The following is a 128,546-nucleotide window of genomic DNA, read 5'->3' on the forward strand; positions in this document are numbered from 1 at the left end:
ACTGGCATCTTGTCTGTCGTCAGTAAGTTACACGGTCTGTCTGTCATCTTACATGTTGTCTGTCATCTGACACGGTCTGTCTGTCATCTTAAACGCTCTGTCTGTCATCTTACACGGTCTGTCTGTCATCTTAAACGCTCTGTCTGTCATCTTACATATTGTCTGTCATCTTACACTGTCTGTCTGTCATCTTACACGTTCTGTCTGTTATCTTACACGTTCTGTCTGTCATCTTACACGGTCTGTCTGTCATCTTACACGGTCTGTCTGTCATCTTACACGTTCTGTCTGTCATCTTACATGTTGTCTGTCATCATATACGTTCTGTCTGTCATCTTACACTGTCTGTCTGTCATCTTACATGTTCTGTCTGTCATCTTACATGTTGTCTGTCATCTTACTCGTTCTGTCTGTCATCTTACACGGTCTGTCTGTCATCTTACATGTTGTCTGTCATCTTATACGTTCTGTCTATCATCTTACACGGTCCGTCTGTCATCTTACATGTCCTGTCTGTCATCTGACACGGTCTGTCTGTCATCTTACATGTCCTGTCTGTCATCTTACACGGTCTGTCTCTCATGTTACAAGTTCTGTCTGTCATCTTACATGTTGTCTGCCATCTTACACGTTCTGTCTGTCATCTTACACGGTCCGTCTGTCATCATACATGTTCTGTCTGTCATCCCCTTGACACCGCACCGCATAGCGATACTCCATACTATCCCCAGTCCCTCCCAGGCACCGTAAACATGACGCCTCTCTACCCCCCCCCCAGGCACCGTAAACATGACGCCTCTCTACCCCCCACAGACGCCGTAAACATGACGCCTCTCTACCCCCCCACAGACGCCGTAAACATGACGCCTCTCTACCCCCCCCCCCCCCACAGACACCGTAAACATGACGCCTCTCTACCCCCCCACAGACGCCGTAAACATGACGCCTCTCTACCCCCCCACAGACGCCGTAAACATGACGCCTCTCTACCCCCCCCCCCCCCCCACAGACACCGTAAACATGACGCCTCTCTACCCCCCCCCCCCCACAGACGCCGTAAACATGACGCCTCTCTACCCCCCCCCCACAGACACCGTAAACATGACGCCTCTCTAACCCCCCCCCCCCCCACAGACGCAGTAAACATGACGCCTCTCTACCCCCCCCCCCCACAGACGCAGTAAACATGACGCCTCTCTACCCCCCCCCCAGACGCCGTAAACATGACGCCTCTCTACCCCCTCCCCCCCCAACACCGTACGACATAAAGCGGATCTACACCTCCCATCCCCCTAGGCTTAATACCACAAAACGCTACTCTACACCTCCCCCACCCCCCCACGACACCATCCCACATAACGCTACCCTACACCTCCCCCTTCCCCCACGACACCATCCCTCATAACGCTACACCTCCCCCACCCCCACGACACCATCCCACATAATGCTACACCTCCCCCACCTCCCACGCCACCATCCCGCATAACGCCACTCTACACCTCCCCACCCACCCCCACGACACCATCCCACATAACGCTACACCTCCCCCACCCCCATGACACCATCCCACATAACGCTACACCTCCCCAACCCTCCCACCCCTCTAGACACAACCCAACATAACGCTACACCTCCCCCACCCCCAAGACACCATCCCACATAACGCTACACCTCCCCCACCCCCACGACACCGTCCCACATAATGCTACACCTCCCCCACCTCCCACGCCACCATCCCACAAAACGCCACTCTACACCTCCCCACCCACCCCCACGACACCATCCCACATAACGCTACACCTCCCCCACCCCCACGACACCATCCCACATACGCTACACCTCCCCCACCCCCACGACACCATCCCACATAATGCTACACCTCCCCCACCTCCCACGCCACCATCCCACAAAACGCCACTCTACACCTCCCCACCCACCCCCACGACACCATCCCACATAACGTCACACCTCCCCCACCCCCACGACACCATCCCACATAATGCTACACCTCCCCCACCTCCCACGCCACCATCCCACAAAACGCCACTCTACACCTCCCCACCCACCCCCACGACACCATCCCACATAACGCTACACCTCCCCAACCCCCTACGACACCATCCCACATAACGCTACCTCTCCCCCACCCCCCACGACACCATCCCACATAACGCTACACCTCCCCCACCCCCCCCCCCCCCACGACACCATCCCACATAACGCTATACCTCCCCCACCCCCCCCACGACACCATACCACTTAACGCTACACCTCCCCCACCCCCCCCCACGACACCATCCCACATAACGCTACACCTCCCCCCCACGACACCATCCCACATAACGCTACACCTCCCCCCCCCGACACCATCCCACATAACGCTACACCTCCCCCACCCCCACGACACCATCCCACATAACGCTACACCTCCCCACCCCCCACGACACCATCCCACATAACTTTACACCCCCCCACCCCCACGACACCATCCCACATAACGCTACACCTCCCCCACCCCCACGACACCATCCCACATAACGCTACACCTCCCCACCCCCCACGACACCATCCCACATAACTTTACACCCCCCCCCCCACCCCCACGACACCATCCCACATAACTTTACACCCCCCCACCCCCACGACACCATCCCACATAACGCTACACCTCCCCCACCCTCCACCCCTCACGACACCATCCCACATAACTTTACACCCCCCCACCCCCACGACACCATACCACATAAAGCTACACCTCCCCCCCCCACGACACCATCCCACATAACGCTACACCTCCCCCACGACACCATCCCACATAAAGCAACACCTCCCCCACCCTCCACCCCTCACGACACCATCCCACATAACTTTACACCCCCCCTACCCCCACGACACCATCCCACATATTGCTACACCTCCCCCCACGACAACATCCCACATAAAGCAACACCTCCCCCACCCTCCACCCCCCACGACACAATCCCACATAACGCTACACCTCCCCCCCCCCCACGACACCATCCCACATAACGCTACACCTCCCCCCCCCCCACGACAACATCCCACATAACGCTACACCTCCCCCACCCCCCACGACACCATTCCACATAACGCTACACCTCCCCCCCCCCCCCCACGACACCATCCCACATAACGCTACACCTCCCCCACCCCACCCCCCACGACACCATCCCACATAACGCTACACCTCCCCCCCACGACACCATCCCACATAAATCAACACCTCCCCCACCCCCCACCCTCCACGACACCGTCCCACATTACGCCACTCTTCACCTCCCCCAGTTCCACCAGATTCGGTACTAGCCCAGGTCAAGTTCACCCGCTCAGCCTTTGACCCGGAAGAAGAGATCGGCGAAACCACGGGCATGAACCTACAAGCTGCCTACGATGACGTGGGGGCAGATGCCTCTGTTGCTGCCCTCTCTGGGCTCCTGGGAGCACTTTCGCTAATCGGAGCATACATTCTTTCTTAGTTAATAAATGTTTTCTCTTTAGCCGTGTTTTCTTCTTCTTCGGTGCCTATTTACCACGTAATGTTGTATTAGTTAAGTAGTGAAGTCGTATTTATATGCATGCGAACTCTTTAGGCTTGGTAGTCTACAGTGTTAAATTTGGCAACAATATTTAAAAAAAAAATAGCCGTCAGATTAAAATAATTAAAAAAGCATTCTGTAAAGCAAACTCCAGATAATTCGTTTCATCAAATTTGTTTAGTTTCAGAATTTTTTGTCCAGAATTGATTGATGCCCAATTTAAAAAAATACAGGGTGTCTGTGTGAAGCTAAAAAATGGATGGCGTAGGAATCTATATAAATAAAGCAAAGTGGTCGGGTGCCTGATAGGGCACTTCCGGGCGCCGCAGGCGCTTCAAATTTAGCAGGATCCTGCCTTCGGGTGACAGAACACGGGGGCCGGTTGGCCGAAAAGTCCACGATGAGGGGGTCAAAACTGACCCTCGACTGACCAGCGCCTTATATGAGCTATATATCGAAACAAAATTCCCACGTAGGAAAATCTTCATAACTCCTGAGGTCGTAGACCGACCCTCACGGGTGGCAAAAAAACAAATTATGATATGTTCCGGAAAATTCCGGAAGACCGTTAGAAGTGACCGGTCCGAATTTTCCTTATAGAAACATTGTTATTTTTAAAAAAAAAAGATTACTATTTTCAAAACAATTTTATGGAACTTTGGCTTTGTACAGCTGGCTCATTTTTTGCATAGAGCTGAGTAAATGAATCGGCCTTATAGATAAACGATCGGTCAGCATCTGCTCGGGCGGCGAGGGCTATAAAGTGACCGCGAGTGAAATTCTCCATTTATATCGAAAAAAATGTCCCACGTAGGAACCCTTTGAAAACTCTTGGAGATGTACATCGGACCCTGGGGGTCAGGAAAAAAACGTGCTACCCTCGGGAAAATTCTGGAACAATTTTTAACTGACCAGAGGCCATATTTCCTTATATAAACATAGTACCGTTTTTTGTTAAAAAAAATAAATACAAAAATCTGGACGTACAAACCCAATCCTAACTCCTGAGATGGTAGAAATACCCGCGGGGGTCACTATACGGTAGGCGTTATCTTCGGAAAAATTCCGGAAGGGCTTTAGAACGGACCGGTCCGAATTCCCTAGATAAACATTGTAAATTTGGTGAAAAACGATGACTATTTTCAAAACAATGTTTTGGAACTTTGGCTCTGTACACAGTGGATGGGCCCAAGCGTCAGGGCGTTACCTGGACAACTTCGAATTAGCGGTGTCGCAGGAGATGCCAAAGGGGCTCAACCCTTGTTTCACTTCAGAATTTTCTCTGCTACATGGGTTGCTGGCCCCAGCTGAGAAGCCTTATCTGCCAGAGGGTTCGAACTCGGAACTTTTGGGCCATCAACCATGCGATCACCCATCCGACCACTCCGACTCAACACGTTTGTATTTAACACAGCAGGGTGTGGCTGTGGTCTAGTCGCTGGCACGTACACTTGGGCCAAGAAGGCTGTTGCTTCACACTGAGAACCACGGATTATATAACAGATTATTGGAGCAAGTACCTCATAGTTCGAACAAAGATTACATGGCCTAGTAATGTAGAGATAGTTGGAGTCAAGGAGCAAGTACCTCATAGTTCGAACAAAGATTACACGGGCTAGTAATGTAGAGATAGTTGGAGTCAAGGAGCAAGTACCTCATTGTTCGAACAAAGATTACACGGGCTAGTAATGTAGAGATAGTTGGAGTCAAGGAGCAAGTACCTCATAGTTCGAACAAAGATTACATGGCCTAGTAATGTAGAGGGATCAAGAAATAGTCATGGGGTAAATCCGTGTTTTTTTTTTCTGGGGCAGGTGTTGGTTTCACGGTCAGCAAGTGTTTGAATGTGGGTCAGAATTTGTCCTTTTCTAAGTGAAATGTTACAATCTATAACGACTTTGCAATGCCTCCCGATGTAACATCTTCAGAAGTGTAAGCTCAGTAACTTGTATTTAACTTTCTCCAGCTTTGACTGCTGGTAGCGGCAACACTTCTTAAAACATCATTAGATTTCTACACCCTTCATTTTGAAATTCAAAGACGCACCCTGCTACGCACCGTGCTGTTCGGTTCGTAAAAGACAGGAAACCAAGTGATAACATTGCACAATATTATGAAAACAAAATGGTCCAAAATAACGTTTGCTTATCTAGACAAATTGACATACGATTTTGTTTTTAGTTAAAAGCTGAATGTTTTTTGTTAGTTAGGTATGTGTTAGTGTTAAGTTTGAAGACAACTGCACTTGTGTTTGTTAGGTCTATGTGGTAGTGTTGAGCTTGAAGACAACTGCACTTGTGTTTGTTAGGTCTATGTGTTAGTGTCAAGTTAGAAGATAACGCGACTTGTGTTTGTTAGGTAGATCAATGTGGTAGTGTCAAGTTAGAAGATAACGCGACTTGTGTTTGTTAGGTAGATCAATGTGGTAGTGTCAAGTTAGAAGATAACGCGACTTGTGTTTGTTAGGTAGATCAATGTGGTAGTGTCAAGTTTGAAGACAACTGGAATGTGTTTATACTGACGGTGGTCAGGACTACAACAGATTGACGACAATGACGACGATGCTGTAGACGAGTAAACAACGATGACAGTCTGGAACTTCGTCCGGATTTTAGTGTCACTCTCAGCATTATACCCCACCTGGGGCGGGGACTCAACAGGTAAGGAACATTAATTTTATTTTTCCGTGGTGAAATATGTCGTCTTCATACCTGCATACCTATACTAAAGGATAACGTGTTACTAATCATGGTGTATGAGCATCTATTGAATTGGTACGGGTAATTGATTGCATATGTTAGGAGTCGTGTATGTTATTTCATGTAATATCGCGTGACTCTACGTGCGGTTATTTACTGGCCTTAAGTGAACGTAACTTAGTGTATGATCATTCAGCGAAGTAGCAGAAAAAAATAGAGGTTACTTTAATTTTAATCAAGTTAAGTTGGTTCTTATATGTATACGCTAGACCCAACTTTAGTGGGTAATTTTACTCTAGCTACAATAAGCAACACAATCCCAGGCAGCTAATGATAATCGCCGGGGTGCCAGTAGAATATTCCGTGCCCCTAAAGATGATCCGCCTCTAGAGCCCCGAGCCAGGCCTACTAGCACTGATCTTTTACCCTCAGCAAGTACCAAAGCCAAGACAGCCTTCATCTCCCCGCCCTCCCCCATTGAGGGGGACATGTTCCTCGTCACCTGTGACTCGACGATAGTCGCCCTTGACCCTAAGGTCAAGAACGTCACCAAACTGGAGATCTCAAGGTCAAACAACGTCACAGATTACATAGCTGTTTACTACCCAGGCAAGAAGTTAACAGTGGTAAGTTGCATGTTGTAGTTGGTAAGTTGTGAGATGCTATAGGTGGTAAGTTGGATGTTGTAGGTGGTAAGTTGCATGTTGTAGGTGGTAAGTTGCATGTTGTAGGTGGTAAGTTGGATGTTGTAGGTGGTAAGTTGCATGTTGTAGGTGGTAAGTTGCATGTTGTAGGTGGTAAGTTGGATGTTGTAGGTAGTAAGTTGGATGTTGTAGGTAGTAAGTTGGATGTTGTAGGTAGTAAGTTGGATGTTGTAGTTGGTAAGTTGGATGTTGTAGTTGGTAAGTTGGATGTTGTAGGAGGTAAGTTGGATGTTGTAGTTGGTAAGTTGGATGTTGTAGTTGGTAAGTTGGATGTTGTAGGTAGTAAGTTGGATGTTGTAGGAGGTAAGTTGGATGTTGTAGGAGGTAAGTTGGATGTTGTAGGTAGTAAGTTGGATGTTGTAGGAGGTAAGTTGGATGTTGTAGTTGGTAAGTTGGATGTTGTAGGTAGTAAGTTGGATGTTGTAGTTGGTAAGTTGCTTGTTGTAGTTGGTAAGTTGGATGTTGTAGGTAGTAAGTTGGATGTTGTAGGAGGTAAGTTGGATGTTGTAGATGGTAAGTTGGATGTTGTACGGGTAAGTTGGATGTAGTTGGTAAGTTGGATGTTGTAGGTAGTAAGTTGGATGTTGTAGGAGGTAAGTTGGATGTTGTAGGTGGTAAGTTGGATGTTGTAGTTGGTAAGTTGGATGTTGTAGGTAGTAAGTTGGATGTTGTAGTTGGTAAGTTGCATGTTGTAGTTGGTAAGTTGGATGTTGTAGGTAGTAAGTTGGATGTTGTAGTTGGTAAGTTGGATGTTGTAGGTAGTAAGTTGGATGTTGTAGTTGGTAAGTTGTGAGATGCTATAGGTGGTAAGTTGGATGTTGTAGGTAGTAAGTTGGATGTTGTAGTTGGTAAGTTGGATGTTGTAGGCAGTAAGTTGGATGTTGTAGGTGGTAAGTTGGATGTTGTAGGTGGTAAGTTGGATGTTGTAGGTAGTAAGTTGGATGTTGTAGGTAGTAAGTTGGATGTTGTAGTTGGTAAGTTGTGAGATGCTTTAGGTGGTAAGTTGGACAAAACACCTGAGATCAAAGACCCTATGTGGGCAAAACACCTATGATCAAAGCCGGACACAGCGCCTGTGATCAAACACCAGTTGATAGACCACCTGTGATCAAAGACCCTCTGCTGAGAAAACACCTGTGGTCAAACCCCCTATGGTCAAACCCCCTATGATCAAACCCCCTATGGTCAAAGCACCGCTATGGTCAAAGGCCCGCTGTGGTCAAACCCCCTATGGTCAAAGCCCCTATGGTCAAAGCTCCGCTGTGGTCAAACCCCCTATGGTCAAACCCCCTATGGTCAAAGCACCTGTGGTCAAAGGTCCGCGCACCATATATATATATATATATATATATATATATATATATATATATATATATATATAGTCCAAGAAACTCCTGACGTCAGTGTTATCACCAGAAGTTGGTCATTCCATGTCCACATATGTTAGGGCTTGATGTGTTTCAGCCCCCTCCCCATATCTACATATGTTAGGGCTTGATGTGTTTCAGCCCCCGTCCACATATGTCTACATATGTTAGGGCTTAATGTGTTTCAGCCCCCGTCCACATATGTCTACATATGTTAGGGCTTGATGTGTTTCAGCCCCCGTCCACATATGTCTACATATGTTAGGGCTTGATGTGTTTCAGCCTTCGTCCACATATGTTAGGGCTTGATGTGTTTCAGCCTTCGTCCACATATGTCTACATATGTTAGGGCTTGATGTGTTTCAGCCCCCTCCCCATATGTCTACATATGTTAGGGCTTGATGTGTTTCAGCCCCCGTCCACATATGTCTACATATGTTAGGGCTTAATGTGTTTCAGCCCCCTCCACATATGTCTACATATGTTAGGGCTTGATGTGTTTCAGCCCCCGTCCACATATGTTAGGGCTTGATGTGTTTCAGCCCCCGTCCACATATGTTAGGGCTTGATGTGTTTCAGCCCCCGTCCATATATGTCTACATATGTAAGGGCTTGATGTGTTTCAGCCCCCGTCCATATATGTCTACATATGTTAGGGCTTGATGTGTTTCAGCCCCCTTCCACATATGTCTACATATGTTAGGGCTTGATGTGTTTCAGCCCCCGTCCACATATATCTACATATGTTAGGGCTTGATGTGTTTCAGCCCCCGTCCACATATGTCTACATATGTTAGGGCTCGATGTGTTTCAGCCCCCGTCCACATATATCTACATATGTTAGGGCTTGATGTGTTTCAGCCCCCGTCCACATATGTCTACATATGTTAGGGCTTGATGTGTTTCAGCCCCCGTCCACATATGTCTACATATGTTAGGGCTTGATGTGTTTCAGCCCCCGTCCACATATGTCTACATATGTTAGGGCTTGATGTGTTTCAGCCCCCGTCCACATATGTCTACATATGTTAGGGCTTGATGTGTTTCAGCCCCCGTCCACATATGTCTACATATGTTAGGGCTTGATGTGTTTCAGCCCCCGTCCACATATGTCTATATATGTTAGGGCTTGATGTGTTTCAGCCCCCGTCCACATATGTCTACATATGTTAGGGCTTGATGTGTTTCAGCCCCCGTCCACATATGTCTATATATGTTAGGGCTTGATGTGTTTCAGCCCCCGTCCACATATGTTAGGGCTTGATGTGTTTCAGCCCCCGTCCACATATGTCTACATATGTTAGGGCTTGATGTGTTTCAGCCCCCGTCCACATATGTCTATATATGTTAGGGCTTGATGTGTTTCAGCCCCCGTCCACATATATCTACATATGTTAGGGCTTGATGTGTTTCAGCCCCCGTCCACATATGTCTACATATGTTAGGGCTTGATGTGTTTCAGCCCCCGTCCACATATGTCTATATATGTTAGGGCTTGATGTGTTTCAGCCCCCGTCCACATATATCTACATATGTTAGGGCTTGATGTGTTTCAGCCCCCGTCCACATATATCTACATATGTTAGGGCTTGATGTGTTTCAGCCCCCGTCCACATATATCTACATATGTTAGGGCTTGATGTGTTTCAGCCCCCCTCCACATATGTCTACATATGTTAGGGCTTGATGTGTTTCAGCCCCCGTCCACATATGTCTACATATGTTAGGGCTTGATGTGTTTCAGCCCCCGTCCACATATGTCTACATATGTTAGGGCTTGATGTGTTTCAGCCCCCGTCCACATATGTCTACATATGTTAGGGCTTGATGTGTTTCAGCCCCCGTCCACATATATCTACATATGTTAGGGCTTGATGTGTTTCAGCCCCCGTCCACATATGTCTACATATGTTAGGGCTTGATGTGTTTCAGCCCCCGTCCACATATGTCTACATATGTTAGGGCTTGATGTGTTTCAGCCCCCGTCCACATATGTCTACATATGTTAGGGCTTGATGTGTTTCAGCCCCCGTCCACATATGTCTACATATGTTAGGGCTTGATGTGTTTCAGCCCCCGTCCACATATATCTACATATGTTAGGGCTTGATGTGTTTCAGCCCCCGTCCACATATGTCTACATATGTTAGGGCTTGATGTGTTTCAGCCCCCGTCCACATATGTCTACATATGTTAGGGCTCGATGTGTTTCAGCCCCCGTCCATATATGTTAGGGCTTGATATGTTTCAGCCCCCGTCCACATTATGTCTACATATGTTAGGGCTTGATGTGTTTCAGCCCCCGTCCACATATATCTACATATGTTAGGGCTTGATGTGTTTCAGCCCCCGTCCACATTATGTCTACATATGTTAGGGCTTGATGTGTTTCAGCCCCCGTCCACATATATCTACATATGTTAGGGCTTGATGTGTTTCAGCCCCCGTCCACATATGTCTACATATGTTAGGGCTTGATGTGTTTCAGCCCCCGTCCACATATGTCTACATATGTTAGGGCTCGATGTGTTTCAGCCCCCGTCCATATATGTTAGGGCTTGATATGTTTCAGCCCCCGTCCACATTATGTCTACATATGTTAGGGCTTGATGTGTTTCAGCCCCCGTCCACATATATCTACATATGTTAGGGCTTGATGTGTTTCAGCCCCCGTCCACATTATGTCTACATATGTTAGGGCTTGATGTGTTTCAGCCCCCGTCCACATATGTCTACATATGTTAGGGCTTGATGTGTTTCAGCCCCCGTCCACATATGTCTACATATGTTAGGGCTTGGTGTGTTTCAGCCCCCGTCCACATATATCTGCATATGTTAGGGCTTGATTTGTTTTAGCTCCCGTCCACATATGTCTACATATGTTAGGGCTTGATTTGTTTTAGCTCCCGTCCACATATGCTAGGGCTTGATGTGTTTCTGCCCCCTTCCACATATGTCTACATATGTTAGGGCTTGATGTGTTTCAGCCCCCGTCCACATATGTCTACATATGTTAGGGCTTGGTGTGTTTCAGCCCCCGTCCACATATATCTACATATGTTAGGGCTTGATTTGTTTTAGCTCCCGTCCTCATATGCTAGGGCTTGATGTGTTTCAGCCCCCTTCCACATATGTCTACATATGTTAGGGCTTGGTGTGTTTCAGCCCCCGTTCACATATATCTACATATGTTAGGGCTTGATTTGTTTTAGCTCCCGTCCACATATGCTAGGGCTTGATGTGATTCAGCCCCCTTCCACATATGTCTACATATGTTAGGGCTTGATGTGTTTCAGCCCCCGTCCACATATGTCTACATATGTTAGGGCTTGGTGTGTTTCAGCCCCCGTCCACATATATCTACATATGTTAGGGCTTGATTTGTTTTAGCTCCCGTCCACAAATGCTAGGGCTTTATGTGTTTCAGCCCCCTTCCACATATGTCTACGTATGTTAGGGCTTGATGTGTTTCAGCCCCCGTCCACATATGTCTACATATGTTAGGGCTTGGTGTGTTTCAGCCCCCGTCCACATATATCTACATATGTTAGGGCTTGGTGTGTTTCAGCCCCCGTCCACACATATCTACATATGTTAGGGCTTGATTTGTTTTAGCCCCCTTCCACATATGTTAGGGCTTGATGTGTTTCAGCCAGAGGCGTAGCGACCCTTCCCTGTGCCCGTGGACAAACTTTCAATTTGGCGCCACCTCGGGAGCAAATTTTCAATTTGCACCCCCCTCAAACTTTCGATTTGCACCCCCCCCCCCTCAAACTTTTGATTTGCACCCCCCTCAAACTATTTATAATGCAAAAATGCAGCTAAAATGACATTTTTTGTTGTTATTACAACCCATTTTGGCGCCCCCTAAGGTCGGCGCCCGGGGACATATGTACCCCCTGCCCCCCCCATCGCTACGCCTCTGGTTTCAGCCCCCGTCCACATATGTCTACATATGCTAGGGCTTGATGTGTTTCAGCCACCGTCCATATATGTTAGGACTTGATGTGTTTCAGCCCCCGTCCACATATGTCTACATATATTAGGGCTCGATGTGTTTCATCCCTCGTCCACATATATCTACATATGTTAGGGCTTGATGTGTTTCAGCCCCCGTCCACATATGTCTACATATATTAGGGCTCGATGTGTTTCATCCCTCGTCCACATATATCTACATATGTTAGGGCTTGATGTGTTTCAGCCCCCGTTCACATATATCTACATATGTTAGGGCTTGATTTGTTTTAGCTCCCGTCCACATATGTCTACATATGTTAGGGCTTGGTGTGTTTCAGCCCCCGTCCACATATATCTACATATGTTAGGGCTTGATGTGTTTCAGCTCCCGTCCACATATGTCTACATATGTTAGGGCTTGATGTGTTTCAGCCCCCGTCCACATATATCTACATATGTTAGGGCTTGATGTGTTTCAGCCCCCGTCCACATATGTCTACATATGTTAGGGCTTGATGTGTTTCAGCCCCCGTCCACATATGTCTACATATGTTAGGGCTTGATGTGTTTCAGCCCCCGTCCACATATGTCTACATATGTTAGGGCTATATGTGTTTCAGCCCCCGTCCACATATGTCTACATATGTTAGGGCTTGATGTGTTTCAGCCCCCGTCCACATATGTCTACATATGTTAGGGCTTGATGTGTTTCAGCCCCCGTCCACATATGTCTACATATGTTAGGGCTTGATGTGTTTCAGCCCCCTTCCACATATGTCTACATATGTTAGGGCTTGATGTGTTTCAGCCCCCTTCCACATATGTCTACATATGTTAATGTTAGGGCTTGATGTGTTTCAGCCCCCTTCCACATATGTCTACATATGTTAATGTTAGGGCTTGATGTGTTTCAGCCCCCGTCCATATATGCCTACATATGTTAGGGCTTGATGTGTTTCAGCCCCCGTCCACATATGTCTACATATGTTAGGGCTTGATGTGTTTCAGCCCCCGTCCACATATGTCTACATATGTTAGGGCTTGATGTGTTTCAGCCCCCGTCCACATATGTCTACATATGTTAGGGCTTGATGTGTTTCAGCCCCCGTCCACATATGTCTACATATGTTAGGGCTTGATGTGTTTCAGCCCCCTTCCACATATGTCTACATATGTTATGGCTTGATGTGTTTCAGCCCCCGTTCCTCATCAGAGACTGGGTGGTGTACGAGAGCACCAGCACAGCTCTGGACCCGGAGCTCGAGATGCCGTCCTTGACCGCCATTAAGGTCACGACCCGGAAGAATGACTCCGGAGTCTATGCTTGCTCCGTGCAGTATAAGCTTGGATTGACTTACTTCTACAAAACTTTCAAAAGTATTGTAATGGTCCAAGGTAAATCTATGTGTTGTTACAGATAGAAATACAGTTACAATAGCCCCATTACAGATAGAAATACAGTTACAATAGCCCCATTACAGATAGAAATACAGTTACAATAGCCCCATTACAGATAGAAATACAGTTACAATAGCCCCATTACAGATAGAAATACAGTTACAATAGCCCCATTACAGATAGAAATACAGTTACAATAGCCCCATTACAGATAGAAATACAGTTACAATAGCCCCATTACAGATAGAAATACAGTTACAATAGCCCCATTACAGATAGAAATACAGTTACAATGAGCCCCATTTAATTTAGAAATACACTTGTTACAATGGGCTCATTTACAGATAGAAATACATTTTTTACATTAAGCCACCTTTGCAGATAGAAATACATTTGTTACCGTAAGCCCCATTACAGATAGAAATACATTTGTTACAATGGACCCCTTTACAGATAGAAATACATTTGTTACACTAATCCCATAACTGATCGAAATACAGTTGTTACAAAAAGCCCATAACAGATAGAAATACAGAATGTTACATTATTTTCCAGAAGCCACAGAGACGAATAGAATAGTCGAGAAAAACGTCCTGTGGGGCCAGTGGTTCACCATGCAGTGTGACTCCACCCACGGGCGGCTGATGACGTCGGTACCTGCTATGCTGACGCTGCAGCTTCTGTTTAGCCCGGACTGCGCGCAGTACCGCATCATTGGGCAGATCATCAGTAGCGGGAAACCCAAGCCGGCCAGGGCATGGATGGTGAGTGGGGACGTTTGGGGTCAGTTTTAGTACGAGTGTCCGATGATGCTATGTCCGATGATGGACTTGTCCAAAATTAGGGGTGTTAGGTTGTTAGTGGTAATATGGTATCAGTTTAAGGTGTTACAAATAGGGTTAGGGTTAGAGAGTAGAACTAATTTACGCTAGCAACCTAATACCCTTTTATAGTGGAATAAATAGGTTTAAGGTTAGAGTAGAGCTAGGTTTATATTTGAACCTAATACTCTATTATAGTGGACTAAACAGGCACCGGATTTTTAAAAAAAATATATCCTAAACTTCCTATTGTGTTTATTTGATGTTTGTTTTGTCTGAAGAAGACACAATCCGAAACGTCATTAGTTGAGCTTAGATTGGATGCTATGAAAATATGTCAACATTAATCGCTGTATTTGTGCAAAAAGTTTTTCGGGTTAGGCCTCAGCGGGTCTAGCTGATTTTGTAATTGGGTAATCATGCATCTGGGTCAGCACAATGCCCAGCCACGTTTACTTGCCCTAAAGTGAGGAGTCAGTTACCAACCAGAGCTGGGATGATTTACGTCAGAGCTGGGATGATTTACATCAGAGCTGGGATGATTTACATTAGAGCTGGGATGATTTACATCAGAGCTGGGATGATTTACATTAGAGCTGGGATGATTTACATCAGAGCTGGGATGATTTACAGCTTTCTGTGAAACAAATTCTATTCAAACTTTGTCTACATTTTACCTATGACATACTATGACCAAAAATGACAAAGTATGACACAATGACAAAATTTAACAAAATATGACAAAATATGACACACTATGACAAAAGCACTTCTGTTCTCTGGAATGAGTGTAAAAAAAAATCTCGAATGACTGGCATTCATCGTCTCAGTCAATTGTTTGTCTATGATTTAAGAAAGGTTACCTGACCCGTAAGAACTGGCGTATTGACATGAGTGAAGACCGCCGCCCCTCCCACAAGAACGTAAACGCCACCATGAAACTGACCGCCTACAACGTAAGCGAGGGGGACGGAGGGTGCTTTCAGTGTCTGGCACGCTACACATTCCCCAAGAGGATCAGCAGTTCAACGGCCAAGTCGAAGCAGATCTTGCACTTACTGGGTGAGTTCACATCTAACACTTACTGGGTGAGTTCACACCTAACACTTACTGGGTGAGTTCGCACGTAACACTTACTGGGTGAGTTCACATCTAACACTTACTTGGTGAGTTCACACCTAACACTTACTGGGTGAGTTCACACCTAACACTTACTGGGTGAGTTCACACCTAACACTTACTGGGTGAGTTCACACCTAACACTTACTGAGTGAGTTCACACGTAACACTTACATATATATATGTGTGTGTGTGTGTGTGGGGGTGTGGGTGTGTGGGTGTGTGTGTGTGTGCGTGCGTGGGTGTGGGGGTGGGTGTGTGTGTGGGTGGGGGGTGGGTGTGTGTGTGTGTGTGCGTGCGTGTATGTGTGTGTGTGTATATGTGTAATTGTATTCTTTTGAGCCTACGGACTCGGGTTATGTGACTGCGCCCCAGATGTTAGTCTAACTCAATAAACACTTACATACGTTTTCTCTCATCCGACCAGTGAAAAGAGATTCGGAAAACGACGTCCTCAACAGCGGCCCGAACGGCAGCTACAACTACTACCCCTACGACTACTCCTACGAGAGCGAGTTCGATGAGAACGACGTATACCTGGACATTACTACCATCGACGCCGTAGCCGCCCCCGCCTCACCCTGCGCCTCGTGTCTCACCCTTGTGCAGACGCTGCTCATCTACGTCATACACGTGCTTGCTTGTCAGGGGGACTGATGGGTGGGGTTTTACTTTGGGATGGACGGCCGTTTTGTGATGGATGGTTGTTTTGTGATGGACGGCAGTTTTGTGATGGACGGCTGTTTTGTGATGGACGGCCGTTTTGTGATGGACGGCTGTTTTGGTGATGGACGGCTGTTTTGTGATGGACGGCCGTTTTGTGATGGACGGCCGTTTTGTGATGGACGGCTGTTTTGTGATTGACGGCTGTTTTGTGATGGACGGCCGTTTTGTGATGGACCGCCGTTTGGTGATGGACGGCCGTTTGGTGATGGACCGCCGTTTTGTGATGGACGGCTGTTTTGTGATGGACGGCCGTTTTGTGATGGACCGCCGTTTGGTGATGGACGGCCGTTTTGTGATGGACGGCAGTTTTGTGATGGACGGCCGTTTTGTGATGGACGGCTGTTTTGTGATGGACGGCCGTTTTGTGATGGACCGCCGTTTGGTGATGGACGGCTGTTTTGTGATGGATGGCTGTTTTGTGATGGACGGCCGTTTTGTGATGGACGGCTGTTTCGTAATAGACGGCTGTTTTGTGATGGACGGCTGTTTTGTGTTGGTCTTTAAACTTAGATTGTAGCGTGGGTATGGATAAGGGTGGTGGTTTTAGAGGGCGGGTGAGGCAGGCATTTGTTGTTAAGGCTCCAGTTCATGTGATACTGCTGTTGCATTACCGTCTAGGCTAGTGTTGTCTAGGCTCCAGTTCATGTGATGCTACTGAAGTATTTCTGTCTAGGCTAGTGGTATTTTATAATCAACTAAGATGCGACACTATAACATACAAGTGGAGCAAATTTACAGTTGTCACATAACGAATGGAGCCGTTCTAGAGTGAAAATTGTATTGGTTAGTTTTCTAAATGATCTCCGTGTAGGAAAATACAATTGTTTTGTAAATAATCTTCTTACAGGAAATGTTATTTTTTCTAAATAATCTGCTTATATGAATATGCTTGTTTTGTAATTCATTTCCGTAAAGTAACATATGATTGTCTGTTTTCTAAATAATCTCCGTATTTGGACTCAATTGTTTTATTATTATTATTTATTTATTATTATCTTGTACTAATTAATTTCACCGCTGGTTCAGTTCGCCTGCATGCAAGTATTCGATAATAAACATTTGAATTTTATAGTGAAGACCACTTCTTTGTATTGTCATTTAAATATGTTTAAAAAAATTATTTGTGCTCTTAATTTAAAAAAAAAACTACCGGGTAGGCCTATATTGTTGAATTCAATATTAAAAACATATTAAAACATATTAGAATATTTTCCTATTTAACAGACAATCGTTGTTGATATAAGTTTATATTCGTTTCTTTACAGACTTTAGCTATTGTTTATAAAAAGTTGACTAGATAACTAACTAGTTGTTTAACTTGTTTAAAATGTAAACTACAATTCTGCCACTAACTAAGAGACTCTGAAGAACATTGAGATCTTTAACTAAACCTTAAATTTTTTTTTTTAAATTTCAATAGTATGTGGTGGTGGTGGACCACGAGAATATGTGGCACACCACGAGATTAAGTATGTGACACAACACGAGATTAAGTATGTGACACGACACGAGATTAAGTATGTGACACGACACGAGATTAAGTATGTGACACGACACGAGATTAAGTATGTGACACGACACGAGATTAAGTATGTGACACGACACGAGATTAAGTATGTGGCACGACACGAGATTAAGTATGTGACACGACACGAGATTAAGTATGTGACACGACACGAGATTAAGTATGTGACACGACACGAGATTAAGTATGTGACACGACACGAGATTAAGTATGTGACACGACACGAGATTAAGTATGTGACACGACACGAGATTAAGTATGTGACACGACACGAGATTAAGTATGTGGCAAACCACGAGATTAAGTATGTGGCACAACACGAGATTAAGAAATTAACACCAAAAGAGACGATTATTTTATTTAACTGTGCAATATTCACGTGAATGATTTTTTCCTGAGATTTATAGCTTTGTTCAATCATAGACATTTATTTTATAAATTAGAAAACAATATTATATAATGTTTCTGCGAAAAAGAAATTAGATTTCGGTAGGGCGGTTCCCGTGCGGTGAAGCGCTTTTTATCTAATTACGGTCTATAAATAAAAAGTCTGATGCGGGTTGACACCGTTCATCCGAGGGGCATGAAACTTTAGGGATTCGATGAGAATACTCTCAACTTTTTAACGATTTCCGTTAGTCGGAAAATGCACTTTACTCTATTTCCGTGAGAACACGATAACTTTAGAGCCGCAGACGAAATTTGGGTCACCTTTAAATTTTGTGTGACATCCGATACCTGGAAGTGGTTCTTTACACTATTTCTAGTTTCTAAAAAAAAAGCCACTTTTGTTTACTGTTATATTTAGCTAGCCGAAATTTCATACTTAGGCTTATAAACTTTCAAATTTTGAGTGATTTCCAGTGGTCAGCGTGATCGAGTCGGTAAAGCTCATGGTTGCTAAACCGCAAAATCTCGAGTTCGTCCCTCAGGCAGATGAGGCTCGTTATCTGGGGACAGCCACTCTTCTAGGAGAGACAACTCCTAAATTAAACAACTGCTGCCTTGTAGTTTGTTCTTGGTTGGACAAAGGTTATGGGAGCAAATCCAAAAAAGAAAACTAGGCTCAAATAGGAGTCAATGGCCTCAATGGCGCCTAACCAGTTGACACGTATCTTTAATTGTGATGGAGGCGTGGTCGAATAGGCAAAAAGTCATGGTTGATAAATTCGAAAAAGTCTTGAGTTCAAACCATCTGACAGATAAGGCTTGATCCCTTTCAACACTAAAAAGTAAGAACGAAGAAGAAGAAGAGAGTGATTCCCGGTGACCGTAAGTAGTATCCAACTTACGCAATTTTAATTTTTTTTTCTAAAAAAGGTAATCAAGTTTATCCTTCAGAAAGTACCGATTTTCCGCTCTATTACACTCACTCTGTTTGCGTTCATTGTGTGCGCAATCATTTTTTTTCTGTTTTAAAACATTTAAGTATTGAAAAAAAAATAATAAAAAAAACATTTCAATTAGTCCTGTAAGTTCCATTTCCTTATTACCTTACTGTTACTAAGTGTTACACAAGAATAAGGAATACAATCGTTTACGTGAAAGTTTAGGGGAGATCACTTCTACTTTTTAAAATATTTCTTTATCCAAAGTTTTTTTATGTAAACAGGAAATGGCTAGCGTAGGGGATTCCCATTAGCTATATAAATAACTTGCTAGATCTAGATCTATAAGACTATATTCTTATGGAAATTTCCAATATTTTTTTCTCCGGATCCTGCAAACGCAACCTATTTTCTAGTTCTAGTTATCATAGATCTAGAGATCTAGTTTCGTTAAGTTTAGATATAGACTAAACATCTAGAGTCTAGCCTAGACTAATATATATTTATATAATGATAGTAATGTATACAATAGTTAGTAGTATACATTTAGTACATAGATCGGTCGGTAATCTATCGTTTTGGGTACGTAAAATCGCCCGCAATTTGTAATGTGAAAAACAGGTGACTCCTTAAATTTTAATAATTATTTCACACTTTGAGGAGGATTTATGTTTTAAAAAATTCAAAAATGTTTCCTTGATTCATTTATGTACCTGTTTTTAAACAATTGAATTAAAACTTTTCAGTAATAAATGAAGACTAGCCATGTTTCCAACAGATGCAACCATGCTCATTTACTATAGCAGCCATCTTGTCTAAGTTTTATTTTTAACACGTTTTTTTTTTAACACGTTTTTATTAACTCAGCTTCGCGTGTGTTTGTTGTTAAAATTGACATCGAAAATTAACCCACTTCTGATTGCTCAATAGATCTGAAATTTGGCATGTAGGCTACTTTCGCCTAACAATTTCAGATGCAATCATAAAAACTAGCAATTAGAGACGGTAATTAGCTTAATTTAATTACGCCCCAAGGACCATAAAATTGAGGACATGATTTCTAAAGATACCGACAAGACTGGAGGCTTATAGACACAGTTACTTCGGCCCCAATCGATGTGAGCGCGCTGGCCGTGATCGTATAGTGGTTAGTACTTCGCGTTGTGGCCGCGACAACCCAGGTTCGAATCCTGGTCGCTCAAGATTTTTTTAGTCCGTGTATTTATAAACACTTAGTCAATTCATACTTAATCAAGTCATTAGATAAAGTAGAAAATAAACTATATAAAAAACTTTTTTAAAAACCACGTTTTTCATGTGTAGCAACGGACTAAAAAGGAGAAAATAAAATACTTAAAAAAAACTTTTTAAAAAACCACGTTTTTCTTGTGGACTAAAAAGTAGAAAATAACTATTTACATACATTTGATGACAAAAAACGTGGGTCGGGCAGATGGGTCGGGAAATTTGATGGTGAACGTACCCACGTTTTTTGTCATCAAATGTATGTAAATAGTTATTTTCTACTTTTTAGTCCACAAGAAAAACGTGGTTTTTTAAAAAGTTTTTTTTAAGTATTTTATTATAAGCTTTTAGCGCCAGATTCAGGGGGAAGCCACTCTATTTTACAAATGGCTGCTGTTTATATAGCAAATCTTGCTCTCAGACACTGCTGTTTAAAGTTAATTTCTGGCCTAAATCGATATATTTAGCCATTGATTTAGGTTTATTATTCATTTATCTATAATATTTGACACAAAAGTATGACAATATATTTCTATTAAAGCCTTGACAATGAGGTAACGTGTTCGTACATAAATAGCCACGGGCGATTTTACGTACCCAAAACGATAGATTACCCATAGATCTAGATATCTAGTATTAGTATAGGGCCTATACTATAGGCATAATTATTATTAGATTAGTAAGTTAACTTGGTAATCTATTTTATTTTAGGTAGTAACTAGGCCTAATTACTAATATAATATAGAACATAGAGGTAGGCCTACGTAAAATCGGCTGAGGCTAGTAAAGTTGCCACATTGTTAAGGCTTTAATAGTAATAATAGAAGTATAGGCTAAGTATATATAATATTGATATTGTGATATATTTGTGTCAAATATATTAATATTATTATAGGCCTAGATAATTGAATAATAATCCAAAATCAATGGCTTAATATAGCAATAGGCCCTACTATAGGCCAGAAATTAACTTTAAACAGCAGTGTTTGCAGTAATATTATATTAAATATTTACTATTTAAACAGCAGCCATTTGTAAAATAGAGTGGCTTCCCCTGAATCTCCCGCTATTAGTTTACCAAAAAAAACAACCTCCTAAACAAGATGGCTGCTGAAGTAAACAAACTTTGTTGCATCTTTATTTATTACGGAAAAGTTCTAATACAATTGTTTAAAAACAGGTACATAAATGGAACTGAAACATTTTTGTAACTTTCAAAACATAAATCTTCCTTAAAATGTGAAATAGATCTAATTACTAAAATTTAATGAGGCACCTTCTTTTCACATTACTAGCCTAGGCTGATTCTACGTACTTAAATCAATAGATTACCTTCCATCTACTGCCATGCTAGCGTAAGACCTAACCTAATTACATTCTCAATTGTTTAGCTGATTTTATTCAACACCCCCAACGGAAACAGTGTTTCTTCCAGACTTTTTTCTCCGGGGGGGCACTTGAAATTTTCAGGGGGCGGACACTGTTAAAAGTATATATTGTCTATATAAATTATATAAATTTCATTTCGTTCGGGGGGGGGGGGGGGGCGGTAAAAAAATTTCGGGGGGGGGGGGGGGGGAAGCTCCCCCCCCCCGAGGGATGCCTGGAAGAAACTGTGAATGGAAAACTCCAGAACATCTCTCTCTAATTTGTCAAACAGATGTGTAGTTTAAATGTTTCTCTAATTCGTCGAACGGATGTGTAGTTTAAATCTTTTTCTAATTTGTCTAACAGATGTTTCGTTTAAATCAGAATGTCAACATGTGAAACAGAGGTACATCGGAGATCAAGAAACAAAGGATGATGACCAACCAAGGTAAACAAGTGATCATTGTTTTAAATTTTACTATAAATTGTTTTAAAATATCTTAAGGGTGCCTAACCTTATAAATTTCAATTGGAAAATTAGTTGATGTACAACTAGTAAACTAGAATAATAGTTTTTAATGTATAAATAATTAAGCCTTAGCCTACTTCAATCCTTAATATCACCTTTAGCTAACAAGGCTGTAAAAAAATGCGAAGAAATTATTTTAAACTTCGTTGTGCAAATAGCGTACATAATAGAATTTATCACCAGTGTACAACAAATGTAGACCTATATTGAGGAGAGGGGGTGGGTGCATGGAAATGTAATGGTCATAACAATTCTGAAGTATCTGCTTTTATAATTTAAACATGTAGCCCTACAGGACTAATACATAGTGCCTAGGCATATATAATAGATGTATATTCTTTTATGACATGACAATAAGTAAATTTGAAGAAGAACTACACCTTTGGTTACATTATTATTTGGTAAAAAGAAGCAATCATTCACATTTCAAACAGATATTTTAAAGTGTTGTAAATATTGTAAATTCTAAGTTGGAATTAAATTACAACTGTAGTCATTCTATTTACTGATTGCTTTGATTTTCACTGAATATTTACTGATTAAAAGTTTACCCTTAATGCAATTATTAGAGAATAAATAAATAAAAATATGTGTTTATTGTCAGACGCAACACATCCAACAACAACGTGTGATGAATGCCAAACAAAAGGCTTTAGAGGCGTGAGATGGAAATGTACCCAGTGTTTCAACTATGACCTTTGTGATGAGTGCTACAACGACAACAAACATTTCCTGGACCATGTTTTCTGGAAGATTGTGTCGCCTGGCTCAGAAAGGTCAGAAACTGTGTAAAATAATTTTTAACTGATATATTTTTATCAACAATTTCACAATAAAGCAGGTTTACTCATTATTGATCCAAGAAACATTGTAATATATTATCAGAAAACATGTAGGAAAATTATATTTTATTAGACAAAAATGTCATTACATTAGTAACTTTATTAAAAAACAGGTTATTATATTGGATTGTGTGTTTATGAAGCCTTATTTTGCAGCAAAGCCTATTTATATAGTGGTATATTTAACCTTATATGTAAACCATGTTTTAATTAATCCTTATATTGAGTATCAAGATCTAAACATTGGGGACTAGCTTTCAGTAACTTGACAAGCCCTGGATTAATTTATTCTAAAAGAAAATCCAATTGAAAAATACTGTTGTATAAAATCTTTACAAATATAGATTTATATGAAATTTAAAAAATGAAATTTCATGATAAATAGGACAATTATCTTAGAGAAACTTCTTAACAGGTTACATAGCTTAAGTAGCTTTAATTTTTTTTTCTTAAAGATTTGAAAGAAACTTACAATTCAGTTATAATTTTTGTTGCTCAGGAATACATAAGTAGTAAATAATCAGCACATTAAAAAAATATTACAGAGTTGTATCATCGCCTAGGTCTACACACAAAGTAACCACGGACCAAAGTGGACCAGAGCAAGAAATTTGTGAGGGCTAAAAAAATATTTTTAATCCTTGCTTGTTGTTTGTGCGTAATATATGTATTTATCAAATACAAAATATGGAGATTGGTTTCTTAAAACTGCTGATAAAAATTACTGTTTTGATAGAGATTACCTCACTTTCCTTCATATGTGAAGATTTTAGATGTATGCTATAAAATTTGAACATAACGTGAAAAACTAAATAAAAATATGTGTTTATTGTCAGACGCAACACATCCAACAACAACGTGTGATGAATGCCAAACAAAAGGCTTTAGAGGCGTGAGATGGAAATGTACCCAGTGTTTCAACTATGACCTCTGTGATGAGTGCTACAAGGACAACAAACATTTCCTGGACCATGTTTTCTGGAAGATAGTCAAGCCACGAGTAGAAGGGTTGGTTGTGCTTCTTGTTTAAACTTTTAAAGATGTATACAGTTTGAAAAAATAATTACAATTTGTCTACACAATTGTGTAGTTATGCTTTAAATATTGTATTAAACTTATGTTACTTTTTGTAGGTTTTACAGCAATACATAGCTTTGTCAATAAATAATGCAAGTTAAAAAAAAAAATTTCAGTGTAATTACGGCACCACGATCTAGACAACCAGTGAACAGTGAACGAAGTCAAGCAACTAGACAAGCACTTCAGAGTGAGTATAACGGTCTGATGCCTATTTGTTATTTTTTGCCAGGCAGAATTAACAAACACATCTTACCACATAGAAAGTGAGGTGATACGTTTAAGAGATCAGTCAGTGACTTAAGCATCTACTTACCTAGGCACCTGAAGTTCAAATTGAAATCTTTACCTTATGGTGTCCCTGGGTAAGTTCAGCACTAGTGTATACCAGAATAATAACAAAGATCACTGGACATTGTAAACCTACTGGTCATAGCAAAGATCGCTGGACATTGTAAACCTACTGGTCATAGCAAAGATCGCTGGACATTGTAAACCTACTGGTTACAGCAAAGATGACTGGACATTGTAAACCTACTGGGCATAGCAAAGATCACTGGACATTGTAAACCTACTGGTCACAGCAAAGATCACTGGACATTGTAAACCTACTGGTCATAGCAAAGATCACTGGACATTGTAAACCTACTGGTCATAGCAAAGATCACTGGACATTGTAAACCTACTGGTCACAGCAAAGATCACTAGACATTGTAAACCTACTAGTCATAGCTAAATTCACTGGACATTGTAAACCTACTGGTCACAGCAAAGATTGCTGGACATTGTAAACCTACTGGTCATAGCAAAGATCACTGGACATTGTAAACCTACTGGTCACAGCAAAGATCACTAGACATTTTAAACCTACTGGTCATAGCTAAATTCACTGGACATTGTAAACCTACTGGTCACAGCAAAGATCGCTGGACATTGTAAACCTACTGGTCATAGCAAAAATCGCTGGACATTGTAAACCTACTGGTCATAACAAAGATCACTGGACATTGTAAACCTACTGGTCACAGCAAAGATCACTAGACATTTTAAACCTACTGGTCATAACAAAAATCGCTGGACATTGTAAACCTACTGGTCACAGCAAAGATCACTAGACATTTTAAACCTACTGGTCATAGCTAAATTCACTGGACATTGTAAACCTACTGGTCACAGCAAAGATCGCTGGACATTGTAAACCTACTGGTCATAGCAAAAATCGCTGGACATTGTAAACCTACTGGTCATAACAAAGATCACTGGACATTGTAAACCTACTGGTCACAGCAAAGATCACTAGACATTTTAAACCTACTGGTCATAACAAAAATCGCTGGACATTGTAAACCTACTGGTCACAGCAAAGATCACTAGACATTTTAAACCTACTGGTCATAGCTAAATTCACTGGACATTGTAAACCTACTGGTCACAGCAAAGATCGCTGGACATTGTAAACCTACTGGTCATAGCAAAAATTGCTGGACATTGTAAACCTACTGGTCATAACAAAGATCACTGGACATTGTAAACCTACTGGTCACAGCAAAGATCACTGGACATTGTAAACCTACTGGTCCTAACAAAGATCACTGGACATTGTAAACCTACTGGTCACAGCAAAGATCACTGGACATTGGAAACCTACTGGTCCCAGCAAAGATCACTGGGCATTGGAAACCTACTGGTCATAGCAAAGATCACTGGACATTGTAAAACATACTGGTCATAGCAAAGATCACTGGACATTGTAAACCTACTGGTCACAGCAAAGATCACTGGACATTGTAAACCTACTGGTCACAGCAAAGATCGCTGGACATTGTAAACCTACTGGTCATAGCAAAAATTGCTGGACATTGTAAACCTACTGGTCATAACAAAGATCACTGGACATTGTAAACCTACTGGTCACAGCAAAGATCACTGGACATTGTAAACCTACTGGTCCTAACAAAGATCACTGGACATTGTAAACCTACTGGTCACAGCAAAGATCACTGGACATTGTAAACCTACTGGTCACAGCAAAGATCACTGGACATTGGAAACTTCTGGTCCCAGCAAAGATCACTGGGCATTGTAAACCTACTGGTCATAGCAAAGATCACTGGACATTGTAAACCTACTGGTCATAGCAAAGATCACTGGACATTGTAAACCTACTGGTCACAGCAAAGATCACTGGACATTGTAAACCTACTGGTCACAGCAAAGATCACTGGACATTGTAAACCTACTGGTCACAGCAAAGATCACTGGACATTGTAAACCTACTGGTCATAGCAAAGATTACTGGACATTGTAAGCTACTTGCCAGATAAACCTGTCATATAAGATTAAGATAAGATGGCCAGACACAATCTCAAAAGGAGACCTGCTGAATACCACATAACACCAGCTGATTACCAGTCATTAAAGCCCATGAGAAGGGACAAGGATAAAATGGCAAGCATTAAACTGGAACTCCCAGGGGAAAAGTTAGCTGACCAGAACAGTAAGGACTGAAGGAGGTGAAGCAAGGGCTGCAGGGTTTCCTTGTGCTCAGCTAAAGAGAGCTGCCCAAAGTCTGGTGGAGATGTGTAGCTGCAGCACTTTGATCCTCAGGGGCTTCAAACAAAGAAGTCATGGTGATGAACTCTATTAGAGAGTGGTAGGATGTTGCTTTAAAATGGCTACTATACTTATAGTGTGAACTAAGAAAAATACTAATTAATCTATAAATCTCTTGTTATCTCAAAGATAGTAATATATTTTTCTTACAGAACTTGGAAAATTTAATTTTTTTGTGTTCAAAGTTGAATCCTTAAATCCAATAATTATTGACAGTTGTGACACACCCAAATATAACCTGTGATGGCTGCAACACAGAAGGCATTGTGGGTGTGAGATGGAACTGTGCTCAGTGTGTTAACTATGATCTGTGTGAAGTTTGCTACAATAGCAACAAGCACTCTCTTGATCACAAGTTTAGAAAAATTGTTCAGCCAGGGGTACAGGGGTAAATATCCATTTTATAATTGTTTTATTTTTTTTAGAAATTACTTAGGACTGTGATATTAAGCAGTTTTTTTTTTCAAGGTTTTTAGCTATTCACTTTTTACTTTATTAAGTGATCTCATTGTTTTAATTGTAAATTAATTGTGCATATCATAATGTAAAGAAAATATTGCAGGGTAATTGTGTCACCTCGATCAGCACAGCCAATCAGCTCTGATCATATTGGGGCAGATCAATCAAATTATTCAAGTGAGTAAAATTAAAGTGTATTAAATAACTAAACAAAAAACAACAACTATCTATACATATAGCCAGTTGTTAAAGAAAAAAATGTCAAGCCCACAGTTATAGTCTTAATAAATTTTTTCTCTTTTACAGATATCATACACCCAAATATTACCTGCGATGAATGCAAGGTACTAAATATTCGAGGTGTGCGATGGAAATGTCTTCAGTGTGCAGACTTTGATCTGTGTGGTACCTGTTTTAGAAATAAGAAACATTTTCCAGAGCACCAATTTAGGCGGATCACTCAACCCTTGGCAGCAAGGTTAGAACTCATTTTTACTTTCCCGTACACAGAATATAGAGGAAGTATTGTAATCGTACACAAAAATTACATGCAATTTTGACAGTTTTCATTGTTTTACACCTCAGTGCTTCATCATATATAGGGGACTTATTTTAATCGGGCAAAAATTATAAATGCAGATTTATCAAAATTTCAGTTTTTTACGTGTAATCGAGTCAGAAAAACTGGGCTTTGCAATTCTTTCCTTATGTCTGCGTATGTGAATATATGTCTGTAAACACGATAACTTGAGTACCGTTACAGCTAGGTTGATGAAATTTCATATATAATATTATAAGTATTATATCAATTTTGTAGTTTTTTAGTAACTGGAAGTTGAACCTATTCTACTTATAGTTTTCAAAAGCCTTTAACTTGAGTAGGCCTACTGTTTCACATAGTAAAATGAAATTTCACATATATGTAAAATTTTGAGTAATTTCCGTTGACCCGAAGTAGTTAGTTACACTATTTCTGATTCTCAAAAAACGAATATGGATTTCTAAAGTACTAATAGTATTCCCACTATTATACACACATTGTTTGCCATTCACTTGGTATGCAATTCTTTTTTTTCTACGAGACATCTATTTGATTTTAAAAAGTTTAAGTAATTAAAAATGGATTTAAAATCATGTCTATATCCCGAATAGCCATTGTTATATAAGAATATTTAAAACATAGATTTGGGATGTAATTATTAGCCTACAAAATAAATTTGTGAAACTTTAGTGTAGGTAAATGTTTTAGGCGTTTGAGTTTATATATATATTTATAGGAACCAAAAAAAAGAATGAAGTCTTAAAAATATGTTTTTTGTTTCTAGTAAAAGGTGGTTATGAATAATTTTAATTAGTTTGAATAATAGACCTGTAATAAAACATTAAATGAAATAATAATATAACTATGGCTTATGAAAATTCTATATTAAAAGTTTCCTTTTAGAACACATTTAACCTTCTTTTTCTTCTTCGTTCTTAATTATTAGTGTTGAAGGGGATCGAGATTTATCTGCCAGTGGGTTTGAACTCGAGACTTTGTTCGAATTTATCAACCATGAGCTTTTTGCCGACTCGACCACGCCTCCAACACAATTAAGCGTTACGTGTCAACTGGTTATGCGCCATTGAGGCCATTGACTCCGGTTTCAGCCTGCTTTTCTTTTTTGGATTTGCTTCCATAGCCTTTGTCCAACCAAGAACAAACTACAAGGCAGCAGTTGTTTAATTTTGGAGTTGTCTCTCCTAGAAGAGTTGCTGTCCCCAGCTAACGAGCCTCATCTGCCCGAGGGTTCGAACTCGAGACTTTTCGGTTTAGCAACCATGAGCTTTTACCGACTCGACCACGCCGACCCCCATTTAACCTATTTTTATATATTATTAACCGTTGTTAAAAAACAAAATCATAAACGTATTTTTTATAACAATACATTAAAAACCTTTCAGAAGAGTCACAGTAAATAGCTCAACATACCTTGTTAATACTAACCAAAATAGAGAGGGACAACAGGTTGATAGTAAGTAAACTGAAAAGTACTTAAAATTTAGTTAAACATTAAAAGGAAAGAAACAACTTTTAAAAAATGTTAAAAAGTATGAATCAAAAATAGTTTAAAATCGTTGTTTAAAAATTGTTTTTGTCATCAGTAGATACACATCCAACAACAACGTGTGATGAATGCCAAACAAAAGGCTTTAGTGGTGTGAGATGGAAATGTTCTCAGTGTATTGATTATGACCTGTGTGATGAGTGTTTCAAATATGGCAAACATTCTCCGGATCATGCATTCTTTAAGATCGTCAAGTCGGGTGCAGAAAGGTCATTATATTACCTATTATTAAATAAACTCAAATCACCCATTTTAGTAAATAGTTCTTTTAACATTTATGATTTGAAGCTTTATTAAATTATTGGCTGAACTAGCAAGTACTAGACTATGTTTATTAGAATGCATTTGATTAAAAGAACAGGTATATTAAAAAACAGTCAAAAAAGAAAACAGTTTCTTAAAAAACAGTTTATTGGAAAACCGTTTATTAGAAAAGAAAAAAGTTTATTTAAAAAAGAAAACAGTTGATTAAAAAGCTGTTTATTGGGAAAAATTTTATTTGAAAAGAAAACAGATTATCAGAAAAGAAAACAGCTAATTTGAAAACAGTTTGGGGTCTGCGTGGTCTAGTAAAGCGGTAAAGCTCATGGTTACTAAACTGAAAAGTCCCGAGTTCAAATCCTCGGGCAGATTAGGTTCGATAGCTGTAGACAGCCACTCTTCTAGGAGAGACAACTCCAAAATCAAACAACTGCTGCCTTGTAGTTTGTTTTTGTTTGGACAAAGGCTATGGAAGCAAATCTAAAAAGAAAAGCAGGCTGAAATTGGCGTCAATGACAAGTTGATTAGAAAGGAAAACAGTTTATTCAATAACACATTGTTAAAAAACAGTATATTAAAAAAGGAAGCAGTTTATTAGAAAAGAAGACTGTTTATTTAAAAAAAACGCAGTTGATTAAAAAAGGAAAGCGTTTCTTAGAAAACAATTTATTCATATCATCACAGAATCGTTGAACCTCCTCGCTCAGAAAACCAACTGATGTCTGATCAAAGTTTGCCAAATTGTAAGTAGAATTTATTTTTATTAAATCTATTCTTTGTAAAATACAAGCTGGTACATGGGAAATTGTATTAACGTAAAATAAATTTTGAAATGTATTATAGCCAAATTGTAAGTAGAATTTATTTTTATTAAATCTATTCTTTGTAAAATACAAGCTGGTACATGGGAAATTGTATTAACGTAAAATAAATTTTGAAATGTATTATAGTTAAATATCGATAGGCGAGTTCAGATATTATATTTAACTTGTAAAATTGTGTTTAAAGAAAAGGGCATATTAGTTAAAAAAAACAACAAAAAACAGTCATTTTGTAGAGTTAAATTAATGGAAAAGAAAAAAAGAATTAATTCAAGTAGCTTTCAAAAAAATTCAATCAAAACCGAGTCCAAATTTTTTAGCGCAATTTCCATTCTGGAGAATTGCGTTTATTAACTCGTCATTTCTGGGAATGGATGGATGGATGTGTGTCCGCAGCTTTAAGTCGTCTTTAAGTCGTCTTTAAGTCGTATCTCCTCCTCAACGAAGCAATATCGAGGACTAGTTCCAAAAGCAAATATGTTAAGCAAGTTCCGAGGATGAACATAGGCCTAAAAAATTCCCGGGTTTTTATTCCTGGATTTCCCGGAAAAGCCAAAAAAACCTCAAAAAAATGCAGTTTTTGGCCCATATCTCGGCAACCAGACCACTTAGCGACTTGAAACATTTACCAATCGATTCCTGCCATAATTTAGAACAATATTGCCAAGAAAGTTTTCAAAAATATCCTTTCGTTCGGTCACAAAATTTTTTTTAAAAGCGTGACAACTAAACACCCCCTACACGTCCCCATTATTTAAAATTACATTATACATAATACATTACAGTACTATATAGCAAAATAGGCAGTGGAAGGCAAAGGAAAGGAGGGTAAATCATGTGACCTGGCTGGCTTAGCAGCGAACTGCGCGAGACGCAGGCGAAGGAGGAGGAGCTATGATTTTATCTCGATTTAAAATTGTTATGGATAACATAAGGAAATTGCGCTTAAATTGTCACTAGACTTTTTATTAACTTGTTTTAAAGAAGGGCTTCTCTTGATCACAGGTGTGAAACACCCTTTTATTACCTGTGATGAATGCAACACAGAGGGTATAACAGGTGTCAGGTGGAAATGTACTCAGTGCCCTGACTATGACCTGTGTGATGGTTGTTACCATGGCAACAAGCATAACCTGGACCACAAGTTCTGGAAAATTCCTAAGCCTGGCTCTGAAAGGTTAAACTGGTTTTTTTGCTTCTTGGTTTATTATAAGCTTCTGTGTTATGTACTGTGATTGATTTCATTCTTAAGAGTGAGTTACTTAGTTGCTTTTGGAAACTGGAAATACATTGAGTGCTGCAAAATTGAAGTCTTTGATATATTTAACCTGAGAATCTGGAGTTGGATCCTGGGGTTAAGTCCATAGGATGTGCTTGAACCCACCCTTCTTTGTTGGGTACCTGTCAAGGAAAGTAAATGTGGCTGGACATAGTCTGACCACACTATCCTTTCATATGCACAGGTGAACTCTACTTCATTAGCCCCGTGGACACACGAACACACGCATGCACACACACATGTTTTTAAATGAGTATTACATTACCCACAGAATATTGATTGTTGCTCGCTCCTTGGATGTGAAACAAGATCACAAATCTGACCTTGAGGTAAGTAACAAATTTTGCTAATTTTTGCCAAAAAATATTCTAATTATATGTAACCTTCACTCAGTGGGAATGCTTTTACCCACTAAGGTGTTGTGGTTAAGACGGGCTGACCCTGAGATTTAGAACACACTGACACCGACAGTTGTTGTCAAGTACTGGCTTTATTCACGGCATCGAGCCATGACGGCGATGCAGCACAACAGTAGTTTGACGGTTACAGATGAATACCAAACGAACAGGAAAACCAAAAAGAAAACAGGGAAGACTGTAAAAAAGAACTGTAGCCCTTCATTAGGTTACATCTTGGTACCGTCACCGTGTCCACAGACAGCAGCCTTGCATGTCACTGACACAGCTAGGCACGTAACTACCCACAGTCCCATGTAAAATCGCTCACAAGAGCATGCAACACAACTACATCAACAGGGCTACGGCCCCACAGGGGCCGCAACTCAATGAATTAAAACTTTATTTGTTATCCCCCCTTGGCTGGTAACCATATGTGTTACATATACAGAACAGCTTACATATCAAGTAATGTATTTGAAATTCTATTTTTAGCTTGAAGACATCATCAGGCGTGTTGTGGAACTGGACATTCCAGAAGAGTTGGTCAGGCAGGTAGTGGCAGCCAAACAAACCATCCCAGCATTCACCTCTGTCGAGGAGCTGACCAGTACTGTGTTGGCGTCACTTGAAACTACTCACACAGGACCACCAGAGGTGGCCAGTGAAGCAGGAAGTGGGGCGGCACCAGCGTTGACCGACGCTGGGAGTGATGACAGACTTCAGTGTAAAGTGTGTCTGGACGCGGAGTGCGAGATGACCTTTGTGCCGTGTGGTCACCTGGTCTGCTGTAGTGAGTGCGCGGAGGGTATGAAAGCGTGTCCCATTTGCCGTGCTGACATTCAGTGTCAAATACGAACTTATTTATCATAATCAATTTATTTTAATTTACCATACACATACAAAAATACCTACAAAATAACTTATAATATTAACAACAAATCATGTATTTCTGTTAAAGGTAAGTTTATATATGATGTGTGATATTCTATTTTTAAACCTTATTTTATTCTCCAACATGTAAACACTTTTTTTTTTTTTTTTTTTTTTTTGTTATACTTTAAAACCGAATGGATTTATTTTAGGGTTTTAATTAGTAGATGAAAGTTTATTTATAATTTTACATTTCCTTCTCTTTACAAAGGAAATTTATTTGTAATATCTAAGTGTTTGTCTGATACTTTATATTTATTTTTTACTTTATTTAATGCATGTTGTTAAGAGAAGGCTAGAGCTTATGAATAGAAAGTTTAAAATGTTACAATATTGTTTACAACAATGTTACAATATTGTTTATATTAATTTATTATATGGTTTACAAGAATGTTTCAGTATTGTTTTGTAACAAGAATGTTACTATATGGTTTACAAGAATGTTACAGTATTGTTTGGAAGAATCTTACAATATTGTTTACAAGAATGTTACTATATGGTTTACACAAATGTTACTAAATGGTTCACAAGAATGTTACAGTATTGTTTGGACGAATGTTACGTTATTGTTTGGAAGAATGTTTAATATTGTTTACAAGAATGTTACTATATGGTTTACACGAATGTTATAGTATTGTTTACAAGAATGTTACAGTATTGTTTACAAGAATGTTACTATATGGTTTACAAGAATGCTACAAGAATGTTACTATATGGTTTCCAAGAATGTTACTGTATGGTTTACTAGAATGTTACTGTATGGTTTACTAGAATGTTACTATATGGTTTACAAGAATGCTACAAGAATGTTACTATATGGTTTACAAGAATGTTACAGTATTGTTTACAAGAATGTTACTATATGGTTTACAAATATGATGTATTAATATTTTCTAACCTGCATGTGACCCATAGATTAGCCTCTGACATAACACTTAGCTAATCCACTGTAAGAAGTAAGAATGAAGTGCTGTTACCCATTTGTATGAGATATCTAGACATGTGAAGTGAAAAGATGGAAATGAAACATCTGGCAAAACTAATTATTCAAAAGTTTTGTCAAAGTGAATTTATTCAATATAAGCTTAAGGTTTTCATTTCAATGTCATATTTATAGATAAATCTTTGTAAAAAAAATTGTATTATACCTATCATTTATTGAAAATATTTTCCTTTTTAATCATGTTATTTTATTTAGGTTTACATAAAACTGCTATAAACTTATATTTACATACATTATTATTTAAAACTAATCTGTGTTACACTTTGTAAAATTATTCTAGAGGTTGTATTAAACTAATATTGGTAATGTTCCTTTCTATGTGTAAAGTTTCGTGTAACTGGATTATTAGATCTTGTAAGATGTTAAAAATGCTTCAAAGTGCCTTATTAAACTTTGTGATATTTTTGTCAGCAATTTTTTTTTTGGACCTCTGACATCTTAAAATTTAACTTAAAAAGTTGAACAATAGTTTTTTGGAATAATAGTGTTTAGGAGTAATAGTTTTTAAGAATAATAGTTTTTAGTAATAATAGTTTTTAGGAATAATAGTTTTTAGGAATAATAGTTTTTACTTTTTAGGAATAATAGTTTTTAAGAATAATAGTTTTTAGGAATAATAATTTTTTAGGATTCATAGCTTTTAGGAATCATAGTTTTTCTTCCACTAGCATCATTACTTGACTTTCTCATTTTAACATATATAAATATAAATAAATAAATAAATAAATAAATAAATAAATAAATATATATATATATATATATATATATATATATATATATATATATATATATATATATATATATATATATATATATATATATATATATATATATATTTATATATACATACATACATACATACATACATATATATATATATATATATATATATATATATATACATATGTGTGTGTGTGTGTGCATTAAAATTACCATTAAAATTACTTATAGACTAGTGATTTTTTACACACAATCTACCTAAATTATGTAGGCCTATAGTCTATTAGAAAATAAAATGTCCACACATCAACATTGAAATTAGGCCTGAATATTCAGATTTTGAGTCCACGCCTCACTGATTCTGTTTTTTACTGACCCATGTCTTGCTGTAACCATGGTATTATTTTACCCAACCCCAGCAGATGAGCTGCTTGTGCTGATACAATATTTACATTTTGTGTGCTGTACCATTAAAACATGAGACCATGAAAACTTGATATTGTGTTTTTTTTTGTTCTACTTTTGTGGGTCTTTTAACCCTGATCAATTTCCGTCCCCACCCCATCATTTAACACTGGTAGACACCGTACCCAAGTCATTACCCTATATTAAGCATAGGATACATAAAATCCACTCCATCCCCCTCCCCATTATTTAACCCTGTTCGGTATACACCTAGCTGTAGACTGCTAACCCGTGAGTCTAGAGTTCGAATCCGGGCTCAAGTCAGTGGACCGTCCCTCCCCCCCCCCCCACCCCCTCCCTAAGATTGCGACGTCATCTATACACGACCCTATTTCTATTTATACAACTAACGCTTCTCTTTTTATGTAAAGGCTGTAGATCTATATTATATAGGCTTAAACAGTGGTTCTTTATTTTATCTTCTTCTTTTATGCATTTATGAAACTTCCATATCAAACTTAAAAAGATGCTTTAAAATTGCATACATTTGTAGGTAAGGCTAAAATTTAAAATTCTGCGTTTGCGCACCAAAACCAACAAAAAAAAAACTCAGTACAAACGGAAGTTTTAGAAGTTCTTTCCTCTTAACTCAAGCACGTAAGGTTCTGCTAGAGAAGTCGTGTTTGTATGGATGTAGATTTCCGTGGATTTTATGGATAAACTTTAATATTAGTAGGATGAGTTCATATTCTAAATTCAAGGCGACAGAAAAACAGTAATAGACGGAATGGTCAGCCAGTTTTATTTAGATAGGCCTAAAAATAGATACGTTGGCGTATGCCCTAGGCCTATCCATCGATGCATAGAAAAGTAAACAGGGTCTAGATCTAGATTTAGACCAACAGATTACATTACAGTATATAAACAAAATAAATAGACTATGTCGGCTTTATTCCATAAAGCGCTAATCTTGATTTAACAGCTAATACGATTTTGCAATTTGTTTCAGATTCCTAAAATGACTTGTTCAAAAATGACCGTGTTTCTACCTGTTATATTATTTGGTAAGATAAAACACTTTCGGAAAATATGTAAGGTAATAAAATGATGGATGCCTAAGATAGGCACATGCAGTGGCGTAGCGAGGTCGGGTGTCACCTGGTGCGGCACTTAATGGTGTCACCCCCCCCCCAGAGGCGTTGCGACCCTTCCCGGGGACAAACTTTCAAGTTTAAGATTTGCACCCCCCCCCCCTCAAGTTTTCGATTTGCACCCCCCTCAAACTTTCGATTTGCACCCCCCCCCCCTCAAGTTTTTCTCTATATATTTTGCTATTTTTTGCCTTGGTTTCACCCCCTTAAATGGTGTCACCCGGTGCGGTCCACACCCCCCCCCCGCCCCCCCCCCCCCCTCTCGCTACGCCCCTTGGCACATGTACTCTCCCTTAACTTTTTAATTATAAGAAGTGGTCTTACCGCTAGCCCAGTTATTCTAAGATCTTAGAACCAATCGGCAAGGGGCTCAGTCGACAGGGAAACGTTAAAGAAACCAGCGTAAGACACGAACTCGACATATGCTGGTTTTTAACTATGCGCTCTACCACTACACCAAGCCACACCTTTCCAAACCTTAGAATTGCAAAGATTTCAACCATTTACATTGTGAAAAAGTTCTAAACCTAACTACTTACTTAAACTAGTACCCAAATAACTAACTTTAACCTAAATAATAAACGTCTTATTCGCAAATCAAGACATTGTATTTCTAGTTATATGTTAAACCACCGTGTTAATGCTGTTGTTCTAGTGTTGCGTGTTGTATTTTTATGTTGTACGTTGCGTGTTGTATGTTACGACGACAGCAGTGTGTAATGTAGATGTGTTCTGATCTAGGAATGTTCCATGTCGGCTTGCAACAAACTGTTTATCTTTTGCCCCTGCCTGTCCTTAGAGGCGTCAACCACGTTCTGATGCTGATTGGTAGAGTGGCCAGTGATGCGATAGAGGTAGATCTTGCTGTTGGTTGTGCTCAGTTTTGTTGTTGTTGTCTGTCACTGTTGGTGTGGTGTGTGGTCTTCATCTCGCTGTGGTGGTGTGGTCTTTCCTTCACTGTGGTGTGTGGTCTTCCGTTCACTGTGGTGGTGTGGTCTTCCGTTCACTGTGGTGGTGTGGTCTTCATCTCACTGTGGTGGTGTGGTCTTTCTTTCACTGTGGTGGTGTGGTATTCAGTTCACTGTGGTGGTGTGGTCTTCATCTCACTGTGGTGATGTGGTCTTCATCTCACTGTGGTGGTGTGGTCTTTCTTTCACTGTGGTGGTGTGGTCTTCATCTCACTGTGGTGGTGTGGTCTTCATCTCACTGTGGTGATGTGGTCTTCATCTCACTGTGGTGGTGTGGTCTTCATCTCACTGTGGTGGTGTGGTCTTCATCTCACTAGGGTGGTGTGGTCTTCATCTCGCTGTGGTGGTGTGGTCTTCATCTCACTGTGGTGGTGTGGTCTTCATCTCACTGCGGAGTGTGGTCTTCATCTCACTGTGGTGGTGTGGTCTTCATCTCACTGCGGAGTGTGGTCTTCATCTCACTGCGGAGTGTGGTCTTCATCTCACTGCGGAGTGTGGTCTTCATCTCACTGCGGAGTGTGGTCTTCATCTCACTGTGGTGGTGTGTCTTCATCTCACTGTGGTGGTGTGGTCTTCATCTCACTGTGGTGGTGTGGTCTTCATCTCACTGTGGTGGTGTGGTCTTCATCTCACTGTGGTGGTGTGGTCTTTCTTTTACTGTGGTGGTGTGGTCTTTCACTGTGGTGGTGTGGTCTTTCACTGTGGTGGTGTGGTCTTCATCTCACTGTGGTGGTGTGGTCTTCATCTCACTGTGGTGGTGTGGCTGTGTGGCCTTTCTTTTACTGTGGTTGTGGGGTTTTCTTGTCACTGTGGTGTGGTCTTCATCTCACTGTGGTGGTGTGGCCTTTCTTTCACTGTGGTGGTGTGGTCTTTCACTGTGGTGGTGTGGTCTTCATCTCACTGTGGTGGTGTGGTCCTCATCTCACTGTGGTGGTGTGGCTGTGTGGCCATTCTTTCACTGTGGTTGTGGGGTTTTCTTGTCACTGTGGTAGTGAGGTCTGACTTTCATTGCATAAATATTCAACGCGACAAGGACACACACACAAGCTTGCTTAAGCTCCGTGACACCTCACTAAGCTCAGTGACACCTCACTAAGCTCAGTGACACTCCACTAAGCTCCCTGACACCTCACTAAGCTCATAGACACCCCACTAAGCTCCGTGACATCCCACCAATCTCCGTGACACCCCACTAAGCTCCGTGACACACCACTAAACTCCGTGACACCCAACTAAGCTCAGTGACACTCCACTAAGCTCCCTGACACCTCACTAAGCTCATAGACCTCCACTAAGCTCCGTCACTCCTACTACAGTGCCACGTTATTCCACAGGTAACGATCGAGTACTACCTGTCGATCAGCTCAAGACCAGATAGCCACCACGTGAAGGTATCCAATGCATTCAGCTATCTGGTCGAGGTCAACATTGAGGGGTGAGTACAGCAACAGCAAGGTGAAATCCGCAGTCAAATCTGGGGACATTTGTGTAATTGTCGCTGATCTTTAGGACCTTTATAACATCAATGTGAAGTCTGATAACACCAATTGTTTACGTTTTATACAGTTCGTGAAGTCTGAAGACGCCTATTGTTTACTTTTATGGAGTTTGTGTTGTGAATTCTGACGTCAACAATTGTTTACTTTTGATAGAGTTTGTGAAGTCTGACGTCATCAATTGTTTACTTTTATAGAGTTTGTGTTGTGAAGTCTGACGTCATCAATTGTTTAACATTTGCAGGTGCGACAAAGACGAGGAGATCGGGTTCTCGACTGTGGTTGAGATGCACGGGGCGGGCACTTTCAGCGTCGTCGTCATGCTCGTCATCGCGGAGACGTCGTTTGACTTATTCATGCCAATCCAAACATCGGACTGGAGGTCTAACTATACCATCTTCCCGCTCAGGTAAAGTCTAACTATACCATCTTCCCGCTCAGGTAAAGTCTACACCATCTTCCGCTCAGGTAAAGTCTAGCTATACCATCTTCCCACTCAGGTAAAGTCTATACCATCTTCCCGCTCAGGTAAAGTCTATACCATCTTCCCGCTCAGGTAAAGTCTATACCATCTTCCCGCTCAGGTAAAGTCTATACCATCTTCCCACTCAGGTAAAGTCTATACCATCTTCCCACTCAGGTAAAGTCTATACCATCTTCCCACTCAGGTAAAGTCTAGCTATACCATCTTCCCACTCAGGTAAAGTCTATACCATCTTCCCACTCAGGTAAAGTCTATACCATCTTCCCACTCAGATAAAGTCTAACTACACCATCTTCCCACTCAGGTAAAGTCTACACCATCTTCCCGCTCAGGTAAAGTCTACACCATCTTCCCACTCAGGTAAAGTCTATACCATCTTCCTACTCAGGTAAAGTCTATACCATCTTCCCACTCAGATAAAGTCTAACTACACCATCTTCCCACTCAGGTAAAGTCTATACCATCTTCCCGCTCAGGTAAAGTCTACACCATCTTCCCACTCAGGTAAAGTCTATACCATCTTCCTACTCAGGTAAAGTCTATACCATCTTCCCACTCAGATAAAGTCTAGCTATAGCATCTTCCCACTCAGGTAAAGTCTATACCATCTTCCCACTCAGGTAAAGTCTAGCTATACCATCTTCCCACTCAGGTAAAGTCTATACCATCTTCCCACTCAGGTAAAGTCTATACCATCTTCCCACTCAGGTAAAGTCTATACCATCTTCCCACTCAGGTAAAGTCTAGCTATACCATCTTCCCACTCAGGTAAAGTCTATACCATCTTCCCGCTCAGGTAAAGTCTATACCATCTTCCCGCTCAGGTAAAGTCTGCACCATCTTCCCACTCAGGTAAAGTCTATACCATCTTCCCACTCAGGTAAAGTCTAGCTATACCATCTTCCCGCTCAGGTAAAGTCTACACCATCTTCCCGCTCAGGTAAAGTCTACACCATCTTCCCACTCAGGTAAAGTCTATACCATCTTCCCACTCAGGTAAAGTCTATACCATCTTCCCACTCAGGTAAAGTCTAACTACACCATCTTCCTACTCAGGTTAAGTCTAACTATACTATCTTCATATTAAGTTAAATTTTAACTATACCATCTTCATATTAAGGTAAAGTCTAACTACACCATCTTCCCACTATGGTAAAGTCTATACCATCTTCCCACTCAGGTTAAGTCTAACTATACTATCTTCATATTAAGTTAAAGTCTAACTATACCATCTTCATATTAAGGTAAAGTCTATACCATCTTCCCACCCAGGTAAAGTCTATATCATCTTCCCACTCAGGTAAAGTCTAACTATACCATCTTCCCACCCAGGTAAAGTCTATACCATCTTCCTACTCAGATAAAGTCTATACCATCTTCCCACTCAGATAAAGTCTAGCTATAGCATCTTCCCACTATGGTAAAGTCTATACCATCTTCCCACTCAGATAAAGTCTAGCTATACCATCTTCCCACTCAGGTTAAGTCTAACTATACTATCTTCATATTAAGTTAAAGTCTAACTATACCATCTTCATATTAAGGTAAAGTCTATACCATCTTCCCACCCAGGTAAAGTCTATACCATCTTCCCACCCAGGTAAAGTCTACACCATCTTCCCACTATGGTAGGTGAAGAACCAGCTTCATTATGTTCCCACTAATATGGCGGGTGGGGGGAGGCAGGCCACAACATGACCATCTCGCCTTACACCACATTTTGTTTCTTGTATTGAAGAAAACCATTCTATTCAACCCAAACTAGACCGCCCACACTTTGTTACTTGTATTGAAGAAAACCATTCTATTCAACCCAAACTAGACCGCCCACACTTTGTTACTTGTATTGAAGAAAACCTTTCTATTCAACCCTAACTAGACCGCCCACACTTTGTTACTTGTTCACTGACAATACTTTCCATTACTTTCAGCTCCAGAACGACTTTCAACGTTGTATGTAATACGACAACTCTACTGAGACTCCATTTTCATTTCTTCACAAAAACATCTTTCCTAGTGTACGACAACCGAACGTACAGAGAGTCAGATATTATGGAGATAGAGATTGAGAGGTAGGTTATTTTTGTACTGAGAGTTTAGGGCAAATTGTTTTAGGGTTGTGGGGTGTCAGCCGAAATAAGAAAAATCGTAACTGAAAGAGAAACTAGTGAAGATCTACTACTTATTTGAGTTCGGTATAGAATTACTGTTGTACTTTTACTACTTCTAAATACAAAAAATGCAACTTATTAAATAACAAGGTAATTTTTTTTTTTTAATATTCAAGCGATGAATGCCTTTAAGAGTTTAATCTAAAACAAACCCATTGTTTCAAAATTGTCAACGCATTTAAATGCTTGATGAATTAGCAGGTTCTCTACTTTTTTTTTATTATCATGGGACTGATAGAATCAGTGCCGGCGCCGTGTTATTTAGCGCCATGATGCAAAATTTTTAAAACGCCCCTTTTACAAAATTAACTACAAAAACATATGTATAAGAAAACGATTGATTAAAAGCAGTGTTTCTTCCAGACTTTTTTCTCCGGGGGGGGCACTTGAAATTTCGGGGGGGGGGGGCGGTAGACTTTCCTCGGTGGGGGGGGGGGGGGGCTGGAAGAGATGCCTGGAAGAAACTCTGATTAAAAGAGGCGTATTAATTTACTATCAATTGCATGCACGTTATAAGTTCTTGTAGTGTTGGGCTCTCTGCAGACCTCCCAAGATGAATTCCAGAACGGAACTTTTTTACATTTTCCGGTGGAACGGGACGGACACTAGTAAAAGCATGTGTAACAAATATGGTTACCAGCCAGGGGAGGGAAAAATATGAAGTTTTAATTCATTGAGTTGCAGCCCCTGTGGGGTCGTGGCCCTGTTGACGTAGTTGTTTTTTTCATGCTTTTGTGAGCAATGTTACCTGTGTCCCATGTCATGTGACATGGGACTGTGGGTAGTTTCATGCCTAGCCGTGTCGCACACGCAAGGCTGCTGTCTGTGGACACGGTGACCAAGATGTAGACCTAATGAAGGTAGTTATATAAATTATGTTTGTTAAAATACTTATTTGTGTATTCCTGCTAGTGCTGCATGTGCACACTAGTTAGGGTGAGTATTAGTATAAGTATTTATTGTAGTACTACTTATTGGTACTTGTTGGCAGTACTGTGTACTGGCCGAAACATATTTTATTGTTACCCGTGTATATTGTAGCCTACACGTGGTGTTGTCATGAATGTAACTTTTTATTTACATTTGTTTTAGGGCTACAGTTTTTTTTCTTGGCTAGTTTGTTTTCTTGGTTTCCTGTTGCTTCAGTATTTTCTCTTTGAAATCGTCGTACTACTGTGTTGCATCGCCGTCATGGCTCGATGCTGTGAATAAAGGAGTACTTGACAACAACTGTCGGTGTCAGTGTGTTCTTAATCTCAGGGTCAGCCCGTCTTAACCACAACACCTCAGTGGGTAAAAGCATCCCCACTGAGTGAGGGTTACAGATGTGTTTACTATGTAAATTTCATCTCGTTCGGAGGGGGGGGGGGGGCGGTAGACTTCCTTCGGGGGGGGGGGGAGGTTGATATTTTTTTGGGGTGGGGGTCTACATTTTCCGGGAGGGGGGGAGGAGGGCGAAGAGATGCCTTGAAGAAACTCTGAACTTACCTGTTTTAAGCTTGACTGTCTTTAGTTATAATTGTTAAATGTCTGTATCGTATGATTATGTAACGATTTTTTTTTTCAAAAAAAAAAATAAAAAAATAAAAGAGGTTATAAATGATATAGACTCCAGCCCACAATTGTTATATATGAATCCTTTAGGAGAGGGCGAAAAATATGAAAAAGACACATAATTAATTAGATGATTAATTTGCGACTAAGACGATTTTAGACGCATTTTTGAGCTATCTCATACTGTATGCCTACTAACATTAAATATTACAATCTGCAAAGACTACGGATGTATTATCAACTTGATAATGCTAAAAAAAAACCTACCAAACTATTTTGTTTTGAACTTTTGCTCTATATGATTTTTACAATAGGAAATAATAACTTAAAGTTATATTTATAAGTAAACGGTCAACCTAAGGTGCAGGAATTTGAAATGAATGTAAAGTTAAGCAACGAATTATATCCCATTTGGAAATTCAAATACCAAAATTTGATTCAAGGGAAATAGCTTTCACAAGAGTAGCTAAACTAACCAATTAGTGTAACTAAGACATGCTTGAAAAAACACAATAAAACGCTCTAAATTTCATTACCTAATAATTCTAGCAAATCTTTTATATTAATTATGTAACCTTGTCAAATCAGATTCCACTAGACCTTCAACTACACAACAGCCAAATACAAAATACGACACGTTAACACTTCGATACTTTATACCTCCGAAACCATATTAGCAATAGCCTTCTGCCGTTACTCACAAATGTAAACGATCCATCAAAAATTACAAGTACAATATTTTGAGCGACCCGTCATTACAAAACTCTATACATCAGAACAGATATCTAATTCAAAGTCCGAGAAAACACGACTTACAAGCCCTGTTAAAACCCAAATTACATGTGTTTTGTAACGCCCCGTCATGCCCTCGATCGATCACTATATCGACATTAAAATTAGGTAACAGTTTGAAATGTTCGAAATTTAAATCACGAACTTATTTAATCATTTTCTATATCAATTATGTGACACCAAAATAAAAAGGCAAAGTGACTAGTAAAAAGCGCACCGACCTTTCCAAATTATGGAGGTGGGGTTGCCTTTTCACCAACGCGAATAAATATAGCCCTATATATACCTAATTTGTGGATGGGGGCGCAAAATTGATAGTTCGTCCTGGGCGCCGAAATAGATCGCCACTCCTTTGTATATTACCACCCATCTATCTATCTATCTATCTATATATATAATTCTCTTCTTGGAGACGCTAGAAAACACCAAGCTGTAAGCGCGCTCCCTACCACCCCCACCCCTACATGGTCTGGTGAACTGTGGTTCACGCTAAATGTTTACAATCGTAGAGCCGGGTTTAGTGACGGCTATTACGGGCAGATAATGTAGTTTGAAACGATTTTAAACTTAGGGGAGGTAACTACGAGGAGTTTGCTTTCAAGGGGGGTCGGGGTGGGGTAGGGGTTGGGGGAAAGGAGTGGGTATCGTCCATAACGACCATCTGATAGTGTTTTAAAGCAAATATATTCAGTGGCAGCATTGGTACTGTCGAATTCACAAATTATGAATTACTGAAAAGTAGAAAATAAAACAACTAAATAGCGGCGTATGATACGCCGCGGGTCGGCTCGTAGTTTATAAAAGATAATCAAAGTTATTAATTATTAGGTACTTTTTGATAATAGCGATTAAACCTTTTGCGCCCCCTATGATGGCGCCCAATGGGGATCTCCTAGTTCGCCTTATAGGTAGCGCGGGCCCTGGATCAAATCGTAGAGCGTTTGGATGTAAGCCTAATGTTCCCAGTTGACTGTAGGTTGTCCCTGATTGACAAGTGCCTATCACCCCCCCCCCCTTCCACCTTCATACGCAGAGAGCAAAAAACTCTACTTCGGTAGCAATGTCTAAAGAATAGTTTTACTACTTTTATTACTTAGTATTGGAAAAGTTATGTGCGGGTGCCAAATAGTAAAAATCCCAAAAAATAAAACAAAAGACAAATTCAAGTTAACTTCACTGTCAAACTTAGTTGAAATATTTTTGATAACGAAACAAATAACTTCGTCGTCTGCAGTTCTGTAAATTGGGGGGCTCGGAAGTATAAAATTTTTCGAATATTTTAAAATCTTTTGATTGTCCCGAGTTCGGAATCAGGTTAGACGAGGCTGGTTATCTGGAGACATCAGCCCGCTAAAGGGAGAAAACACTACAATCACACATCTGCTGCCATGTTGATTATTCTTGGGTGGAAGCACATTCCAAACAAAGAGCAGACTGAGGACTGAGTCATTGGGCAGTGTTGTATACAACATTTTCACTCGTAATGTTTAAAAGTGTTGGAGCTAATTAAGAACGAAGAAGAAGAAGATTGATCGTATAAAATCACACGATTATTCTATTTTTTAACAGAAGACAATCATTTTTTATCAGCAAATGTTCAAGAACTCAACTAACTGACGGGTCAAATGGTAAAGAATTTTATTTTTAGATTGTCAGCTAAAAAATCTCTTCTTGTATTTTGTCTTTTATTTCTTTAGAGAAAAGCACATGTGCTTAATGTGTTATATTTTATCTTATCTTTTATTTGATCTTTAGAGAAAAGCACAAGTGCTTAATGTGCTGTATTTCATCTTATCTTATATTTTATCTTTAGAGAAAAGCACACGAGCTTAATGTGTTATATTTTTACATCTTTTATTTTATCTTTAGAGAAAAGCACATGTGCTGATGTGCTATATTTTATCTTATCTTTTATTTTATCTTTAGAGAAAAGCACAAGTGCTCAATGTGCTATATTTTATCTTACCTTATATTTTATCTTTAGAGAAAAGCACACGTGCTTAATGTGCTATATTTTTACATCTTTTATTTTATCTTTAGAGAAAAGCACATGTGCTGAGTGTGCTATATTTTATCTTATCTTTTATTTTATCTTTAGAGATAAGCACATGTGCTGAGTGTGCTATATCTTATCTTATCTTTTATTTTATCTTTAGAGATAAGCACGTGTGCTGAGTGTGCTATATTTTATCTTATCTTTTATTTTATCTTTAGTGATAAGCACATGTGCTGATTGTGCTATAGCCTTCCTAAGCTCGGACAACCCCGTGGGTGTCGTCAAGGGAAGCTGCAGGTTCAAAACCCTTCTGGTCGGTTGCGATTATAAAGTTCAAAGTGGGAGCAAAAGTGGTAGCGTCGTGGCAGGTAGGTGGTTGATTGGGGGGTGGTGGAGGGAGGGTTGTTGATTGGTGTTGGGGGTGGCTGGTTGTTGATTGGTGTTGGGAGGGTGTTCAGGGAGGGTTGTTAATTGGTGTTGGGAGGGTGTGGAGGGAGGATTGTTGATTAGTGGGGGGGTGAAGGGAGGGTTGTTGATTGGTGTTGGGGTGGCTGGTTGTTGATTGGTGTTGGGAGGGTGTGGAGGGAGGGTGTTTGATTGGTGTTGGGGGGTGGTGGAGGGAGGGTTGTTGATTGGTGTTCGTTGGGGATTGTGGGGCGTTGATTGGTGTTGGGAGGGTGTGGAGGGAGGGTTGTTGATTGGTGTTGGGAGGGTGTGAAGGGAGGGTGGTTGATTGGTGGGGGGGGGGTGGAGGAAGGGTTGTTGATTGGTGTTGGGAGGGTGTGGAGGGAGGGTTGTTGATTGGTGTTCGTTGATAATGGGTGGGGCGTTGATTGGTGTTGGGGGGTGGTGGAAAGAGGGTTGTTGATTGGTAGGGGGTGGGGGTAGAGAGAGGGTTATTGATTGGTGTTGGGGAGGGGGTGGGTGGTGGAGGGTGGGTTGTTGATTGGTGTTGGGGGGTTGGGTTGGATGTTGATTGGCGTTTGGGGGGTGGGTTGGGCGTTGATTGATGTTAGGTGGGAGGTGTTGTTTGGTGTGTCGTTGGGGGGTGATGTCAAAAGTTATCGTCGTGTTACCATTAAATGGCAGTGTGACTTAAGGCTCCAACTTTTTCACAGTGGTATAATAGACATGACACTGTCACGGTAGACATGACACTGTCACGGTTGTCACAATGTGACATTTTGCCAGATAATGACATGGGTTCGGTGTTGGCGCAATGTGACAAAATGTCAGAATGTGGCAAAATGTCAGATGTTAAAGGCACTATTGTGACAAAAGACATGAAATCTTGGGCAAATAATATGCCATTAAGTAACTTTATGAAAAGTATATGAATCGCACTTGATTTTTAATATTAATTTTCTAAAAAATAGAAAATATTATCGAAAATAAATCAATAACTGGTTATATCTATAATCCAACATTTCACACTATACACACGTTCACTTAAACCTAAGCCTAACCGCTTAACAAAAATTAATAATAAAAGGTTATCAGTCTTTACGTGTTGACAAATGAATGCAGAGGCGTAGCGACCACTCCCGGTGCCCGGGGACAAACTTTCAATTTGTCGCCCCCCCCCCCCCCGATATATTTTTTATATTTATAATACAAAACTGCAGCTAAAATGTGCTTTTAAACTTCTTTTTAAACCCATTTTGTCGCCCCTATGGTCGGCAACCGGGGACATATGTACCCACCCGCTCCCCGTCGCTACGCCATTGATTGAATGGGTCGGTCAAATTGATTTCAGCGCCTAACTCTCGTTTGACCCCCAGCTATGGTGGCGCCACTCTGGGTCCAGGCCTCGTTCATCACACTGGACACCATGCACGATATCCTCAGGGGGGAGTACGTCGCCGTTGGCCTTGTGGGGTCGAAGGTCACTGTACATTCCCGGGCAGGCAAACTCTTGCAGGACCTGGTCTTTGATGCCACTTCGAGTTTCCTGGTAAGTCGTTGGCACATCCCATCACACCAGCACGGTCGGGCATATCCCATTACACCCGCGGGGTCGGGCACATCCCATTACACCCGCGGGGTCGGGCACATCCCATTACACCCGCGGGGTCGGGCATATCCCATTACACCCGCGGGGTCGGGCATATCCCATTACACCCGCGGGGTCGGGCATATCCCATTGCACCCGCGGGGTCGGGCACATCCCATTGCACCCGCTGGGTCGGGCACATCCCATTGCACCCGCGGGGTCGGGCACATCCCATTACACAAGCGGGGTCGGGCACATCCCATTACACCCGCGGGGTCGGGCACATCCCATTGCACAAGTGGGGTCGGGAATATCCCATTACACAAGCGGGGTCGGGAATATCCCATTACACCAGCACGGTCGGGCATATCCCATTACACAAGCGCGGTCGGGCATTCCCATTACTCCAGTGCGGTCGGGCATTCCCATTACTCCAGTGCGGTCGGGCATTCCCATTACACCCGCGGGGTCGGGCATATCCCATTACACCCGCGGGGTCGGGCACATCCCATTACACAAGCGGGGTCGGGAATTACCCCATTACACCAGCACGGTCGGGCATATCCCATTACTCCAGTGCGGTCGGGCATATCCCAGTATGGAAACTCTGCCCTACTCATAAGTTAGGATCCACACAGTGTTTTAGACATTTCTCCAGGAGAAAGGGGCGGTAATAATACCTGGGATAAATATAAATAAATTCAATTTTAAAAATGTAGACAACCAATCTTAAAATTGCCCGCCACTACTTTTATATTACCCCAATCTTCCGCAATCCAGCGTAAATAAAAAAAAAGCATTATTCTAAAACACAAAGCTATTATTTTTTCACCGCAGTATCTAGAACATCATCTTTTCCTGTTCATGCCCAGAAAAGACGTGGAAGAAGAAGTAGAGTTTATCTGTTTTAATGACCTATGCGTACAGGGAGATAGTGTGGTCTGCATTCTTCCCAGCCACCTCTGTTTCCCTAACGTGAGTTAGGTACCCATCAGAGTTGGGTGGTCGGCGTGGTCGATTCGGTAAAGCTCATGGTTGCTACACCAAAAAGTCTCGAGTTCGAACCCTCGGGCAGATGAGGCTCGTTAGCTGGGACAGCAACTCTTCTAGGAGAGTCAACTCCAAAATCAAACAACTGCTGCCTTGTAGTTTGTTCTTGGTTGGACAAAGGCTATGGAAGCAAATCCAATACGAAAAGCAGGCTGAAATCGGAGTAAATGGCCTTAATGGCGCATAACCTGTTGACACGTATCCTTAACTGTGTTGGAGGGGATCCCTTCCAACACTAATATTAAGAACGAAGAAGAAGAAGAAGAGTTGGGTGGACTCAAGGAAGTCTTACTGACTCTAGCTCAGGATCCGAACTCGAGACTTTCAGAGACTTTTCAGTCTCGAAGTCCCTACATACCAGCAAGTTACTGACAGTTAAAACTTCCACTAGGAATCCATACAATTGCCTTCTATGTCCATGTAACACTGACCGCTAACAAACGACCAAACTAACCACACCAACCCGCCTGATGTCCAGGGATTCAGGATCAACCCAACAGAATGCAACGGTCCCTGCCTGATACGTTCGACCAGCATGAGCACCCAGGTGTTCTTCTACCTGCACAGACTGTGTGACCGTACCACGCCGATGGACGGTCCCCCTGGTCCCTCCGTCTGCCAACTGGTGCCAATCGCAATGTTCTTAAGTCACTACCTCATCCTGTGAGTCACAGCTTACTTGTAGAAACAAACACGTTGATCGTTTAGCAAGCAATAATACGGCGCATACATATATCTATATGTTATACATATATCTATATGTTATACATACACACACACACACACACATATATATATATATATATATATATATATATATATATATATATATATATATATATATTATGATATGCCTGTATACTAGTTTCTTGTTAACTTGATACAATGACAAATTTGTATCGGTGAAAATACTAATCACAGTGGATAGTTTTTTTTCCGTTTTCCAGTTTTTTACATAATTGACTTGCATTTTTTAAAATATACAAATAAATGAAATCATATTTGATTTAAATAATACTAATAAACAGAGAAATTCAAATTGAAATTGAATTAATTGAATGAGGAATTGTGTGATTCTTTTGGCGATGATTCAGTTTGTCAGTCAATAATTTGTTTTTCTTTTATCTTGCATTTCGAATACATTTGCAGTTATAAATAGTATTTTAAAGTTAGAAAGATACATTTGCACACACGGAGGCAGTCTTGAGGTTGTGGCAATGCTGATTTGATGTGAGGTAATGTCTACGCGAATATTGGCAATGGATCAGCCCCCCCCCCCCCCAAACTTACAGCGGTGACCATTGCACGTGTTTATTTTACACTGCCGCTTCCAGATATGTTTATCACGTGCTGATTTTGTCCAATGGCAGAGTTCCTGATGACGAGGAGAAAGTAAGAACCAGTTTTATGATCATCATAGTTCGATCAGAGGAGGTCCAAACCTTGCTTGTAAACTCAGGGCTACTAGATGGGTAGGTGATTGGTTGGTGATTGGTGGGTGATTGGTAGGTGATTGGTAGGTGATTGGTTGGTGATTGGTGGGTGATTGGTAGGTGATTGGTGGGTGGTTGGTAGGTGATTGGTAGGTGATTGGTTGGTGATTGGTAGGTGATTGGTTGGTGATTGGTAGCTGATTGGTAGTTGATTGGTTGGTGATTGGTAGGTGATTGGTAGGTGATTGGTAGCTGATTGGTAGGTGATTGGTGGGTGATTGGTGGGTGATTGGTACGTGATTGGTAGGTGATTGGTGGGTGACTGGTAGGTGATTGATTGGGTAGGTGATTGGTTGGTGATTGGTTGGTGATTGATAGGTGATTGGTTGGTGATTGGTGGGTGATTGGTAGGTGATTGGTTGGTGATTGATTGGGTAGGTGATTGGTTGGTGATTGGTGGGTGATTGGTAGGTGATTGGTGGGTGGTAGGTGATTGGTAGGTGATTGGTAGGTGATTGGTAGGTGATCGATAGGTGGGTGGTTGGTAGGTGATTGGTTGGTGATTGGTTGGTGATTGGTTGGTGATTGGTAGGTGATTGTTAGGTGATCGATAGGTGGGTGGTTGGTAGGTGATTGGTTGGTGATTGGTTGGTGATTCGTAGGTGATTGGTTGGCGATTGGTAGGTGATTGGTGGGTGATTGGTAGGTGATTGGTAGGTGATTGGTAAATGATCGATAGGTGATTGGTAGGTGATTGGTAGGTGATTGGTAGGTGATCGATAGGTGGGTGGTTGGTAGGTGATTGGTTGGTGATTGGTTGGTGATTCGTAGGTGATTGGTTGGTGATTGGTAGGTGATTGGTTGGGTGTGATTGGTAGGTGATTGGTAGGTGATTGGTTGGTGATTGGTTGATGATTGGATGAGTATGATTGGTTGGTGATTCGTAGGTGATTGGTAGGTGATTGGTTGGGTGTGATTGGTAGGTGATTGGTAGGTGATTGGTAGGTGATTGGTAGGTGATTGGTTGGGTGTGATTGGTAGGTGATTGGTAGTCTAGAACTTTACCTGGGACTCTAGATTACTTTAATATATCCTGAGACCTGGTGTGCCCGAACAGGAAGATGAAGCGGCCCTGGTACTACGCATCATGTGACCGAACCTGGGCCATAGGTCACGTGGCCGTGACCATGCACATTCAAGAGGTCAAGGGCTTCCTGTCGTTCGGCTGTTACGTGTACGGCGTCTCACGGTACGGGATGTACGTGAACCCAGCTCAAGGTAGCGGGGACAGGGTGAGTCAACCCTGTTCAAGGTCGCGGGGAGAGGGTGAGTCGTAGCAGTTAGCTAGGGCTCGAGAATCTAGTAGATTGTTCCGCGATAAAGTACACATGTTGGTCGAGGAGACGTAAACGTCTTGTGGAATCCCATAGCACAGGTTAGGAAATTGCTCGATTCTACATTCTGGTTTTTTTTTTAGCGTTTCCTAATTTCTTAATTCGACACGACTAAACTAATTGCTTCAAAACACCATCCGTAGATCGCGGTATCTAAATACGACTATCTGCCCCATGAAAGCAGCCGTTCTTGACAATATTTTACGGACTACGGCAAATTCTTAGTTATTTTTCTTTACCTCCCACTTATTTTCAAATCGGTTAAAAACTTTAGTACCTGCCCCAAATAGACTTCACTAGATCGACTGTCTCCGCGATTGTAAACTTTCGACGTGAACATCGGCTCACCAGACTGGTCGGTTGAGAGCGTCTAGCAGTCTAGCTAGTTATTTCCCTTTCTGTTATTGAATAATATAGTAATCTATCGAGTGATTAGTTACGAAACTGTTTATTTGATTTTTAATGACTAATTAAACATCTAATTAAATTTAAAAAAAAATTAGATAGACTTGTATTGTCATCGAAGTGGAACGAATCTGAAAAGTGTGAACGAAATCGCTGCATTGGAAGTGGGTCAACATTGAGTTACAAGATTTGACACAAACCCACAAACAAACTACAAACAAACAGACGTTGCGAACTAAATAAGAGCTTGTAAAAACGAAGAAGAACGAGAAACGAATGCAATTGAAATGACGATTTATTTGTGTTAATTTTAACTGTATGTGAAGGCGGGGGGGGGGGGGGGTTATTTTGTATGTGTCGAATCTTACATTTATGACTGTTGTAGTGACAATGTGTATGCCAGTGTATGCTCATACTATGCTAATGAGATCTCATATGTGTGCCATAATAAATGCATGTGTCGGCTGTTGTGTGTGTTTGTGTGATTTTCTGGGTGTACTTGTATATTTCTTGTTCTCACGTCGAAGACCACGTGTGTGTGTGTTTTTCGATGTGACCATGTGTGTGTGTGGGACGGAGTGGTCTAGCGGTAGAGAGCTGGACTGCTAACCCGAAAGCCTCGAGTTCGAATCCGGGTTCAAGTCAGTAGACCGTCCCTGAGTCCACCCAACTCTGATGGATACCTAAGTCAAGTTAGGGAAAGTAAAGGCGGCTGGGCATAGTGCTGACCACACTATCTCTTCATATGCCGAGGTCACAGAAACAAGTGAACTCTACTTCACTTGCCCCATAGACCGTCAGGTTTGAAAGGGAAACTTTACTTTTTTTTTGTATGTTGGTGTGTGTGTCAAGTGACTTTATGTGAACTGCCCAGAAGCTAGATATGTATAGAAGGTGCAACAAACATCTATAGTTACTCACACTAAAGATATAGAAGGTGCAACAAACATCTATAGTTACTCACACTAACAATAACTCATGTTCATACTCCACTCATCACAATCTACAGCGAACTGAATGTGATGACCGTTCTGTCGACATCATGTGTAACCAGAAGCCTGCAAACAATACTGGTCAGTTCGATATATATATATATATATATATATATATATATATATATATATATATATATATATATATATATATATATATATATATATATATATATACATACATACATGCAAACAATATAGTTATGTGTTTGAAATATAAACATATATGTATATATAATATATATAAAACATGTAAGAAAATGTACTTGTATTTTACCGTTTCAGTGATCAAGAAGTCTTGTAGTAAAAGCAAGGATTGCCCTGCTGGTAGATTCTCTTTCTCCTGTTTATACAGTAAGTCATAGACTTGACTTTATACAGTAAGTCATAGACTTGACTTTATACAGTAAGTCATAGACTTGACTTTATACAGTAAGTCATAGACTTGACTTTAAACAGGAAGTCATAGACTTGACTTTATACAGTAAGTCATAGACTTGACTTTATACAGTAAGTCATAGATTTGACTTTATACAGTAAGTCATAGACTTGACTTTATACAGTAAGTCATAGACTTGACTTTATACAGTAAGTCATAGACTTGACTTTATACAGTAAGTCATAGACTTGACTTTATACAGTAAGTCATAGACTTGACTTTATACAGTAAGTCATAGACTTGACTTTATACAGTAAGTCATAAACTTGATTTTATACAGTAAGTCACAAACTTGACTTTATACAGGCACAAACTTAACTTTATACAGTAAATCATAAACTTGACTTAATACAGTCACAAACTTGACTTTATACAGTAGGTCATAAACTTGACTTTATACAGTAGGTCATAAACTTGACTTTATACAGTAAGTCATAGACTTGACTTTATACAGTAAGTCATACACGTCATAAGCTTGACTTTACAGTAGGTCATTAAATTGACTTGATTCAGTAAGTAATAAACCTGACTTTATACAGTAGGTCACAAACTTGACTTTATACAGTAAGTCATAAACTTGACTTTATACAATAGGTCACAAACTTGACTTTATACAGTAAGTCATAAACTTGACTTTATACAGTAGGTCATAAACTTGACTTTATACAGTCACAAACTTAACTTTATACAGTAAATCATAAACTTGACTTTATACACTCACAAACTTGACTTTATACAGTAAGTCATAAACTTGACTTTATACAGTAGGTCACAAACTTGACTTTATACAGTAAGTCATAAAATTGACTTTATACAGTAGGTCACAAACTTGACTTTATACAGTAAGTCATACACTTGACTTTATATAGTAGGTCACAAACTTGACTTTATACAGTAAGTCATAAACTTGACTTTATACAGTAGGTCATAAACTTGACTTTATACAGTCTCAAACTTAACTTTAAACAGTTAATCATAAACTTGACTTTATACACTCACAAACGTGACTTTATACAGTAAGTCATAAACTTGACTTTATACAGTAGGTCACAAACTTGACTTTATACAGTAAGTCATAAACTTGACTTTATACAGTAGGTCATAAACTTGACTTTATACAGTCACAAACTTAACTTTATACAGTAAATCATAAACTTGACTTTATACACTCACAAACTTGACTTTATACAGTAAGTCATAAACTTGACTTTATACTGCGAGCCACAAACTGGACGTTCGTTCTAGTTGTATGTCCAGATGTCCACTGGATGTACGTATATCAATTACTTTCGTTTAACATTGATTTCTTATAATGACACGATGATCACTTAATATGTTTCCACTGTATCTTCTAGCAGTAAATTTAAAAAAAAACATCAAACGCCTCCCTATTTTGTTTTGTTCCAATGGTTTACGTTTTACCAAAGATCTTACCAGTAAATAAGCACACAAATTCCTCGCTTCTATATTGTTTACCACCGAAGAAATTCACCCATCATCTCCTCTTTATATGGCCCCACCAACTGACCTACTGACCAAAGACCTCTGAGTTCCTCTATACTACCTCCCACCAAATGACCTACTGACCAAAGACCTCTGAGTTCCTCTATACTACCTCCCACCAAATGACCTACTGACCAAAGACCTCTGAATTCCTCTATACTACCTCCCACCAAATGACCTACTGACCAAAGACCTCTGAGTTCCTCTATACTACCTCCCACCAAATGACCTACTGACCAAAGACCTCTGAGTTCCTCTATACTACCTCCCACCAAATGACCTACTGACCAAAGACCTCTGAATTCCTCTATACTACCTCCCACCAACTGACCTACTGACCAAAGACCTCTGAGTTCCTCTATACTACCTCCCACCAAATGACCTACTGAACAAAGACCTCTGAGTTCCTCTATACTACCTCCCACCAAATGACCTACTGAACAAAGACCTCTGAGTTCCTCTATACTACCTCCCACCAAATGACCTACTGACCAAAGACCTCTGAATTCCTCTATACTACCTCCCACCAAATGACCTACTGACCAAAGACCTCTGAGTTCCTCTATACTACCTCCCACCAACTGACCTACTGACCAAAGACCTCTGAGTTCCTCTATACTACCTCCCACCAAATGACCTACTGACCAAAGACCTCTGAGTTCCTCTATACTACCTCCCACCAACTGACCTACTGACCAAAGACCTCTGAGTTCCTCTATACTACCTCCCACCAAATGACCTACTGAACAAAGACCTCTGAGTTCCTCTATACTACCTCCCACCAAATGACCTACTGACCAAAGACCTCTGAATTCCTCTATACTACCTCCCACCAACTGACCTACTGACCAAAGACCTCTGAGTTCCTCTATACTACCTCCCACCAAATGACCTACTGAACAAAGACCTCTGAGTTCCTCTATACTACCTCCCACCAAATGACCTACTGAACAAAGACCTCTGAGTTCCTCTATACTACCTCCCACCAAATGACCTACTGACCAAAGACCTCTGAATTCCTCTATACTACCTCCCACCAAATGACCTACTGACCAAAGACCTCTGAGTTCCTCTATACTACCTCCCACCAACTGACCTACTGACCAAAGACCTCTGAGTTCCTCTATACTACCTCCCACCAAATGACCTACTGACCAAAGACCTCTGAGTTCCTCTATACTACCTCCCACCAACTGACCTACTGACCAAAGACCTCTGAGTTCCTCTATACTACCTCCCACCAAATGACCTACTGAACAAAGACCTCTGAGTTCCTCTATACTACCTCCCGCCAAATGACCTACTGACCAAAGACCTCTGAGTTTCCCTATGTTTTCTCCCACCAACTGACCTACTGGCCAATGACCTCTCTATTTTCTCCCTCCAGTTGACCTACTGGCCAATGACCTCTCTATTTTCTCCCTCCAGTTGACCTACTGGCCAATGACCTCTCTATTTTCTCCCACCAAATGACCTACTTACCAAAGACCTCTCTATTTTCTCCCACCAGTTGACCTACTGGCCAATGACCTCTCTATTTTCTCCCACCAAATGACCTACTGACCAAAGACCTCTCTATTTTCTCCCACCAGTTGACCTGCTGCCAGAGGCGAAGACCGTTAACCCTGAGTTCCTCTGCTCTGGCACCGACATGTGTAATGAGACTACCAGCCTTCAGGTGGTCTTCAAACGACCTCTCTCCTTTCTCTCCGTCCACGTGGTTTTTCAAAACAAGGGTAAGGGCTCCGAGTAATAGGTAAAGTAAGATAAAGGTTATTGCCTTAAGGAGTAGATTATTGAACTAAGGCAGGGGTTCCCGACCCTGTGCCCGCGGGCGCCATGGCGCCCGCTGAACAATTCGTATGTGCCCGCCTCTCACTATTCGACAGAGACAGAATTTTTTTCAAAAACATTATTTTAAAATATGATTTGTTTTTATTCATTTGTTTCAGTTTTAATTTTTTTTGACTGCCTAGGTTTATTAAATATGTTCGATACTTGTCCCAACTTGTCTAGCGGCGAGCCAGACTGCACTATTTACGTTTTGTAAATACATTTCTCTGTGTGTATGCAATTTGAAAAAATGCTAAATAATTTTATTATTTTGAAACATTTTGTTTATTATTTATTAATACATTATGACTATAATAAAATAAGAAAATAAATTATGGGGAAAATGACAAGTTATGGAAAGAGTTTGTCGATTTAAAATAGGTGGTGCCCGCCACCCTACCGATATTTTAGAATGTGCTCTAGAGTTAAAAAAGGTTGGGAACCCCTGCCCTAAGGAGTAAGATAAAGATTATTGCCTTAAGGAGCAGGTATAGTAAAAAAAGTATATAGTTCAAGGAATGAGTAGTGCAGAGGCGTAGCCAGGGAGCGGGGGGCGGGGGTGCGGACCGCACCTGGTGACACCATTTAGGGGGGTGACACCAAGGCAAAAAAATAGTAAAATATGTAGAGAAAAATTTGAGGAAGGGGGGGGGGGGTGCAAATCAAAAGTTTGAGATGGGGGGTGCAAATCGAAAACTGAAAGTTTGTCCCTGGAAAAAGTCGCTACGCCTCTGAGGGGGTGACACCATTAAGTGACACCCGACCTCGCTACGCCACTGCAGTAGGGCCTATCGCTAGAGAAAGTTTTTTTGCTTTAAATTATTTTAAGAAACACAGTTTAGATCCCAAAATGGGAAAATATAACAACATGAAGTAGCAAATATTATTTAAAAAAAAAAAGAAAAAATATTTTTCTTTTCATACTAGCAAACAAAAATCGCCAAAAAAATTAGGTGCCAAAGTAAATCTAATTGAGAAAATGGGATGAAGCCCTGAATAAAATTCGCACTGTATTTTAAATTATTTTAGTTTAAAAAAAAGCAAACACGGTTATTGCGATTTTTAAACAAGATATGATTGTAATTCTAGTTACATTTGTTGACAAGATAATATACCCTGTGGTAAGCAATTTAGTGACCTTTAGTCCTTTGTGTTAGAAAATGTGTATGTTATCGAGAAAATAGTACTTTTCACGTAGGTAGACAAACTTTCATACATAGATGTATAGATTCTATTCTCTTAATTCTACAACAAAAAAATAATTTTCGGTGATTCCCATTTCTCAATAAACCGGGAGTGATCTCCCCTAAACTTTCTCGAATATTCTTATATAAAACAACAGGGAATGGGAACTCGGTATATAGCTATGATTTTAAATCCATTTTAAATACTTAAACTTCTTAAAATAGAATAGAATCTCCTAGAAAAAAAGAATTGCGCACCAAGCGAACGCCAAAACAAAATGTGCATAATAGTGCGGAATATTATTAGTACTTTATAAATTTACATGCGTTTTTTGAGAAATCGGAAATAGCGTAAATTACTACTTCCGGTCAACGGAAATTTGATAGAAGGTAGAGGATTAGATCTTTTACTTACGTGTGAAATTTCATTTATCTATCTGAAATAGTTCTCAAGTTATAGGCTTTTGAAAAATTATAAATGAAAAAAGTACCACTTCCGGTTATCGGAAATCGCTCAAAAGTTGATACGGATCTACGATTTTGATAAAATACTTATATATGAAATTTCATCAACCTAGCTTTAAGGGTACTCAAGTTATCGTGTTTACGCACACACACACAGACAGACACACAGACATACGGACAAGATTGCTAAATTATGTTTTTCCGTATCAGTGAGGCGCCCCTGACCCCCCCCCCCCCCTTTATTCCTTCTGCGGCTTCCAATCTCAAACAGCCCGGCCTTCAACATTTTTACCTGACCTTGACCTCTCCAGAAGCCGACTACGAGGTCGCCCTGTACTACGTCCGCGCCGCTGGGCTGAAGGACAGGAAGTGCCCCAACCAGCGCGCGTACGTCATAGACGTCAGGGAGATCGCCATAGAGTGTGAGCTGCCCAGTCTTGTCGAGGGGTTCGCCGTCACCTTCAACCGTAGTCTCGTCGTCTGCTCGTTGTACGTGAACGGAGGTAAGGTCGCGGTACTAATGGTAAGGTCACGGTACTGAGGTAAGGTTATGGTACTGGAGGTAAGGTCACGGTACTGAGGTAAGGTCACGGTACTGGACGTAAGGTCACGGTACTGGACGTAAGGTCACGGTACTGGAGGTAAGGTCACGGTACTGAGGTAAGGTCACGGTACTGGAGGTAAGGTCACGGTACTGAAGGTAAGGTCACGGTACTGAAGGTAAGGTCTCGGTACTGGAGGTAAGGTCACGGTACTGAGGTAAGGTCACGGTACTGGAGGTAACGTCTCGGTATTGGAGGTAAGGTCACGGTACTGAGGTAAGGTCTCGGTACTGGAGGTAAGGTCACGGTACTGAAGTAAGGTTACGGTACTGGAGGTAACGTCTCGGTATTGGAGGTAAGGTCACGGTACTGAAGGTAAGGTCTCGGTACTGGAGGTAAGGTCACGGTACTGAGGTAAGGTCACGGTACTGGAGGTAACGTCTCGGTATTGGAGGTAAGGTCACGGTACTGAGGTAAGGTCTCGGTACTGGAGGTAAGGTCACGGTACTGAAGTAAGGTTACGGTACTGGAGGTAACGTCTCGGTATTGGAGGTAAGGTCACGGTACTGAGGTAAGGTCTCGGTACTGGAGGTAAGGTCACGGTACTGAAGTAAGGTTACGGTACTGGAGGTAACGTCTCGGTATTGGAGGTAAGGTCTCGGTACTGGAGGTAAGGTCACGGTACTGGAGGTAATGTCACGGTACTGGACGTAACACTAATACGCAATAGTGAAATCTGCAATATCTTGGTGGAGTGTCAGAAACTCTCTAATCTTGGTGGAGTGTCAGGCTACCCTAAAATCAGAAACTCAATTCTTGGTGGAGTGTCAGGCTACCCTAAAATCAGAAACTCAATTCTTGGTGGAGTGTCAGGCTACCCTAAAATCAGAAACTCAATTCTTGGTGGAGTGTCAGGCTACCCTAAAATCAGAAACTCAATTCTTGGTGGAGTTTCAGGCTAAAGTCAGAAACTCTCAAATATTGGTGGAGTGTCAGAAACTCGAAACTAGGTGGAATGTCAGGCTACCTTAATGGAAGTAACTCAAAATTTGTAGAATAATCTATTCTCCCTAGCTGTGAGTGGTGTGCTCTACCACTAGACCCAGCTGTCCCATCTTCTCTTCTAGGCCGGGACGTCTCGTCCCATCTGGGGGCGATTGTCGTCCCTGTCCCATCTTCTCTTCTAGGCCGGGACGTCTCGTCCCATCTGGGGGCGATTGTCGTTATCGAGGACACGGTGGACGTCAAGTATAGCCAGGTGGTGTCCACCATGCAGGTCAACTTCAACGGAACCTGCACGCAGATCAGCGAACCTGGCAAGCTCATCACCGTGGAGATGAACTTTTACAACGTGAGAAAACTCAACCACATCACGATTATCATTAACAGTAAGGATGTTTTTACAGTGGACTAATTATTGTAAGGGAGGCTGTTTGTTTGTTTGTTTGTTTATTTGTTTGTTTGGATCTTTGTTCGTTCGTTTTTGTTTTGTTTTGTTTGTTTGTTTGTTCGTTTGTTTTTTTGTTTTTTTGTTTGTTTGTTTTTTTGTTCGTTTGTTTGTTTGTTTGTTTTTGTTTGTTTATTAGTTTGTTTGTTTGTTTGTTCGTTTGTTTGTTTGTTTGTTTGTTTGTTTGTTTGTTTGTTTGTTTGTTTATTTGTTCGTTTGTTTGTTTATTTATTTGTTTGTTTGTTTGTTTGTTTGTTTGTTTGTTTGTTTATTTGTTTATTTGTTTGTTTGTTTGTTTGTTTGTTTGTTTGTTTGTTTGTTTGTTTGTTTGTTTGTTTGTTTGTTTGTTTGTTTGTTGTTTTGTTTGATTGTTTGTTTGTTTGTTTGTTTGTTTGTTTTGTTTGTTTGCTTGCTTGTTTTTTTTAATTTGTAAGCCTGCTTGCTTGTTTACTTGCTTGTTTGTTTATTTGTTTGTTTGTTTGTTCGTTCGTTTTTTTGTTTGTTTGTATGTTTACTTGTATGTTTGTTTTTTTGTTTGTTTGTTTGTTTGTTTGTTTTTTGTTTGTTTGTTTGTTTGTTTGTTTGTTTGTTTGTTTGTTTGTTTGTTTGTTTGTTTGTTTGTTTGTTTGTTTGTTTGTTTGTTTGTTCGTTTGTTTGTTTGTTTGTTTGTTTGCTTGTTTTGTTTGTTTGCTTGCTTGTTTGCTTGTTTGTTTGCTTGTTTTGTTTGTTTGTTTGCTTGCTTGCTTTTTTTTAAATTTGTACGCTTGCTTGCTTGTTTACTTGCTTGTTTGTTTGTTAGTTAGTTAATTAGTTATAGTTAGATTGTTTGTTTGTTTGTTTATTTGTTTATTTGTTTGTTTGTTTGTTTGTTTGTTTGTTTGTTTGTTTGATTTTTTGTTTGTTTGTTTGTTTGTTTGTTTGTTTGTTTGTTTGTTTGTTTGTTTGTTTGTTTGTTTGTTTGTTTGTTTGTTTGTTTGTTTGTTTGTTTGTTTGTTTGTTTGTTTGTTTGTTTGTTTGTTTGTTTGTTTGTTTGTTTGTTTGTTTGTTTGTTTGCTTGTTTGTTTGCTTGTTTGTTTGCTTGTTTGTTTGCTTGTATGTTTGCTTGTTTGTTTGCTTGTTTGTTTCATTGTTTGTAAGATAAACAAAGTAGAAAAAGTCACTTACGTTTTGATACAAAGTTGACGTTAATGTTTTAAGGTTTAATAAGATGTGAGAGCTACAGCTAAAGTAAGATGTTGGTTAAGGGCAAGAGCTTAAAATTGAGGCTGAGATCCTGGAGTAGAGCTTGACACATGTAAGGAATTAGTTTAAAACCGTAGCTGGGTCACAGAGGATTATAAGAGACGTGTTAGCAGAGTTGTTAAGTATTACAGACTTGCTCAGTTGTTAAGTATTACAGACTTACTCAGTTGTTATTTATTACAGACTTGCGTGTACAATTTTTGTCATTTGTTTTTAAGATCAGCCGGTAATGTTGTAAAAGCTGTTTGTAAACATTGTTTAGGATCATCCGTCATTCTAAAAGCTGTTTGTGAACATTAGAACCACCTATCCTTCTAAAAGCTGTGAAAACTAGAACCACCTATCCTTCTAAAAGCTATGAAAACTAGAGCCACCTATCCTTCTAAAAGCTGTGTAAACTAGAACCACCTATCCTTCTAAAAGCTGTGAAAACTAGAACCACCTATCCTTCTAAAAGCTGTGAAAACTAGAACCACCTATCCTTCTAAAAGTTGTGTAAACTAGAGCCACCTATTCTTCTAAAAGCTGTGAAAACTAGAACCACCTATCTATCTAAAAGCTGTTTGTGAACATTAGAACCACCAATCCTTCTAAAAGTTTTGAAAACTAGAATCACCTTTCCTTCTAACAGCTGTTTGTAAACATTTAAACCACCTATCCTTCTAAAAGCTATGTAAACTAGAGCCACCTATCCTTCTAAAAGCCATGAAAACTAGAGCCACCTATCCTTCCAAAAGCCATGAAAACTAGTGCCACCTATCCTTCTAAAAGTTGTGTAAACTAGAGCCACCTATGCTTCTAAAAGTTGTGTAAACTAGAGCCACCTATCCTTCTAAAAGTTGTGTAAACTAGAGCCACCTATGCTTCTAAAAGTTGTGTAAACTAGAGCCACCTATCCTTCTAAAAGTTGTGTAAACTAGAACCACCTATCCTTCTAAAAGTTGTGTAAACTAGAGCCACCTATCCTTCTAAAAGCTATGAAAACTAGAGCCCCCTGTCCTTCTAACAGTTGTTTGTGAACATTAGAACCACCTATCCTTCTAAAAGTTGTGTAAATTAGAGCCACCTATCCTTCTAAAAGTTGTGTAAACTAGAACCACCTATCCTTCTAAAAGTTGTGTAAACTAGAACCACCTATCCTTCTAAAAGTTGTGTAAACTAGAACCACCTATTCTTCTAAAAGTTGTGTAAACTAGAGCCACCTATCCTTCTAACAGCTGTTTGTGAAAATTAGAACCACCTATCCTTCTAAAAGTTGTGTAAACTAGAGCCACCTATCCTTCTAAAAGTTGTGTAAACTAGAACCACCTATCCTTCTAAAAGTTGTGTAAACTAGAACCACTTATCCTTCTAAAAGCTGTGTAAACTAGAGCCACCTATCCTTCTAAAAGCTGTTTGTGAACATTAGAACCACCTATCCTTCTAAAAGTTGTGTAAACTAGAGCCACCTATCCTTCTAAAAGTTGTGTAAACTAGAGCCGCCTATCCTAAAAGCTGTTAATGTTAACATCTCCCAGCCGAAGAGACAGTTAATACCCCCGAGTTCACTGTGAAAGTATTCAGCACGGAAAACAGTTTGATCAGAGAGTACAAGTCGAGCAGCGCCACCGACCAGAGATCGTCCTTGCATCAACTGTTTCTCGCCAAGTCGTACTCCGTCTCTTCTATCTACATCCTAGCGGAAGGTTTCCTGGCCCTCTGTGGCGTGCAAGCTTACGGCGGTGAGTCTATTTGTTGAATGAAAATAAGAAAATTTAGTTGGACCAGTTTGGGCATACCCCTCCCCTTTTTCAAACCTATCTGAGTTGATCAAACTTCATATCTCATTTTTTTATTTTACTCTGCTGTTGGTGACACCAACTAATAAAGACAAAACTTAAACTTGTTCTAACTTGTTCTTGGTCAGGTTCTTGCTCTTTATGTACAAAACGTCATCAACTAAGACGTTTTTGAATAAACAAATGAGGTTTTCTTTAGACAAACGTGTGTTTGATAACGTCCGTGAATAAGGACAAGAAAAGTTTGTTGATTTATGGGTTCTGTCGTCAATCGTGATGACAAGATAGCCTCCCTTACCATTTAAATAGAGTTCCGCCTCCCATTTAGAACTTTTAGAATTTAAACCAGTACACCGTTTCTTCTTTGGTTTTATTTTTAAGAAAACGTACACGTCTCTTGTAGAATACAATTGTAGTAAATGTCAGGACCCACGGCTTGTGCTAGTCTTTTATAACCAATAAAAACAACAACAGAGAAGCAACAACAATAAAACAACAACAACAGAGAATCAACAACAATAAAACAACAACAACAGAGAATCAACAACAATAAAACAACAACAACAGAGTATCAACAACAATAAAACAACAACAACAGAGTATCAACAACAATAAAACAACAACAGCAGAGAATCAACAACAATAAAACAACAACAACAGAGAAGCAACAACAATACAACAACAACAACAAACCCCCTACTCCTGTTTTTTTCCAGACTGCCCGTCCAAATTTCACGGCCCCACCTGCACCAACCGATGTGACCGCAGCTGTGAGACCCGCACCTGTTTTTTTAACGGCTCGTGTAGGACGTGTCTGTTTGATTCTTGTCCAGATGGTAAGGCAGACCTACAGGCTAAATGTCGTGCTAGACAAATGTCGTAGTAGACCAAATGTGGTAGTAGACAAACTGTCTGTAGACCAACTGTCGTGGAAGAACAACTGTCGTGGTAGACCAAATGTCTGTAGACCAAATGTCGTGGTAGACCAAATGTGGTGGTGGACCAAATGTCGTGTTAGATCAAATGTCGTGGTAGACCAAATGTCTGTAGACCAAATGTGGTGGTAGAACAAATGTCGTGGTGGATCAAATGTCGTGGTGGATCAAATGTCGTGGTAGATCAAATGTCGTGGTGGACCAAATGTGGTGGTGGACCAAATGTCGTGGTGGACCAAATGTCGTGGTAGTCCAAATGTCGTGGTAGACCAAATGTCGTGGTAGACCAAATGTCTGTAGACCAAATGTCTCTAGACCAAATGTGGTGGTAGAACAAATGTCGTGGTGGATCAAATGTCGTGGTGGATCAAATGTCGTGGTAGATCAAATATCGTGGTAGACCAAATGTCGTGGTAGACCAAATGTAGTGGTAGACTAAATGTGGTGGTAGACCAAATGTCTGTAGACCAAATGTCTCTAGCCCAAATGTCGTGGTAGACTAAATGTGGTGGTAGACCAAATGTGGTGGTAGACTAAATGTGGTGGTAGACCAAATGTCGTGGTGGACCAAATGTCGTGTTAGATCAAATGTCGTGGTAGACCAAATGTCGTGGTAGACCAAATGTGGTAGAGTAGACCAAATGTCGTGGTATGCAAAATGTCGTGGTGGACCAAATGTCGTGGTGGACCAAATGTCGTGCTAGACCAAATGTCGTGTTAGATCAAATGTCGTGGTAGTCCAAATGTCGTGGTAGTCCAAATGTCGTGGTAGACCAAATGTCTGTAGACTAAATGTCGTGGTATGCCAAATGTGGTGGTAGACCAAATGTCGTGGTAGACTAAATGTCGTGGTAGACCAAATGTCGTGGTGGACCAAATGTCGTGGTGGACCAAATGTGGTGGTAGACCAAATGTCGTGGTAGACCAAATGTCGTGGTAGTCCAAATGTCGTGGTAGACCAAATGTCGTGGTAGACCAAATGTCTGTAGACCAAATGTCGTGGTAGACCAAATGTCGTGGTAGACCAAATGTCGTGGTAGACCAAATGTCGTGGTAGTCCAAATGTCGTGGTAGACCAAATGTTGTGGTAGACTAAATGTCGTGGTAGACCAAATGTCGTGGTAGACCAAATGTCGTGGTAGACCAAATGTCGTGCTAGACCAAATGTCGTGTTAGATCAAATGTCGTGGTAGTCCAAATGTCGTGGTAGTCCAAATGTCGTGGTAGACCAAATGTCTGTAGACTAAATGTCGTGGTATGCCAAATGTGGTGGTAGACCAAATGTCGTGGTGGACCAAATGTGGTGGTAGACCAAATGTCGTGGTAGACCAAATGTCGTGGTAGTCCAAATGTCGTGGTAGACCAAATGTCGTGGTAGACCAAATGTCTGTAGACCAAATGTCGTGGTAGACCAAATGTCGTGGTAGACCAAATGTCGTGGTAGTCCAAATGTCGTGGTAGACCAAATGTCGTGGTAGACCAAATGTCTGTAGACCAAATGTCGTGGTAGTCCAAATGTCGTGGTGGACCAAATGTGGTGGTAGACCAAATGTCTGTAGACCAAATGTCGTGGTAGACCAAATGTCGTGGTAGACCAAATGTCGTGGTAGTCCAAATGTCGTGGTAGTCCAAATGTCGTGGTAGACCTAATGTCTGTAGACCAAATGTCGTGGTAGACCAAATGTGGTGGTAGACAAACTGTCTGTAGACCAACTGTCGTGGTAGACCAACTGTCGTGGTAGACCAAATGTCTGTAGACCAAATGTCGTGGGAGACCAAATGTCGTGGTAGACCAAATGTGGTGGACCAAATGTCGTGCTAGACCAAATGTCGTGGTGGACCAAATGTCGTGTTAGATCAAATGTCGTGGTAGACCAAATGTCGTGGTAGACCAAATGTGGTAGAGTAGACCAAATGTCGTGGTATGCAAAATGTCGTGGTGTACCAAATGTCGTGGTGGACCAAATGTCGTGCTAGACCAAATGTCGTGTTAGATCAAATGTCGTGGTAGTCCAAATGTCGTGGTAGTCCAAATGTCGTGGTAGACCAAATGTCTGTAGACTAAATGTCGTGGTATGCCAAATGTGGTGGTAGACCAAATGTCGTGGTAGACCAAATATCGTGGTAGACCAAATGTCTGTAGACCAAATGTCGTGGTAGACCAAATGTCGTGGTAGACCAAATGTCGTGGTAGACCAAATGTCGTGGTAGTCCAAATGTCGTGGTAGACCAAATGTTGTGGTAGACTAAATGTGGTGGTAGACTAAATGTCGTGGTAGACCAAATGTGTTGGTGGACCAAATGTGGTGGTAGACCAAATGTGGTGGTAGACTAAATGTGGTGGTAGACTAAATGTCGTGGTAGACCAAATGTGTTGGTGGACCAAATGTCTGTAGCCCAAATGTGGTGGTAGACCAAATGTCTGTAGCCCAAATGTCGTGGTGGACCAAATGTCGTGGTAGACCAAATGTGGTGGTAGACCAAATGTCGTGGTAGACCAAATGTCGTGGTAGACCAAATGTGGTGGTAGGCTAAATGTGGTGATGGACCAAATGTCGTGGTAGACCAAATGTCGTTGTGGATCAAATGTTGTGGTAGATCAAATGTCGTGGTGGATCAAATGTCGTGGTAGACCAAATGTCGTGGTAGATCAAATGTCGTGGTTTATCAAATGTCGTGGTAGACCAAATGTCGTGGTAGATCCCCATCCCCCACACACATAAACACACACACACAAATAACTAGGAACCAATACACATTCACACACTTATTCTAGACACTTCATGAACTAAGGACACACAATCATAAGTCTAAAAGACAAGCTCATATCGTCACCAAAACAATTAAATTGTACACAGAGTCGCAATTAAAGCAGGCTACAGCAGTGGCGTAGCGATGTCGGGTGTCACCCGGTGCAGCACTTAATAGTGTCACCCCCCCCCCCCCCAGAGGCGTAACGACCCTTCTCGGGGACAAGCTTTCAAATTTTCGATTGCACCCCCACCCTCTCAAACTTTCGATTTGCACCCCCCCCCCTCAAACTTTCAATTTGCGCCCCCTCCCCCTCAAGTTTTACTATATATATTTTGCCATTTTTTGCCTTTGTGTCACCCCCCCTAAATGGTGTCACCCGGTGCGGTCCGCCCCCCCGCCCCCCCCCCCCCCTTTCTACGCCTCTGGGCGTTGAAATATTACTTTCTGTTTACATTACTATTTCAGTAAAACACGCTTAACGTTTAAATCAATCGTACGGCTTATAACGTAGTCAACCATACTTAAATGAGACTTCGCACATTTTGACACAAAAAATTGAAAGATATTTTATATGCATTGTGTACCTAGAAAAAAGAGTCAATAAAATCAATTATTGTTTAAATTTGAACCAATGACGTTTCAGAGTATGGTACCGCCATGAAATTGACCGATTTCCCAACACCCAATGCCAAAACTGACACTGGTATCTCTCCTACATGGCGGATGATCGGGCAGTTTCTGGGATTTTTGCTGTTTGTCACCATTTTCACTGCAGCGGCTATCTCGCTAAAGATGTATGTTAACGAACTGCCAGAGGGTTAAATTTGTGTTTTTGTCTTACATGGTGTGCCATAGAATTAAAGTGTAATACGGTGTGCCATAGAATTAATAAAGTGGTCCACTGTATGCAATAAAATTAATATTACGATACATAGAAGTAAGATTGTGTTACCATAGAATTAGTCTAGTGTACGCGGCCTATTATTGAATTATTGTGTAGTTTCATAAAATGTGTACAAATATTTTCTCTTACTTGTTACTGAGATATAATTGCTTCATTTCAATAAAAGGTCTACTGACATACAATCGATTTTCGTTTATTTAGTGCATTCTATGTGTGTCATGTGACATTTTATAAACATAAATCCAAACTGCGTTTGAAAAAACTCACCCTCATCAACACAAAAAATAAAATGACCGCAGTGTTGCAGAAGCGTAGCGACCCTTTTTGGCGCCCGGGGCGAACTGTAAATTTTACGCCCCCACCACAATTATATATAGTTATTTACGATGAAGAAAAGCGCCTACCAACCCCTCCCCATTTGGAAAGGTTGGGGCGCTTTTTACCAGTAACTATCCCGTAAGCATTTTTTACCATAATGTCAAAAATTGAATTTAAAAGAAAGAACTAAACTAGTCAGAAAGCAAAGCAAGCAGTAGTTTATTTTCTGAACTTTGTTTATTATTGGGTTAAGCAGTAGTTTATTTACAGAACTTTGTGTATTATTGGGCTAAACAGTTTAAGTAAGCTTCGTTATTTCTTCGTTACCCTGTTTGACGCTCCTCTAGGGAAGGCGCTGGGGTCGGCCGCCCCACCCGCCCTCCCATAGCTACGCCTCTGCAGCGATGACCAATTAGATGATGTTGTAGCTGACAATGATGTAGATAACGAACAAGACGCTTAGGACCTATCCCTAAATTAAGGAAACAATAGGTTAGACACTTAAAATATCTATATATATAATTCTCTTCTGAGAGACGTTAGAAAACAAGCTGCAAGCGCGCCTTGCAGTCCCCTCTCTTCCTCTCTATCACTATCACTACCACCCCCACCCCACCCCACATGGTCTGATGAGCTGTGGTTCACGCAAAATGTTTACAAATCGTAGAGCCGGGTTTAGTGACGGCTATTAGGGGCAGATAATTTAGTTTGAAACGATTTTAAACTTACTGGAGGTAACTAAGAGGAAGGGGGGGGGTGTAGGGAAGGGGTTGGGGAAAGGGGGGGGGGGGTTAGTGTTTTAAAGCAAATATTTTCAATGGCAGCATTGGTACTGTCGAATTCACAAATTATGAATTACTGAAAAGTAGAAAATAAAACAACTAAATAGCGGCGTATGATACGCCGCGGGTCGGCTCGTTACACTATATATTACAACGTATTACAATCGACTCTGTAGCCAATACACATCAGACAAATATCACAAAGTGTTCAGCCAACACCACAGTGGATTCACATAACTAGATCTGGGTCTACGACAAATTCCCAAAAGCGTGTTGCCCGAATGCCGTTAGTCCGAAGACGTTTCCCAGAATATACACTTGCCCGTATGCGAAAAGTTCCCAAAATTTGTCTATTCTTACAATAATCTATTGCATCTATTCAATTGTAATTTTTAAAAAAATGAGAGGGAAATTTACACTTTCGAAACTAATTATCCATTGGGGGCAGATAAAACACAGTTCATCTGTTTCTCTGACCTATTGGGGGCAGATAAAACACAGTCCATCTGTTTCTCTGACCTATTGGGGGCAGATAAAACACAGTCCATCTGTTTCTCTGACCTATTGGGGGCAGATAAAACACAGTTCATCTGTTTCTCTGACCTATTGGGGGCAGATAAAACACAGTTCATCTGTTTCTCTGACCTATTGGGGGCAGATAAAACACAGTTCATCTGTTTCTGTGACCTCCGCGTATGGAGGGATAATACGACCAGTAGTATGTATGCCTAGCCTCCTCTGTTTAACGTCAGTACCTGAACTCAAGACTTTCTTGTTAGGAGCCGAATGCTCTACCATCCGACCAAGACGTCTCTTTAAGATTACGCACGATAAATACAGCAACCAGAGGCGCCGATTGAGAGTTAGTTCCCCTTCTTGTTTTGTTACACTGTCTACACTGAGTTATCTGACATTTTCTTATTAATCGAATAGTGAAAGTTACCTACATATGAGTCGACAAAAAAAGCTAGTATTTTTTTTACACGGAAGTATGTACAATACAACCAAGCTATTGGGATTTTAATAGCCATTAAAATAATTACACGTGTCGTTATTTATTGGTTAAAATCAAAGTAAAGGACATTAGTTTAATTATTACTAAACAAAAAAAAACTAATTAGAAATTAAAAATGATGACTCAGATGTGTGTTGTGCCAATGTTTCCGTCCCCGACTGACACAATGACGTCACAAACGGGTCACTGAAGAGCTGAAGAGCTGACGGACGTAGGCTTGGGTCGTACTGAAACAATTTCTCCAGGAAATTGCGCATCTCGCGACTCGATTGAGTAGGGAGACTGTACTCGGGCGGGTTCTTCAGAAACAGTTGGTACATGTGCTGTTCTCTCATGTGGTTGGGCCAAGGGGGATCACTCGTGGCCATTTCTACAACAGTGCATGCAAGGCTCCTGTAGATGAATACATACAAAATACAGCATATCTTACTACCATAAACATACAATGCAGGGGACTGTAAAATTTATTTAATGAAAGTAAAAAGTCAAATAAAAGTAACCATTTCAGATCTTATTGTCACCAAAGCAGATGAAATAGGGTTCGAATGAGAAGGAGTGGTCTAGCGGTAGAGAGCTGGACTGCTAACCCGTAAGTCTCGAGTTCGAATCCGGGTTCAAGTCAGTAGACCGTCCACCCAACTCTGATGGGTATCTAACTTACGTTAGGGGAAGTAAAGGCGGCAGGGCATAGTGCTGATCACACTATCTCTTCATATGCCGAGGTCACAGAAACATGAACTTGCCCTATAGACCGTCAGGTTTGAAAGGGAACTTTACTTTTCTGTTTCTGTTACCGCAGCCTATGAAGAAGTAGTGAGGTCAGTTCTATGTCCGACCGTCTTTATTTTCCCTGATTTGATGATGTATTCATTATTTGGGCTGACTGAAAGATTTTCAAGTCGGAACTGAACACGAGACAATGTGGCAAGTACTTGAGTGTCCTACAGCTCGACCAGGCCTTCCCATATGTATTTTAAAAGACACTGAACATAAGCCAGGTTAACGCTAAATAATTATCATTAAAAAAGTTTTTAAAAACCCACGTTTTCTGATTGAACTAAAAAATAGAAAATAAATTCTATACATCACAATAATGCAAGCGATCACTCTACTATAAGCGATGAAAAACGTGGGGCGCCGAAGTAAAAGTTATATTACTATTGATTAGATAATACTATTGACTTTTATTAGGGAGCTTGTAGAGAGTCAACAGTATTAGAAACTGTAAGAAAATCACGGCGCCCCACGTGATAATTAAAAAAAAAATTATATTTCCAAGATAGGTTAAAGGTACCGCGTAGCCTAGCGGTAGAGCGCTAGACTGCGAGTTCGAATACGGGTTTCAAGTACCTAACACAAGTTAAAGAAAACGAGGCGACTTGGCATAGTGCTGAACACACTATCTCTATCCTCTACTTCATCTGCCCTATGTGGCTTGGACAAGAACGGGAAAAGATGATGATGGCGTTAGGTTCCTTTTATTTAATACAACCGTTTAAACTCGACATATTGCATAATATTTCTTCTTAAAATCTAAGATACTTCTAAAATTAAAGTAATTTATAATTCAATCAGATAACTGCAACCAAATATCAACTTTACAATCAACTGAAACTTACCAAATATCAACTTTATGATCAAATGGCGTCTCTAAATCCCCCTTTAAAAGTTCCGGAGCCATCCACTTGACGGTGACTAAATCAGTTTTAGTTTTGCTTGCACCGGTTAAACCTCGAGTTAAACCAAACTCAGTAAGTTTAACGCGGTGTTCAGTGGCGAGCAGCACGGTATCCCCTGTAAGACAAGATAGTATTGTAATTCACGAATGCTAAGATCATTGATGCAGCAATTATTTTTTTAAAGGTTAGCACAAATTATAAATATTTTATGTAGACTGTAAAACAAAGTTTACGCTAACATGGAACTCAATGTATAGCTATGTATAACATTCAAATTTCTTTACATGATTGTCACTTTTAATTAGTAAACCTTATTTATGAAAAACAAAAACATCTCTGTTTTATTTGTTGTAGGCCTATTTCATAGCCTATTTCTGTGTAATTATTAACTCCTTTACTAGAACAACGAAAAAATAAGAATATTCTTAGATTCTACAAAATGTACCTCTCAGATCGCCATGAATGATTGGAGGTTTAAGCTGATGCAAGTAATTGATACCTTCAATTATTTGTTTTGTAAAAATTCTGATTTTACTTTCAGCCAAACCAGAACATTCCTTGACATATTTTCGCAAGGAACCCTGAAGAAGGAAAAATTAAGTGAAAAATTGAAACCTAGAATATCAGTGTAAGACGTACAGATCCGGCTTTCGTCTAAGCTACTCAGCTTAATTATAACTGCCAATTAAATTAAGTCCGTATTCTATTTAACGAGTGCAAGTAGTACCAGACGCAAGTATTCAAAGAACAGCAACATCTTTTTATCTTCTTTGATGAATCCAAAAAACTTAACCAGCCTGTGATGTTCTGCTTTCAACATAACAGACCAGTCTGTACAATTCTGAAATATTTCTACAACCTTTTAACAAGCTTATAAAATTATATTACTAATATTTGTTGTACTATTGGTAAAATTGAAATTATTATCATCATTATTTTATAATGTTATTATTTACTTTATATTAGTTTATATTTATTAAAAGAATCTTTAGAGTTTTAAATAAGAAAAAACTCACTCCAAAAAAAAGTCTAATATTATATTCTTACAAAGTTCAATTTTAAAGCTACGGGATAAGGATTATTATTAATTTATATATTTTAAATCTTTCTTACTGTTGAACAATCTTCGTCAAATTCTATTTCTTTAATAATGAACTTATTAGGTTGTAGGTTAGGTATTTCATTCAAAAGATAAGCACATCCAAAGTTGCCGCGTCCCAAAAAGTCAGACCTTTCCCACTGTGCAGGAAAGTCAGGAGCCAGAATCTCTTTAAAAAATATAACAATTGCATCTTATAGAACACGTTATTTTAAATGTTTAGCTTTTAAGCAGTTTCGTTAAATAGATTTGACATTTTACATAATTATTAGTAGATCCACCAATCAGTAGTTTCATCGTAAAATTCGGTACACTCACAATATTCGAAATAATTTAAATTGATTATAATTTTTCTACAAGATTTAAACTTTATAATGTTAAAATAAATGGATTTCAAATATTTAGTACTTTTTATATTTATTATACATTGTTTTATTTGAATGCAAAAAGTACGCTATGGTAACTTAAAATAATGATTGTAAACTTAAAACAGTAAGACAAGGGCGGAACTGCAGTGTCGCCAGATCCCGCAATGCGGGGGGGGGGGGGGGGGGGGGCAGGATTTATGAAGCATTTTTTGTCAGAAATTGAAACAGAGAATTTCAAAACAGGCTAATCGCACTCACACAGATGATGTGCTAGTGTTTTAATTAAAAATAACAACTAAGAATTTTTTATTTTTCAAATTTTGAACAAGCCCGTATTGAGTATTCTATGTTCGTATTTTCGTATTTTGTTAATATATATATATATATATATATATATATATATATATATATATATATATATATATATATATATATATATATATATATATATATATATATATATATATATATATAACATTATATATATATACATATATATATATAGGGCCCAAAATTTTTTTTTGCGGGGTGGCCCTTTTTTTCTAGTTCCGCCACTGAAACAAGAGCTCTATTCTCTCAAATAAACATTAAGTACGTACATGCTAACACATCCACTTACTTTGTTTGTTTTTTATGTCAATGGCCTCTCTTTTCACCAGCCATAGAGTGGAGATGACAATGCTCTGTACAGTTTTGTCTTCAGAGCTCTGCATCAGTTCCAATCGTTGTACAATTTCTGTGTGCTCACTGATTTTGAACTTTCCAGGAACTTTCCCAGCGATGGCTAGCAGACAGTGTACTGCAGCTTCCTGTTCCATTGGGTCACTAGAACACAGCGCTTTGTACAAACAGTCTAACGGGTCTGCTTCAAGAATCTGTTGAGCAGTTTTAAATAAATCAATAATGTCAATCGGCTCAACTCAGTGTTGTTCCAGACTTTTTTCTCCGGGGAGGGGGCACTCGAAATTTTCTGGGGGGCGGTAGACTTTCTTCGGGGGGGGGGGGGGGGGGGGGGGGGAGCGGACACTGTTAAAAGTATGTATTTTCTATATAAATTATTTAAATTTCATTTCGTTCGGGGGGGGGGGGGGGCGGTAAAAAAATTTCGGGGGGCTTAGCCCCCCCCTCCCCCCCGAAGAGATGCCTGGAAGAAACTCTGGCTCAACTGCTAACCCAAAAGTCTTAAGTTAGGATCGTGGATGGGTACATGATTTACGCTAGGTAAGGTACATGTAACCCCATAGCACTAACCACACTATCGGTGATTATAAAATAGATGAACTATTAAATCTGAACTATACACCGCAAGCTTCGAAGTGATATTTTCACATTTTTAAATACCTTAAATGCTAAACGCAGATCGGGCGTAACAAGCATTCTATTTGATGACTGAAGGATTTATTACAAAAAAAAACATCTATATATTTTTACCGTTGTTTTAAAAAAATCGTTTTTAACAAGGCAGGATATAAATGTGTAAAAGCTGTAGTATTGTAAACTTAAGCTAATTTATTTTAGACGTTATGTTATACATTAACATTAAGTACTTAAAGCTATACTTTTTCAAGTAATTGAAAAAAAAAGTATGGTAATGTATTTTTATGACTTGATCTCCATTTAAATATTGTTGTCGAGAGTGTTTGACAATTGTAGCTGTTACCTCATATATTTGATGTGATTGTAGACAAATCTTTTTTAGACAGTGGATTAAAGTCGCCAAATAAAAGCCATTGAAAGATCTGTTGGTGTTCTGTAGTCCCTGTTTCATCCACTGTATTAATAGCTTTATATCCTCTGTGAATAAATACAATACTAGAAACTAATACAATGTAATAAATGGGAAACCTAATGTAACTTAAACTATAATTAGAATTTATGAAACTTAAACATACGCTATTAGAAGTAGAAATTATTTAAAAAAAAAACAACAAAAAAACGTTTCGGTTAGAAGTGCTTCACCAAAATGACTTGATGTAAACATTTTTAAAATTTCTTTTTATGACGTTTTATAATTGGTATATTTGCACAACCACTTTTTCCAGTCTAATTCGTTAAACGAAAATATTTTCTTTTATTGAAATGACTAAATTACAAAACAATAAAGTATATATATATGTAGGCCTATATATATATATATATATATATATATATATATATATATATATATATATATATATATATAAATGTGTGTGTGTCTGTATATCTGTGAAATTTGACCGTTTTACAACTTGTGTTATTAACTGCTTTAACATACCACCGCTTGGTAAGAGAGAATTCCTTGGACCTTTACAGAGGACATTCAACAGCTTTACACTCAAACATATTTCCAGCTCACCTTGAATCAGAAACTGAGATAGTTCCTAATTTTTAGAAAAAAATGAATACTTTCTTTTAGAACGGGTTGTGCATATGTAAGGTTAACATATTTAGAGAACAATATAGCAAAACAAAACAGAAAAAAAGACAAGAAATAAAGTTAAAGTTAAGGAAATTGTTAACACATTATACATAATTAAAATACCTTATTGTTTTCGCTATAGCAAACTCATTTTTACTTACCAGGTTTAGTTCATTTGCACCGAGCGTTTCGTACACCAAGAGATTTATTAAAATACCAACAGATAATTTCACAAATAGCGGTGAAACCTAAAAGAGCAATTATATGTGTAAAACACTGAATAAGTTACTGTAATTATTAATTAATAAAAATATTAAACCAACGAACAAAAAACAAATAAATGAGTGAACGAATGAACGAATGAACGAATGAACGAATGAACGAATGAACGAATGAATGAATGTCGAATGAACGAATAAAACGAATTAACGAATTAATAAAATAATGAATTAATGAATTAATAGATTAATGAATGAATGAATCAATTAATTAATTGATTAAAAATATATAAATAAATAGATAGATAAAATAAATAAAAATAAATAGATGAATAAATGAAAAATTATATATATATATATATATATATATATATATATATATATATATATATATATATATATATATATATATATATATATATATATATGTGTGTGTGTGTGTGTGTTGTGTTTGTGTTTGTGTGTGTGTGTGTGTGTGTGTGTGTAACATAAACTAAACAAACTATTGTTTTATCTCTTTTTTACTATTTCTCCTTCCCGCATAACATATAAATGGTAATAAAATGAGAACCTTGTCTTGGTTATCTTTAGTAAAATCATGTAGTCTTTCTGTCAGTGATTCAACTATACCGAGTTCAGATGATATCTGGAAAAGAAAGTCGTTGTGAAGATGAAATTTTATATTTATATATATTTTCCTTTTTTGTATAAATAATTTTAGCAATTTTAGAAAATGAGTTAATTCTAAAAAAGCAACAGTCAAATCAAATATAACTCGCGCCACTTTTAAAAACAAAGAGTTGTGATCTTCTGATTCAAGGAGTTGTAAAATGTCGAGATTTGTAAAAAACAATAGTGAAAGTAAAAAGGGCAATAACAAACTTAGTCTAATATCGATTAGAAAGAAAACATCGAAGATTTTAAAACATATTCCGTGTCTCATGTCACTACTATATAACATGTAATAAAAATAAATCAATTGTAGTTTATTTTATGAACGTCCTTGATTGTTAAAGATTTGTTAATGATTTGTTATTGATTTTTCATGATTTGTTCATGATTTGTTCATGATTTAGATCACGTATTTTATCCAATACGCCAGCGTTTTAGAATACGACCTTAGCAAATTTTCGACTGGCGCCGGTAAGAAGTCTGAACGTTTGAAGTATCGTGGTGATGAGGTGAGGGGCAGTACAGTACAACAGCTTGTTCACTCGCATTGGAGTTATCGTCAGATCTGCTGAGGTAATACATGGTTATAGAGCGATAACACATCCTACACGGCCCAGTCTTTACATCCCGGGTTAAATTATTTCAGGAAAGTAAAAAAAAAAAATCGTTTCTTTTTTCATTTGCTTTAAGGACGAAATACACTGCAGTGTTAGTAAAAAATGTGGTATTATTTATCTAAATGTAAGGGCAACATAAAGCAGGGTGTCAGAATATTTATCATAACTCATGTCGCCAGCCATAACCTTTATCTCCCCCGTGTTTAAACCTTATATAAAGCAGTAAATAAATAAAAAAATATGTATATATGTATATATGTATATATGTATATATGTATATATGTATATATGAAATATATATATACATATATATATATATATATATATATATATATATATATATATATATATATATATATATATATATATATATATATATATATATATTTAATATCAGAGCAGAGGCGTAGCTAGGGGGGGGGGGGGCGGGGGTGCGGAACGCCCTAGGTGACACCATTTAGGGGGGGGGGTGCCACCAAGGCAAAAAATAGCAAAATATATAGAGAAAAATGATAATTCCACTTAATTAAGTGATTAATTCGAGTGTTAAATAGTCGTTTAAGAGGCGCAAATAGGAAGTTTGAGGGGGGGGGGTGGTGCAAATCTAAAGTTAAAGGGGGGAGGGAGTTCAAATCGAAAGTTTGGGGAGGGGGTGCAAATCGAAAATTAAAAGTTTGTCCCTGGGAAGGGTCGCTACGCCTCTGGGGGGTGACACCATTAAGTGTCGCACCGGGTAACACCCGACCTTGCTACGCCACTGTCAGGTAACTGGGCCGAAAGTTATAGTAATATTATTATACATGAAAGCGTAAAAACCCGAAAAACTTTTACCTGCGTACTTTAAATCAGCGAGAATATCACCAACTACAGCACATTCCTGTGGGGACCTGGTCTCCATATCTTTGTACAGTATTTCAAAATATTTCTGATAGAAAGCAAACTCAAGAAAGTTAAATTCTCTTGTACTTAAGAACTCTGCCATGACCTTAAAAATGTGTGCTTTGATCTCTTCGTCTTTAGATGGTTCCAGGTATAAGGACACAAACGTCTTCAGTTTTAGCTTAACTTTTCTCACTTCTCCGGAATTTGTGAATAGCCTGGGGAAATGTGTGAAACAATACGAGTTAGGGTTTACACACACACATACACGCACACACACACATGCACACACGCACACACACACGCACATGTACGCACGCACACACACACATACGTATTTATTTACACATACAGACATAGATACACACACACATATATATATATATATATATATATATATATATATATATATATATATATATATATATATATATATATATATATAAATATATATATACATATATATGTATTTATTTATTTATATAATCGTTCTAATAGAATTGGATATATTTAACTTAAGATTAAATTACCTTGTAAAAAAAGAAGATCTTGAAACCGTTGATCTACTGTCTTTTTTATCTGATGACAAATATAATATACTAGGCATGCTGCCCAGCTTTGCTTAGGCTTTCAAAAACATCGAGAATTTGAATGCTTAATTAATTCGCCCGAGGGTCGGTCTACGACCTCAGGAGATATGAAGAGGTTCGTCCGTGGACATTTTTTTTCGATTTATAGCTGATATAAGACGCCGGTCAGTCGAGGTCAGTTTTGACCCCATCATCGTAGACTTTTCGGCCAACCGGTCCCGTGTTCTGTCGCCCCAAGGCAAGATCCTGCCAAATTTGAAACGCCTGCGGCGCCGGGAAGTGCCTTATCGGACACCAGACAATCTAGATCTAGATCTAGAATCCTAATAGAATTTTTTTTTTAAGTTTAGCCCGAGCAAAATAAAAAAAAAACACATTAACCAAGTCGACTTGGTGTGTCTCGAACCCGCACCACCTGCGTGGTTTATAGTACACTAACATCTCCGCTATTTAGGCACCTTATAAATTACGGAGAATGAAAGACGTATTTTAAAATCTTAACTTACGCGAATATGCCTATTCTTTCAAATAAATTTTTTTTATCCCAAATTAGCCAGTTCCAAACAAAGATTTTGTATAAATAAATTTAATGAGTTTAGGCCGGAAAAATTGTATTCTATACATTTCATAGTGTACGTAGATCTAAATCATATTTGAATGAAATAGTTCATTTCTTTTTATTGTAAACATGGCAGATGACGTCATTAGTTAATGTATAAATAGTGACGTCATAGTTTTATGCGTTCTTCTTCACATATATAAATGCTTTTCCGGTTGCATAAATAATACTGTTTCTCTACATTCGAATACGCCTTTATTTTTTATTTTTCTTCTTTAAATAAAATTGTGGTTATACATTTAAAACATCTAGCATATTATTTTCAACAAAAGTCCGTAAAAAGTTCTTCATATATCGCTGCCGTTTCTGACGTGATGTCCGGCGAAAATATTTTGCGGACAGACAGAGAGAGAGAGAGAGAGAAGAGCGCACATGGCCTTTTATAAATTAGGATATATATATATATATATATATATATATATATATATATATATATATATATATATATATATATATATATATATCTGTTTAAGCAAACAAATATATAAGTTGAATGTCGTTCAACACAGTTAAAACAAAGGTAACACACCCCTCAATAAAACTACAGTACAACTACTGAGCGTGTACGTGATGTGAGAAAAACAACTCAACTCACCTCCCGCACGTAACAAATGTAACGACAGAAGTAAACAAACATCCAGATGTTGAAACTGCTCTAATTGTAGTCTGTCACTCACAAAATTTAACGGCCTGTTCGTCACAGTAAAAAACAAGTCTTGATTAAAGAAACTAGTATCGACATCACGAAGGTTTTCATTTTGTTCCAGTAAAATTTCCACCGTACGTAGATGACTTTGTTTAGATGCTAACTCCAAAACTGAAGAACCGTTACTAGAACTTTGTTCAATACGGACAGATTGCGTCACAAGCAAGTGAACTGTTTCAGCATGCCCCATAAAAGCAGCTTCCATGAGAGCATTCCTTCCAGAATTGCTAACTAAATTAGCATCAGCATTTTTATTTAAAAGCAGTTTTACTACCTCTGTATGGCCCATCCCTGCAGCTCGAATGAGAGTGTTACATCCTTCCGTGTCAACATCGAAAACACTAGCATTACAATCCAGTAACAATTCCACAGTACTTACATGCCCATTTAAACAAGCATAAAATAAAGCTGTGAAACCATTGTCGTTCTTTTGATTTATGTTAAAACCTTTTGTTAACAAAAATTTAACAGTATCTGTACGTCCCATAAAAGAGGCTCCCGAAAGAGCATTTTCCCCCCATTTATTCACGGAGGTAATATCAGCACCTCTTTCTAATAGAAGTTTAACTATCTCAGTGTGACCTTGACAACTGGCCCAAAGCAAAGCGTTGTAGTTTTCATCGTCGGCGTCGTTTAGACTCGCGTTGTTCTCAAGTAATATTTCTACTGTCTTTAGACGCCCTGCCTTACAGGCCAACAATAATGCCGTGTTACCATTCTCTGCCTTTTGGTTAACATCAAAATTCTTTGTTAATAAAAATTGAACAGTATCAGCATGTCCCATTATAGCAGCTTCCATTAGTGCATTTCTCTTCCGTTTATTCACGGAGCTGATATCTGCATTCCTTTCTAAAAGAAGTTTAACTATCTCAGTGTGGCCCGAATTAACGGCGACCAGCAAAAGGCTATAGCCGTGATTATAAACATCATTGAGACTTGCATTGTGTTGAAGTAAAAGTTCCACTGTATTGATTAGTCCTTTCTGACAAGCCAATAACAACGCTGTGCGATTTTTGTTGTCCTTATGGTGTATATTAATTCCTTTCTGCAACAGAAATTCAATTGTGTCAGTTTTTCCCATTGAAATAGCCACCATGAGTGCATTTCTACCAAATTTGTGAACTGAATTTATATCGACATTATGATCTAATAGAAGTTTAACTATGTCAGTATGACCTCCATATGCAGCAAACAGTAAAGCATTAATACCGTCATTAGAAACATCAGTTAGGCATGCATTGTATTCAATTAATAGTTCTACTGTACTGAGATCTCCATTTCGACACGCTAATAAAAATGCTGTAGAACCATTAGTGTCCTTTTGGTGGATACTTATTTCCTTTTGTAGTAGAAATTTCGCTGTTTTTGTGTGGCCATTTGTAACAGCCTTCATCAAAGCATTCTCACCAAATGCATTGACTGAGTTGACGTCAGCATCTTGATCTAAAAGAAGCTCAACGACTGCCGTATGTCCTTCACTAGCTGCAAGAAGCAAAGCGTTATTTCCTTCTTTAGTTGCATAAGACAGGCGTGCATTATGCTGCAGCAATAACTCAACCGTACTTAAATGTCCTTCCTGACATGCTAACATTAAAGCTGTGTAATTAGTGTTATCCTTTTGGTTAATATTATAGTCTTTTGTTAACAAAAATTTAACAGTTTCGGTTTGACCCTTGAGAGCAGCTTTAATAAAAGCATTTTCCCCAATTTGATTAACTGAATTAACATCGGCTTTTTGATCCAACAGAAGGGAAACTAATTCAGTGTGTCCTCTACCAGCTGCTACAAGTAATGCGTTGTTTCCATTCTTTAAAACATCGCCCATACTTGCATTGTGTTGGAGTAATATTTCCACAGTACTCAGCTTCCCTGTTTCACAAGCCATCAACAAAGCAGTGAAACCATTTTCTTCCTTCTGGTGTATGTTACAACCATTTTGCAAGAGACATTTTATTGTGTCCAAATGTCCCATCAAAACAGCTTCCATAAGTGCATTTCTCCCCCACGTATTCACTGGGTTAACTTCCGCATTATGCTCTAACAGAAGTTCGACTATCTTTGTAGGACCTGCCCAAGCAGCACACAGTAAAGCGTTATACCCGTTATTATTACAGTCATTAACACTTGCTTTGCGTTGAAGTAATAGTTCCACTGTATTGATTTGTCCTTTTTGACAAGCAAATATCAAAGCTGTTGATCCATTATTGTCCTTGTGGTGGATATTAATTTCTTTCTGCAGCAGATAATTAATTGTCTCCTTATGTTCATTTAAAATAGCCACCATCAGAGCATTTCTGCAACATTTATCAACCGAGTTTAGCTCAGCTTCATTATTTACCAGAAGTGTGACTATTTCTGTGTGACCTTCTGTTGCAGCATACAGTAAAGGGTTGTAACCTTCATTAGAGAAGTCATTAAGACTTGCTTTGTGTTGAAGTAATAGTTCCACTATACCGTGATGTCCTATGTAACATGCTACTAACAATGCTGTCAAACCATTCTTTTCTTTGTGGTGTATATTAATACCTCTTTTTAACAGAAATTCTACTGCGTCTGTATGTTTGTGTGTGACTGCCTCAAATAGGGCATTTCTGCCAAGTTTATTAACGGAGTTAATATCAGCATCTTTATCAAACAGAAGTTGAAGTACTTCTGTGTTACCATTCCATGCAGCGCTTAGCATAGCGTCATCGCCATTAAAATTAGCAACACTTGTAACTGCATTGTACTGAAGTAAAATTTGAACTACACGTACATGTCCATTAGCACACGCAAGCATTAAAGCGGTATAGCCTCGTACATTTGTTAGATTGATATTTGTGGTTTTGGTCAGTAAAAGTTCAACTGTCTGAGTGTGTCCCTTTTGAGCCGCTTGCATAAGAGCATTTTTCCCAAATTTATTAACTGAATTAACATCAGCATCACGGTCTATTAACAGCTGAACGATCTCTGTATGCCCTCCGCTGGCAGCGTGAAGCAAAGAGTTATTTCCCTCACTGTCAGTCGCACACAGACTTACATTCCGCATCAATAACAACAACACGTTTCCTTGGTAACCGCGTGTACACGCCCACAGAAGTTCCTCGTGATTGTTAATGCAGATCGCCATCTTCCCATAATTACAAACTATCAACCTTTAAGTATCTCGAAACATATTTTGTCTTTGTTATCCAATAATCTTTGGAGTCCTTAGCTCTTTTAATCAATTTTTTCATCCAATTGTAACCTGCGGTTAAAAATTTAAACTTCGTATCAATAATTTTTCATTAAAATTTTTTGTTCATACTATGAAACATATGTTTTTGCAGCTAATCTGTTATTGTGAAATGAGTATCTGTAAAAATTTAAAGTCCTGTAAAACGTATTAGCATTGATTTGTAGCTAATATAAAGAAGTGGCCGCTGATTCTAAAAATCATCAATGATAACCGAGGCGCTAAGCGCTAAACGGACGGACAATTTGAGCCTAAACCAGGGCACTTCCGGTGTGTGTGTGTGTGTGTGTGCGTGTGTGTGTGTGTGTGTGTGTGTGTGTGTGTTAAGTTGTTCCGCCTGGCTACACCAGACACCATCCATCTTCTTCGTTCTGAATTATAATGTTGGAAGGGATAATCTCCAACACACTTGAGTATTATGTGTCAATGTGTTATGCGCTATGCTGGCCGTTGACTCCGATTTTGGCCTGCTTTTCTTTCTAGATTTGAACAAACTGCAATGCAGTATTTGTTTGATTTTGGAGTTGTCTCTCCTAGATGAGCTCCTGTACTCCAGCTTTCGAGCCTCATTTGCCCGGGTGGTTTGAACTCGGGACTTTTCGGATCAGCAATCATGAACTTAAGCGACCCGACCACGCCAACCTCCTTAGCCCTTTCCTATAGGACCTGTGTTGTTAATAAGTTATAAAGTAATAATGAAGCGAATGTAAGAAAGTTGTTGAAAATAATTCAAAGGTTTATGTGAAAAAAAATTACATTTCGAAAGGGGATGGCGCCCCGGCGGGGTGCGATTAGGCACCCTAAGTTCCCTGGCGGAACATTGTATGTGTCGATTGGGCGTCCCGCAAAGGGGGTTGCAGTACTACTTGATTTATAGGCAAATCAACATATATACCGGCGCCCTAGCGGTCGGTTGGCCAGGAGCATGCCGATCATTCACTTGAGCGCTATGGCGCCAAAGCTCTGTTTAAAGAATGTCATACACCATGGACAATTTCGGCTAATATAATCGTTGACTAAATTGAATCAGACGTCTCCACCGTCGGTCGAGTGATCGAGGGCGCCCCAGGCATCCCTTGAGCACTATGGCGCCTACATTCGTTTTAAGAACGCCCTACACTACTTACACGATGGATCACTACACTCAATGACTAAACTCAACCAGGAGTCACACCCGGCGTCCTTGCGATAATGTACCTGTGGCTCGCCAGAGCGCCCCGGATACTAGAACGGTCAACATGATTAGTAACGATTGAATAATATTATAATGAGTGTCTTGGAGATTTCTTACTTCTGAACTTTCGTCAACGCGCAACGGGCGCCCTTGTCCGCTATAAATATGATACTACTACAATGTATTTAAACTAGCAGCAGACCAATGCACTGTCAGTGCTTTTTTAAATGTACTAACTTGGGAACAGAACAAAACTAAACACAACACAAACACAACACAAACACAACACAAACACAACACAAACACAACACAACACAACACAACACAAACACAACACAAACACAACCCAAACACAACACAAACACAAATACAACACAAACACAACACAAACACAAACACAACACAAACACAAATACAACACAAACACAACACAAACACAACACAAACACAACAGAAACACAACACAAACACAACAAAAACACAACACAAACACAACACAAACACAAACATAACACAAATACAACACAAACACAACGCAAACACAAAAACAAAAAAATACGAACACAAACACAAACGCAAAAAACGCAACACACAAACGCAACACACAAACCCAAAAGCAAACACAATTTAAACAGAAAACGCAAACACAAATTCAACGCAAACGCAAAAAACCCTACCGAAAAAGCAATCACAAACGCTAACGCAAACGCAATCCTTAAACACAAACACAAACCAAAACGCAAACAACAACGCATTGCATAAACACAAACTTAACAGCAAAACATAAACGCACAGTGCTCACAGTCTAGCCCGGGGCTAATCCTAACCCTAACTTTTAGCGCTCACAGGATAGCCCATCGAGCAAAATCGAACCCTGCTCGGGCGCCGGCGGACGCCCCTGATTCAATTTAGTGAATGGCTATAAAAAAAACCAGCTTGTCCGCAAAACGAAAGATAGAAGTTATTAATTTTTCGAACCCTAGGAATCTAAGCGATAACATTGTTTGACATCGATATGTTTAATATTGTTTATTAATGTGCGTGTATTCAAAACTTACTTTACGTTATGCGAAAGAGTAAAAACTGTGGCAACTATAAAATAAATTTCAGTCGTTATATAAACAAACCGGGTCTACGACAAATTCCCGAAAGACACTTGCCCGAATGCCGTTTGCCCGAAGGAACACTTGCCCGAATGCGACAAATGTCCGAATGCGATTTTCCCGTCCGGCTCCCAAACAAACCCTACTCTCTATCTTCTAAAAAGACAATGCGGTGCAATTTAAGAACACTACATAGTGTGACATTTCTTTTTTTTGTTCTAAAATCTATAGCAATGACGGAATGACAGACAGAATAACGCAAAGACTGACACACTACCACCAGCATTATGTTATAGATTCATAGTAGCAGTCTGTGAAAAATACATTGTAAAAACTAAATTATGTTACCTGTAAAAATACTGTCATCAAATCCATATTCCTATTTCATATGCCACAACGAACAGCAACCACTATCGGTTACGGAGAAGTCTTTGTATGCACGTTTGTGATGACTAACAGAGCTACCTTTTTAAAACACAGCCAGCGAGTACAATATGTTTGCTGATCGATAAACGCACACCAGTTCGACAGCAGCAATCAACAGACTGTTAGTTCTCACAATACGCTGGTGTTGTATTGCTGAAACCTCGTTACGTTACAATGCTATGCGGGTCAGTCATTGTAGCTCAAGCATAGTGGAGGCGTTAAACTAGTTACACACTGTGGCGTAACGGGTCAGCTGGGGGCCAGTCGACATTAAAAGACAGAGTGGTGGGTGGGGCGGGGCTTCCCCTAAAACTTTACATGGTTGTTGTAGTAGTGGGAGTGGTGAAAATCAAACACAGGGGAAATAAGCGATACTCTTTGATATAATTCTGTACAATATTTATTTACATGTTCCAGCTTTTATATTGTTAAAGAATATACCTTTTCAATGTTATAATAAAATATTTTGCTATTCATCAGAACTTTTGTTTTATATTCGAAACGTAAATAAATTTTGAAATACATGCTATACTTATAAACCATGACGCAAGTTTACAAAAACTTGATTGACGCTATAAATTACGTGTCTGAGGCGGGAAAAAATAATTGGAAAACTATTCTACTTTTGCATCAACAGCAATTCATGGGCCAGATCACATCTCTTTTCACTACACTTCAACAGCTGTTTCTCCCGATAACTGCGCATCTTAGGAATGGTTTGAAGAGGGAGACTACTCGGGTTTGTTCTTCAGAAACAGTTGGTACATGTGCTGTTCTGTTCTGTTCTCTTGATAGGCCATGGGGGATCACTCGTAGCCATTTCAACAGTGCGTAATATAACGCACAAGCTAAGATAGTGTTTAAAAAAATGTAATCACCACAAAAACTCATTGCCCATCTCAGTAGGTCAACATATTGTCACGTGACAAGCTGACCTAATCATTAGCAGTAACGTCAGCAGATATGAGAAGAATTATCAAGATTATTTCCCTTTGTTTTTTTTTCTAATTCTAATGATAAAAGAATAGAAATGTTGTACGGATGGACGATAGTCACGTCTAGGGGTGTACTAGGGGTGTACTAGCGGTGTACTAGGGGTGTACTAGGGGTGTACTAGGGCTGTACTAGGTGTGTACTAGGGGTGTACTAGGGGTGTACTAGGGGTGTACTAGGGGTGTACTAGGGGTGTACTAGGGCTGTACTAGGGGTGTACTAGGGGTGTACTAGGGCTGTACTAGGGCTGTACTAGGGGTGTACTAGGGGTGTACTAGGTGTGTACTAGGGCTGTACTAGGGGTGTACTAGGTGTGTACTAGGGGTGTACTAGGGGTGTACTAGGGCTGTACTAGGTGTGTACTAGGGGTGTACTAGGGGTGTACTAGGGCTGTACTAGGGGTGTACTAGGTGTGTACTAGGGGTGTACTAGGGCTGTACTAGGGCTGTACTAGGGGTGTACTAGGGGTGTACTAGGGGTGTACTAGGGGTGTACTAGGTGTGTACTAGGGGTGTACTAGGTGTGTACTAGGGGTGTACTAGGGCTGTACTAGGGCTGTACTAGGGCTGTACTAGGTGTGTACTAGGGCTGTACTAGGGCTGTACTAGGGCTGTACTAGGGCCGTACTAGGGCTGTACTAGGTGTGTACTAGGGCTGTACTAGGGCTGTACTAGGTGTGTACTAGGGGTGTACTAGGGCTGTACTAGGTGTGTACTAGGGGTGTACTAGGGCCGTACTAGGGGTGTACTAGGGGTGTACTGGGGGTGTACTAGGGGTGTACTAGGGCTGTACTAGGGCTGTACTAGGTGTGTACTAGGGGTGTACTAGGGCTGTACTAGGGCTGTACTAGGGCTGTACTAGGTGTGTACTAGGGCTGTACTAGGGCTGTACTAGGTGTGTACTAGGGCTGTACTAGGGCTGTACTAGGTGTGTACTAGGGGTGTACTAGGGCTGTACTAGGTGTGTACTAGGGGTGTACTAGGGCCGTACTAGGGGTGTACTAGGGGTGTACTGGGGTGTACTAGGGGTGTACTAGGGCTGTACTAGGGCTGTACTAGGGCTGTACTAGGGCTATACTAGGGTTGTACCAGGTGCTAAGGGTATGTTAACGGCCAAGGTACACAGTGTCAATTACATTTTTTTTAAAAAGTTATTGATACCCATGTTTTGTTAATAAAGAGTTTGGGCGACAATGTACATCCATCCTATGTATGTGTTCGACTATGTATGTGTTAGACATATCTATGGTGTGAAGTGACAGAATCAAAACACATGTCACCCGTGGTGTATGGTTGTCATGTGACCTGTTATCTCGTTGTTATCGTCTCTCCCAGTTATCACTGGCGCGTGCAGGACTTGTGATCTCGCGAGATTTGTGACACCGTGCTATAAAGTCACGTGATATTTGTGACATTGTGCTATAAAGTCAGGGCCTGGGAGCTTGGACTTTACTTTGTGTAGGGATATCTCACATATCAAAGGTAATACATTCGGAACTACACTTTTTGTGTATGTATGTATATATATATATATAATATATAATATTATATATGTATATATATATATATGTATATATATATATATATATATATATATATATATATATATATATATATATATATATATATATATATATATATATATATATATATATATATATATATATATATATATATATATATATATATATATATATATATATATATATATATTTATATACATATATACAGAGAGATTGAGTGTGAAATAAAGCGTTGGTGATAAAAACAAAATAATTGGTGATAATAATTAATTTTCTGGTGTACATATTATATCAAAAAATGGTATGTTGAACTGGTAGGTTGTGCTGGTGTGAGGTTTAACGGGTAGGTTTCCTTCCTTCCTTATACGGAAACCGGCTCAGAAGGTTCACTTTCATTAGCCAGGCAAGCCTCAGTGTGACAAACCCCGATCACCAGGGTTTCCCACACATCGGTCGCTACTCCGTGGGCTCTCACCGGGCTTTCCTTCCCCACCCACCAGACGCGGGACGTCGTCCTACCGCCTGGTACCCAGCTTGATCTTTGGGGGCGTTCGGCCATTTTTTTCTTGAGCCTAGCGCATACAGCAGCTCTACTCGGCCAGATCAAAAACCTCTAGCTGCTGTTGGCTACCACTAGCCATTCCGCACCCACTAGGGGGGGTCATGAGTTTGGTCCGGCTAGTGGCACTCTACGAAGCCACGTGAAGGCCGCAGCTTAAAGTCAAAATATCTGGTTAGGGTCGAGAGCAAACCCCTCTTGGTTCCCGGCAGTCTTGCACCTCTCCTCCCCCACGCTAATATGTAGGGGACTTGGGAGTCCGACGTACCAGGCTCTTCGGAAAACTGGTAGGTTTAGCTGGTGTGGTAGGTTTAACTGATAGGTTGAGGTGGTGTATTAACTAGACTCGCCTGTCCCCAGATGTTGAAGATCGCTGTGGTCCTTGGGTTACTGGCTGTGGCCTCATGTGTCAGTCTAGACGCCGAGTGGTCCAACTTCAAGGCCACATACAGGAAGGTGTACAAGAACCCAAGGGAGGAAATCACAAGGTGAGTTGTGTAAGGGAGGGAATCATGAGGTGAGTTGTGTAAGGGAGGGAATCATGAGGTGAGTTGTGTAAGGGAGGGAATCATGAGGTGAGTTGTGTAAGGGAGGGAATCATGAGGTGAGTTGTGTAAGGGAGGAAATCATGAGGTGAGTTGTGTAAGGGAGGGAATCATGAGGTGAGTTGTGTAAGGGAGGGAATCATGAGGTGTGTACGGGAGGGAATCATGAGGTGAGTTGTGTAAGGGAGGGAATCATGATGTGAGTTGTGTAAGGGAGGGAATCATGAGGTGAGTTGTGTAAGGGAGGGAATCATGAGGTGAGTTGTGTAAGGGAGGGAATCATGAGGTGAGTTGTGTAAGGGAGGGAATCATGAGGTGAGTTGTGTAAGGGAGGGAATCATGAGGTGAGTTGTGTAAGGGAGGAAATCATGAGGTGGTAAGGGAGGGAATCATGAGGTGAGTTGTGTAAGGGAGGGAATCATGAGGTGAGTTGTGTAAGGGAGGGAATCATGAGGTGAGTTGTGTAAGGGAGGGAATCATGAGGTGAGTTGTGTAAGGGAGGGAATCATGAGGTGTGTAAGGGAGGGAATCATGAGGTGAGTTGTGTAAGGGAGGGAATCATGATGTGAGTTGTGTAAGGGAGGGAATCATGAGGTGAGTTGTGTAAGGGAGGGAATCATGAGGTGAGTTGTGTAAGGGAGGGAATCATGAGGTGAGTTGTGTAAGGGAGGGAATGATGAGGTGAGTAGTGTAAGGGAGGGAATCATGAGTTGAGTTGTGTAAGGGAGGGAATCATGAGGTGAGTTGTGTAAGGGAGGGAATCATGAGGTGAGTTGTGTAAGGGAGGGAATCATGAGGTGAGTTGTGTAAGGGAGGGAATCATGAGGTGGTAAGGGAGGGAATCATGAGGTGAGTCGCGTAAGGGAGGGAATCATGAGGTGAGTTGTGTAAGGGAGGGAATCATGAGGTGAGTTGTGTAAGGGAGGGAATCATGAGGTCAGTTGTGTAAGGGAGGGAATCATGAGGTGAGTTGTGTAAGGGAGGAAATCATGAGGTGAGTTGTGTAAGGGAGGGAATCATGAGGTGAGTTGTGTAAGGGAGGGAATCATGAGGTGTGTACGGGAGGGAATCATGAGGTGAGTTGTGTAAGGGAGGGAATCATGATGTGAGTTGTGTAAGGGAGGGAATCATGAGGTGAGTTGTGTAAGGGAGGGAATCATGAGGTGAGTTGTGTAAGGGAGGGAATCATGAGGTGAGTTGTGTAAGGGAGGGAATCATGAGGTGAGTTGTGTAAGGGAGGGAATCATGAGGTGAGTTGTGTAAGGGAGGAAATCATGAGGTGGTAAGGGAGGGAATCATGAGGTGAGTTGTGTAAGGGAGGGAATCATGAGGTGAGTTGTGTAAGGGAGGGAATCATGAGGTGAGTTGTGTAAGGGAGGGAATCATGAGGTGAGTTGTGTAAGGGAGGGAATCATGAGGTGAGTTGTGTAAGGGAGGGAATCATGAGGTGTGTAAGGGAGGGAATCATGAGGTGAGTTGTGTAAGGGAGGGAATCATGATGTGAGTTGTGTAAGGGAGGGAATCATGTGGTGAGTTGTGTAAGGGAGGGAATCATGAGGTGTGTAAGGAAGGGAACCATGAGGTAGGTTGTGTAAGTGAGGGAATCATGAGGTGTGGTCACAGTGTCGACGTTTATTTTGTGTCGATTCATGTCAATATTGAAAGCAGCGTTCAAGTTAAGATTTCCCAGAATTTTCATCTCAAATGACAACACAAGAAGTGTTAATTTTAATCTTTCTATCCTTGCATCAAGCAAATTGATTTGTTTGGAGATTTTGAATACATAATGATGAATGAGATGGATTTCTCTTGCTCTACTTCAAACACATTTTAGCTTGATCATATGTACATTTCCGTCAAATGGTACCCATACATTACACCAATAGACACCAAATTTGAACATTTCCGTTAAATGGAACCCTTACATTCCCTCCATAGACGCCAAATCTGGGAGAACCACCTAGCCTACATCCAACAGCACAACGCCGCCTATGAGAGGGGCGAGTTTGGATTTTTTCTCGGGGAGAACGAATATGCTGACATGGTGAGTCGGGGTTTATTCGTGGGGTGTGGTGGGGGGTGTTTTGGATTTTTCCTGGGGTAGAACAAATATGGGTGGAATCAAGGATGGTCTACTGACTTGAACCCGGATTCGAACTCGAGACTGACTGGTTAGCAGTCCATCTCTCTACCGCTAGGCCGCTTCGTCCCCTCACCATTGAAAATTGAAAAATAAGCACCGTTTAGAACTTTATGATAAAAATACAGAATCTGTGATCGATTTTCTACTTTTTCTAGTTTATTTGTAAAGAAATGGTAATTACTGGTTGGAATAATTAATTAGGTCCATGACTTCTAAGACTTGAACTTGCAGACTAACGAGGAATTTGTCAAGACCATGAACGGGTACCGCTACGAGGAGAGGCGGAACTTCAGCAATCTTGTGCATGTGGCTAGAAACGTTGAGGACCTACCTGCAGAGGTGGATTGGAGAACCAAGGGCTACGTCACTGACGTCAAGAATCAGGTGAGTCAGGGAGTGGCTAGAAACGTTCAGGTGAGTCAGGCAGGTGAGTCAGGCAGGTGAGTCAGGGTGTGGCTAGAAACGTTCAGGTGAGTCAGGCAGGTGAGTCAGGGTGTGGCTACAAACGTTCAGGTGAGTCAGGGTGTGGCTAGAAACGTTCAGGTGAGTCAGGCAGGTGAGTCAGGGTGTGGCTAGAAACGTTCAGGTGAGTCAGGGTGTTGTTAGAAACGTTCTGGTGAGTTAGGCAGGTGAGCCAGGCAGGTTAGTCAGGGTGTGGCTTTAAACGTTCAGGTGAGTTAGTGTGTGGCTAGAAACGTTCAGGTGAGTCAGGCAGGTGAGTCAGGGAGTAGATAGAAACGGTCAGGTGAGTCAGTGTGTGGCTAGAAAGTTTCAGGTGAGTCAGGCAGGTGAGTCAGGGAGTAGATAGAAACGTTCAGGTGAGTCAGGGTGTGGCTAGAAACGTTCAGGTGAGTCAGGCAGGTGAGTCAGGGAGTAGATAGAAACGTTCAGGTGAGTCAGGGTGTGGCTAGAAACGTTCAGGTGAGTCAGGGTGTGGCTAGAAACGTTCAGGTGAGTCAGGCAGGTGAGTCAGTGTGTGGCTAGAAACGTTCAGGTGAGTTAGGGTGTTGCTAGAAACGTTCAGGTGAGTCAGGGTGTGGCTTTAAACGTTCAGGTGAGTTAGGGTGTTGCTAGAAACGTTCAGGTGAGTTAGGGTGTGGCTTTAAACGTTCAGGTGAGTCAGGGTGTGGCTTTAAACGTTCAGGTGAGTTAGGGTGTTGCTAGAAACGTTCAGGTGAGTTAGGGTGTGGTTTTAAACGTTCAGGTGAGTTAGGGTGTTGCTAGAAACGTTCAGGTGAGTCAGGGTGTGGCTTTAAACGTTCAGGTGAGTCAGGCAGGTGAGCCAGGCAGGTTAGTCAGGGTGTGGCTTTAAACGTTCAGGTGAGTTAGGGTGTGGCTAGAAACGTTCAGGTGAGTCAGGATGTGGCTTTAAACGTTCAGGTGAGTTAGTGTGTGGCTTTAAACGTTCAGGTGAGTCAGGGTGTGGCTTTAAACGTTCAGGTGAGTTAGGGTGTGGCTAGAAACGTTCAGGTGAGTCAGGATGTGGCTTTAAACGTTCAGGTGAGTTAGTGTGTGGCTTTAAACGTTCAGGTGAGTCAGGGTGTGGCTTTAAACGTTCAGGTGAGTTAGGGTGTGGCTAGAAACGTTCAGGTGAGTCAGGATGTGGCTTTAAACGTTCAGGTGAGTTAGTGTGTGGCTTTAAACGTTCAGGTGAGTCAGGGTGTGGCTTTAAACGTTCAGGTGAGTTAGTGTGTGGCTAGAAACGTTCAGGTGAGTTAGGCAGGTGAGTCAGGGTGTGGCTTTAAACGTTCAGGTGAGTTAGGGTGTGGCTAGAAACGTTCAGGTGAGTCAGGGTGTGGCTTTAAACGTTCAGGTGAGTTAGGGTGTGGCTTTAAACGTTCAGGTGAGTTAGGGTGTGGCTTTAAACGTTCAGGTGAGTTAGGCAGGTGAGTCAGTGTGTGGCTTTAAACGTTCAGGTGAGTTAGGGTGTGGCTTTAAACGGTTAGGTGAGTTAGGGTGTGGCTTTAAACGTTCAGGTGAGTCAGTGTGTGGCTTTAAACGTTCAGGTGAGTTAGGGTGTGGCTTTAAACGTTCAGGTGAGTCAGGCAGGTGAGTCAGTGTGTGGCTTTAAACGTTCAGGTGAGTCAGTGTGTGGCTTTAAACGTTCAGGTGAGTCAGGGTGTGGCTAGAAACGTTCAGGTGAGTCAGGGTGTGGCTTTAAACGTTCAGGTGAGTCAGGCAGGTGAGTCAGGGTGTGGCTTTAAACGTTCAGGTGAGTCAGGCAGGTGAGTCAGGGTGTGGCTTTAAACGTTCAGGTGAGTCAGGCAGGTGAGTTAGGGTGTGGCTTTAAACGTTCAGGTGAGTCAGGCAGGTGAGTCAGGGTGTGGCTTTAAACGCTCAGGTGAGTTAGGGTGTGGCTTTAAACGTTCAGGTGAGTCAGGGTGTGGCTTTAAACGTTCAGGTGAGTCAGGGTGTGGCTAGAAACGTTCAGGTGAGTCAGGGTGTGGCTTTAAACGTTCAGGTGAGTCAGGGTGTGGCTAGAAACGGTCAGGTGAGTCAGTGTGTGGCTAGAAACGTTCAGGTGAGTCAGGCAGGTGAGTCAGGGAGTAGATAGAAACGTTCAGGTGAGCCAGGGAGTAGATAGAAACGTTCAGGTGAGTCAGGGTGTGAGTAGAAACGTTGAGGACTTACCTGACGTCGTGAATCATGTGAGTCAGGATGTGGCTAGAAATATGATCTCCACAATTCTCTAACATAACAACCCCACACCCCTTTCCCCAAACTACAAGTTAGCGTTTTGTTTTTAATTTTGCTGTCAACAGAAATAGCTTGTGTACAATCTATCGACGTGTTTGTGTACGATATATGGAAGTGTTTGTGTACAATATATCGACGTGTTGGTCTACAATATACCAAAGTGTTTGTGTACAATATATCGACGTGTTGGTCTACAATATACCAAAGTGTTTGTGTACAATCCATCGAAGTGTTTGTGTACAATCTATCGACGTGTTTGTGTACAATCTATCGAAGTGTTTGTGTACAATATATCGTCGTGTTTGTGTACAATCTACCAAAGTGTTTGTGTACAGTGTACAGAACTGTTTGTGTACAGTGTACAGAACTGTTTTTCTCTTGTCATACAGGGCCAGTGCGGCTCCTGCTGGGCGTTCTCCTCCACCGGCTCCCTGGAGGGCCAGCACTTCAAGAAAACTGGCACCCTCACGTCCCTCTCAGAACAGAACCTGGTCGACTGCTCCCAAAAACAAGGTACCGGTCTCTGGTTATTTAGGGCAGGGGGGGGGGGAACTCTCTGGTTATCTCCGGCAGGTTAGGGGGAAACAGAAGGATGGGGTAGTGTAGGGGAAATCAACAAATGACGTCGAACTTTGACGTCATAAAGTAGTGTTAATGCTAACACAAATTAACAACCACCCTCCAGCTCTTTAGTGACTCTAACACATATTAAAAAACCGTTGAGTTTGTGATCTGCTACTTTGCTTGTCCTGGCATCGTGTCAGTGGGACGGCCTATATATAGTACTGTAGTAAGACGTATAGTCTACTATATTTTATAATACTTGCAGAGTTTCTTCCAGGCATCTCTTCGGGAGGGGGGGGGGGCGGAGCCCCCCTGAAGAAAGTCTACCGCCCCTCCCCCCGAACGAGATGTAATTTATATAGTAAACATATACTTTTACTAGTGTCCGCCCCCTCCCCCCGAAAAATGTTGACCGCTCCCGAAAATATCCAGTGCCCCCCCGGAGAAAAAAGTCTGGAAGAAACACTGAATACTTGGGTAGCCAATAGATACACCAACTGCATTTAATAAAGTCTTGAGTTTTTTTACGTCCCCCCCCCCCCCCCACCCAGTGCGGTTTCAGCTGTGTGTAGGGAACCGTGAATAATTTTAAATCTGGACATTTGCCAATAATTATATTTTTTGACAACTGATTACTTACACACGTTTTTTTTTTAAAAAATTCTCTTTGGTGACTAACGAATAACGTTATTTTAATCTGAGCGATTATCTGCTGAGATAAGCGACAGTAGGTTAATGAAAATCATAACGACCTCAATCAGATAAATAGGTCACGTGATCAGGTCAAAACTACAAAAAACAAAATTTGAACGGACGTCACCTGGCTTTACATTAAGTAGAGATCACGTCACTTCAATTATTTCTTTACGGCTCCTGGGGAGCAAAGGGCTGCAGTCCCCACCTCTCCTGGGGAGCAAAGGGCTGCAGTCCCCACCTCTCCTGGGGAGCAAAGGGCTGCAGTCCCCACCTCTCCTGGGGAGCAAAGGGCTGCAGTCCCCACCTCTCCTGGGGAGCAAAGGGCTGCAGTCCCCACCTCTCCTGGGGAGCAAAGGGCTGCAGTCCCCACCTCTCCTGGGGAGCAAAGGGCTGCAGTCCCCACCTCTCCTGGGGAGCAAAGGGCTGCAGTCCCCACCTCTCCTGGGGAGCAAAGGGCTGCAGTTCCCACCTCTCCTGGGGAGCAAAGGGCTGCAGTCCCCACCTCTCCTGGGGAGCAAAGGGCTGCAGTCCCCACCTCTCCTGGGGAGCAAAGGGCTGCAGTCTCCACCTCTCCTGGGGAGCAAAGGGCTGCAGTCTCCACCTCTTCACCGGACTCAGTTATGGCGTCTCTCTTTATCTGAGTCCACGGAATCCCAGCAGCCCTTGCCGCAGCTTCTACTCCCCCCCCCCCCCTTACAGGATTTCCTTGTCCGCATACTTCCCCCCACCCCAGAGGGTTTCCAGACTAATACTTTCCTCACCATGTTGTCCTCTCCCCTTCTCACGGTTTGCCCTATCAACCCCCTCCCCCCATTTTTAGGCTTTAATATCCCTATTTGTTGTATTATGTGTTGCCACAGGTCTTTATTTTAGGTAAAGACATCGTACAGATGATCTAGGTTCACCAGAACGGTCTTCGCCTGTGCTTCGTACAAAACACGTCAACCTAATTACTGTTTACTAAATTACACATAACGCTTTAAACTTAGCGTTCACATTTGTTCGGTACAGTTTTACATCTGACGTTGTTGAATATTTGTCTTATCATTAAAACTAAAATACACCGTGATTGTTATGCGATAACTTATATCCAATGAGACCTAAAAATCTAACACACATAAAACAAGTGTGTAAAGTTCAGCGTTAGTTGGCTCTAGTTTTTTAAGCACCCTTTCTGAAGCTTATCACAGCAAATAGCGTACAGTGGTCAAATTCCACCAGATAGCACATTAAAAATGTTTATCTGGGTCGATATGGGCGTCATCAGATTTTAATCTTTATATTTGAAATAACCGTGGTAGAACAACTTTTGACTTGCATTCGGCGTATAGGTTACCATTTTGTGAAGGTTTGAAATTCTAGCTCAGGACTTAGATGTTTGGGCGGTTCTTGCTGGCAGTCTCTTAGAGGAATGGCAGGACAATGTCCTATCTCCTAGAAGGAAGGCATGTTTATTACCTATGTCCTAAATGGTCATCAGGACTATGTCCTATGGCCTAGAGGGAAGGCAGGACTAGGCTCTAGATGGACGCCAATATTTTCTCATTGTATGGGCCCATAGGCCATGTGTGGCTACCTCTACTTAAGTCTTTGATCCGTTCATGCTAATTAGGGCACGGGTAAGATTAAAATTATATCGTGCAATTTATCAGCATGAAGATTGAATACATCTAGCTTTTGGATATTTAACGATCGTGTAACCGCTTGAGTATGGCAACTTAAGTATTAGTTACAGAGGCGTGTACCTCACTGTATTTGTAACATGTACTATTTGTATTCTGGGAGGGAGGGGGGATGATAATTATTACATGAAAAAATAGGGTAATAGACTGTGGGTAATTAATGTGTGTAATGGCAGGGGGTAATGACGTACACGTCATAAAGAGACAAGAAGAGCCCTAGACCTAAAGGTAGTCCGCCATCTTTAAACTTGAACCCAACTATTTTTACCTCCCCTGACGACAGGTAACCAAGGCTGCAATGGCGGTTTGATGGACCAGGCTTTCACCTACATTAAAGTCAACAACGGTATCGATACCGAAACCTCATACCCCTACGAGGGCGTTGTAAGTATCTGGAGTGTTTAAAAAAGTAATCGATATTTTAGTCTAGATTTTGCTTCAGTGATTAGATAAAAAGACGCACGAGGAAAAAAAGTTATCAGCTAGCGACGATAACAGATCTTGTAGGTTTGATAATCAAAGTCAGAAATATTTTGACCTGTTTTGTTTAGATGGGTGGTTGGGTTTAGATGGAGTGGTTTGGATTTCGATGGAGAGATTAGGATTTCGATGGAGAGATTGGGATTTCAATGGAGGGGTTTTTTCGATGAGTGGTTGGGATTTTCATGGATGGTTGGGATTTAGATGAAGGTGTTGGGATTTAGATTTGTGGTTGGGATTTCGATGGGTGGTTGGGATTTCGATGGGTGGTTGGGATTTAGATGAAGGGGTTGGGATTTAGATGGGTGGTTGGGATTTAGATGGGTGGTTGGGATTTAGATGAAGGGGTTAGGATTTACATTTGTGGTTGGGATTTAGATGGGTGGTTGGGATTTCGATGGAGGGGATGGGGTTTAGATGGAGGGGTTGGGATTTAGATTTGTTGTTGGGATTTAGATGGGTGGTTGGGATTTAGATGGGTGGTTGGAATTTGATGGAGGGGTTAGGATTTCGATGCAGGAGTTGGGATTTCGATGGAGGGTAATCGTATATCGGAAATGATGTGGTGGCTAAGTAATTTTGAACTCTTGTACCTATGAGGTGGGGGGGGGCGATATGAGGATATTATATAGAACTAGTCAATGGATGTGTATGATTACTGTGATAGAGGTAGGAGTGGTAATATACAAATTATATATATATATATATATATATATATATATATATATATATATATATATATATATATATATATATATATATATATATATATATATATATATGTATACTAGCCGTTCCGGCCAGGCCCTTCACTGGCCTCTGTAAAAAGACCTATCTGTAAAGGACCATGACGTATGTTTAGTAATCAGCATATACCCGGCATTGCCCACCCTAACCACAACCAACCAAAACTAAAACAAAAGACAAAAAACGCAAACATAACACAAACGCAAACACAACTACAAACACAAAGAAAACACAAACACAAACAAAAAAAGCAAACGAAAACAAACCAAATCCAAAAAAACACCCAACCACAAACGCAAACCCAACACCAAACTTAACCCAAACACAAAAAAACCCACAAACGCAAGCATAAACGTAAAGTGAGCACAGTCTAGCCCATGGCGCCAAATCGCACCCTTGCTGGGGCGCCGGCGGAACCGCCTGTTTCAGCTTCGTCTGTACTGTCAAATGTCCCTGTGGTATTAGACATTGCTATTGAATATTTCCTGATGCACCCTTCCTAGGACGACAAGTGCCGCTTCAATACCGCCAACGTTGGCGCTGAGGATACCGGATTTGTTGACGTCAAGTCCAAGGACGAGGGCGCTCTACAGGACGCAGTGGCCAATGTTGGCCCCATCTCGGTGGCCATCGACGCTAGTCACGCTAGTTTCCAGGTTAGTGGGTCAATAGGTCACGCTAGTTTCCCTGTTAGTGGGTCAATAGGTCACGCCAGTTTCCAGGTTAGTGGGTCAATAGGTCACACCAGTTTCCAGGTTAGTGTGTCAATAGGTCACGTTAGTTTCCATGTTAGTGGGATTAACAGATTACGAAAATTTTGTGTAATTCTAGAAAATCCAGACAAAAATCATTTTTTATAATAAAGAAAAAAATCAAAAATATTTATCTTTGATTTAAAAAAAAGTAAAATCATAGAAATTCAAGGATATGCATTGACTAATTTCTTCTTGAGAAAAATGTCAGCTGAAACAATTCTAATTCTAGCAGGTCGTATAAGAAAGTAAAACAAATTATCTCAAATTGTTTTACAATTTTGTCACTAACCGTGGTTGGATTCGATCCCACAGCTGTACAGCGGTGGAGTGTACCACAGCATTTTGTGTAGTCAGAACCGACTTGACCACGGTGTGCTCGCTGTCGGCTACGGCAACTATCAGGGCAAGGACTACTGGCTCGTCAAGAACAGGTAGGGACTTACTTATTGTTTGCACGTAGTACTACTGGCTCGTCAAGAACAGGTAGGGACCTACTTATTGTTTGCACGTAGGACTACTGGCTCGTAAAGAACAGGTAGGAGCCTACAAATTGTTTGCACGTAGATCAGACATACATGTGCAATAACGGCTTGCAGGTAGAACTACAGATCTGACATACGTGTACATTAATTCCTTGCAGTTGTTACTAGAGATTGTATAAATATGTGCAATAATTGATTCCCATAATATCTACACATGTTATAATAGTGTGCTATATGTTCCTGCACATATGTGTGCTGTATTTGTGCCTGTACTTAGAATTACAGACCTTATACACGTGTGTTGTATGTGTACCTATATTTAGAATTACATACCTCATATATGTGTGCCGTATGTGTACCTATATTTTGAATTACATACCTCATATATGTGTGCCGTATGTGTACCTATATTTAGAATTACATACCTCATATATGTGTGCAGTATGTGTACCTATACTTAGAATTACATACCTTACATACATGTTCTGTATGCGCCCGCACTCACAACTACACACCTAATGTTTACCTGTGTTTGTCTATTGCAGCTGGGGTGACACCTGGGGACTGAAAGGCTACATCATGATGTCCAGAAACAAGGACAACAACTGCGGCATTGCCACATCTGCTAGTTACCCAACGGTTTAGGGGAGACAACACACGATTTTCACGGACAAAAGGGAGGAAACACACGCACAATCTTTGGCAACACACTTAAGTCTAATCAGTACACATAAACATGACCTGAAACGATTAAGTAATTGTATTTTATATATATATATATATATATATATATATATATATATATATATATATATATATATATATATAACATGCATGGTACTTTAGTTGTATGTAGGGGAGATAATTTAGAAAGAATTTACATAGACGATAAGGTAGATAACAGGTTCACTGTTTAACGAACATACGACAACAATTTGAGTGTACCTGACAAAACTGGTATTCGAACAACAAATAAAGATATCTCCATCCCGGGTGTTGTTTCGTTTCTTTTCTTAACTTAGTTTTAGGACAGTGATTTTTCTTTCTCGATACAAAATGTTGCATACATGGACAGCTGATCTAAATCCAGCTCAAGTTAAATCAATTGTCAAAGGGTAGGTGTGCGGTAATTAGCGGGCAAATACAACTAGATAGTGCTCCAATTAATAGGCAAATAAAGCTAGACAAGGCTTTCATTAGGATACATATACAGCTAGATAGGGCTATCATAAGCAGGCATATACAACTACATCAAAGGCGTAGCGACCCATTCCGGCGCCCGGGGATAAACTTTCAATTTGGCGCCCCCACCGGGAGCAAATTTTCAATTTGCACCCCCTCCTCCTCAAACTTTTGATTTGCACCCCCCTCCCCAAACTGCAAAAAAATACAGCTAAAATGAATTTTCTTTTGTTTTTACAACCCATTTTGGTGCCCCCTAAGGTCGGCGCCCTAGGACATATGTCCCCCCCCCCCCCTGATCCCCCCCACTCGCTACGCATCTGAACTACATATGACTATCATATACAGCTAGATGGTGTTGTAAGATTAAGGTGTGTGTGGGGGGGGGGTGGGTGGGGGTAAAGAGCATCCGATTACAAGTGAGGCGGCTTAAGGAGGTAATTTTTCTTTTATATTCTGCCGTCGACACAAGGGCTTTTCAATTAGTCAGTTTTCGTCTGTGTAATAGGTGTGTAATGTCTATGTAATATCCGTTAATGTCTGTGTAATGTCTGTGTAATGTCTGTGTAATGTCTGTGTAATAGCTGTGTAATGTCTATGTAATGTCTGTGTAATAGCTGTGTAATGTCTGTGTAATAGCTGTGTAATGTCTGTGTAATAGCTGTGTAATGTCTGTGTCATAGCTGTGTAATGTCTATGTAATGTCTGTGTAATAGCTGTGTAATGTCTGTGTAATAGCTGTGTAATGTCTGTGTAATTTGTAATAACATACGAATTAACAGACAACTTATTAACACCATTCCATTTTCAAACCGGAACAAACTTATCAACAACATTCCGACATTAGTCGTTCCAAAAATGTAAGTTTTCTTCAGTTAAGAGTAGACATACATTAACATCAAATGTTCAACGTTAGGATACTTTTAAAAATAGCCAAAATTAATTGTTAATAATAGCTTTTCATTTTTTTTTAAAACTTAACCATGTAAACTTAAAGTGTATGCCACATTACGTTTTCGAAGACAACAATTCTACACACAAAATCAAATGACATTCACAGTGGTTTGCAAACAAACTACTTTTGTATTTAAATGAATTAGTTTTACGATGAACAAATCCTTAAACGCTGTCTAAATGCAATAATTTATTCAATTTTTTCAGTTAACATAAAGCATTTAATGTTGATAAAAATTGAAAAAATTGAAAGCAATATTAAGGACAGATAACAAAACCGTACAAGAACGATGTCCGTGTAAGTTCAACTATATCTGATAACAAGGTGTTCATTATTTTATCAAATCAATGGCTCAAAAGTCAATGCATTATTAAACGAAGAAGTTTAGTCTCTTTTGCTGCGACAAGCAGTGTGATGGGATTTGAAGCTCCTTTAAAAAATGATGCGAACGAAGAAATCACTGAGGGTTAGGATAGAGTCGTTTGGGGCGTTTAGCTCTTCAAGTGTATCCACGTTAGTAAAATAACTTTGGTAAAGTAGATCCGTTGGAATAAAAAAAAATAGCTATGATTAAAGTACTATGAACGAGGAATTTAATTTTATTTTAAAACTCTTGTTCGAGATCTATTTCTTCTTATTGCTTGCGAGTGAGAGCGTTTAGGTCTATTTCTAGCTCTTCTGATTCTTCTGAGTCACTATCTGATGAGGAGAGTTCAGACCGATGTTCTTTCCGCACCGACTTACCCAAACGTCTCGCCCTTATCACCCGTAGTACGATTGCTGCAGTTTTTTTAAATTTCTTTTTCTTAAAATCTGTAAAAATTCAATATAAAAATCTGTAGAAATCAATATAAAAATCTTAAGAAAGTCAATTTGTATAAAAATTTAAGTCAAGTAGATATGTTGTATTTAAAAAAAAAAGCTATGAAGAATCAGCGAGGAATTTATGTTTATTTTAAAAAGTTAGTTCGAGATCTAGATCTTCCAATTCTTGTCGAGCGAGAGTGTTCTCTAAACAGTGCTACGGTCTAAGTCTAGCTCTGCGGAATCTTCTGATTCGCTGTCTGACTCGTCCGAGAGCTCTAGTCCATCTTTCGGCGTCTCTTTACCCGAACGCTTAGCCTTTAACACTCGAAGAACGAGTGCGGCAGTTTTTTTTAAATTCTTTTTCTCAAAATCTGCAAAAATTCAAATGTAAAAATATGTAGATATCAGTATAAAAATCTGAAGAAATCAATAAAAAAAATCTGTAGAAAGCAATATAGAACTAGAAATCTGGAGAAATTAATACAAAAATCTGTAGAAAGCAATATAGAAACTAGAAATCTGGAGAAATTAATACAAAAATCTGTAGAAAGCTATATAGAAACTAGAAATCTGGAGAAATCAATATAAAGCAATACAAAGCAATGTAGAAATCATGGATCAATATAAAATCTGCAGAACGGCAATATTAAACGTCGGTAGAAATAACGTCTGTACATAATGATCGGTTTGAGATTAAGTATAAAAAAATTCAACTATTAACACTAGCCCCACATTTGCATCTGTTGGTTTGCGTTTGCAATCTTCACATCCTAATTAATAATTTCCTAATGTGGAGCTTACGGCAGATAATCTTAATGACATTTCTCGTTTGGAAGGTCTTTAAATAATGTAATATACAAACTTGTTTTTTGTTGTGTGTTTAAACAAATTGTCCACTTACAAACACAATCATATACACAAAGACACGATCCATGCCTTTACACCTAAATTTCAAAATATGTCTAACTCTAAGGCATCTGTTCATGAAGGTCTGTATATTCGCTGTGCTAGCTTTAGAGACTCTCAATGTCTCTGCTCCATATAGCAAAACTGCCTTGACATTTGAGTTAAATATTCTAATCTTGGTTTGGTTGGAGATGGCAGATTTTTCCATATGGGTCGCAGAACTGTGAAAGCGAAGCGGGCTCTATTACTTTTAGCACGCATGTCCTGTGCCTCCCGAGTTGCTAATCTTGCTGCAAAGGTAGACAAAACTCTTCCACATCATTTACATGTCTTCCGTCTATTGTCACTGGGGCCTCCTGGCTATTGTTGATTCTCATCACTTCTGTCTTTTCTTTGTTGATTTGAGACCTACGCGCTGAGAGATGGCTCCTAATGCATCGACTTTTTCTTGCAAGTCTTATAGCGGGTGTAAGGCAAGATCAAATGCAAACTTCAGATCCTCTAGTTTCCCTGTAAGTGTCCACTGAATACCTTTTCCAGAACTGGCATAAGCTGTGCGTGTCACCCAATCGAGAACCACCATGAAGAGGAGGGGCGACAGCAGACATCATTGTTTTGACCAGAAACTCTTTAGACAGTTTCCCAACATATATGTTGGAGTAAATCACATAGAATCACTACACAAACACCACCACATCAACATCACCACACAAACACCAACATCACTACAACAACAAACATCACCACACCATCACCAACATCACCACCAAACCAACACGAACATTACTACACAAACATCACAAAATCAAAACCAGCATCACCACACAAATATCACCACATAAACACCAACATCACCACACCAACATCAACATCGCTAAACAAACAACAACATCGCAACACAAACACTTACATCACCACACCAAGACCAACATCACCACACAAACACCACCACACCCACATCACAACGCAAACACCAACATCGCTACAATAACAGCAACATCACGACACACACGCCAACATCACTACACAAACAACAACATCACTACACACACCAACATCACTTCACAAACACCAACATCAACACACAAACACCAACCTTAACACACACATATCACCACACCAACATCACTACAAAAACACCAACATCATTACACAAACACCAACATCACCACACAAACACCACAACACAAACATCACCACACAAACATCACCACACAAACACAAACACCAACATCACAACACAAACATCAACATCACAACACAAACACCAACATCATTACACAAACACCAACATCGACACACATACACCAACATTACCACACCAACATTAATACACAAACACCACCACTCAAACAGCAACATCACTACACAAACATCACCACACCAACATCACTACACAAACACCAACATCAGCACACCAACAACACTATACTAAAATCACCACACAAACATCACCACACCAACATCAAACTCAAACATCATTACATAAACACCAACATCACTACACAAACAGCACCACACCAACATCACTACACTAACACCACAACACCAACATCACCACACCGACATCACCACACCAAAGTCAACATCGCCACATAAACAACAGCAATACTTACTTGCCCGTTCTATCGTTAAATCTCCATCTTTCTTTGGTTTTTTCACTCCTTCTCCTTTCACCCCTTCTCCTTTCACCCCTTCTCCTTTCACCCCTTCTCCTTTCACCCCTTCTCCTTCCCCCTCCCCTTCGTCCTGCGGTATTTGTTCTATACTGACTTCGACATCTTCCGGAGTCGTATAATGGCTTGGATCATCTGAAAACATGACGCGGATTATCTTAATCTGGGATCATCTGAAAACATGACGCGGATTATATCTTAATCTGGGATCATCTGAAAACATGACTCGGATTATCTTAATCTGGGATCATCTGAAAACATGACGCGGATTATCTTAATCTGGTATCATCTGAAAACATGACGCGGATTATCTTAATCTCCACACAACTCAAACAGGTAACGTCTTAACCAGCGGTAAACAAAAACGTAGTTTAAGATAATGCTAGGACTTTGTCAAAAAGTTTTACACTTGTATATTGAAGTGGTATCTTATTCTATTTAGTGCACTTATATGAAACTGGTGTTTTAAAGTGGTACCATTTTTAATTGCATTTTAAAATAGAAGCATACTGTTAATATAGAATTTCATTTTGGCAGTACTTTATACAAGTATTACATACTGGCAGGCGATTCTCAAGTTGGCTTGTCAATAAAATATAATTTGCAAGTAGTAAACAAGCTATTTGGGAAAAAAAAAGACTGCCGTTCAAGTATAGAGCGGTAGCGTATTAATTATATGTTGTAAATGCCTGTTGCGTTTAAAATCAGCTTTTATTTTCTTTCTGGATTTGCTCCCATAGTCTTTGTCCATCCAAGATCAGCATTTTTTTTTAAATTTTGGATTTTGTCCCGAGCTTTAGTTGCCTGCAGGTTTGAACTCGGCACTATTTGGTTTAGTAATCATGCTCTCTATCCGCTAAACCACGACGATCCATTCCTAACAATTGAAAATATCTAATTTTCCTTGATTTGTCCTGGTAATTAATACACTCGTTTTATTTTCTAACGCCGAAAAAAAAAAAACAAAAAAAAAAAAACAAAAAAAAAAACGCATGGAGTGATTCTCTCCATTTTGTAAGAGGGCATTCTCTGTTACGCACCATTATAGGACGAGTCTATTTTTTTAGAGGGGTAGAAGAGGAAGACGAGCAAGACGATAACGAGGGCTGTTGTAGACCCGTACAGTAACGCTTGCAGGAGAGCGGTGTCGTTGTCGTCTGCTTCTTTGAAAAATTGTCGTTCAACTGTGGAATTGTGGATTGGTCAACTTTAAAGGCAGGGAAATGTCAACAATATCATTACTCTCTTATCTATGTTACTGTTACCTTAGCTATCAACAAACCGATATACTATCCAACCAGACTAACGACCTACCTCAGCTACCAACCTTCCTATGCTGCCAAATTACATAAGCTCCCAACCTACCTCCGCTACCAACCTACATAGGCTTCCAAACTACCTAAGCTACCAACCTACCTAAGCTACCAACCTACCTAAGCTACCAACCTACCTAAGCCATCAACCTACCTAAGCTACCAACCTACCTAAGCTACCAACCTACCTAAGCCACCAACCTACCTAAGCTACCAACCTACCTAAGCTACCACCCTACCTAAGCCACCAACCTACCTAAGCTACCAACCTACCTAAGCTAGCAACCTACCTAAGCTACCAACCTAACAGCTTACATAAGCCACCAACCTACCTAAGCTACCAACCTACCTAAGCTACCAACCTACCTAAGCCACCAACCTACCTAAGCTACCAACCTACCTAAGCTACCAACCTACCTAAGCTAGCAACCTACCTAAGCTACCAACCTAACAGCTTACATAAGCTCCCAACCTACCTAAGCTACCAACCTACCAACCTGCCTCAGCTACCAACTTACCTCAGCTACCAAATCTCCAACCTACCTCAACTATCAACCTACAAAAATACCTAAGCTACCAACCTCTCTAAGCGACAAACGTACCTAAGCTACCAACCTACAAACCTACCTCAGCTACCAACCTACCTCAGCTACCAACCTACCTAAGCTACCAACCTCTCTAAGCTACCAACCTACCTCAGCTACCAACCTACCTCAGCTACCAACCTACCTAAGCTACCAACCTCTCTAAGCTACAAACGTACCTAAGCTACCAACCTCTCTAAGCTACAAACGTACCTAAGCTACCAACCTACCTAAGCTACCAACCTACCTAAGCTACCAACCTATCTAAGCTACCAACCTACCTAAGCTACCAACCTCTCTAAGCTACAAACGTACCTAAGCTACCAACCTACCTAAGCTACCAACCTACCTAGTCTACCAACCTATCTAAGCTACCAACCTACCTAAGCTACTAGACTACCAACCTATCTCAGCCGCCAACCTACCAACCTACCAACCTACAAACTACCTACCAACCTACCAACCTACCAACTACCTACCAACCTACTCATGTAACAGCGTACCTTGCAAACAGCGTAAACCCGACCTGCCTGGCAAACACTGGTGACAGATGCCGTTGACGTTACACACATTACTGCTGCAGCCCGAGCTGCATTTGTCGCAGAAGAGACCAAACCTGCCAGCCACACAGTCTGGGGTGGAGAACACACAATTCCATGGTGACAACATCTTGTAAGATCAGTGTTGCGGTATGTTGTAGATTTGATACATGGTCAGTGTTGCGGTATGTTGTAGATTTGATACATGATCAGTGTTGCGGTTTGTTGTAGATTTGATACATGGTCAGTGGTGCGGTATGTTGTAGATTTGATACATGGTCAGTGTTGCGTTATGTTGTAGATTTTATACATGATCAGTGTTGTGGTATGTTGTAGATTTGATAAATGATCAGTGTTGCGGTATGTTGTAGATTTGATACATGGTCAGTGTTGCGGTATGTTGTAGATTTGATACATGATCAGTGTTGTGGTATGTTGTAGATTTGAAACATGAACATTGTTGGAATATGTTGTTAATTTGATACATTATGATTGTTGCAGTATGTTGTTGATTTGATACATCCTTTTTTACAATAGGTTGTAAATTTGATACATGATTAGTGTAACAATATGTTGTAAAATAGTTTAGACACGATCTTAGGCAAGAAACAATGTCAAGTTAGACCCAATATCAGGTTAGACACAATGTTAGAGAATTTCAGCGAATCACTTCTTATTCTTATGGAATACACGACGCGATGTTACCAGCTAGCTTGTCGGATAACATATGCCTGACAGCGTAATCAGCTCAGTATGAGAATATAGGCGATGGCTTATGGATATAAACAACTATTTTTATATGAGTATTTTTTTACTTTCTCGTATATAGAGTATAGAGGAAGTATTGTAAACTTGCACACAAATCACAAGAGTGTTTGACATTTTTCAACGTTTTAGAACTCAGTACTTCATCATATACTGAAACTTGCGAGCAAAATTTCGAACACTTCTACTGGACCTATTTATATTAACTCTTCACGTAGTTCAAGACTGAAGACAATGTATTCAGAGTTTCTACCGCCCCCCTCCCCCCCCCCCCCCGAACGAAATGAAATTTATATAATTTATATAGAAAATATATACTTTTAACAGTGTGCGCCCCCCCCCGAAGAAAGTCTACCGCTTCCCCCCCCCCCCCCCCCCCAAAAAAAAAAAATTTCAAGTGCCCCCCCCCCCCCCCCTTCGGACAAAAAAGTCTGGAACAAACACTGAATGTATTGCGACATAAAATGTTACTGAATTAGATTATAAATTAACTCGTTGAAAATTAATCAAGGTTTTTTTTACTAAGTACTTATGTACCTCACTATAATACACACATAGTTCGCTATTCTTTTTGGTGCGCAATTCATTTCTACGCGATTTTATTCTATTTTTACTTTCTCGTATATACGAATTATAGAGAAAGTCTTGTAATCGTGCAAAAAAATAAAAATCGTGATTTTTACAAATCTCGACGTTTTATACCTCACTGATACGGAAAAACATAATTTTGCAATCTTGTCCGTATGTCTGTGTGTCTGTCTGTCTGTGTGTCTGTGTGTGTGTAAACACGATAACTTGAGTACCGTTACAGCTAGGTTGATGAAATTTCAGATATAAGTATTTTATCAAAATCGTAGATCCGTATCAACTTTTTAGCCATTTTCGATAACCGGAAGTGGTACTTTTCCTACTTTTAATTTTTCAAAAGCCTATAACTTGAGTACTATTTCAAATAGATAAATGAAATTTCACATGTAAGTAAAAGATCTAATTGTCTATCTTCTGTTAAATTTTGAGTAATTTCCGTTGACCGAAAGTAGTAATTTACGCTACTTCCGATTTCTCAAAAAACTAATGTAAATTGTTTAAGTACTAATAATATTGCGCACTATTATGCACTTTTTTATTTGACGTTCACTTGGTGTGCAATTCTTTTGTCTACGAGATTTTATTCTATTTTTAAAACTTTAAGTATTTAAAACGGATTAAAAATCATGTCTATAGCCCGAGTTCCCATCCCCTGATAATTTATATAAGAATATTCGAGAAAGTTTAGGGGAGATCACTCCCGGTTTATTTTTAATGTAGGCATTTTAAAATTGATTTAAATAACATGTCCTTATCCCTATTACACTGGATGTTTCATCTCCCTTCATGTTAAATAAGAATATTCAAGAAACTTTAGGGGAGATCACTCTTGCTTTATTTTTTTGTCATAATACTCAAAGCGTAAAGCAAAAGTAATACCTGTATCTATGGCGTGTAAAGGGTTAGTGAGGGCAGCACTATACCCAGCCGTCTTTACTTTCCCTAACGTGAGTCTGGTACCCATCAGAGCTGAGTGGACTCAGTGACGTAATTCAGGCTCAAGACAGTGCTCCTTAACCCCGGAGCAACCAGTTGACCATTCCAAAACACCAAAACTCAAGTTCCACTTTCGTTATAACTATGTCTTGACAGTTCGCTATAAAATTCACGGCGATAATATATTTATGTACAGTTTTAATTCTTTTGGCTTGCTTGTGCGCATATTTTCTCCAATATTTTGAAAGAAGCGATTTTTTATAGATTGAAGAGCGGCAATTTTTAAAATTATATATGACACGAGTGTCAAGATAGACTACACACTACACACTATCCCGACACATAGGTACTACACATTGCACAAACCTACCCCCGTACAATTCAACCTCATAGACTACACACTACACACTATTCCGAAACATAGGTATGACACATTGGACAAACCTACCCCATACACTTACACCTCACAAAGATAGACCACACACTACACACTTTTTCGACACATAGGTATGACACATTGGACAAACCTACCCCATACACTTACACCTCACAAAGATAGACTACACACTACACACTATTCCGACACATAGGTATGACACATTGGAAAAACCTACCCCATACACTTACACCTCACAAAGATAGACCACACACTACACACTTTTTCGACACATAGGTATGACACATTGGACAAACCTACCCCATACACTTACACCTCACAAAGATAGACTACACACTACACACTATTCCGACACATAGGTATGACACATTGGACAAACCTACCCCATACACTTACACCTCACAAAGATAGACCACACACTACACACTTTTTCGACACATAGGTATGACACATTGGACAAACCTACCCCATACACTTACACCTCACAAAGATAGACTACACACTACACACTATTCCGACACATAGGTATGACACATTGGACAAACCTACCGCCGTAAACTTCCACCTCACAAAGATAGAACACACACTACACACTTTTTCGACACATAGGTATGACACATTGGACAAACCTACCCCATACACTTACACCTCACAAAGATAGACTACACACTACACACTATTCCGACACATAGGTATGACACATTGGAACAACCTACCGCCGTAAACTTCCAACTCACAAAGATAGACTACACACTACATACTATCCCGACACATAGGTATGACACATTGGACAAACCTACCGCCGTAAACTTCCAACTCACAAATGCCGAGCGCATGAAGCGGTTTTAGAGACCTGAGCTGTATAGTCGTGACGTTCACCAGAAGCACGTCTGATATCAAATACTGCTGCCCTGAAGCTATGGCAGCCGTCTCTTGGTACACGATTTCGTCGTCGTTGTTAAGAATTTCAAGTTTAAACTTCGGCTTGGTCCGTATGAATTCAGCTGTTAAATGTTAAAAGGAATTAAATGATTGGATTAAATATGGAGTCAGGTCGGTTTGTAACAATGTTTTCTGTGCTCGTGGATTTAAAATTAGCAGCCGGTATAATAATGCAAAGACGATGGCTTGTTTAAACAGTGCCTTTGATCTACTTTAGTGCCAAAAAATGGAGTAATGCCCTTATTGAAAAACTGCCCATATTGAACTACTGCCCTTATAAAACAAGTGCCTTTATTTGAGTATTACCGTTGTTGTACTAGTGCCCATATTAGATCAATGCCCCTGATAGGACTAATGCCCACACTTTAGATTTGGACCATTTTTGGATTTGTGTCGATATTAGGCCAGTGCAGTGTAAGAACCGGTGCCCTTGTTTTTTCTGAACTTTGTTGAAATGCGGGTCTATATTTGCCGTGACCCTGGTGGGCTGGTACCTTATGAGACTCATACCCTTACTTATCTAACCCCTATTGGGCTCGTACCCTTGCCGGACCTCTATTTGACCCCTATTAGACTCGTACCCTTACTTATCTAACCCCTATTGGGCTCGTACCCTTGCCGGACCTCTATTTGACCCCTATTAGACTCGTACCCTTACTTCTCTAACCCCTATTGGGCTCGTACCCTTGCCGGACCTCTATTTGACCCCTCCTATTAGACTCGTACCCTTACTTATCTAACCCCTATTGGGCTCGTACCCTTGCCGCACCTCTATTTGACCCCTCCTATTAGACTCGTACCCTTACTTATCTAACCCCTATTGGGCTCGTACCCTTGCCGGACCTCTATTTGACCCCTATTAGACTCGTACCCTTACTTATCTAACCCCTAATGGACTCGTACCTCTACTTGTCTGACCCCTTTTAGGCTCGTACCCTTGCCTGACCCCTAATTGACCCATATTAAACTCGTACCCAATACATTTCTGATTTCTATTAGACTCGTACCCTTATTTTTTAACCCCTATTTGACCCCTATTGGACTGGGATCCTTAAATTTCTGACCCCAATCTCATTCCTATTACTCTTGTCTGACCCATGCCAGACCCTAATAAACGTGTACCCTAACATTGTCTCATGCCAGACCCTAATAAACGTGTACCCTAACATTGTCTGCCCCATACCAGACCCTAATAAACGTGTACCCTAACTTTGTCTGACCCATGCCAGACCCTAATAAACGTGTACCCTAACTTTGTCTCATGCCAGACCCTAATAAACGTGTCCCCTAACTTTGTCTCATGCCAGACCCTAATAAACGTGTACCCTAACATTGTCTGCCCCATACCAGACCCTAATAAACGTGTACCCTAACATTGTCTCATGCCAGACCCTAATAAACGTGTACCCTAACTTTGTCTCATGCCAGACCCTAATAAACGTGTCCCCTAACTTTGTCTCATGCCAGACCCTAATAAACGTGTACCCTAACATTGTCTGCCCCATACCAGACCCTAATAAACGTGTACCCTAACTTTGTCTGACCCATGCCAGACCCTAATAAACGTGTACCCTAACATTATCTCATGCCAGACCCTAATAAACGTGTACCCTAACTTTGTCTGACCCATGCCAGACCCTAATAAACGTGTACCCTAACATTGTCTCATGCCAGACCCTAATAAACGTGTACCCTAACTTTGTCTCATGCCAGACCCTAATAAACGTGTACCCTAACTTTGTCTCATGCCAGACCCTAATAAACGTGTACCCTAACTTTGTCTCATGCCAGACCCTAATAAACGTGTCCCCTAACTTTGTCTCATGCCAGACCCTAATAAACGTGTACCCTAACATTGTCTGCCCCATACCAGACCCTAATAAACGTGTACCCTAACTTTGTCTGACCCATGCCAGACCCTAATAAACGTGTACCCTAACTTTGTCTGACCCATGCCAGACCCTAATAAACGTGTACCCTAACATTGTCTCATGCCAGACCCTAATAAACGTGTACCCTAACTTGTCTCATGCCAGACCCTAATAAACGTGTACCCTAACTTTGTCTGACCCATGCCAGACCCTAATAAACGTGTACCCTAACATTGTCTCATGCCAGACCCTAATAAACGTGTACCTTAACTTTGTCTCATGCCAGACCCTAATAAACGTGTACCCTAACTTTGTCTCATGCCAGACCCTAATAAACGTGTACCCTAACTTTGTCTGACCCATGCCAGACCCTAATAAACGTGTACCCCAACTTTGTCTCATGCCAGACCCTAATAAACGTGTACCCTAACATTGTCTCATGCCAGACCCTAATAAACGTGTACCCTAACTTTGTCTCATGCCAGACCCTAATAAACGTGTACCCTAACTTTGTCTGACCCATGCCAGACCCTAATAAACGTGTACCCTAACTTTGTCTGACCCATGCCAGACCCTAATAAACGTGTACCCTAACATTGTCTCATGCCAGACCCTAATAAACGTGTACTCTAACTTTGTCTGACCCATGCCAGACCCTAATAAACGTGTACCCTAACATTGTCTCATGCCAGACCCTAATAAACGTGTACCCTAACATTGTCTCATGCCAGACCCTAATAAACGTGTACCCTAACTTTGTCTGACCCATGCCAGACCCTAATAAACGTGTACCCTAACTTTGTCTGACCCATGCCAGACCCTAATAAACGTGTACCCTAACTTTGTCTGACCCATGCCAGACCCTAATAAACGTGTACCCTAACATTGTCTCATGCCAGACCCTAATAAACGTGTACCCTAACTTTGTCTGACCCATGCCAGACCCTAATAAACGTGTACCCTAACATTGTCTCATGCCAGACCATAATAAACGTGTACCCTAACATTGTCTCATGCCAGACCCTAATAAACGTGTACCCTAACATTGTCTCATGCCAGACCCTAATAAACGTGTACCCTAACTTTGTCTCATGCCAGACCCTAATAAACGTGTACCCTAACTTTGTCTGACCCATGCCAGACCCTAATAAACGTGTACCCTAACTTTGTCTGACCCATGCCAGACCCTAATAAACGTGTACCCTAACATTGTCTCATGCCAGACCCTAATAAACGTGTACTCTAACTTTGTCTGACCCATGCCAGACCCTAATAAACGTGTACCCTAACATTGTCTCATGCCAGACCCTAATAAACGTGTACCCTAACATTGTCTCATGCCAGACCCTAATAAACGTGTACCCTAACTTTGTCTGACCCATGCCAGACCCTAATAAACGTGTACCCTAACTTTGTCTGACCCATGCCAGACCCTAATAAACGTGTACCCTAACTTTGTCTGACCCATGCCAGACCCTAATAAACGTGTACCCTAACATTGTCTCATGCCAGACCCTAATAAACGTGTACCCTAACTTTGTCTGACCCATGCCAGACCCTAATAAACGTGTACCCTAACATTGTCTCATGCCAGACCATAATAAACGTGTACCCTAACATTGTCTCATGCCAGACCCTAATAAACGTGTACCCTAACATTGTCTCATGCCAGACCCTAATAAACTTGTACCCTAACATTGTTTCATGCCAGACCCTAATAAACGTGTACCCTAACTTTGTCTGACCCATGCCAGACCCTAATAAACGTGTACCCTAACATTGTCTCATGCCAGACCCTAATAAACGTGTACCCTAACATTGTCTCATGCCAGACCCTAATAAACGTGTACCCTAACATTGTCTCATACCAGACCCTAATAAACGTGTACCCTAACTTTGTCAGACCCATGCCAGACCCTAATAAACGTGTACCCTAACATTGTCTCATACCAGACCCTAATAAACGTGTACCCTAACTTTGTCTGACCCATGCCAGACCCTAATAAACGTGTACCCTAACATTGTCTCATGCCAGACCCTAATAAACGTGTACCCTAACATTGTCTCATGCCAGACCCTAATAAACGTGTACCCTAACTTTGTCTCATGCCAGACCCTAATAAACGTGTACCCTAACATTGTCTCATGCCAGACCCTAATAAACGTGTACCCTAACATTGTCTCATGCCAGACCCTAATAAACGTGTACCCTAACATTGTCTCATGCCAGACCCTAATAAACGTGTACCCTAACATTGTCTCATACCAGACCCTAATAAACGTGTACCCTAACTTTGTCAGACCCATGCCAGACCCTAATAAACGTGTACCCTAACTTTGTCTCATGCCAGACCCTAATAAACGTGTACCCTAACATTGTCTCATGCCAGACCCTAATAAACGTGTACCCTAACTTTGTCTCATGCCAGACCCTAATAAACGTGTACCCTAACTTTGTCTGACCCATGCCAGACCCTAATAAACGTGTACCCTAACTTTGTCTGACCCATGCCAGACCCTAATAAACGTGTACCCTAACATTGTCTCATGCCAGACCCTAATAAACGTGTACCCTAACTTTGTCTGACCCATGCCAGACCCTAATAAACGTGTACCCTAACATTGTCTCATGCCAGACCCTAATAAACGTGTACCCTAACATTGTCTCATGCCAGACCCTAATAAACGTGTACCCTAACTTTGTCTGACCCATGCCAGACCCTAATAAACGTGTACCCTAACTTTGTCTGACCCATGCCAGACCCTAATAAACGTGTACCCTAACTTTGTCTGACCCATGCCAGACCCTAATAAACGTGTACCCTAACATTGTCTCATGCCAGACCCTAATAAACGTGTACCCTAACTTTGTCTGACCCATGCCAGACCCTAATAAACGTGTACCCTAACATTGTCTCATGCCAGACCCTAATAAACGTGTACCCTAACATTGTCTCATGCCAGACCCTAATAAACGTGTACCCTAACATTGTCTCATGCCAGACCCTAATAAACGTGTACCCTAACATTGTTTCATGCCAGACCCTAATAAACGTGTACCCTAACTTTGTCTGACCCATACCAGACCCTAATAAACGTGTACCCTAACATTGTCTCATGCCAGACCCTAATAAACGTGTACCCTACCATTGTCTCATACCAGACCCTAATAAACGTGTACCCTAACTTTGTCAGACCCATGCCAGACCCTAATAAACGTGTACCCTAACATTGTCTCATACCAGACCCTAATAAACGTGTACCCTAACTTTGTCTGACCCATGCCAGACCCTAATAAACGTGTACCCTAACATTGTCTCATGCCAGACCCTAATAAACGTGTACCCTAACATTGTCTCATGCCAGACCCTAATAAACGTGTACCCTAACATTGTCTCATGCCAGACCCTAATAAACGTGTACCCTAACTTTGTCAGACCCATGCCAGACCCTAATAAACGTGTACCCTAACTTTGTCAGACCCATGCCAGACCCTAATAAACGTGTACCCTAACTTTGTCTCATGCCAGACCCTAATAAACGTGTCCCCTAACTTTGTCTCATGCCAGACCCTAATAAACGTGTACCCTAACATTGTCTGCCCCATACCAGACCCTAATAAACGTGTACCCTAACTTTGTCTGACCCATGCCAGACCCTAATAAACGTGTACCCTAACTTTGTCTCATGCCAGACCCTAATAAACGTGTACCCTAACATTGTCTCATGCCAGACCCTAATAAACGTGTACCCTAACATTGTCTCATGCCAGACCCTAATAAACGTGTACCCTAACATTGTCTCATGCCAGACCCTAATAAACGTGTACCCTAACATTGTCTCATACCAGACCCTAATAAACGTGTACCCTAACTTTGTCAGACCCATGCCAGACCCTAATAAACGTGTACCCTAACATTGTCTCATGCCAGACCCTAATAAACGTGTACCCTAACATTGTCTCATGCCAGACCCTAATAAACGTGTACCCTAACATTGTCTCATGCCAGACCCTAATGAACGTGTACCCTAACATTGTCTCATGCCAGACCCTAATAAACGTGTACCCTAACATTGTCTCATGCCAGACCCTAATAAACGTGTACCCTAACATTGTCTCATGCCAGATCCTAATAAACGTGTACCCTAACTTTGTCTGACCCATGCCAGACCCTAATAAACGTGTACCCTAACTTTGTCTCATGCCAGACCCTAATAAACGTGTACCCTAACTTTGTCTGACCCATGCCAGACCCTAATAAACGTGTACCCTAACTTTGTCTCATGCCAGACCCTTATAAACGTGTACCCTAACATTGTCTCATGCCAGACTCTAATAAACGTGTACCCTAACGTTGTCTCATGCCAGACCCTAATAAACGTGTACCCTAACTTTGTCTGACCCATGCCAGACCCTAATAAACGTGTACCCTAACTTTGTCTCATGCCAGACCCTTATAAACGTGTACCCTAACTTGTCTTACCCTTATATGACACGTGACCTAATTCTTCCGAGTCCCGAATTTCTTCCATCCCCGCAACTTCCACAACCCTCGTTAGCTTTAATTAATTAAACCATCAGAATTCAGCTTACCACTCCACCATATCCTAATTAGACTAATGTCGTAAATATCGTTGAAAATAATTTTTATAAACGGGTCCGCCTCCTTGAACGTCTGGCTGCAGGAAGAGACGTTGGCGTCTACCATTTTGGCGGCGTCCAACCGTTGTGTGCCCACGACGCTTGCCGAAGAGGCGACTGCCAATTGCTTGAGCGCCAGATTTCTTCCTTGTAGAAATGCCAAGGTCGTTTGGAAATAAACGAGAATAAATAATACTTGTTATGCAAACAGTACGTCAGTTTTTCTGTTACAAAGATATCTACATAAAACAAATCGCTACAAGAAATTGGTAATTTAAACTGTTAGGAAGTTTGAGGCGCAGCTTTTTCTTTAAGGGTTTTACACGAGATATGGCATTCTATTTACGTTATAATATTTGATGGTTTTGCTTTCGCCGATAAAGAATGTGTTGTCAGTTACTAAAAACATTGCACAGATACAAGCTCAGACCAGGTAGCACACATATGTCCCTTAGCTACCCTAGGTAAAACACATGCCATTTAGCTACTCCAGGTAACACCAGGCATTTAGCCGCCCCAATAACAAATACTTGTCATTTCCAATAACATGCATGTCATTTAGCTTCTACTGTTAACATACATGTCATTTACCTACCACTATAAACATACATGTCATTTAGCTACCACTATTAACATACATGTCATTTAGCTACCACTACTAACAAACATGTCATTTAGCTACCACTATTAATAAACATGTCATTTAGCTACCACTAGTTACAAACATGTCATTTAGCTACCACTACTAACAAACATGTCATTTAGCTACCACTACTAACATACATGTCATTTAGCTACTACTATTAACATACATGCCATTTAATAACCACTAGTTACAAACATGTCATTTAGCTACCACTATTAATAAACATGTCATTTAGCTACCACTATTAACATACATGTCATTTAGCTACCACTATTAACATACATGTCATTTAGCTACCAATATTAACATACATGTCATTTAGCTACCACTATTAACATACATGTCATTTAGCTACCACTATTAACATACATGTCATTTATCTACCACTATTAATAAACATGTCATTTAGCTACCACTGGTTACAAACATGTCATTTAGCTACCACTATTAACATACATGTCATTTAGCTATCACTATCAACAAACATGTCATTTAGCTACCACTACTAACAAACATGTCATTTAGCTACTACTATTAACATACATGCCATTTAATAACCACTAGTTACAAACATGTCATTTAGCTACCACTATTAATAAACATGTCATTTAGCTACCACTATTAACATACATGTCATTTAGCTACCACTATTAACATACATGTCATTTAGCTACCAATATTAACATACATGTCATTTAGCTACCACTATTAACATACATGTCATTTATCTACCACTATTAATAAACATGTCATTTAGCTACCACTGGTTACAAACATGTCATTTAGCTACCACTATTAACATACATGTCATTTAGCTACCACTATTAATAAACATGTATTTAGCTACCACTATTAACATACATGTCATTTAGCTACCACTATTAACAAACATGTCATTTAGTTACCACTATTAACATACATGTCATTTAGCTACCACTGTCAACATACATGTCATTTAGCTACCACTATTAACATACATGTCATTTAGATACCAGCTAACAAACAGCCCCCCCAGGTACCTCCACTGACGTGTATCCAGGTGACGTCGGCCCTGAGGTTCCAGCTGACCGTTATATTCCAGGCCCGGACAGGCGGATCACACTGGACATCGATCATCGAACCGTTCGACAGGTACCAGTGGGGATCGCTACAGTACACGGACGTGTTGGGCGATGTTAACCAGATTGATAGTTTGAGCGCACTAAACAAGGCTGAAATGGGGTTACAACGGTCTATTCATTCTTATCTTCAACAGTTAATTCTTTTTTTTCCAGAAATTTATATTCATAAATTATTTAAAAAAGTAAAATTAGTCATATAATCATATTTGGCAGGCTCCTGCCTTGGGGCAATAGAACACTGGGGCCGGTGCCGGTTGGCTACGAAGTTCAAGAAGAGAGGGTCAAAACTGACCTCGACTGACCGGCGCCTTATATGAGCTATATATCGAAAAAAAAAACTTTTGCCGAACGACCCCTTCCCCCTTAACATTTTGTGAGGTCGTAGAAGAACGCATAAGGGTGTCAGAAAAAACTCGCCATGTCCGGGAAAAATCTTGAAAGTGGTCAATATTGACCAGTCGTATTACCCTATATTATCTTTGTTATTTATGTGAAAAACTTGTGAGGTCGTAGACTGACCATGGAGGGTAACAAAATATTTTTTATTCCCGTAGGAAAAGCCCCTTAGAGTCGTTAGATCTGTCCAGATGCCGTATTTTCTTATATAAACATTTGTTTGTGAAAAAGTAAACAAAGACTACGTCATTTGGTCTATGTACAGGGGAGGTAACTTTTAAAGTAATAATTTTAAAAATAATTTATATTTTTTTTATAGAAGTAACAAAAAATTACAAAGTATAGCATTCATAGTTATAGCATAGTTATGTATTGTAATGAAATAGTAAAAATCAATTGCAAAAGTTAATTGAATATAATATTTTATTTATACTATTAAGGAAGACTTTGTAGTTCTAATGAACTTGCGAGTAATAGATTTGCGAATACTCCACTAATGAGTGCATGACATAAAATTACTCAGACTTTAAACTTTGGCTCTAAGCACTCCACATAACAGTTAATCACCAATAAATTAATCACTCAAATTCTCAAGTTTTCTGAAAACCTAAGCAAAGCTAGGCAGTATGCCTAGTAAATGTATGACAAGAAAGGTAATTTACTGTCTAAGGGGAAAAACCATGAAATATGTGTATTGCATAGATGGCTAATTTTATCTCCCTTAAATGTAGAGAGTCAGGTTTCTTTTATTAAGTAAAATTTTAATTAAAAAAAATAAACTCAAGCTTAAATTTCGTCACATATTGCATTAAAGGTTTTTATTCAATAGTTTTTTCTAACAATTAGAAAACGGTATATGTAATTTCAAAGCTGTGATGATCCCACTTTGAATTTATAAAAACAAAAAACCTTCACAATCAAAGGGAAAGAACAATGACATTAATTTCCTTCATAGTTATTGACAGGTTAACTCGCTTAAATATATTTAATATTATTTATTATAATTTTTAATTTTTGATTTTATTGTCAAAACAACAGAAAATCACAAATTATAGCATTCGTTTAAATATGTATTTCGTTATAAATTATGATATATATCGTAATGAAATTGTGAAAATAATTGCGAAAGTTAATTTTAAATAATATTTGAAATGAAATATATATTTTAAGAAAGACTTAGCAGTAATAGCAGTTCTAATAACCTTGAGAGAAAAGGAGTTTGTGAATATTCCATCATGTGTTTGACATGAAATTACTAAGACTGTTTAAACTTAAGCACTCTACATAACAGCCAAACACCAATTAATTAATAATTCATTAAAATTTCAGATGTTTTTTGAAAACCTAAGCAAAGCTAGGCAGTATGCCTCTTATAATTATAAAACTAAATGTCAGCATATAATCCTACATGGAAAAGTGAAGCATATACTCATATATGCAAAAGTCAAGCACATACTCATGTAAAATTCATGCATATAATCATATATGGAAAAAGCAAAGTCAATATTTTCACCTACCTGTACTGAAACTACTTAACTACCTGAGCTGAAATTAACTAACAGTACTAAAACTACTTAACTACCTCTGCTGAAACTACTTAACTACCTGTGCTGAAACTACTTAACTACCTGTGCTGAAACTACTTAACTACCTTTGCTGAAACTACTTAACTACCTGTGCTTAAACTACTTAACTACCTGTGCTGAAACTACTTAACTACCTGTGCTGAAACTACTTAACTACCTGTGTTAAAACTAATTAACTACCTGTGCTGAAACTACTTAACTACCTGTACCTGAATCTACTAAACTACCCGTGCTGAAACTCCTTGGCTTGATTTAACTGAGACCAACTGAGATATCAGTATCTAAACAAAGGAAACTAAACCCGACCTTAATCCTAACTTTTACCTGTAAACAAAGGCAACTAAACACGACCTTAATCCTAACTTTTACCTGTAAACAAAGGCAACTAAACACGACCTTAATCCTAACTTTTACCTGTAAACAAAGACAACTAAACCCGACCTTAATCCTAAATTTTACCTGTAAACAAAGGCAACTAAACCCGACCTTAATCCTAACTTTTACCTGTAAACAAAGGCAACTAAACCCGACCTTAATCCTAACTTTTACCTGTAAACAAAGGCAACTAAACCCGACCTTAATCCTAACTTTTACCTGTAAACAAAGGCAACTAAACCCGACCTTAATCCTAACTTTTACCTGTAAACAAAGGCGACTAAACCCGACCTTAATCCTAACTTTTACGTGTAAACAAAGGCAACTAAACCCGACCTTAATCCTAACTTTTACCCGTAAACAAAGGCCACTAAACCCGACCTTAATCCTAACTCACCTGAACTGATACCCCAACTCACCTGGACTGATACTTTTCCCTAACTCACCTGGACTGATACGTTTCACTAACTTACCTGGACTGATACGTTTCCCTAACTCACCTGAACTGATACGTTTCCCTAACTCACCTGGACTGATACGTTTCCCTAACTCACCTGGACTGATACGTTTCACTAACTCACTTGGACTGATACGTTTCCCTAACTCACCTGGACTGATACGTTTCCCTAACTCACCTGGACTGATACGTTTCCCTAACTCACCTTGAGTGATACGTTTCTCTAACTCACCTGGACTGATACGTTTCTCTAACTCACCTGGACTGTTACGTTTCCCTAACTCACCTTGACTGATACGTTTCTCTAACTCACCTGGACTGATACGTTTCCCTAACTCACCTGGACTGATACGTTTCCCTAACTCACCTGGACTGTTACGTTTCTCTAACTCACCATGACTGATACGTTTCCCCAATTTACCTGGACCTATACGTTTCCCTAACTCACCTGGACTAATACGTTTCCCCAACTTACCTGGACTGATACGTTTCCCTAACTCACCTGAACTGATACATTTCTCTAACTCACCTGGACTGATACGTTTCTCTAACTCACCTGGACTGATACGTTTCTCTAACTCACCTGAACTGATCCGTTTCTCTAATTTACCTGGACTGAAACGTTTCTCTAACTCACCTGGACTGATACGTTTCCCTAACTCACCTGGACTGATACGTTTCCCTAACTAACATGGACTAATACGTTTCTCTAACTCACCATGACTGATACGTTTCCCCAATTTACCTGGACCTATACGTTTCCCTAACTCACCTGGACTAATACGTTTCCCCAACTTACCTGGACTGATACGTTTCCCTAACTCACCTGAACTGATACATTTCTCTAACTCACCTGGACTGATACGTTTCACCAACTCACCTGGACTGATACGTTTCTCTAACTCACCTGGACTGATACCTTTCTCTAACTCACTTGAACTGATACGTTTCTCTAACTCACTTGAACTGATACGTTTCCCTAACTCACCTGGACTGATACGTTTCCCTAACTCACCTGGACTGATACGTTTCCCTAACTCACCTGGACTGATACGTTTCCCTAACTCACCTGGACTGATACGTTTCCCTAACTCACCTGGACTGATACGTTTCCCTAACTCACCTGGACTGATACGTTTCACTAACTCACCTGGACTGATACTTTTCACTAACTCACCTGGACTGATACGTTTCACTAACTCACCTGGACTGATACGTTTCCTTAGTACGACCCTCAGCCATGTAAAATGGATGGGCTTGGCCATGGCCACAATAAACACCTGGACAGGTTCATCGTCGTAAAAGTTCATGTGGAATTTGTCTTTTAACACCGACATGGACTCATCCGTCTTTACGTTGAAGATTTCAGCCCCAAGCGATAAATCACCTGTTTGGAGACAGTGGATACGATTCTATTCGTTCATTCCTGTAGTAAAGCTATAGGTTCTATAACTTTTTTGTATTATATGTGAGTATAAGGAGGAGAATCCATAAAAGGTGCATACTATTTAATAACCATTTAACATTATTGAATATTATAAACACAATAGTAAACTCTAAAAAGATCAGTATTGAATATATTTGATGTATATATATATTATATATATATATATATATATATATATATATATATATATATATATATATATATATATTTATATATATATATATATATATCTACTATATAAAGCTCAGTTCTGTATGTAAAACATATGTTTGTCGTTGGTTTAAAAAAAAACAGTGTCTTACTGTACTGGCACAAAGGTGAATACAAAAAAACAGTGTCTTACTGTACTGGCATACAGGTGAGTTTTAAAAAAACAGTGTCTTACTGTACTGGCACAAAGGTGTGTACAAAAAACCAGTGTCTTACTGTACTGGCATACAGGTGAGTTTTAAAAAAAACAGTGTCTTACTGTACTGGCACAAAGGTGTGTACAAAAAACCAGTGTCTTACTGTACTGGCATACATGTGAGTATAAAAAACAGTGTCTTACTGTACTGGCACAAAGGTGAGTATAAAAAAACAGTATCTTACTGTACTGGCACAAAGGTGAGTATAAAAAAACAGTGTCTTACTGTACTGGCACAAAGGTGAGTATAAAAAAACAGTGTCTTACTGTACTGGCACAAAGGTGTGTACAAAAAACCAGTGTCTTACTGTACTGGCATACAGGTGAGTATAAAAAACAGTGTCTTACTGTACTGGCACAAAGGTGAGTATAAAAAAACAGTGTCTTACTGTACTGGCATACAGGTGAGTTTTAAAAAAAACAGTGTCTTACTGTACTGGCATACAGGTGAGTTTTAAAAAAAACAGGGTCTTACTGTACTGGCACAAAGGTGAGTATAAAAAAACAGTGTCTTACTGTACTGGCACAAAGGTGAGTATAAAAAAACAGTGTCTTACTGTACTGGCACAAAGGTGAGTATAAAAAAACAGTGTCTTACTGTACTGGCACAAAGGTGTGTACAAAAAACCAGTGTCTTACTGTACTGGCATACAGGTGAGTATAAAAAACAGTGTCTTACTGTACTGGCATACAGGTGAGTATAAAAAAACAGTGTCTACTGGTACAAAGGTGAGTACATAAAAACAGTGTCTTACTGTACTGGCATACAGGTGAGTTTTAAAAAAACAGTGTCTTACTGTACTGGCACAAAGGTGAGTATAAAAAAACAGTGTCTACTGGTACAAAGGTGAGTACATAAAAACAGTGTCTTACTGTACTGGCATACAGGTGAGTATAAAAAACAGTGTCTTACTTTACTGGCATACAGGTGAGTATAAAAAAAACAGTGTCTTACTGTACTGGTACAAAGGTGAGTACATAAAAACAGTGTCTTACTGTACTGGCATACAGGTGAGTTTAAAAAAAACAGTGTCTTACTGTACTGGCACAAAGGTGAGTATAAAAAAACAGTGTCTTACTGTACTGGCATACAGGTGAGTTTTAAAAAAAACAGTGTCTTACTGTACTGGCATACAGGTGAGTTTTAAAAAAAACAGTGTCTTACTGTACTGGCACAAAGGTGAGTATAAAAAAACAGTCTCTTACTGTACTGGCACAAAGGTGAGTATAAAAAAACAGTGTCTTACTGTACTGGTACAAAGGTGAGTACATAAAAACAGTGTCTTACTGTACTGGCATACAGGCGAGTATAAAAAACAGTGTCTTACTGTACTGGCACAAAGGTGAGTATAAAAAAACAGTGTCTTACTGTACTGGCACAAAGGTGAGTATAAAAAAACAGTGTCTTACTGTACTGGCACAAAGGTGAGTATAAAAAAAAGAGTCTTACTGTACTGGCATACAGGTGAGTATAAAAAACAGTGTCTACTGGTACAAAGGTGAGTACATAAAAACAGTGTCTTACTGTACTGGCATACAGGTGAGTATAAAAAAAACAGTGTCTTACTGTACTGGCACAAAGGTGAGTACAAAAAAACAGTGTCTTACTGTACTGGCAGACCTCGCCGAACCAGCCGAGACGACACGACTCACACGAGAATATCTGAGAGCACTGTTCCGTACAGTGACACGGGAACTTGCAGTCGTCACCAAACCACGAGTCGACACAACCAAGGGCTGTATGCGTCACACAGAGTGCATCAATAGAATTATTACAAACTTAATATCAAATAATTATTTAAAAATTGATTCCAGAAATCAATCAAAAAATCAATCAATCAATAAATCAATCAATAAATCAATTAAAAAATTAATTTAAAAAAAACAATCAATAAATCAATCTAGAAATTAATCAAGAAATTAATCGAGAAACCAATGAATGAATCACTCAATGAATCAACAATAAATAAATAATTAAATAACTAATTAACCTTATCGCTAACTAAATAAAAAAATGAAATAAAAAATTAGACTAAAAGTAAGTAAATAAGTAAAATAAATAAAAATGCGAATAAAAAATATATAAATATATAACATAAGTATATAGAGAAATATATTTGAATATCACAATAAAAGTTGAAATAATAATTCGAAAGTTGTTTAAGCAAGAGGTAGTATTGAGCTTAAAGTAAAAACTAGATTTTGTTTTAAAATGTGTTAACCGACGTTAGAATAATAATTATCGATAAGCTTGTTCAGAGCTAGGGTTTAGACGCTATGTATCTTTTTAAATGTTCTGTAAGTTTCACAGTAGAAACTGGTTCAGAAGTCACATTGTACATTAACTGCGGGTGTCACCCCCCCCCTTCCCTTCAACAATTCTGCATTTTAATCTAGTGTCACCCCTCTGTTCACTCTATCTAATTATTTTATCTGATTTTGTATTGATAGTATATTTTTCGATTCTTCGATATTTCACCACCTAGCCCTAAAACTTCGACCGCAATGCTGCCCCCCCCCCCTCCGCCTTGTGAAGCAACTCTATTTTATATCAATAACTATCACAATGTTTGGAGTTTCTTTCAGAAAGTATCTCTGGTGTAGTCGAAGTCTTATGGTATTATTTTGACCTATCCCTTATCTTATATTCATCTAACCCTAACAAACAACTCTGAATGCATGTGATTCTTCATTTCATGCTTCTCCTACGTGCAAGGGGTTTTAATCTATTCTAGATTAGATCTTATTCTGTTCTATCTAAAACAGGGGTCGAAAAATTCATTTAAAAGTGACACCGACTAGATCTACATAACTTTAAAAAAACAAATACTAGGAACTTAATGGTAACCTACCGAGTCTTGCATTAAAAACAGAATAATACAGGCAAAGAAAAATTGTACATCGAACAAATGAAAACATTTTAAATATTAGTTTTAGCTTTATTTACAACTCCGCCATCTTAGAATGATTACTTCCTGCTTTTATAAGAATTCGCGTGGCTTTGGATTCCGTGATTTCCGCTTGGGCGTGCATTGTAAATTACTCTTCTGTTGTGGTTCAGCATTATTAACTACGAGCCGGCCCGCGGCATAACATACGCCGCTATTTAGTTGTTGTTTTTTCTACTTTTCAGTAATTCATAATTTGTGAATTCGACAGTACCAACGCTGCCACTGTAAATATTTCTTTAAAACACTATAAGTAGCTCGTTAAGGACCATAAACCCCCCCCCCCCCCCCTTCCTCCTCCCCCCCCCCTACGTTTAAAATCGTTGGCTCTGCTTGTCAACATTTAGAGTGAACACAGCTCACTAAAACCATGTAGGGGTGGGGAGGTAGGGAGCGCGTTTGCAGCTTGTTTTCTAGCGGCTCCCAGAAGAGAATTATATATATAGATGGCCGATATAATCTGTAGACTTATTCAGAATAAACATTGAATTATATATACCTTTATACCTTTATAATGCATAGACTATTACAGCTCGGCTGAGTCCAATAAATAATGCTATATTATCTATTTCGAAGGACAGAGAATAATATACCATGTTAGAATCTATACTTCAGCAGGAGATTAATATACAATGCTATTAAACGTATATATATATATATATATATATATATATATATATATATATATATATATATATATATATATATATATATATATATATGTATACATGTATTTCAGCAGGACAGAGAATAATAAATGCCCATATTATCTATACTTCTCTATATTAAATAAGCTGTGTTTCTTCCAGACTTTTTTCTCCGGGGGGGGGGGGGGGGCACTTGAAATTTTCGGGGGGGGTGGTAGACTTTCTCCGGGGGGGGGGGGGGGGCGGGCACTGTTAAAAGTATATATTTTCTATAAAAATTACATAAATTTCATTTCGTTCGGGGGGGGATGGGGGCGGTAAATATTTTTCGTGGGGGGGCAAAGCCCCCCCCCCCCCCCCCCCCCCCCCCGAAGAGATGCCTGGAAGAAACTCTGTAAATAAGGACATATAATAGTATGCCCATCTGTAATCTATTATTAAGAAGGACATCATACTATATGTAGATAAAATCTTTACTACAACAGGACAAAACGTATTAACAGGA

General features: G+C 40.1%; 6 protein-coding genes across 9 annotated transcripts in view; 5 read left to right on the plus strand and 1 right to left on the minus strand.

The window, feature by feature from the left end:
• The window catches only part of LOC131954537 (uncharacterized), a 13,983-nt gene extending 10,465 nt beyond the window's left edge, over positions 1–3,518 (plus strand). The window contains exons 6-7 of the mRNA XM_059318299.1: positions 1–22; positions 3,307–3,518. The exon at positions 1–22 is cut by the window's left edge and continues 198 nt beyond it. Coding sequence (XP_059174282.1) covers positions 1–22; positions 3,307–3,497 — 213 coding nt within the window. The 3' untranslated portion in view covers positions 3,498–3,518. The remainder of the gene's footprint in view (positions 23–3,306) is intronic.
• Positions 3,519–6,036: 2,518 nt separating this feature from the next.
• LOC131954549 (uncharacterized) lies at positions 6,037–16,502 on the plus strand. The gene is made up of 6 exons (XM_059318314.1): positions 6,037–6,217; positions 6,689–6,882; positions 13,484–13,682; positions 14,241–14,449; positions 15,361–15,568; positions 16,053–16,502. Exons 1-6 carry the CDS (start codon positions 6,142–6,144, stop codon positions 16,280–16,282), a joined length of 1,116 nt encoding a protein of 371 aa, XP_059174297.1. The 5' UTR covers positions 6,037–6,141; the 3' UTR covers positions 16,283–16,502.
• A 5,007-nt stretch (positions 16,503–21,509) lies between these two features.
• Positions 21,510–33,156, plus strand: LOC131954538 (uncharacterized). The gene is made up of 15 exons (XM_059318300.1): positions 21,510–21,629; positions 22,184–22,265; positions 22,951–23,122; positions 23,734–23,801; positions 24,025–24,196; positions 24,382–24,455; positions 27,095–27,266; positions 27,441–27,514; positions 27,644–27,815; positions 29,282–29,352; positions 29,483–29,654; positions 30,391–30,449; positions 31,533–31,704; positions 32,078–32,135; positions 32,697–33,156. The coding sequence occupies exons 2-15, from the start codon at positions 22,250–22,252 to the stop codon at positions 33,072–33,074; spliced, it is 1,830 nt and encodes a 609-aa protein (XP_059174283.1). The 5' UTR covers positions 21,510–21,629; positions 22,184–22,249; the 3' UTR covers positions 33,075–33,156.
• Positions 33,157–38,982: 5,826 nt separating this feature from the next.
• LOC131954539 (uncharacterized) lies at positions 38,983–68,085 on the plus strand. Its single transcript, XM_059318301.1, has 16 exons — positions 38,983–38,987; positions 39,122–39,286; positions 41,293–41,433; positions 45,448–45,506; positions 46,093–46,242; positions 47,656–47,828; positions 49,396–49,580; positions 50,252–50,389; positions 51,468–51,642; positions 53,159–53,222; positions 56,676–56,819; positions 58,877–59,068; positions 60,295–60,495; positions 63,314–63,517; positions 64,291–64,410; positions 67,907–68,085. Exons 1-16 carry the CDS (start codon positions 38,983–38,985, stop codon positions 68,083–68,085), a joined length of 2,295 nt encoding a protein of 764 aa, XP_059174284.1.
• A 2,229-nt stretch (positions 68,086–70,314) lies between these two features.
• LOC131954546 (uncharacterized) lies at positions 70,315–81,992 on the minus strand. The gene is made up of 14 exons (XM_059318312.1): positions 80,017–81,992; positions 78,743–78,791; positions 78,165–78,430; positions 77,163–77,281; positions 76,616–76,690; positions 75,988–76,074; positions 75,683–75,788; positions 75,089–75,222; positions 74,048–74,303; positions 73,075–73,229; positions 72,689–72,802; positions 72,407–72,542; positions 71,902–72,076; positions 70,315–70,675 (listed from the first exon to the last, which is right to left on the minus strand). The coding sequence occupies exons 1-14, from the start codon at positions 81,950–81,952 to the stop codon at positions 70,381–70,383; spliced, it is 3,903 nt and encodes a 1,300-aa protein (XP_059174295.1). The 5' UTR covers positions 81,953–81,992; the 3' UTR covers positions 70,315–70,380.
• Positions 81,993–88,400: 6,408 nt separating this feature from the next.
• On the plus strand, positions 88,401–100,649 carry LOC131954544 (procathepsin L). 4 transcript variants are annotated; one of them, XM_059318308.1, is made up of 10 exons: positions 88,402–88,515; positions 89,477–89,606; positions 91,602–91,707; positions 92,038–92,190; positions 94,893–95,016; positions 97,729–97,829; positions 99,176–99,311; positions 99,378–99,394; positions 99,740–99,858; positions 100,455–100,649. In XM_059318308.1, the coding sequence occupies exons 2-10, from the start codon at positions 89,479–89,481 to the stop codon at positions 100,552–100,554; spliced, it is 984 nt and encodes a 327-aa protein (XP_059174291.1). In that variant the 5' UTR covers positions 88,402–88,515; positions 89,477–89,478; the 3' UTR covers positions 100,555–100,649. The 4 variants fall into 4 exon arrangements, with proteins under 4 accessions (XP_059174290.1, XP_059174291.1, XP_059174289.1 ...); XM_059318307.1 differs by lacking the exon at positions 99,378–99,394 and having other exon boundaries at positions 88,401–88,518; positions 89,479–89,606; positions 99,176–99,328; XM_059318306.1 differs by lacking the exon at positions 99,378–99,394 and having other exon boundaries at positions 99,176–99,328.
• The last annotated feature ends 27,897 nt before the right edge of the window (positions 100,650–128,546 follow it).

Source organism: Physella acuta, unplaced genomic scaffold (assembly GCF_028476545.2).
Source record: "Physella acuta isolate Inbredline_101_S28 unplaced genomic scaffold, ASM2847654v3 ptg001010l, whole genome shotgun sequence".
Lineage (NCBI taxonomy): Eukaryota > Metazoa > Mollusca > Gastropoda > Physidae > Physella > Physella acuta.

What these genes read in the sequence shown, in the direction of transcription:
- LOC131954549 (XM_059318314.1), top strand. Translation starts at nt 6,142, where the DNA reads ATGACAGTCTGGAACTTCGTCCGGATTTTAGTGTCACTCTCAGCATTA. An exon ending in AGCCGGCCAGGGCATGGATG is followed by an intron (nt 14,450 to 15,360) that starts GTGAGTGGGGAC and finishes CTATGATTTAAG; the next exon opens with AAAGGTTACCTGACCCGTAA. An exon ending in GCAGATCTTGCACTTACTGG is followed by an intron (nt 15,569 to 16,052) that starts GTGAGTTCACAT and finishes TCATCCGACCAG; the next exon opens with TGAAAAGAGATTCGGAAAAC.
- LOC131954538 (XM_059318300.1), top strand. An exon ending in GTCAAGCCACGAGTAGAAGG is followed by an intron (nt 24,197 to 24,381) that starts GTTGGTTGTGCT and finishes AAAAAATTTCAG; the next exon opens with TGTAATTACGGCACCACGAT. An exon ending in ATCACAAATCTGACCTTGAG is followed by an intron (nt 32,136 to 32,696) that starts GTAAGTAACAAA and finishes TTCTATTTTTAG; the next exon opens with CTTGAAGACATCATCAGGCG.
- LOC131954539 (XM_059318301.1), top strand. An exon ending in TTAAGTCACTACCTCATCCT is followed by an intron (nt 49,581 to 50,251) that starts GTGAGTCACAGC and finishes TGCCGCTTCCAG; the next exon opens with ATATGTTTATCACGTGCTGA. An exon ending in AACTCAGGGCTACTAGATGG is followed by an intron (nt 50,390 to 51,467) that starts GTAGGTGATTGG and finishes GTGCCCGAACAG; the next exon opens with GAAGATGAAGCGGCCCTGGT.
- LOC131954546 (XM_059318312.1), bottom strand. Translation starts at nt 81,952, where the DNA reads ATGGGCGATGTTTTAAAGAATGGAAACAACGCATTACTTGTAGCAGCT. An exon ending in TTCTCTCTTACCAAGCGGTG is followed by an intron (nt 75,223 to 75,682) that starts GTATGTTAAAGC and finishes ATTTATTCACAG; the next exon opens with AGGATATAAAGCTATTAATA. An exon ending in TTGACGAAGATTGTTCAACA is followed by an intron (nt 72,803 to 73,074) that starts GTAAGAAAGATT and finishes GAAATATTTCAG; the next exon opens with AATTGTACAGACTGGTCTGT.
- LOC131954544 (XM_059318307.1), top strand. Translation starts at nt 89,479, where the DNA reads ATGTTGAAGATCGCTGTGGTCCTTGGGTTACTGGCTGTGGCCTCATGT. An exon ending in CTAGTCACGCTAGTTTCCAG is followed by an intron (nt 99,329 to 99,739) that starts GTTAGTGGGTCA and finishes TCGATCCCACAG; the next exon opens with CTGTACAGCGGTGGAGTGTA. An exon ending in TACTGGCTCGTCAAGAACAG is followed by an intron (nt 99,859 to 100,454) that starts GTAGGGACTTAC and finishes TGTCTATTGCAG; the next exon opens with CTGGGGTGACACCTGGGGAC.